Source organism: Aquarana catesbeiana, linkage group LG02, assembly GCF_042186555.1.
Source record: "Aquarana catesbeiana isolate 2022-GZ linkage group LG02, ASM4218655v1, whole genome shotgun sequence".
NCBI classification, from domain to species: Eukaryota; Metazoa; Chordata; class Amphibia; order Anura; family Ranidae; genus Aquarana; species Aquarana catesbeiana.
Genome location: NC_133325.1, coordinates 191931584 through 192075762, shown reverse-complemented (window position 1 = coordinate 192075762; position 144179 = coordinate 191931584).

Below are 144179 nucleotides of genomic sequence, written 5' to 3'. Positions count from 1 at the left end.
CAGTCCCGGCTGAAGCTGCTCAATTTTGATCCATGTATAACCAGCTTAAGAATTTTCCTAACATTGTAAAGAGATCCTTTCACAAGAGATCCCCAATGACAGGAAAAAAACTAACAAGGGTTTTCATACTCCCCTACTCTACCCAAAATGATAGAAAAAGTTCTGGCTTTAGATGTACTTTCATTTTTGCTTTTGGTTTAGTTACAAAAAATAAATAAAAATATACTTTTTTTAAAACAATGCACTAAATAAAATTCTTATATATCAGATATGACTAAAGGGCGTGCCACGGTGTGGCTCTAGACCACGTGAAAGTTCCAGCCAGTCCACAGGGCAGGTTCCCACCTTCTCTACAGAGTTGTTATGACCACCAGCATCCTAACATCCAATCACCTCACATGCATGTTCTACCCCCAGCAACAAAGGAGGATGGAACTAGAACTTCCTTTGTTCAGACTTGCCACCTGCTTTGCCTTCCAGTCTTGCACAGACGACCACATTATAAAAAAAACACTTACTGACATTATTTGCTGTGTGTGAATGTACTGTATATATACCATAGAAAACCTATCACAAGTGAAATATATGAGCTGCTATTGATGATGTCCCATTGGCCTGGTTAGTTGCTGAGGTGTCCCCTGATGGTTTAGTTTCAATATTCTAAGTAATTGACCTGATGCAAGTTTGTATCTGTTTGCTCAAACTATTAAGCCTGACAATTTACCGGCAGTTCAAAAGAAGGTCAGCAATGACAGCCAATATATTTCTTTCATGACAGGTTTCCTTTAAATTCCCATTATTCCCAGCAACCCAACAAGGGTAATCAATACAGAATCACAAAGAGAGTTCTTTCAAATAAAGAGAAGTGGAAAACAGGTGTTCATGCCATACTCCTTTATGAATTCACCACCATTCACCTGTAGGATTACTAACATAGGCGGCAAACAGTATGACATCCACCCCCCCGCCGGTTGGTCGGTCGGTCCATCGGTAGCACTTACCCCATCACCGGTGGCTTCCCCTACTCGGCAGCTTCCGTTTCCTCCTTCCTCCTCGGCGGCCAATCAGAAGTCTTCTCAATCGGAAAACGGGTCTCACACCCGCTTCTGGTTGGCCGGATCGAGGATCAGTATTTTAACAGCGAATATTCATTCGCTGTTGTAACACACCCACCTGGGTGGGATCAGAGCGCATTCTCTGCGACCCGAGCCCACCCTATTTTGAAGCCTATTAGAGCCTCTGGCTCTAATCAGGTGTTAAGAAAAAAACCCAGACTGCTGTAATTTATGCACCCGGTGCCCTAAAAGGGGCTGGGCGCATGAATAGGGGGGGCCGCGGCGGCCGTGGATAGATTCATGCTATGCATGAATCTATCCATTGCATATAGGGGGGTGGCGTGGAGAGAAGGGTCGGCGCCTGAGCCCCCCTAATGGACGGGCCACCACTAATTACTATTGTGATGGTGAAGGTGTAGTCGGGAAATCTTTTTTGCCCAGTAGATGCTTCTAAGAAAATTAGATGCTAATAATTTTCTATAGTACCAAATGTTTTTTTTTTTTTTTAATTCAGCATTTGGAGGATACATTTTAATTTTATATATTTTAATTTTTTTATATTAGTTTGTGTGTACATCTTGCTGAAAAAATGTTGCTTGCAGGAGTCAGCTGTTCATTTGGCATAATGCAAAGATATCCAGTCCCTAGACATCTCTCTCAATAACCTGGAACAGCTTTTTCACTAAGAAGAAGGGGATCCCAACCCCAGAATTGTTTTAAAATGTATTTCAACTTTTGCAGCCAAATTAGGATAACATCTACATTACAGTGGGGCAAAAAAGTATTTAGTCAGCCACCAATTGGGCAAGTTCTCCCACTTAAAAAGATGAGAGAGGCCTGTAATTGTCATCATAGGTATACCTCAACTATGAGAGACAAAATGTGGAAACAAATGCAGACAATCACATTGTCTGATTTTTGAAAGAATTTATTTGCAAATTATGGTGGAAAAAAAGTATTTGGTCAATATCAAAAGTTCATATCAATACTTTGTTATATATCCTTTTTTGGCAATGACAGAGGTCAAACATTTTCTGTAATGCCGCGTACACACGAGCGGACTTTCTATCCTACTTGGTCCGGCACACTTTCCGACGGACTTTGTCCGCCAGGTGCGCCGGACTTTAAAACGAACGGACTTGCCCACACACGCCGGGATTTTCCGGCGGGCTAAGTCCGCCCGTCTTTCCGACGGACTTTCGCCGGAGTTCCGGCGGACTTTCAGAATGAACGGACTTGCCCACACACGGACAAGTCCGTTCATTTTGAACGTGACTCAGGTGCGACGGGACTAGAAAAGGATGTCAATCTTGCCGCTTTTATCGGCGAGATTGACACCTTGCTAGCCCCGTCGCGGGGCATACCAGGCCCTTAGGTCTGGTATGGATTATAAAGGGGAACCCCGCTACGCCGAAAAAACGGCGTGGGGTCCCCCTAAAATCCATACCAGACCCCGATCCGAGCACGCAGCCTGGCCGGTCAGGAAAGGGGGTGGGGACGAGCGAGCGCCCCCCCCCCTCCTGAACCGTACCAGGCCGCATGCCCTCAACATGGGGGGTGGGTGCTTTGGGGGAGGGGGGCGCCCTGCGCCCCCCCCCCCAAAGCACCTTGTCCCCATGTTGATGAGGACAAGGGCCTCTTCCCGACAACCCTGGCCGTTGGTTGTCGGGGTCTGCGGGCGGGGGCTTATCGGAATCTGGGAGCCCCCTTTAATAAGGGGGCCCCCAGATCCCGGCCCCCCCACCCTATGTAAATGAGTATGGGGTACATGGTACCCCTACCCATTTACCTAGGAAAAAAGTGTAAGTAATAAAACACACTACACAGGTTTTTAAAATATTTTATTAAACAGCTCCGGGGGGGGATCTTCCTCCGGCTTCGGGGGTCTTCTTCCGGCTTTGGGGGTCCCTCCGCTTCATCTTCTCCCGGCGTCCGGTTGGTTCTTCTCCGCTCTCCGGCCTCTTCTCCCGGTGTTGCAGGTCTTCGGCCGGCCCCTCCGCTCTCTTCATGTAGCTCTATTGCGAGCGGAGGTCCGGACTTCTTGGCTTCTTGGCTTCTTGGCTTCTCTTCTCTTCCCCCAGATGTTGACACGACGCTCTCTCCGGCTGGACTGGTCTCTGAGGGCTGCGTTGTGACTTATATAGGCGGAGACCCCGCCCCCATATGATGTCACAGTCCTTGGGCATGCTGGGACTGTGACGTTTTAGGGGGCGTGGTCGACCACGCCCCCTAAAACGTCACAGTCCCAGCATGCCCAGGGACTGTGACATCATATGGGGGCGGGGTCTCCGCCTATATAAGTCACAACGCAGCCCTCAGAGACCAGTCCAGCCGGAGAGAGCGTCGTGTCAACATCTGGGGGAAGAGAAGAGAAGAGAAGCCAAGAAGCCAAGAAGCCAAGAAGTCCGGACCTCCGCTCGCAATAGAGCTACATGAAGAGAGCGGAGGGGCCGGCCGAAGACCTGCGACACCGGGAGAAGAGGCCGGAGAGCGGAGAAGAACCAACCGGACGCCGGGAGAAGATGAAGCGGAGGGACCCCCGAAGCCGGAAGAAGACCCCCGAAGCCGGAGGAAGATCCCCCCCCGGAGCTGTTTAATAAAATATTTTAAAAACCTGTGTAGTGTGTTTTATTACTTACACTTTTTTCCTAGGTAAATGGGTAGGGGTACCATGTACCCCATACTCATTTACATAGGGTGGGGGGCCGGGATCTGGGGGCCCCCTTATTAAAGGGGGCTCCCAGATTCCGATAAGCCCCCGCCCGCAGACCCCGACAACCAACGGCCAGGGTTGTCGGGAAGAGGCCCTTGTCCTCATCAACATGGGGACAAGGTGCTTTGGGGGGGGGGGCGCAGGGCGCCCCCCTCCCCCAAAGCACCCACCCCCCATGTTGAGGGCATGCGGCCTGGTACGGTTCAGGAGGGGGGGGGGCGCTCGCTCGTCCCCACCCCCTTTCCTGACCGGCCAGGCTGCGTGCTCGGATCGGGGTCTGGTATGGATTTTAGGGGGACCCCACGCCGTTTTTTCGGCGTAGCGGGGTTCCCCTTTATAATCCATACCAGACCTAAGGGCCTGGTATGCCCCGCGCTCGCCGCAATAGGAAGATTTGTTTTTCCTATTGCAGCGAGCGCGAGATGCAATACCATCCCCTCGTGTCGTATTTGGTCTGTCGGACCAGCCTACACACGAGCGGGCTTTCCGTCGGACCAGCACACACACGAGCGGACTTTCCGCCCGAAACTGAGTCCGACGGAAAGATTTCAAACATGTTTAAAATCTAGGTCCGGCGGGCTTTTGGGAAGAAGTCCGCCGGAAAAGTCCGCCGCCGCCCACACACGGGCGGATTGTCCGGCACACTCTGGTCCGCCGGACCAAGTATGCCGGAAAGTCCGACCGTGTGTACGCGGCATAAGTCTTCACAAGGTTGTCACACACTGTTGCTGGTATGTTGGCCCATTCCTTCATGCAGATCTGCTCTAGAGCAGTGATGTTTTGGGGCTGTCGCTGGGCAACACGGACTTTCAACTCCCTCCAAAGGTTTTCTATGGGGTTGAGATCTGGAGACTGGCTAGGCCACTCAAGGACCTTGAAATGCTTCTTACGAAGCCACTCCTTTGTTGCCCAGGCAGTGTGTTTGGGATCATTGTCTTGCTGAAAGACCCAGCCACGTTTCATCTTCAATGCCCTTGCTGATGGGAGGAGGTTTGCACTCAAAATCTCACAATACATGGCCCCATTCATTCTTTCATGTACATGGATCAGTCGTCCTGTTCCCTTTGCAGAGAAACAGCCCTAAAGCATGATGTTGCCACCCCCATGCTTCACAGTAGGTATGGTGTTCTTTGGTTGCAACTCAGCATTCTCTCTCAGTTGTGTTTCTAACAAACAGTTCTACTTTGGTTTCATCTGACCATATGACATTCTCCCAGACATGTACTGGCTTAAGCAGGGGGACACATCTGGCACTGCAGGATCTGAGTCCCTGGCGGCGTAATGTGTTACTGATGGTAGCCTTTGTTACGTTGGTCCCAGCTCTCTGCAGGTCATTCACTAGGTCCCCCCGTGTGGTTCTGGGATTTTTGCTCACCATTCTTGTGATCATTTTGACCCCATGGGGTGAGATCTTGCGTGGAGCCCCAGATCGAGGGAGATTATCAGTGGTCTTGTATGTCTTCCATTTTCTAATTGTTGCTCCCACAGTTGATTTCTTCACACCAAGCTGCTTGCCTATTGCAGATTCAGTCTTCCCAGCCTGGTGCAGGTCTACAATTTTTTTTCTGGTGTCCTTCGACAGCTCTTTGGTCTTCACCATGGTGGAGTTTGGAGTGTGACTGTTTGAGGTTGTGGACAGGTGTCTTTTATACTGATAACAAGTTCAAACAGGTGCCATTAATACAGGTAATGAGTGGAGGACAGAGGAGCCTCTTAAAGAAGAAGATACAGGTCTGTGAGAGCCAGAAATCTTGCTTGTTTGTAGGTGACCAAATACTTATTTTCCACCATAATTTGCAAATAAATTATTTCAAAAATCAGACAGTGTGATTGTCTGGATTTGTTTCCACATTTTGTCTCTCATAGTTGAGGTATACCTATGATGACAATTACAGGCCTCTCTCATCTTTTTAAGTGGGAGAACTTACACAATTGGTGGCTGACTAAATATGTTTTTGCCCCACTGTATATACTGTATGTTACATCCCTATTCACATACAGTAGCATAACTAAAACAAATAAATAAAGACTGCTGCTTACATTTATACTTACTTTTTCTGAGAACGTTAAAACTGAAGTTTTTCCCTCTATGTAATGTTAAAGTGATTGTAAAGAATTTTTTTTTCCACTAAAAATAACAAACATGTTATACTTACCAGCTCTGTTGCAATGGATCTGCACAGGGCAGCCCAGATCCTCCTTTTCTCGGGTCCCTCCTCTGGCCCCTCCTTTCCTGTCGAGTGACCCCACAGCAAGCAGCTTGTTATGGGGGCACAAGCGCAAAATCACAGCTCCGGCCCAGCCCCTAATCTCTCCTGATTGGCTAACTGAGTTTGACAGCAGCAGGAGCCAATGGTGCCACTGCTGTGTCTCAGCCATTTAGGAGAACAGATGGCCGAGGAACTCATGGACATCGCTGGAGAAAGATGGGGCTCAGGTAAGTATTGGGGAGGGGGGTGGGCTGAGGGGGGCTGCTGCACACAGAAGGTTTTTTATCTTAGAATGCGTTAAGTAAAAAAACCTTCTGACTTTACAACCACTTTAAGGGCTCACGCCCACGTGCGTTTTAAAAAACAAGCTGTAAAGCTAGTACCGATGGCAGGAAAAAAGCGGCGTTAAAAATGCGATTTTATCCGCGTTTTGCATTGGCGTCAATGCGCGTTTAGCCATGCTAGCTTTCAGCCTCGTTTCTCTGTCTCTTTTCAAAATCAATGGTTCCATTGATTTGAACAGAAGTCGCACCAGAATCATCTTGATCCGACTTGCGTTGCGACTTGTGTACTGAGAATCTTGAAGGGGAACCCCGCCAAAATGTAAAAGTTTTTTTTGCTTGAGGTTCCCCCATGATCCATACCAGACCCATATCTGAGCACGCAGCCTGGAAGGTCAGGAAAGGAGGGAGAGACGAACGAGCGTCCCCCCATCCTGGACCATACCAGGCCACATGCCCTCAACATTGGGGGGTTGGTGCTTTGGGGCAGGGGGGCCCTGCGCCCCCCACCAAAGCACCATGTCCCCCCATGTTGATGAGGACAAGGGCCTCTTCCCAACAACCCTGGCCTGGTGGTTATCGGGGTCTGCGGGCGGAGGCTTATCGGAATCTGAAAGGCCCCTTTAAAAGGGGGGCCCCAGATGCCAGCCCCCACTCTAGGTGAATGAGTTTCTGGCAACGTCTTCTCCCTCTGCCGGTCCTTCTCACCTCTCGGATTCATCTCCTCTCTGCGCTGTCCTCTCTCTCCGCTACCTTCTCTCTCTTTTTCAGGGTCTTCTCGCTCTTTTGCTGAGTCTTCTCCCTCTGTTCTTCTTTTGATGTTGACTCGACCCCCCCGCCATGTAGAATCACAACAGGAGTGAGCTTCCGGCGGTGCGCACTCCCGCCTGAAACCCGGAAATGCAGGATCACGTACATATATAAACATGATCCTGCGCAGCGTGGCCGCTCTGTAGCAGTAAAAGTGCTATAGGGGGGTCGGCAACTTGTTAAAATAAAAAAAAATGTTGTACTTTCCTGCTCTGTGCAATGGTATTGCACAGAGCAGCCCTGATCCTCCTCTTTTCGGGTCCCCCACTGATGCTCTGGTCTCCTTTTTAACTAGTGCCCACATTGGAAGCTGTTTTCTATGCGGGTACTTGTGCGGGCTCACTCCAGAGCTGGAAAATCGAGGAAAGCTGGAAGCCGCACACCGGTGTAATGATGAATGCTTTTATTGGTAAAAAGCTAAATCATAAAGGAACACAAAACACTACAGCAGAAGTGTACAGAAACAGCGGCTTCCAGCTTTCCTCGATTTTCCTGCTTCATCTTGCATCAGCAAGCACCTGGGACTCTTCCCCTTTGAAGGATAAAACTACACTGGCTTTATCTCCACTGGTTTGTGCCTACCTGAGTGGTGGGACCCTTTTTCTGCTTGGTTTGTCACTCCAGAATTTAATTGACAGCAGCGGTAGCAAATATCAGTGAGAAGGAAATGAGCCTGGAGAATCGCTGCTCTTATTCACAGTGCTGGATCAGGCTCGGGCTTCAGGTAAGTATAAGGGGGGTGGGGGGACACATGCATCACAGAAGGTTTTTTACCCTAATGCAAAGAATGCATGAAGGTAAAAACCCCTAAGACTTTACAACCACTTAAACAAACTCATGTTTATCATATTTAACCCTGACTGTACTGTACTGCCAGATTTCATTATCAGTTGTAAAATAGATGTGCACACTGCCTTTCCCAGCAAAGGGTTAAATATCTCAGGGCTTGCGTTTTGCATTGTATGTTAATGTGAGGAATCTCAGCTTGTCCCCAATTTGTTCCTCACTTTCAAATTGCAGCTTGCAGTCTACCCAAAAGCCCGCCCCAAAAAAAACAACTAGAAAAGGTAAGAAATTCATATATTTTTTTACAATTATTTTTAGATATGCTGTGTGATTAGTAAAACATAACATATATATAGTAGTGTTTTCCCAAAGTTGACTGCAAAAGTGGAACTACGCTCCAGGGTTCCTTGTGGTATTATTGACACTTAGGCCCCTTTCACTGGGGCGGGGGCGTTGTCGGCGGTAAAACGCCACTATTGTAAGCGGCGCTTTACCGTCGGTATTGGGCCGCTAGCGGGGCAGTTTTACCCCCCTGCTAGCGGCCGAGAAGGGGTTAAAACCACCGCAAAGCGCCTCTGCAGAGGCGCTTTGCCGGCGGTATAGCCACGCCGTCCCATTGATTTCAATGGGCAGGAGCAGTGAAGGAGCGGTATACACTCAGCTCCTTCACCGCTCAGAAGATGCTGCTGGCAGGACTTTTTTTCCCGTCCTGCCAGCGCACCGCTCCAGTGTGAAAGCCCTCGGGGCTTTCACACTGGAATTAAAGCAGCGGCACTTTCGGGTCGGTTTGCAGGCGCTATTAATAGCACAATAGCGCCTGCAAACCGCCCCAGTGTGAAAGGGCCCTAATACTATTATTACTACTGCCAAACATGATGAATGATGTAACAGGATTTCTGTGGAGTTCATTTATTATACTGTATTATACTATAGCTCACTGGAGTGCGGAAGCGGCAGGCGGAGTGGCTGAGCCAGATGTCGGTCCAGGCATCTGGATTGATGCCGATATTAAATTCAGGATTTCTCCAGAGTTTAGACCAACTCCAGCCGGTGTCGCGTGTCCTAATTGGATAGATGGATAGCAGCGCAGCCATTGGCTCCTGCTGCTGTCAATCAAATCCAATGATGCGGGCGCCAGGGGGCGGGGCCGAGTCCTGCTTTCTGTGTCAATAGACGCAGAAGCAGGACACGGGAGCGCGTCCACACGGGCGTCCACGAAGGAGAGCGCTCCTCCGATGGGGCACTCGAGAAGAGGAGGAGCCAGGAGCGCCGCTGAGGGACCCCAGAAGAGGAGGATCAGGGCCACTCTGTGCAAGACCAACTGCACAGCGGAGGTCAGTATGACATGTTTGTTTCTTGTTTTTTAAAAACCCTGAACCTTTATGACCCCTTTAATGGTTCTGAATGTTCTAATCAGTATAGCTTTAGTCCCAGGACACATGTCCCTAAGCATGTGACAGTGTGACATGAGGCACTTGACATGAGGTACTTGAGTGGGCTTCCACAATTTATGGGAGATCCCTTTCTGTCACTCTGGCACCTCGGAAATGGCTCACACCACTACATCATCTGACCGCATGTGCCTGTCTCATGTATGTCTGACTCTTTGAAATGACTCCCCTGCTCGCCCCCTTCATCATCTGACACATAAGCTGTCACTATGGTGAAGCCGCACCATGCTCTCTTATGTTTCAGCAGCACTGTTTGCCACGCTTCCCAGCAACACTCAGCGTCAGGTGGGGAGGGATCGAGTGAAGGCAGTCTGTCCAAAGCCACAAGACCCTGTGCTAACGAAGGGAGAGGGGGGGGGGTGTCATGGTTGCTGCTTGTTGCAGCTCAGATGTCCTGTGCATGTTCCAAAATTACTTTGTGTCTGGACATTTATGGTATGGGTTACTTGTGCTTTCTTTTTACAGTCAAGGACATTGCTATATCCAGACCAAAGAAATTATTTCTGTGCTGTGCTCTTGCCAAACAGAAAATCCTAGCACAGGCCTAGTAATAAGATGGATCATCTGATGAGATTCTTTTATGATTGCTCTCTTTCCTCTTAAGTAGGGCTTTCCCGTTTTCCTCTCTTACTAAATCTGCAGTTTGAATGGCTTAAACAGGGCTCTTATCTTGTAAATATTATTATTATTATTATTATTATTATACAGTATTTATATAGCGCCAACAGTTTATGTAGCGCTTTACAACTTGAGGGTAGACAGTACAAATACAATACAATTTGATACAGTAGGAATCAGAGGGCCCTAAATATAGATTAATATGAAAATATTGCAAAAAGACTCTCACATAAACTGGAGTTATTTACAGTCATTAGTCAAGTTAGCGAGGAAAGGTTCATGAGAGCTGATTACATTAAACTAAGCTGTACATAAGTGTGTGATTTCTTTTAAGAATAGAATCAACTCAGCTCAATTCAAAGAAATAATAGACGGCGGCAAAGCAATCATAAAATCCATCACACGTTCTACAGTAATCAATATAAAGATTAAAAGGCTAAATCCACCAAAAAGCTGAAATAACCGCTACTGAGATAAAGAGTTTGGCTACCATTGCCTACCTTTGTTTCAGAAAATGCTAGTTTTTTGGCTGCCTTGCTGGTGCAACAGTTTCAATAGGTTCTGAGTCACTCTGGAAAAAAAAGAAAAAATATAAATAAATATATATATCTATATATAGATATATATACACTGTATAAAAAAACAAAAGCAAAACTTTTCATTGACTTTACTGGGTTATTATTTGTTCCTGGTCAGTGACTTAGGTGGCACTGATGCTGCAGGACTAGCAATACAGCCAGGCAAGTTGAATTTTGATAATAAAGTCAATTGTGGCAGAACCTTCGAGCCCATTCACACAGGGACGACTTGTCAGGCGACCTAGTCGCCTGACAAGTCGCCTCCCGTTCTGTGCTATGGAACCGTTCTAAGGGGAGCGACGCAAGTCGCTCCGACTTAGAAAAAGGTTCCTGTACGACTTCGGGGGCGACTTGGGGCGACTTGCATAGACTTCTATACAGAAGTCGTTTTGCAAGTCGCCCGGGCAGTCGTTTGCAGGTCGCCTCGCTGAGGCGACCTGCAAGTCGTGTTGCCCCTGTGTGAATGGGGTCTAAACCTCCCACATTCATGATCAGTTCAGACTAAGCATATGATAACCAAAGCATAAACAGATATTGCTATTAATGAAACATGTATTCTAACATGTAGACACAGAAATATGGGCAGCTTAAATCATATACAAATATCAAGTTCTGAAATGCATGCTTGTTCACCGCCTATATCTCTGGATGTGATTATTTTGAACTGAAAATTAGTAACCTCTTTTTATGCATTTTCATGTTATTCTCAACAAAAATAGCCCAGGTTTATGAAATATGCCCTGTAAAGTGGCTGGGTTGTCTATGACTATTGGATATCCTGTATGTCTTTCATTTGTTGCCTTGCACTATTAAAAGTACAGCTGAAATCTGGTTGGTTGCTGTGCTGCCACTAGCAGCTCACTGGACCGTGTCAAAGGCTTAAAAGTGTTCACATCCATGGACTGGACAAAGGTCTTGATCTAGCACAGAGAGATTAGAACAAACCCATGAAAACAACAAGTCCTCTAACCATGGTCGTCCACAGAACTTTTTTCAGGGGGGCATCATTTTAAGATCACCCATGCTCCGCCTCTTTTTCAACAGTGTCACGAAGGGGAGGGGCTTAGTCATTATCACATAAACCGCAGGTATGTGGCCATCATATGCAGCCTCACTGTGCCCATCAATTGCAGCCTCACTGTGCCCATCAATTGCAGCCTCACTGTGCCCATTAAATGCGGCCTCACAGTGCCCGTCAAATGCGGCCTGTACAGTACGGAGGGTGTACAGTATGTTTATATAGAGGGGGTGGATGGTATTAGTATATACAGGAAGGAAGGTGGATGTATATATAGCTGTATACAGGACATATGATGCATATCTGCAGTCAGTGATGATGGAGGAAGGTCTCTATATATGGGAAAGAAGATGGGTATATACAGTTATATATACACCCACCTTCCTTCCTGTATATAGAGAGACCTTCCTCCATCATCACTGACTGCAGATATGCATCATATGTCCTGTATACGGTTATATATACACCCACCTTCCTTCTTGTATATAGAGACCTTCCTCCCATCATCACTGACTGCAGATATACATCATCTGTCCTGTATACAGCTATATATACACCCACCTTCCTTCCTGTATATAGAGACCTTCCTCCCATCATCACTGACTGCAGATATACATCATCTGTTCTGTATACAGCTATATACACCGACCTTCCTTCCTGTATATAGAGACCTTCTTCCATCATCACTGACTGCAGATATACAGTATCTCACATTTTTGTAAATATTTTATTATATCTTTTCATGCAACAACACTGAAGAAATTACACTTTGCCACAATGTAAAGTAGTGAGTGTACAGCTTGTATAACTGTGTAAATTTGCTGTTCCCTCAAAATAACTCAACACACAACCATTAATGTCTAAACCGCTGGCAACAAAAGTGAGTACACCCCTAAGTGAAAATGTCCAAATTGGGCCCAAAGTGTCAATATTTTGTGTGGCCACCATTATTTTCCAGCACTGCCTTAACCCTTTTGGCCATGGAGTTCACCAGAGCTTCACAGGTTTCCACTGGAGTCCTTTTCCACTCCTCCATGACGACATCACAGAGCTGATGGATGTTGAAAACCTTGCGCTCCTCCACCTTCCATTTGAGGATGCCCCACAGATGCTTAATAGGGTTTAGGTCTGGAGAAATGCTTGGCCAGTCCATCACCTTTACCCTCAGCTTCTTTAGCAAGGCAGTGGTCATCTTGGAGGTGTGTTTGGGGTCGTTATGTTGAAATACTGCCCTGCCCAATCTCCGAAGGGAGGGGATCATGCTCTGCTTCAGTATGTCACAGTACTTGTTGGCATTCATGGTTCCCAAAGCCTGTACAAGGGGTGGGCAGAAGGGACGGGTGCCCTGGGCGGAGTATTACATTAATGGGGAGGGGCGCACTGAAGCCGCACTGTTCTGAAGTTGCCTCACTTACAGAAGTGATGGTAGTGCCATTACTATCAGGAAGAGCAGGAATCTTGATAGCTGCTAAAGGGAGGAGACTGCTCTCTGTTCCCTCCAATAGCAACCTGTGGGCGGAAGAGAGGAGGACAGCCTCAGAGAAAACCTCCTTCTGTGTATAGAGCGATGGGAGTGAGGGAAAAGCACCCTTCAGTTTGTTTCCACAGAGCAGAGAAATTCAGCTTTTTGCTAATGACAAGAGAAAAAAAAAAACTTATGTGTGTGCAATCACTGCCCCCCCCCCCCCCCCAACCCACCCTCCCCCCGCATGTCAGGCTCCTGCTAACCTCTACAGTCAGCATATGTTTGTCCTATGAAGAGAGAGAAAATTGAGTACTGTCCGTAAAACTTTTTTAATTTGCACTAACATACAATTTTTCAGGACAAGCTTTCGGGGTATGTCCCCTTCTTCAAGGTCCAAACAGCTTTGAAAGCTGCAGAGAACCGAATGGCAGCATTCCTAGAAGTTGATAGCAGCACAGAGGACCTGAGCTGAGCCACTGACCTCTATTGTTGTTACTGAAAGGAGGGAGGAAACAGCTTCCTACAGCTGAATATTATGTGGGTTTTGGTATTGCAGCAGAGGAGAGCTTGCTTTACAAACACTGATAGCATGATTTGTGGAAAGAGGGGGGGTTGGAAAGCATGAGGGGGGTCTGACAGGTATCTATTACTCAGAGATAAGGAAATAAGGAAATACACTATTCCTGAAGAGCTTCTTCATCTCAATAAATATTGCTTTTTTATTACTAATTAAAGTAACAATAGCCAGGTTAAAGGAAACCTAACATGAAACAGGGAGGTTGGCATTGCTGTTTTTTATCTGAAAATGCTAGTTGCTTGGTTGGCATGCTGACTGCATTGTTCTGATTCAGTGGAGGTATACAGATTGGGGCATGTGAATTTTGGCAGACTTTCCTGACTTACGTTTTAGGTCAGAATGTAGTAAAGATAGTGGGTCAGCATAACACCAACTAACTAGCATTCTCAGGAAGAGAATTATAGTTCACTAATCAGACCTAGTCCCCCTTTTCCCAAACACACAAATTCACAGGACTCTGCTAAGGGGTAGGGGTGCTATAAGTAAAGTGTAATATGCCTTATTGCAGGTGCTTAGGAGATATTATGTTGCCTCTTCTCTACCTGTTTTAGGCTGGGTTCACACTATTGCGATGATAGACATCACATGTATTTTGCACCGCATTGCTGTGCAGATCACATGCGATGTCTTTGTGATGCAAATTCAGCCATACAGTTTGTATGGCTGAATTCGCATCCCATTTTTTTGGTCCGCACTGGAATTGGATGGCATGGGTGTTCACACCCATGCAGTGTGTGGCTAATGGTCTGAGCACTGAAAGGCTGACCCTCCACTCAGGGCCGCTGACCCCCCACTCAGGGTCCTGTTGTACTGGGCCCAGCCCCATCAGGGGCCCCGGCAAGTGACAGCTTTATAGTCAATGTCTGCCCAAAAAAAAGGCTTACCCAAGCCACGCCCCCCCCCACCCACCCCACAGACATACCACCGCTGCCACAGGATCCACAAGGCAGCGGCACTCTGACATTGACAGGCTCAGTGAAGGGATACAGGCAGAGCCGCAGCTGCGTGGGATTACCTCCCCCTCCCTCTACTCTTCACACAGACAGAGAGCGGGGCGAATCGGGACTGTCATCCGCTCTCTCTTTTTTTGCTCATTGGCCATGGCCAGAGGGAGGAGTCAGAGCAGAAGAAGGATCATGGGACATGTAGTCCCAGGTACCAGTGGGCAAATGGCGATTGCCTGGAAGTGGACTGTAGCACCCAGCATGCCCAGGGGAAGGGCAGAGAACACCAGGAGGCTGCAAAGAAGACAAAGGGAGATGAGAGGGGACCATGAGGTGGTGAGGATGAGTTGGAGGGAGCCTGAGAGGGAAGAATTGTTTCCCTCTTCCCTGCTGTGTAGACATTGCAGCTGAGCAAAGTGGTGACTCTTTCCTGGAAGCAGACCCCCCGATCTGCTGTTTGGGGCAATGATACAAATACCGCTGGCCCTTCCGGTTGCTGGGTTGCCAGTCAGGCATTCCCAAGAGCCTGTTCCAGAACGTCTTTCCCTTGGGCCTGGGTGTCGCAGGATTGGTGAGCGGGCAGTAGCCCATCTTGCGCAAACTATTTCTAATGCCGCGTACACACGATCGGACTTCTCGTCGGAAAAAGATATGATGGCTTTTCCGACGGGATTCCGCTCAAGTTTGCCTTGCATACACACAAATTCATGCAAAAGTTTGCTGAACTTACGACCGTCATGAACGCGGTGACGTACAACACTACGACGAGCCAAGAAAATGAAGTTCAATGTTTCTGAGCATGTGTAGGAATTTTGCGCGTCGGAATTGCCACAGACGATCGCATTTTCGGATAGGAACAACCGAAAAATTGAAAACATGGTCTCAATTTTTTGCTGGCTGGAATTCGACTAGTAAAAGTCCGATGGAGCATACACACGGTCACATTTACTGACGAAAAACTCGGTCTTTTGCGGGCCGAAATTCCTATCGTGTGTACACGGCATAAGAGACACTGCATGCAAACACTTTTATCCTGTCTTCTTGTCAGAGCCTTCCCCTGGAGACACCTTACATCAGTTGTTTCTTTTCCTTGAGTTAGTTTGCATAGAGATTATTCTGAGCCCTTAGGCTAGCTGAAGATACCAGACATCTCCACAGTGAGGACTTTTTTCCTTTATTCAGCCAAGGACTTAGTGCAAAACATTTGCGTTAGTTAAGGCAGAACTCTGACTTTTAAAACAATATACTGTAAGTTGATATTGTTTGCATATTGTATATACCTCCAGTGTCTGTGAGTTCAGGATTTTAGGGAGACAGACTGGTCGGTAACAAGACGTCTCTGTTCCCCTTTTATGCCTGAGCATATAGGTTACACTTAAAGTGGAAGTCCATGCTAAAACTAAAATCCCTCCATCTATAGACACCCACAATCTAACACTAACCTATCTAGCTCTGTAAAGAAAAAATGAGTATACATACATTTTCTGAAGCTAATCCGACCCGATCCCACACTGAGCTGTCAGCCGCAGCTTTGCTGTGTGGGCGGGTGCAGAGGACACATCTGACCACAGAAGCCCCATAGTAAGTCTATGGGTTACGTCACTTCCCATTAATTTCACAGCCGTTGTCGGCTGTGCCCTCTTCAAAAAAAGGTATGTATACTATTTTTTTCTTTACAGGGCTATATAGGTTAGTGTTAGAATGTGGGTGTCTATAGATGCAGGGATTCTAGTTTTAGCTAGGGATGGTCGAACAGTTCGAGGTGCCCCAAAGGACCCCCCCATGTTGAGGGCATGTGGCCTGGTACGGTTCAGGAGGGGGGGCGCTCTCTCATCCCCCCTCTTTTCCTGAGGCCTGCCAGGTTGCGTGCTCAGATAAGGGTCTGGTATGCATTTTGAGGCGGACCCCTACGGCATTTTTTTTTTTTATTTGGCTCAGGGTTCCCCTTAATTTCCATATCAGATCCGAAGGGCCTGGCATGGATTTTAGGGGGATCCCCACGCAATTTTTTTTTTACATTTTGGTTCGGGGTTCCCCTTAATATTCATACCAGACCCAAAGGGCTTGGTAATGGACTGAGGGGGATCCTGTGCTCTTTTTTTAAATGATTTTTATCTATATTGCCGAGACCCGACAATTCATTACAGCTGCGATCAGTTTTAAGTGACAATTTTTCCTTTAGAAATGTCATTTTGCTGTGGTACTGTTCTAAACACAGGAAAAATGCGCCACTTTACAGGCATACTATAGACACCCCCCAGGCATGATATTTACAGAAATATTTCATTTTTATTGTTTCACCTTAAGCATTAAAAAAATCACTGCTCCCGAAAAAACGGCCGTTTTTAAAATTTCTTTTTGCATTGATACATGTCCCCTGGGGCAGGACCCGGGTCCCCAAACACTTTTTATGACAATAGCTTGCATATAAGCCTTTAAAATTAGCACTTTTGATTATTCATGTTCGTTTCCCATAGACACACTGTTCGTGTGTTCTGCCAAATTTTTCACCTGTTCGGTATGTTCTGGTGCGAACCAAACTGGGGGGGTGTTCAGCCCATCCCTAGTTTTAGCATGGACATCCACTTTAAGTCTTTAAGATCATTTCAAACTGTGTTGGTTATAATGTACATTTGTCTCAGGGCTATACTGCTCAATAATTGGAGTTGGTTATAGACAGTTATTACTTGGCTATATACTACTGTTTGCTTTATTACAAAGAAAAAGAAAGGTGTTTCAATAAAGATACTCTATCTGGTTTGAAGGGCTGAGTCTGTTCTGAGGGTTGGGAGGCAGAGTACAGAGTCAAATATACTCAAGCAGCTCCTACGGAGTAGCCCAGGAGGTCAGAGCATTGCAGGGACTTTTTAAGCTGGATCTATATCCCAAAGTCTGCACTCTGCACAGGGACTGGAGGCTGAAGCCGAGCCATCGTACTGGATGATCGGGGGTGAGGGAGGGACGTATAGAGAGCTGCAGCCAGCAGTCACTCAGCAGACTCATAAAAAAGTCTGCAGCGGCCGCGGCGGACCCTTGCCAATTCCAGGGGGGGCACCCGCCCCCCTTGCCCCTACTTGTGGACGCCCATGCATCTAACTTGTTTTTAAAGTGTCTGTAAAAGTTGCGATTTAAAAAATCCTCTTCTTTTTGGGTCCCCTGCCGGTGGTCCTGGCTCCTCCCCCTGCTGAGTGTCCCAATAGTAAGCCTCTTGCTATGGGGGCACTCAAGCAGGCTTGCTCCCGAACAGCTCTCTTGTGATGGCAAGGATTGAGAAATAGAATATAGGCTTTTGGGAACTCTATACCATCTCGCCAATAATTTGTAATAAGTTTCTTGATATGAGATACTGAAAGAGGTTGCATGTGTGAAATAAAGGTTATCTGGAGGTCCTCTGCCCATTTTTGAAGATATCACAGAAGCTGTTTGGAGCCCCACTATAAAAACATTTGCATATAATAAGGATAAAGTGTGTCTAATGAGGCCCTTTTCAGTGCAAAGTGATTCAAAGGGGGTGAAAGGATGTGAACAACTGCGTAGACTAAAGTAATGTAATTGCAAAATTCTCCAGAAACCCAGGGGGGGAAAAAAACAAGTTCTGCTGCATGTCAGTTATTGATCAATTTTCAAATAGATGCAGTATATGAAAGTTTGTAGACTCTATAACTTTCCCACAAACTTAAATAATATACACCGATTTGGATTATTTTTACCAAAGAAATGTAGCAGAGTATATTTTGGCCTAAATTTATGAAGAAAGATTATTTATTTATAAGATTTTATAACAGACAAAAATACAGTCTTTTCCCCTTTATAAAGCAGAAAGAAAATAAGAAATACCACCAAAAAAGAAAGCTCTATTACTCACAAAAAATAATAATAATTTGGGTACAGTGTTGCATGATTGAGAAATTGTCATTCAAAGTGTCACAGTGCAGAAATCTGAAAAATGGCCTGGGCAGGAAAGGGGTGAAACAGTCCGGTCTTGAAGTGGTTAATTTATTTTCCTATTGGAACTACCAACTGTAGCAGGTATAAATGTAAAATCCTTGAATTTCTGAAGGAATTGGGGTTGATCTGAGGCCTGAGGGTGCTGCAATTGGGGAATAAGGGAACCATTGATTGTGCAATAAGTGCCTATTTCTTGATTTCCAGACTGTAAGGTGGTTTTCTTTGAAATGGTTATGCCTGAGGGTGCAGGCCACAGAACATTTGATTGTTGAGAATAGGAGCCTATTAGAGCAGCTTCTATATTAACTGTTGGATAATCAGTCACTTGGGAGAACCACCATCTAATTGTGATGAAAATCAAGGCTCAGTAGTACCGTTGGAAATTGGAGAGTGCCAAGCCTCCCTTAATTAAGGGAAGCCATGGCTTCCCATAATGGCCAAAGCACTCCTAGGAATTTTCCATGCTCAAATAAATGAGATTATCATTTTTTTAATTTATTAAATATATTTGAGGGTATGCATTTGGCTCTGTCAAAAGATGTTAACAAATCTAGGGAGAAAGAGAGAGAAAGGTCATCTTAAAAAAGTTTACATATCCCACTAGTGTTAAAGGGAGTAAGGTCTAGGATGTACACCTAATTGGCAGTTGTAGAAGCACTGGAGTGATGTTTTTGGTAATAAATTGTGAAATCCCTGACAATAATCACTTCCAGACACTTCTCAATTCTCATCTAATTCTCAACAGCAAGCCATTTAGCTTTATAGATTTCCTCAGCATAATGACTTGCCGGACAACAAAATGAGGCAATAGCATGTTGTTAGTGTGAACTTGGGACTTTGGATCCACATAGGGGAGTTGTATACTTGTAATGAACGTTGGTCCTAGAACTAATTAGCATAGTATTGTCCAGAGATATCCCCACTCAACCAAAATGAATGCCTTCTCAGTGTTTAATGACCCCGATTCCAATATTTTATAAGATTATACCAAGATTGGTAAATAGACATCTCGAACAAATGTCTGCCCCCTTGATGGGCATGAAGGCACACTGGTCTCTGCGTACAAAGTGTCCAATCTCTGCATTTAGATGTTTCACTATTATATTTGCTAGTATTTTTATATCCCGCAATTGTCTGGATCCAAGCCTTGTTTGGGAACCACTACTATAAGTGATCCATCATATAAGTGGGAGAGGACTTGTTTTCCAAAACCCTAGATCGTAGGTTTGGTAATTTAAGGGCAAGGTATTCAATATAGGTTTAATTATATTTTGAGGGCAGCTCCCCAGGGTTTTTCCATATTGAAGCATGATCTGAATTTCTTGGACTGTAATGTCAGCTTCAAGTGTTTTTGTAAGCTAGGGTGTGAAATTCTGTTTCCTAAATAGGTATCTAATTAATCACAGGTGTAGATCAGTCTGGAGACATAAAGGTTTTGATAGAGGATGAAGAAATAATCATTAACTCATAGGGGCTCAGTGATCAGATGGCTATGTAAGTTATATTATCTAGCTATATGTGTACAAGGATTCTGTTCTTCCTATGGTCAGGCAAGGAGGCAACCTTTTTTTTGGTCTTGTTCAAGGTTGTGCTAGGTCTGATTAAGCAGCCTTTTGTTAGTCATATTGGTATGGAATAGTGATACCTCCTGTAATACCAAATCTAAAATTTTAATACTGGTATAGGTTTCTCTATCTGTTTGGCCCCGTCTTCCACCCTGTAAATATTCTGCGTGGTCCTGATTTCCACCCTTTAAATATCTTCCATATATAAAGGCCTTAGATGCCTCCCACACACTGTCATAAGAAGTGGAATCTTCACTGATGGACCAAGATGACCACTGTTGGGTCATCTTGTTCCCAGTGCACTGTAGGGCCACGGCATTTCAAATCTAAGGATTGACTGTAAGATCAAAGACCCACTATATTGGGAGTCACTATAGTTTGTCAGATGGTCTTGAAGAAGTGTTTATTTGTAATGTTAGAGAAGCATGATATGAAATTCCCCAGAGTAGGATATTTACAGAATGTACTTAAAGTAATAATAGCAAATGTTAAGTCAATTCTGGACATTGATTTACATGAGGTAGAGTGACATGTATATATTCACTGCTGGGATATTCCATCTCCAGACATCTGTCAACTGATATGTATCTACCTATCTGGAAAACTCTTGAGGATTCAGGAGCTGCGGAGCTTAATCAAAGGTGTTGTGTTAAAGTCACTTTTAATTAGGATGTTGTCAGGAGCATACTTGGCCACCAACAAACCAACCATAGGCAGAATCCAAATTTCTGCAGGTGTAAGCAGTTACATTCCAACAATAACCAAATAAAGAAATGTATTCAAAGCATGCAGGATAATGTATTTTCCCTTTATCTAGCTGGAGCTACACTATACAGTATATTGCAGTTCATCAATCCTTAAAGGGATAACGGTTCTTTTTAAAATAAAGTAATAAACATGTCATACATACCTGCTCTGTGCAGTGGTTTTGCACAAAGCAGCCCCGGTCCTCCTCTTTTCGGGTCCCCTGCTGGCACTCCTGGCTCCTCCTCTGCATTCAGTGCCCCCAACAGCAAGCCGCTTGCTCTGAGGGCACTGGCGCGTGCTCGCTTCCGAGCCCTCCTCTACGCTGCTCGGCCCCATCCCCCACACTTTTCCTCATTGGCTCAGTGGCTGGGATTGATAGTAGCCAGGAGCTCAGTTCTTGTGCACATCGCTGAATTGAGAGGGAGCTCAGGTGAGTATAAGTGGGTGCTTGTGGTGGTGGTGGGGGGGAGTTTAACCTTTATGCCTAGAATGCATGAAACCACTTTAAATGTGGTGGCTGCATTAGTTTTCTTTTTTTAGACTTTTTGTCCCCTTTATTTCCACTCTGGAAGAAGGAGCAAAAGAGGGTAGTGTTAGATCCACTGGCAGATTTAAGTGGACTTGATTAATGAATTAAAGCTGAACTCCAGTTAAAAGAAGTATGGCACTTTTTTTTTTAAGAATTATATTTACCTAGGTGATCACCCGCTGATCGCTCAGTTCTCAGTGCTCCCTGAGCAGAGAGCTGGTGACTGTCAGTCACCGCTGTCTGCTCTGCCCCCCTCCTCCTACACTCACTGGAGTGCTGGGCTGTGGAGAGGATGGAAGACTTAAGCAGCCTATAGATAATTTGATTCTCTGTCCTTTCACCACGGGTGGAAGGAAAGAAAATCGCTCAATTTCTCTATCAACGGTCAGTGTTGATGGAGAAATGCCTCCCACAGCTCTGTTGTGTTCTGCCAGAAGGGGGTACGAGGAGCCTTTTTGGCCGGCAGTACACAAAAATGACTGCTAGTGGCTATAGCTGCCTGGAGTAATCACATGTAAAAAATCCAACAGGCAGATTGTACCCAAGTTGATCGATGGATCGACTTGGGTACAATCAGCCTAACCATAGAAGGATAGAATCTCAGCCGGTCCCTGCTGAACCAGCCAAATTTCGATCAATGTATGGCCACCTTTACTGGCCAAATTACCAGGCCAAAATAAAGGAAAAAGGCCCAAGGGCTGATTTACACTATTGCAGGGAAAAACTATTTTCTATGTTTCCTACATTAGAATGTAGGCAGCTGCGGTGAAAACGTCATTCCAGTGAGAAAAGCTGCCCCTTTTTCAAGTGAACTAATCATCCATAAATATATTAAAACAAAGTATTAAGACGGCGCTAATTCATACAAATATGTGAAAACATATATAATTACATCACACATGAATAATTATAAATTCCTGGAAGCAAAAGTCCACACACACCACAAAATAAAAAATGTATAATAGGTGATCTGAATTGTCCGTGCTGCACCAACACTCATGTGGGAAGAAACAAACTCACCAAATAGCTAGACTGAAAACTTGAATGGAACACAGATCCTTAGAAGTATGAGCAACACCAAAGGGAGATGATCCTTAGCTTATTTGGCATCAACTGATAGATCTTTTGATTTGTATGCAGGCAAAAGCTCAATAAAACAGAGTACATCACATAGCACATCATAGTTTTTTGTGTAAAACATTTTTTGGATATATGGTAGTCTGAGAATTTGGGTTGTGGACTTGTTTGTGAGATTTCGGTCATCTGTAAGGTTTTTTTACTCCACTGAGGAGATTTGGTCTCACTTCCTGTCTGTTAAACCAAGACAAGAAGTAAGAGGAATTGGACAAGAATACAAAAACAGCAATTAAAAACTGACAGCTTTCATAACCCAATCCCACTCTACTAAAAATAATACAATTATTAAACCTCGTTGTATATGTATATAAAAATAATACCAAGTTTCCTCTGATTGGCTATGGTGAAGTGGCAGGCCAAAGATATCCTGAACTCTGCCTCAGTCAATTAAAGGAAGCTTTGTATTCAATCATAGAATACAAAGCTTTCCTCTGAGTTGCTGAGCAGGGCTCAGCCCGGCTCAGTTTTGTTCTGGGAGTGGGACAGGAAGGTCTCATCCCGCTGCCGGAACACAGCAATGTATACTGTGTGCTTGGCAACATACAGTTTATACAGTGCTCTCAGCTGCTACAACTGTTGGTGAAGATGGCCCAAACCAATTATATAAAGTTAACTGAAACCTGGAGATCAACTTTAATTGAAAGACACATGGCATCCCTCAGGGTCCCTCTTTCTCTGCTGCACATAATTAAACAAAAATGTTTATTTAACCACATCAGATCCAGAAGGTTCTCCCCCTTCCTGACCAGGCCATTTTTAGTGATACTGCACTGCACTGCAGTTGCTTTAACCGACAATTGCGACACTGTACCCAAGTAAAATTGATGTCCTTCTTTTCCCACAAACAGAGCTTTCTTTTGAAGGTATTTGATCACCTCTGCAGTTTTAATTTTTTGTGCTATAAACAAAAAAAGACCAACAATTTTGAAAAAAACAAAACAATATTTTTTTACTTTGTGGAGGACAAATCGGACACCTAACTGACACTTTTGACACTTTTTTGGGATAAGTGACACCAATACACTGATTAGTGCTTAAAAAAATGCACTATACTAATGACACTGGCAGGGAAGGGGCCAGTGTCATTAGTACACATTTAACCCTTTGATCAGGTGCGATCAAAGGGTTAAATGTGTTCCCTGGGAGTGCTTTCTTACTGTGTGCGGGATGGTTTAACTGTAGGAAGACAGCAGAAAGTTTACATAGGCAGACCGCCATTCTGCCTCTCTCAGAACTATCACCAGGTTTCCCCAGTCGGCAGAATACAATGATTAGTGTTGCTAGCTATAGATGGTGGCACTAATCGCTCAAAACGACTTGTGTATAACCAGCTAGCACAACCATGAATCAAAATTCAGCTGGCCTCTGCTGAGCTGGCCGAATTTCGTTCTATGTATAGCGGGCTTTTGGTGACAATGGCCACCTTCAGAAGAACACACCAGTAATATTTTGTTTGCTGACGTCTTTTGAGGGACTTGTGCTTTTATTCAGAGTAAAAACCAGAAGAGGGCATATCTCGCAAAACATTTCATAGATCATTTGACCTAAGTTAGGACCATATGAGTCTCACCTTCTGGAATAAAATTCTGTTTCCTGGGTTTTTGTACAACGCTGGTTTTCCATGTCTCTTGTGAGTGTGCATACACCTGTTTTTATTTTCTAATAAAGTGTAGATGGTAATGCACTAGGCCTGTGCCCCCTTGTGTTTTGTTTAAAATATTGCACTAAACCTGTAGGTAAATAAGAGAAGCAGAATCTTCGCTAAGTGGAAGAGTAGGTTTCATAATAAAGTTGGCAATGCCTTCACCCAGGACAAGGCCCCTATAAACAGAGGGGATTTTTTTCCTGGGAAATTAAACAGTAATCTAGTCAAAGTTATTGAGAGCAGACTGAAATCTGAACTCATCATATAACATTAACCATAAGTATATAGATGCACACCAGTATGGAAATAATACAAACTTTATATAAGAAAAGATTAATGATAGTACAGACATCCAATATACAAACACGTATTATGAGCAAAGGGTCCCATAGGAGTCTTGGTAGAATTGTACACATATACCGGGGTGTATATATAGTTATTAATAAAAATACCTCCAGAATGTTGCAGCAAAGTTTCCTTGCAGAGGGATGATCATGATGAGGCATTCATTATGGTGTCAGAGACCTGAAGACAAGATCAGGGGTGATGGAGAGATCCTCCAACCAGCCTGGAATGCAGCTTCTCACCGGCAGTAACTGTGGTCTGGCACTGGAACTCAGAGTCAGTCTATTTACTCTGCAACTTAGACCTTAGACCCCTGCTGGGTTCGCATCAGAATTTTCGAACATTGCGAAAGTTCAGAACCGAATAATAAACACCATTAAAATTTATGGGGCCCGAACTGGAAAAATCAAAAGTGCCCATTTTGAACACTTATATGCAAGTAATTGGGCATACAATGGTTATGGGGGTCCAGGTAATGCCCTGAGCGACATGTATGAATGAAAACAAAGTTTGTAAAAAACCTAATTTCTTAAATGAGCAGTGATTTATTGATGCTTAAAGTGAAAGCATAAAAATGAAAAATTCCTTTCAACATAGTGCCCAGGGGTCCCCTTAGTCTACCTGTAAAGTGGCACATCTGTACTGTGTATAGAAGCTGCTGCAGCAATAATTGCATTTATAAAGCCAAAAAAATAAATTACATTTTCCCTGCAAGCTTTCTTTATTTTGTAAGCAACAGCTTACGGAGCCAGTCTGTATGATGATGCCACAATGTAGTACACTGGGAATAAGATGTAGCACTGCCCCCTTGAGGACTGCTGAAAATTACCTGCTCATCTGCACGGGCATGACCAAGTGAACCTTCCAACTCACCTGACACTCTGGGTTCAGACATCCTGTTAATACTATAAACTCAATAGTAATAGGTTAATTTGGCCACACTGAGATAAATACAATCTAAACAGCCTATGCTATATTCCTGGGGGAGCTAATCTCCCACTGGTGAAATATGTATACAGGCTTCCTAGAAGTGATGGCAGTAGAGTTTCACGTGGCAGATCTGTTATTCTTCGTTAGCTAGTTGGAGCTCGTTACTTGTAATCCGTTTGGATGAAACAATAGATTCCAAGTAGTGTAGGCCTAAGGCTTTTGAGTTCAATGTTCCAGCAGTGCAGTAAAGTTTTCTTGGGTAAAGATATGTGTGCACTGTGTTCGGTAGTGGTGGTAGTGGATAGGTAAAGATTGAGCAAGTTGCTCTCTCACCAACGACCCAAATCGTTTTGCCGTCTTCTGGACAGGAACATGGATGGCGACACTCCAGCAACAGCTCCTCTGTCTTGGTCTTCCGTAGCATCTTTTGCCACACAGCCGCACCGATGGGTAGGCGCTGTAAATGGTGCTAGTAACAGAATGTCCGTTAGTGGGCAACAGGCCTCGGGGTGGAAGTAATGTTCCCTGTGGTAGGCTGTGACCTCTCTGTGTCTTACCTCAAGCACAGGAAGAAGAGAGCGTGCCCAGTCTTTCTAAGCTCCTTTTATCATCCCTCCCAGCAACCTTCAGGCCACTGCAAGGGTCCCTGGGATTTGTAGTCGTTATGATATGGGAATGTATAGCAGCAGATTCTAGAAGGACTATACGCCCCATAACTCACTCCGCTGGCGCACAGGTATGAGGTCACTGACTGCTGAATAATTACGAGGCAAACAATATTCAAACACTGGAAGGTACAAAACTTTCTGGTTACAGTCCACATTGCTACATCCTCCCCCACTTGAAAATCTTTGGATCCCAAAGACAGGATATGATCCAGTCACTTTACTGCATTAGTTAATCAATCATTCGTCTACTAAACTAGAAGTAGTAACAGCTAATAACTGGCTTAATAAAGGATCCTCTGATAATAAACTATATTCATCAGTAGAGGATGAAATCACATTAAGTTTACGACAGTCCAAAAGTAAATCAGTGGCCCACCCAGTAGTATCAAGGAGTGGATCAAGACCATCCTTTACCAAATACTCAGTAAGGGAGAAAGTGCTTGTGTGGGCCAATGAGCAGTGGGTATACTGTAAGTTCATCAGAGTTTACTCCAAGAGTTTTGTAGGTCAACCTCTTTGGAGGACATATTTCCTGTCTCAGCTGAGAGCACATATCTTCCAGAGAACCAGGTCCCTGTTCTGTCTCCCATTGGCTACATCCAGCTTCTAGTTCAGGCTCTGTTTCCATCTCTGGCTCCATTTCAGGTTCTGATTCAATTACAGGTTCTGATTCAATTACAGGTTTTGATTCAATTACAGGTTCTGATTCTAGGGTCACCTCTCTTTTAGTTGTTTCAATGAGAGGGAGGGGTGCATCGACCAGAGCAAGTACTTCAAGTTCCAGCTTGACTTTTTCAGCTATCAACAACAGACCAGAAGCTGTGGCCTCAGTATAAGGCATATGAGAACCTGGCTCTAAACAGTCTTCTGGTCCAATTGGAGGGTCCAAAGGATCATCTCCCACAGAGTGGACCCACAACCAATACAATGGTATTTCCTCATCATCATTTTCCGCTTCTAGGGAGGTAGGGGCACATGGTGTTCTCTTCTGAGACCTCAGTACTGGAGGCTGAGATGGCTTGGAATACGGGACAGAAGGTACCCGTACAGCCTCTGAGATAGGCAATAGGTGGTTCAGATGCCAAGTTTTTAATGGCCCGGTCCTTCCTTCTGTCCTGATCTGATATACAGGGAGTCCTGGTAGCCGTTGACAAACAATGTAGGGTAGGGAACGCCATCCGTCTGATAGTTTATGTTTTCCTGGTACTCCTAGATTGCATAACAACACCCGATCCCCGGGTTGCAGATCTTGAACTCTCACTTTAAGATCAAAGTTGCTCTTATTCCTTTGTCCCCTGATGTGAGAGGCTTCCTTTGCTTTTTCATAGCCTACTTTTAAATTCTTCCTTAGCCTGTCCACATAGCCCTTGTAAGAGGCTTGAGAGGTGTGGTCAGTGGAGGTCCCAAAGGCTAGATCTACTGGTAAGCGAGCCTCTCTCCCAAACATCAGTCTGTAAGGTGAGTATCCGGTAGCATCATTTGAGGTATTGTAGGCATGGACTATTGCAGCAATGTGGTCTCCCCAATGCGGTTTCTTCTCTAGTGGGAGGGTTCCCAGCAAATTCAGAAGTGTACGGTTAAATCGCTCTGGCTGTGGATTACCTTGAGGGTGGTAAGGAGTAGTTCTCAATTTCTTTATGTTCAAGAGTTCTCAAAGCCTGCAGACTAATCTACTTTCAAAGTCCCGGCCTTGATCTGAGTGTAGACTCTAAGGGAGCCCATAATGCACAAATAACATTTTCTACTAAAGTCTTGGCCACTGTGCTGGCTTTTTTATCCCTAGTGGGGAAGGCCTGGGCATATCGGGTAAAATGATCTGTCACAACCAGGACATTACTCCTCCCATTCAGATCAGGTTCCAGGTACAGGAAATCAATGCACACCAACTTAATCGGTCCCTGACTTTGTAAGTGACCCATTAGGGTGGCCCTGCCTGGTAGAGTCTTCTTCTGGATACACCTGCCACAGGAGCGACAGTAACTTTCCACCTCAGTCCTCATGTTCAGCCAATAGAATCGGTCCTTGACTAGTTTGAAAGTCCTATCTGGGCCTAGATGGGCCATGGTCATCATGAAGTGCAATTAGTACAGTCAAGCAATGTTTTCCGGGAGGAACAGCTGGCTTACACCTTCACCCTCTTTGGAGGGGCCTCTTCGATTCAGGATCCCTTCTTCTATTTGCATTCTCCCCCAATCTCTATGAATCACCTCTGCGCCCTCAATGGGACTATCTATCAGTATCCGAGGGTCTTTAATCGATATTGATTTAATTATTAGATTTCCTAGCGGATCTCCACGCTGGTCTCTCCTCATGTCTTCCTTAGTCAGCTGAGGCAATTCTTGGCTAGGTAATTGGGTCAGGTTGCAATAATGTTTTGGTAGTCCCCCTCAGGGGCGACCCCCATGGCTTCAGCTCCTATTGCCCCCCTGTGCTTATACTCCACACCTTTGCACACTGCTTGTACTCCTTCGAGGGGTAAATTAACCCAACTTCTTTAATCATTTTGGGTGAAGTGTGGTCTTCTGGAAAGAGCATCAGCATCTCTATTTTCCACTCCTTGCCGATACTTCATACTGAAATGGAACTCCGATAAAGCAGCTAGCCACCGATGCCCAGTGGCGTCCAGCTTGGCAGAGGATAACAAATAGGTCAGGGGATTGTTATCTGTTTTCACATCAAAAGTGGCTTCATACAGGTAGTCTCGAAGTTTGTCCACTACAGCCCACTTGAGGGCCAGGAATTCCAAATTGTGCACCGGATAATTCTTCTTAGGGGGAGTAAGGCTGTGACTCACATATGCTACTGGGCGGAGCTTCCCTTCTGATTCCTGATACAACACTCCCCCAATACCGTCTCTACTGGCATCCACATGTAATTTATAAGGCTTCGAGGGGTCAGCGTAGGCCAGTACTGGAGCTTTGACCAAGATCCCTTTTAACTTCTCAAAGGACCTTTTACGCTTCATGGTCCACTGATCCTGGATAGATTCCTTCGGTCTTCTGCCTCCCCCTTTCAGGGTTTTCGGTTGTTCTCCATCTGTTTGCTTCTGTAACTTCTTGTTCAAGGGCTGAGCAATCTGAAAGAAGTTCTTCACAAACCGTCTGTAGTAAGAACAGAAACCCAAAAACGACCTTAACTCAGTGACGGTGGTGGGCCGAGGCCAAGAAGTGACTGCCTCCAATTTTTGTGGGTCGTGGCTATCCCTTCCGCAGATACCACATACCCTAGATAGGTAACAGAAGTCTGGTAGAATTGGCACTTCTGCAATGACAGCTTCAACCCCTCTTCGTGTAACTGCTGGAAAACCTTCTCCAATCAGGCCTCATGTTCATCCAAAGTTCAGCCAAACACGATGATATCGTCAAGGTAAACCAGTACTACTACCAGGTTCATATCTCCCACTGTATTTTCCATCAGTCGCTGGAATGTGGCAGGGGCCCAGTCAATCCCTGATGCATCCGATCAAACTCAAAGAAACCCAGTGCGCTAAAGAAGGCAGTCTTCTCCCGGTCTTTGGGGTGCATAGGGATTTGGTAGTACCCACTCTTCAAATCCAAGAGACAAAACCATTTTGCCCCAGATAAGCACTGCAAGGCTTCTTCTATGCGAGGGGTGGTGTATTAATCAGGGATAGTTCTTCAATTCAAGGTTCAATAATCGGGGAATCACCACCACAATCGGGGAAGCATAAGGGCTTCGGGATTCTTCAATCACTCCTGACCCTTTCAGTTCAGCTAGTTGTTCCGTAAGGTCTTCCAGATCACATAAGGGGACCCGTCTTGCCCTTTCTCGAAAGGGCTTATCCTCAGTCAGTCAGATGCGATGTTGAGCACCCTTAGCACAGCCCACATCAAAGTCATTGTTTGAGAATATCTTCTCCAACCGATCTATCTGAAATTTGATCCGTCGTTCCCAAGCGGGGGGAAGGATTGGGAACTGGGTAGTGGGGTTTCTTCCGTCTCCCATTTGGGCTGTCTCATTCTTCTCTACCAGAGTGGCAGCACTCCCTTTCCTTGATCACCATTCGAGGCTTTAGGTTGATTGTGTGACTAGTGACATTCCGCACACTAACAGGAACTCACCCCCCACTCAGGAACAGAGCCTGAGTGGGTATAATTTCTGGAACTAACTCTAGCCCACCTTCTTTCTCGGTGGAGTCAGCTTTTACCATCACATACGGAGCCGGTTGGTCACAGGACAACTTGACAGTGACTTTGAGACAACCTCTCTCGCCAGGCTGCAGCACTCTTTCTTGAGTGTCTAATCGCCACAACCTTCCCACTCCTTCAGCGGGTGCCTTCTTTTCTTGCAATACCCTCTGAAATGCTTGTCTCAACTGCGGATGGATTTTCCCAACAGGAGCACCCTCTATGGCCAAGGGGGTGATTAGTGTTCTCACTAAATTGGTATTAGTTCCTATCAGCAAATAATTAATCCCGGCTCCAGCCAGCTGGGGACATATGACAGCCAGCGTGTCAAATGTCTCGGGCCTTCCAGCTAAAGCAGAGTCTAAAGTTTTCTTGATGGGTATGTAACCATCGTAAGGACACTTCTGAGTTCCCATTCCCCAAATTTCCAACTTATCAAGTTTACACAAGCGGATGTGTTTCAAGTACTTGTGATAGAAGCCTTTATACAGCACCGTGACTTGAACTCCAGTGTCCAACAGTGCTTGTGTATAGATGCCTTCCACTTGGACTGATACTATGGGGGAAGGCCCCACTAAGTTCTTGAGCAAGTTCCCTCCAGATGCCTCCAAGGTATGTGCCTTAACAGGCCTCCTTGGAGCTGGTGTTTCAGATTTAACTGCTTGTTTAGCAAAGTGTGCATTGATTTCCTGTCCCCTTCTTCCGTTTTCTGGGGATTTTAATTTTGAGTTGTGCTTGAGCACGGGCAGGTGCGAAGGGGCTGATAACTTACATGTTGGCTACTGGTTACTTCTGCATACCCATGTATCTGATTTGATTTCATATCTATGGTACAAATTATGTACTTTTGGTGATGTCTTGTTTTTATCTTTGAGTATATTTAATACATTTATATCTTTTTAGATATTGTTGTCTTTGGTGCTCACCTCTTTACAGACATATATCTCCATAAAAATCCTATTCATTTGGAAGGAGTTTTTTCTCTTTCCCTTTTCATTTATCGGTTCCACTGTCGTCATCGGAAAACTCTATGTCAGCATGAACAGGCAGGCCACCACTTTCTCTTTGTTTCCAGTAACAGGATTCACATCTTTCGGTCTTTGACTCTTTTCTTCCAGCAAAGCTTCTTCCTCTCTAACCTCTCGTATCAATTCAGGATAGGTTGGTACCACCTGGGTCCTTTTCAGTAACAGCTTCAGCACAATAGGATGATTTGGTCGGGCCCCCATGTAGCACCCAATGTAGTCATGCTTGGTCAGCATCTTTGGTGTCGAGACCTCTCTTGAGGATGATTTGGCGTAGCATCTGATCTACCTGAGAGATGTATTCGGACAAGCTTTCCCCTCTTTGTTGATGGGTATGGTTGAACTTGTACATCAAGTCAGCAATAGGGATGAGCCGAACACCCCCCTGTTAGGTTCGCACTAGAACATGCGAACAGGAAAAAAGTTTGTTCGAACACGCGAACACCGTTAAAGTCTATGGGACACGAACATGAATAATCAAAAGTGCTAATTTTAAAGGCTTATATTCAAGTTATTGTCATAAAAAGTGTTTGGGGACCTGGGTCCTGCCCCAGGGGACATGGATCAATGCAAAAAAAACTTTTAAAAACGGACGTTTTTTCAGGAGCAGTGATTTTAATAATGCTTAAAGTCAAACAATAAAAGTGTAATATCCCTTTAATTTCGTAGCTGGGGGGTGTCTATAGTATGCATGTAAAGGGGCGCATGTTTCCCATGTTTAGAACAGTCTAACAGCAAAATGACATTTCGAAGGAAAAAAGCCATTTAAAACTATTCGCGGCTATTGCATTGCCGGTCCGACAATACACATAGAAGTTCATTGATAAAAACGGCATGGGAATTCCCCACAGGGGAACCCCGAACCAAAATAAAAAAAAAAAAATGATGTGGGGTCCCCCTAAATTCCATACCAGGCCCTTCAGGTCTGGTATGGTTATTAAGGGGAACCCCGGCCAAAATTTAAAAAAAAAATGACGTGGGGGTCCCCCTAAATTCCATACCAGACCCTTCAGGTCTGATATGGATTTTAAGGGGAACCCCGCGGCAAAAAAACCCAAAAAACAGCGGGGGGTCCCCCCAAAAATCCATACCAGACCCTTATCCGAGCACGCAACCTGGCAGGCCGCAGGAAAAGAGGGGGGACAAGAGAGCGCCCCCCCTCCTGAACCATACCAGGCCACATGCCCTCAACATTGGGAGGGTGCTTTGGGGTAGCCCCCCAAAACACCTTGTCCCCATGTTGATGAGGACAAGGGCCTCATCCCCACAACCCTGGCTGGTGGCTGTGGGGATCTGCGGGCGGGGGGCTTATCGGAATCTGGAAGCCCCCTTTAACAAGGGGACCCCCAGATCCCGGCCCCCCCTGTGTGAAATGGTAAGGGGGTACTTGTACCCCTACCATTTCACTAAACAACTGTCAAAAATGTTAAAAATGACAAGAGACAGTTTTTGACAATTCCTTTATTTAAATGCTTTTTCCTATCTATCTATCTATCTTCCTTCATCTTCTTCTTCTTCTGGTTCTTCTGGATCTTCTGGTTCTTCCTCCGGCGTTCTCGTCCAGCATCTCCTCTGTGGCGTCTTCTATCTTCTTCTCCTCGGGCCGCTCCGCACCCATGGCATGGGGGGAGGCTCCCACTCTTCTCTTCATCTTCTTCATCTTCTTCTTCATCTTCTCTGCTTCATCTTCTTCTCTTCTTCATTTTCTTCTCCAGGCCGCTCCGCATCCATGCTGGCATGGAGGGAGGCTCCCGCTGTGTGACGGCGTCTCCTCGTCTGACGGTTCTTAAATAACGGGGGGTGGGGCCACCCGGTGACCCCGCCCCCCTCTGACGCACGGTGACTTGACGGGACTTTCCTGTGACGTCACGGGGAATGACACAGGGAAGTCCCGTCATGTCCCGTGCGTCAGAGGGGGCGGGGTCACCGGGCGGCCCCACCCCCCGTTATTTAAGAACCGTCAGACGAGGAGACGCCGTCACACAGCGGGAGCCTCCCTCCATGCCAGCATGGATGTGGAGCGGCCCAGAGAAGAAGATGAAGAAGAGAAGAAGAGAAGAAAAGAAGAAGATGAAGAAGAGAAGATGAAGAGAAGAGCGGGAGCCTCCCCCCATGCCATGGGTGCGGAGCGGCCCGAGGAGAAGGAGAGAGAAGACGCCGCGGAGGAGATGCTGGACGAGAATGCCGGAGGAAGAACCAGAAGAGCCAGAAGAACCAGAAGAAGAAGAAGATGAAGGAAGATAGAAGAAAGAAGAAGCATTTAAATAAAGGAATTTAAAAAACTGTCTCTTGTCATTTTTAACAGCTTTGACAGTTTTTTAGTGAAATGGTAGGGGTAAAAGTACCCCCTTACCATTTCACACAGGGGGGGCTGGGATCTGGGGGTCCCCTTGTTAAAGGGGGCTTCCAGATTCCGATAAGCCCCCCGCCCACAGACCCCCACAACCACCGGCCAGGGTTGTGGGGATGAGGCCCTTGTCCTCATCAACATGGGGACAAGGTGTTTTGGGGGGCTACCCCAAAGCACCCTCCCAAAGTTGAGGGCATGTGGCCTGGTACAGTTCAGGGGGGGCGCTCTCTCGTCCCCCCCTCTTTTCCTGCGGCCTGCCAGGTTGCGTGCTCGGATAAGGGTCTGGCATGGATTTTTGGGGGGACCCCACGCCGTTTTTTTTTTTGTTCGCTGTTCGGCGAACTTGCGAACAGCCGATGTTCGAGTCGAACATGAGTTCGACCCGAACTCGAAGCTCATCCCTAGTCAGCAATTGTCTCAACTCTTCCAAAACCAGCACACAAAGCTTCAATGTAGTCTTTTTGCCCATCTTTAGATTACGGATCACACCAGCTGCTAGGCCTCGAAGGTTCTCATTAAGTTGCTGTCATTTTCACAGCCTTTGAAACACTCCACTCACCTGTAAAGCATGACTCGTCCATGTTTCAAACTTATCTTCCCCCACAAGCGTCGGCAACTGTCCTGAGAAAAATCGAAGTCTCCGATAACTTTGATTTGCGTTCCCAAGCCCAGTCTTCACCAAGCTATCGACCAGGCGACTCATATCTGTGTAGAAAGAGAGTGGAGGGGCACTGGCTCCTTGAGTCAGTCCCCATAGGCACATAGCTTTTCTCGTGAGCCTTTGTCAGAGGTGACTTCTCACTTCCTCCTCTCTCGCTTCTGAGGGGTAATACCCCTGCCATCACATCCTCCATCAAGCTGATCTCTTCCTCCTGAAAGCACACTGGCACTTCTTCCTGCCATTCTATCAGTGCCCTGACTTGATCCATCTCCGCGGAGGCTTCAGTTTCCACCAGGTAAGGACGGTGTCCTGGTACTAAAGCTCTCAGCCACCTTCTGATCTCTCTCTCGGTATGTTCACTCCCTGAGATCTCCAGAAAGATGCTTCTGTCGATGTGAGTCCCATAACTTTGACTCCACTCGATCGCGGTCATGGATGCGGCCTCCCACTCAGGTTGTGGCTCCAGTCTAGGTCTACTGGGGCCTGCTGCAGATAGCATCCCGGATGAGCCCCCAAATGTAGCACTGCACAGCCATGACCAAGTGTACCTCCCAACCCACCTGACACTCTGTTCAGACATTCTGTTAATACTTTAAAGCAAGAATCAAGCAACTCAATAGTAATAGGTTCTGAACTCCTCCAAACACAACAATGGTTGAACAATGAATAATGTTATATACACAAAGGTACACTGTATTCAGATCCCAGGTCACTTTCTACTGGATGTTTCAGTTAACTACACTTGTAGCTACACTGCGATAAATGCAATCTAGACATCCTATGCTGGGGCGTGTCCAAGATGGCGATCTGAGAAGATGCAGGACTGTACTCCTAACTGCCTTTTCCTGCTTTAGACTACCCTGACATACGTCGGATGTCATACAGAACGAGACACCGGGGAAAAAAGCTGTGTTTTCCGCTGTGTGCGGAAGATACAGCCCCACAAGAGGTTCCCCGCGTGGCGGCCTTCCCTAGGAGAGCCTGTAACATGGCGTCCCAGACGGAGATGGAGGAGCAATCGTTGGAGTAACGGCTTGGATTCCAGGAAGTAATGGCGGTGATAGCAACATGCCAGGCTACCCTGACCAACAAAATTGAGGCTGTGCAGCTGGATGTTAGTCTTATCCGCCAGGATCTTGACAAACTCCGCTCGAGAGTGACGAAGGTGGAACAGCGGGTTGGACAGATGGAGGATACCATCGTGGAACATACAACGTCCCTTTGTAATCTCCAGACGAAGGTCCGAGCCCTGGAATACAAGGTCGATGACGCCGAAAACAGAAATAGAAGGAATAACCTTCGAATGGTAGGCATGCCTGAAGGGGTGGAGGGGAAGAACCCCACGGTGTTCGTCGAGGAGCTACTAAGAAGCCCGTTCCCTGCAGCGCAGTTCTCACCCTATTTCACAGTGGAACGTGCCCACCTTATGCTTCCAGTCCTGGGACCACCTGGATCCAACCCCCGCACTCTGATCTTTAGGAAGCTCAATTTTAGGGACCGGGATGAAATCCTTCGGGCGGCTCGCAGAGCGGGTGAGTTGAAGTATCAGAATGCTACCCTGATGTTCTTTCCCGACTATTCACTTGAGACTGAAAAGCAACGCAGATCCTTTGATCAGATTAAAGTGGGGCTGCTGGCGCGGAACATTAAATATAGTGTTCTCTTTCCCGCCAAGTTGAGAGTCCAGGATGGAGAGACAGTTAAGTTCTTTACTACGCCCCAGGATGCTGCAGCCTGGCTTGAGTCATTGCCTCCGATCCGTTAAGAACAGGCTGCTCATATGTACCTTCTCTTTTACTTGGGTTCTCTATTTTGCCCTAATGTTGTGTTTGTGGAGCTTGCTGTGACATGTGTCTAGGTACTTCAACTTGGCTAATCGGTAGATGTAATTGTGCTCACTTGCCCTGTACCAGGAGAAGCCCCGGGCCCTACGTGGAACTTTCTCGGTGCTCCCTCCCCCCTCTCACGGATCCACATTGACCTACAGTGCTGTGGTAGAATGATATTGTCACTATAACTTGCCTGGGAGATGGGGTTTGGGTTAGCAGCAGTGTCTGTGGACTCCAGTGTATGACTCAGTTGCAGTGTTTATTAAAAGGGGGCTCAAGTCAGATGTGCTGCACCGCCTGACTCATGCGTGGTGTGTTATGACGGGAATGTACACGAGCGGTCCAGATGAAAGATTGGTACCTTCTACCGAATATATATTATTGGCCAGAACTATGTAATACCGGATATTTTTACCCACGAGTAGGGGCAATGTACTCCATGGCTATCCCAATATCCCTGGGGATTGGCGCTGGATGTACCGGCTTACTGGATGCTCCCCAAGTGAGTGACTATAATTTTCAAGGCGCTGGAATCCCAGCGTGGAGTCATTCCGACAGATGCCTGTTATTAGGAGTGATGATACTTTATTAGATTGTGATTTACTTGCTGGAACACTAGAATGCTACTACTATACCAGGTCTTGGACATTGCTTTAGCTCTGAACCCCATGTCGCAGCCTACCTCTACAAACTGTTATACTTAATTGGGTTACACATGATCGTTATACAGTCTAAAGGTTGTATTAGTAACTAAGTTATATACCCCTAGGCTTAACTAGGAGAATATCGATGCAATTTAAACTAGCATCTCTATTGCCTGTTAGGTAACACCTCTTGCTCTGAACGCACGCCCTCTATAGTCTATAGACTACTGTTTTTTGTTGGGGTTGGGGGGTAAGATGCATTGCCAGTCTTTGCTGGTGATGTGGGGAGGGAGGGGACATTTTCTGCCGTTGCAGATATTGGGGGTTTTTGCTGTTAATGTGATGAATTTGGAGCTGCTTGATTGTCTGTGGAGTTTTGGTAGATGTTGCGTGCTGTATGATTACACTGCCTCACTATATGTCCTAGTGCCTCATATGTCGGAAAAGTGTGGGGACATACGGAACACGGTCATTTGTCTGTGCGTGATACCTGATGGCTAATCTCTCTATTATCTCCTGGAACGTCCGGGGCCTAAATTTAGCCACTAAAAGGTCCTTGGAAATTTAAGTATTTACAGAAATATAATCCACATATCTGTGTCTTCCAGGAGACACACTTGATTGGTACACGGATACTCGGTCTCCGGAGGGCATGGGTTGGAGCCCATTATCACGCAAACTACTCCAATTACAAATATTAGATGTACGGACAGATCCAGGGGGCAGATTTGTGATCATACATACTCTAATCTATGACAAGCGTCTGGTTTTGGTGGGCCTTTACCTTCCCTCTCCTGCAAATATACAATTGTTATATGACGTTATGCAGACGGTGATGGGTTTTGACACTCAGGAAGTCTTTATGCTTGGTGATTTTAACCTGGTGCCCTCACAGGACCTGGACAGACTACATACAGTGAGTTGCCCTTCCTCAGAACTACAAAACTGGGTGGACACATTTGCTCTCACAGACGTGTGGCGCCATTTTCACCCTCATGGGAGGGAGTATACGTGTCACTCCAAGTCTTACTGGGCCCTCTCCCGTATTGACCTGGCCTATGCTTCCTTTGAGGCGTTATGCTGGGCAAGAGGGGCGAGGCATCTACCCAGGGGAATTTCGGCTCACGCCCCCATCCATCTTGACATTTCCCTGGCTAGACCCCCGGGGTTGAAGCTGTGGCATCTGCCAAGGTTCTTGTCTACAGATGAAAGGTTGCAGGAACCAATGATGGAAGCCATATGCAATTTTTTGACCATAAATGGGGACTCGACTGATGCTACCATCACATGGGATACATTCTAAGCATGGATAAGAGGGGAATATATCTCCCGTAAATCCTTCCTTCAGAAGGAGGCCTCCCGGGTTCTGCAGAACCTGGAGGAGGAGACTGCAAGGGGCAGCATACATTCAATCTCCCACGGAGGACAACCATAAGATATGGCAGAGGGCCCTCAGGGATCTCTCCCTGTACAATGTTGAGCAAACCAAAAATTCTATGCTATATTCAAAACAGAGAGTATTTGAACATGGGAACAAAAATGGCAGGCTGTTGGCATGGCTAGCGAAAAAACTCAGACAGCTTCCACACATATAGCTAATATTCGGGATGCCCAGGGGCGAATGGTATCTTCTCCTGAGGATATCAGTAATAGGTTCCTTGAGTTTTTCCAAGCAGTTTACACGTCTAGGTCTCGCTACTCCCCATCTGACCTACGGGAGTATCTGGATGATATCCCCTTTCCTACCCTGTCAGAGGAGCATAGAACGCAATTAAATGAAGATATTTCCCTGGAGGAGGTCCAGACTGCAATTTGGGGTCTACAATGTGGTAAGACCCCGGGTGCCGATGGCCTACCCACGGAATTTTATTCCCAACACGCAGACCTCCTTGCTCCTAGAATTAAAACCCTCCTTTCTGGACTCGTAGAGGCAGAAGGTTTGCTCGAGTTCATGGAGGAGGCTATCATTGTCCTGATTCCAAAACCCGGTAAGGACCCCCAGGATTGTGCATCATATAGACCCATCTTACTACTCAATGTATATGCAAAAATATTGGCAAAGATACTGGCCACTCGCCTATCTTTGGTAATCTCCACTATAATTTATGTCGATCAGACATGATTTATGCCGGGCAAAAGTACTGCTATAAACCTTAGGCGCCTCTTCCTAAACCTATCTTTAACTCATGAAAATGCTGGATCCTGGGTGATTGCCTCCCTTGATGCCGAAAAGGCATTTGATTCAGTAGAATGGTAATATTTATGGGGGGTGTTGCAGTACTTTGGCTTTGGCCCTAACTTTCTAAAGTGGGTACAGTTGCTCTATAGGGCTCCTAGAGCCATAGTGCGCACGAATGACTGGATTTCCGACTCCTTTCCACTACATAGAAGTACTCACCAAGGGTGTCCTTTATCGCCCAGTTTGTTTGCCCTGGCACTGGAACCCTTGGTGATCCTGGTTAGGGAATCCCAGGAGATACGGGGGATGAGGGTTGGTACCCTGGAAGAAAAATGTTCCCTCTACGCGGATAACGCCCTGCTTTATATGCAGGATGCTGGCCCATCCTTATCTGCTGCCCTTGAAATATTTAACAAATTTGGATCCATATCGGGTATCCGTATTAATTGGTCAAAATCGATTCTTTTCCCCTTAGATAACCAGATGCCACCCATGCCCAGCCCCGCGTCGCTACAATGGGTTACAGAGTTCAAGTACCTTGGTGTGCGGGTAGCTAGGGAGACCAGTCAGTACTACGCCCTGATTATTCTTCCCTTGAGGGAGAGATGCCGATCCTGGTCTGGGCTCCGTTGAACTTGATAGGTCGTATCAACATCATTAAGATGATAATCTTACCCAAATTCAATTACTTTTTCTGGAATAGCCCGTTTTGGATCCTGGCGTCTTTCTTTCAGGAGGTGGATAAATGCATTGTTCCCTTTATTTGGAATGGATCCATCCCCAGACTGGCGAGATCCACACTGTACTTACCAACACACCTGGGGGGCCTGGCCCTCCCAAGCTTTCGGGTTTACTACTAGGCCGCAATGCTGGTCACAGCATATTGGTGGTTAGCGACTACATGATCCAACGCTGCAGTCTGTATAGAGGCGGCCTATCTGGGCTCCATGCAGGTATTACAAAATTTAGTCTATAGGGGGAGTAGGGCATATGAAGATATTCCTGATCCAACTAGGGCAACACTTAGGGTATGGATTGTGGCCCGGCGCAGATTTTTCCAGGCGGACCGCTGGTCTCTGGTCCAGCCCCTTTGGGGGAATCCTAATTTACCCCATCTTAGGTCAGTTCCAGATCCCCAGTTATGGGCGAGATTTGGCATAAAAACATTAAGGGATATAATGCCTGCGGGCAGCTTACTAACATTCCCCCAATTGAACAGGCTATACACCCTACCTAGTTGGATGTACTTCCGATATATATATATATATCCTGGGGCCCATTACTACGATCCCACAATGGCCCTTTCACATGTTCTGCAGTGAGCTCCCTTCCTACTGTATTGGGGGCCCCCCCAGGGTGGCAGAAAACAAGAGATATATGTCACCAGCATACCAAGAAAATATAAGGGTCCAAAGCAGTGGGAGAACTATCAGGGTTGCAAAGGTTGTCTTGCCATCAGGCCCTGGTGTTCTGCCACTGTGTGGTTCCCCAGCCTCCTCTTGCTGTCCTGCCCCTGCTATTGACAGCACTGGTCTGGCATCTCTTGGAATTTACAGGCTGGTTCTCCTGTCCTAAGGACGGGAGAAATCAGTCTGTTTTTTCAGTAACTGAGAGTCCTGGTGGAGTCCTTCCTGCAACTCGCTCTTCTCCCTGCCAATGAGGATGCAGGGGAAGGAGTAGATCGGGCGGCCGTGGTTGTGTGAGCGCTCGCATTATGCAGTGTCAGCGAGCAGAGGGAGGGGGGAGGAATCACCCGCAGGAGCTGACTGGGGATGCTCTCCCTCTTAGACATTGCCTTTTTGTAAAAAAAAAAATATTTTTTTTTTAATGGGGGGGGGGGGCACATGGTGGGGCACAGCATAATGTTGGGGGGGGGGGTCAGGGCCCCCTCTGGCCCCCCTAGGGATGCCATTGCTTTTCTAGGCCAAAATGGAAATCTTACATAACTGGGCTTCCTCTGCTCCTCCTACTGTATCCTCATGGGAAAACAAAGTAAATGCTGCCTTTCCTCTTTATAAGCTGGGTGTCCTTGGAAATTTGATAAAGTATGGCTGTCGTGGACATCCTTTTAAATAACTGGATGTAATTGAATAGAGCTCTTCTTTGCCAACCCTCACTATCTTCCCCCTTACCTCCAGTCTCTCCCCCCTCCCCCCACTGTGCCCCCCCTCCCCTCCTCATGGGACCTAATTTCAGAATGTCATGATATACTACTATACCTTCTCTTGATTGTGCATTTGTTTACACTCCGGTGTTGGTACCGAGATAATGTTATGTTATGTGTTGTATACAAGTCAATGTAACTTACTGCATCTACCTCATAAGACAAATGTAATTTTGTTATATTGTACTGACTAATTTCCTCCAATAAAGCACTCCTGATTGGTAAAAAAAAAAGACAGCCTATGCTATATTCCTGGGGGAGCTAATCTCCCGCTGATGATATATATATATATATATATATACAGGCTTCCTAGAAGTGATGGCAGTAGAATTCCACGTGGCAGATCTTTTATTCTTTGCTAGCTAGTTGGAGCTCGTTAATTGTAATCCGCTTATTGGCAGATGAAACAATAGATTCCAAGTAGTGTAGGCCTAAGGCTTCTGAGTACAGTGTTCCAGCAATGCAATAAAGTGTTCTTGGGTAAAGATGTGTACACACTGTGTTCGGTAATGGTGGTAGTGGATAGGTAAAGATTGAGCAAGTTGCTCTCTCACCAATGACCCAAATCGTTTCGCCGTCTTCTGGACAGGAACATGGATGGCTGCTCTGCCTCGGTCTTCCATAGCCACTTTCCCCACACGGCCGCAGCTCTGGGTCCGTTAGTGGGTGACAGGCCTTGGGGTGGAAGTAATGTTCCGCATGGTAGGCCGCGACCTCTCTCTGTCTTATGTCAGGCCCAGGAGGAAGAGAGTGTGCCCGGTCTTCTTAAGATCCTTTTATTATTCCTTACCAGCATCCTCCAGGCCACTGCAAGGGATTCATAGTCTTTATAGTATGGGAATGTATAGCAACAGATTCTAGAAGGATTCTAGAAGGACTATATGCCCCATAACTCACTCTGCTGGCGCATAGGTATGAGGTCACTGACTGCTGAAAAATCATGAGACAAATAATATTCAAAATTGGTCTTTGGGTGTCGGTGGCGCCTTCACACCGTAACTCTATAGAGGTACTCTTGATAAAAGCAAGAATTGGCCTTGGTGTCAAAAATTTAAATGATATGCACCTGTCAAACAGGTGCGGAAAAATTGGTCTTTGGGTGTCGGTGGCACCTTCACACCAAAACCCTATAGAGGTTCTCTTGATGAAAGCAAGAATTGGCCTTGCTGTCAAAAATGTAAATGATATGCACCTGTCAAACAGGTGCGGAAAAATTGGTCTTTGGGTGTTAATTGTGCCCATGAAACCTACACCAAAAAAATTCTTCCAGATGAAATCAACACCCACAATACTAGGCAGTCTAGAAGTCCTGCAGAGATTCCACATCCCAAAAACGCTTAATCAGCGACATCGGCATCAGGGGCTTTATAGCTGCTGGTAATCCAGGACTGATTAATTTTGATAAATGTCAGACGGTCCACAGAGTCTGTGGACAGACGCGTTCTATCATTAGTAACAAAACCTCCAGAAGCACTTAATGCCCATTTGGAAAGCACACTGGATGCAAGGCAGCCCAGCAGCTCAATTGCATACTGGGCAAGTTCTGGCCAGTGGTCTATTCTCATGACCCAGTAAGCCAGTGGATGGCTCTCCATCTCTGTTTTTGCCCCTTGATAATCTTCCATGTGATGCAGATGCTGCCGATGGGATATGAAAGCTGACAGCCCTGGGTGGCGAGGTCTAAGAAAATTTTGAAATGCATTACTTAGGCGGCCGCCTCCTCCACCGCTCCTCTCTTGACCAGCGGCCGCCTCCACGACACTGTAACCTACCAGAGTTCGGAAAAGTATTAGGTAAACTCCTCTTTAAAGTGTCATCAAGAGATTTCATCTTCTGCATTCTCTGTGGGGACAAAATGAGTTCTGAGACCATTTCCCTTGTAACGGTGGTCAAGGAGGGTTGCAAACCAATAGTGATCCTTCTCCTTTACACCACGTATTCTTGGGTCCTTTCGCAGGCTTTGAAGCATGAGGGAGCCCATGCTTCAAATCCTGGAGGCATGAGAATCAGACTCCTCATGGTCACTGAGGATTATAGTATCTGGAACTGCCTCCTCCCAGTCACGTACTACTCCCAAGGGTTCTGGGGATGGAAAACCATCTCTTACTGTTTGACATATGTCTTCCTCTGCTTCAATGCCTCCAAAACTGACAGAATCCTCCTCCTCCTCCCTCTCCTCTTGTGTGTTCTGTGGCGTAAGAACAATGGTGTCTGCATAAAGTGGACCTTGAGAAGGAAGGAAGTCCTCCTCTCCCGCCCGCTGCTCTGCCTCAAGGGCCCTGTTCATAATGCCACGCAGAGTCTGCTCCAGCAGGAAAACAACAGGGATTGTGTCACTGATGCATGCATTGTCACGACTCACCATCCTTGTGGCCTCCTCAAATGGTGACAGTAAAGTGCATGCATCCTTTATGAGCAGCCATTGGCATGGAAGGAAAAAAGTCGAGCCGGCCTGAGTCGTTGGATCATACTCACACAGGTACTCGTTGACAGCCCTCTGCTGCATGTGCAGCTGCTGCAGCATTGCCAAAGTCGAGTTCCACCTGGTGGGCATGTCACAAATGAGGCGATTTACAGGCAGGTGGAATTCCGACTGAATTTCAGCCAACTGAGCACTGGCTGTGTATGACTGCCTAAAAGGGCTACAAACTCTTCTGGCCTGCTTTAGCAGATCTTTCAACCCTGGGTACCTATTTAGGAAACGCTGCACCACCAAATTGAGGACATGTGCCAGGCATGGCACATGTGTCAACATTCCCTGTCTAAGGGTGAACAGGAGGTTTGTGCCATTATCGCACACCACCATTCCTGGCTCAAGCTGGTGTGGTGTGAACCACCTCTGGGCCTGCCCCTGCAGAGCTGCAAGAATCTCTGCTGCGGTGTGGTTCCTGTCCCATAGACACATCAGCTGAAGCACTGCATGGCACCTTTTCATTGAATAGCCCCTTGAACGCTTAGGGGGTACTTGTGGTTCATAGCACAATTCAGCAGAGGAGGGCATGGAGGAGGAGGGGGTAGAGCTGACAAATCTCGCATCATCACCACTAGCTGTATGGAGATGTGGGGGCACAACAAGCTGCAGCACTAAGCCCTGTCCTGCATCCTTCCGAGTTGCCAGCAGAGTTACCCAGTGTGCTGTTAACAAAATATATCATCCCTGACCATGCTTGCTGGACCATGTGTCAGCAGTAACGTGGACTTTGCGGCTGACTGGCTTGCCCAACGTTGCCACAACATTGCCTTCCACTTGATGGCACAGAGCTAGAATGGCCTTACATGAAAAGAAAAAGGTCACTGGGAACCTGCCTTTGTGGTACAGCACATTCTGCAAATTCATGGGGCCGAATCCACCAGATGAAAAGGCAGAAGTTGTAGAGCCGGCAACTTTGATAAGCTTGCATTTAGACGCTGGGCATGTAGGTGGCAGTGACTCTATATTTTTTTTGCTGCAGCAGATGAGGCAGAGAAATTTGCTGGCTATATAATCTACTGGCAGGTGTGCTGCTGGCAGATGTGCTGTAAGGTCCTGGGACACCCTGCGCTATACCATCATCCCTGTCAGTGGAGGCTGCTGAGAGGTCATGAGCCGAACACCCCCCTGTTCAGTTCGCACCAGAACATGCGAACAGGAAAAAAATGTGTTCGAACACGCGAACACCGTTAAAGTCTATGGGACACGAACATGAATAATCAAAAGTGCTAATTTTAAAGGCTTATATGCAAGTTATTGTCATAAAAAGTGTTTGGGGACCTGGGTCCTGCCCCAGGGGACATGGATCAATGCCATTTTTTCGGGAACAGTGATTTTAATAATGCTTAAAGTGAAACAATAAAAGTGTAATATCCCTTTAAATTTCGTACCTGGGGGGTGTCTATAGTATGCCTGTAAAGGGGCGCATGTTTCCCGTGTTTAGAACAGTCTGACAGCAAAATGACATTTCAAAGGAAAAAAAGTCATTTAAAACTACTTGCGGCTATTAATGCATTGCCGGTCCGACAATACACATAGAAGTTCATTGATAAAAACGGCATGGGAATTCCCCACAGGGGAACCCTGAACCAAAATAAAAAAAAATGATGTGGGGGGTCCCCCTAAATTCCATACCAGGCCCTTCAGGTCTGGTATGGATATTAAGGGGAACCCCGGCCAAAATTGAAAAAAAAAATGATGTGGGGGTCCCCCTAAATTCCATACCAGACCCTTCAGGTCTGGTATGGATTTTAAGGGAAACCCCGTGCCAAAATAAAAAAAAAAAGGCGTGGGGTCCCCCCAAAAATCCATACCAGACCATTATCCGAGCACGCAACATGGCAGGCCGCAGGAAAAGAGGGGGGGACGAGAGAGCGCCCCCCCTCCTGAACCGTACCAGGCCACATGCCCTCAACATTGGGAGGGTGCTTTGAGGTAGCCCCCCAAAACACCTTGTCCCCATGTTGATGAGGACAAGGGCCTCATCCCCACAACCCTTGCCAGTGGTTATGGGGGTCTGCGGGCGGGGGGCTTATCGGAATCTGGAAGCCCCCTTTAACAAGGGGACGCCCAGATCCCAGCCCTCCCCCCTGTGGGAAATGGTACCATTTCACTAAAAAACTGTCAAAAATGTTAAAAATGACAAGAGACAGTTTTTGACAATTCCTTTATTTAAATGCTTCTTCTTTCTTCTTTCTTCTATCTTCCTTCATCTTCTTCTTCTAGTTCTTCTGGTTCTTCCTCCGATGTTCTCGTCCAGCATCTCCTCCGCGGCGTCTTCTTCCCTTCTTCTCCTCGGGCAGCTCCGTATCCATGGCATGGAGGGAAGCTCCCACTCTTCTCTTCATCTTTTTCTCTTCATCTTCTTCTCTTCATCTTCTTGTCTTCATCTTCTTTTCGGGCCGCTCCGCATCCATGCTGGCATGGAGGGAGGCTCCCGCTGTGTGATGCTTCTCCTCTTCTGACGGTTCTTAAATAACGGGGGGCAGGGCCACCCCGGTGACCCTGCCCCCCTCTGACGCACAGGGACATGACGGGACTTCCCTGTGGCATTCCCCGTGATGCCACAGGGAAGTCCCGTCAAGTCACCGTGCGTCAGAGGGGGGCAGGGTCACCGGGTGGCCCCGCCCCCCATTATTTAAGAACCGTCAGAAGAGGAGAAGCGTCACACAGAGGGAGCCTCCCTCCATGCCACCATGGATGCGGAGCGGCCCGGAGAAGAAGATGAAGAAGAGAAGAAGATGAAGAAGAGAAGAAGATGAAGAGAAGAGCGGGAGCCTCCCTCCATGCCATGGATGCGGAGCGGCCCGAGGAGAAGAAGGGAAGAAGACGCCGCAGAGGAGATGCTGGACGAGAACACCAGAGGAAGAACCAGAAGAGCCAAAAGAACCAGAAGAAGAAGAAGATGGAGGAAGAAACCGAAGGAAGATAGAAGATAGAAGAAAGAAGAAAGAAGAAGCATTTAAATAAAGGAATTGTCAAAAACTGTCTCTTGTCATTTTTAACATTTTTGACAGTTTTTTAGTGAAATGGTAGGGGTACTTTTGTACCCCCTTACCATTTCACACAGGGGGGAGGGCCGGGATCTGGGAGTCCCCTTGTTAAAGGGGTCTTCCAGATTCCGATAAGCCCACCGCCCGCAGACCCCCACAACCACTGGCCAGGGTTGTGGGGATGAGGCCCTTGTCCTCATCAACATGGGGACAAGGTGTTTTGGGGGGCTACCCCAAAGCACCCTCCCAATGTTGAGGGCATGTGGCCTGGTACGGTTCAGGAGGGGGGGCGCTCTCTCACCCCCCCTCTTTTCCTGTGGCCTGCCAGGTTGCGTGCTCGGATAAGGGTCTGGTATGGATTTTTGGGGGGACCCCACGCCGTTTTTTTTTTTTTATTTTGGCGAGGGGTTCCCCTTAATATCCATACCAGACCTGAAGGGCCTGGTATGGAATTTAGGGGGACCCCCCACGTCATTTTTTTTTATTTTGGTTCGGGGTTCCCCTGTGGGGAATTCCCATGCCGTTTTTATCAGTGAACTTAAATGTGTATTGTCGGACCGGCAATGCATTAATAGCCGCGAGTAATCATTTTGCTGTCAGACTGTTCTAAACGCGGGAAACATGCGCCCCTTTACAGGCATACTATAGACACCCCCCAGCTACGAAATTTAAAGGGATATTACACTTTTATTGTTTCACTTTAAGCATGATTAAAATCACTGTTCCCGAAAAAATGGCCGTTTTTAAAACTTTTTTTTGCATTAATACATGTCCCCTGGGGCAGGACCCAGGTCCCCAAACACTTTTTATAACAATACCATGCATATAAGCCTTTAAAATTAGCACTTTTTATTTCTCCCATAGACTTTTAAAGGGTGTTCCGCGGCATTCGAGTTTTCAGCGAACACCCCAAATTGTTCGCTGTTCGGCGAACTTGCGAACAGCCGATGTTCGAGTCGCAAATGAGTTCGACTCGAACTTGAAGCTCATCCCTAGTCATAAGGTATAGCAGGGGCAGACTGAGGTGAGTATAGATGGAGGAACAGAATTGTGCCCCTTTTGAGTGGCTTTCAGGTGCTCTTGCCAATGGGCTGAGTGGTGGGAGGTTAAATGCCTTGTCAAGCATGTGGTACCCAAATGTTTTTTTTTCCACATTTGATGTGCTTGAGACAAAGTTTGCAAATTGCACAGCTGAGCTGTGGTAAGTGGGCTGGGAAATAACAGCTCCACAATGTGATGGAAGAGGGTGGCTGCTCTCTGGTTTAGTAAGCCACTCCACCACCTACTCTGCATGCTGTGGCTGGATAGCACGGGCAACATCACTAAACTGACCACGTTCACCTTTGCCTGTGGACACATACGCTGCTTGCCCCCTCATAGTGCCATGGGAATGTCTGCCTCTCCTTGTTGTCCTCCCAGACATGATAGGGGGGTGCTTATTAACAAAATGTAATAAAGATGTGGAAATGTGTATGTGGATGCACTTTAATCGATGGAAAGTTGTGTTTAGTGCACTTTAACTTGAGTAAACACTACACAGACACACTCCACTAATACACTATAATATACTGCAGTAAAACTGCACTGACGCACTGCAATATACTGTTTCAAACATGCAGTAACGCACTAAAATATATACAGTTTTAACCTTGCAGTAACACACTGAAATATACTGTATTAAACATGCACTAATGCACAGAAATATACTGCATTAAATGGCACGTAACACACTGAAATATACAGTGTTAACCTTACAGTAACGTGCTGAAATATACCGTTAAACGGAAGGTAACGCACTGAAATATACTGTGTTAAATGTGCAATAATCCACAGAAATATACTGTGTTAAACAGCACATAAAGCAAGAAAAATACAGCTTTAACCTTGCAGTAAGGCAATGAACTATAATGCTTTAAACGGAATGTAACGCACTGAAATATACTACGTTAAACAGCATATAACGCACTGAAATATATGGCGTTAAACTTGCAGTAATGCACTGAAATACACAGCATTAAACTTGCAGTAACGCACTGAAATACACTGTGTTAAACTTGCAGTAATGCACTGAACTATACTGCATTAAACGGAAGGTAACGCACTGAAATATATGGTGTTAAACTTGCAGTAATGCACTGAAGTATACTGTGTTAAACATGCACCAATGCACAGAAATAAACTGCGTTAAATGACACGTAATGCACTGAAATATACTGCATTAAACTTGCAGTAACACACTAAAAATGTACGGCGTTAAACCTGCAGTAACGCATAGAATAATACTGCGTTAAATGACACGTAATGCACTGAAATATATGGCGTTAAACGTGCAGTAACGCACTGAAATATACTGCAGTAAATGGCATGTAACGCACTGAAATATACAGCGTTAAACTTGCAGTAACGCACTGAAATATACTGTGTTAAATGGTTATTACACTCACACTGGCTGAACTATCACTAGATTCACACTAAAGTAAAAGAGAATGGTCACTCACTACACTCACACTGAATGAACTGAATGAACTATCACTAGATTCACTCTAATGAAAAGGCTGGCCACAGGTTAGCCTGAATTTGTAGGAGGAGTCAGGAGGAGTCAGGTTGTACTTAAAACTGCCCTCCTCCTCCTTTCTCCTGTCGGCCTTCCCTCTCGTATGACGCTTCTGGACGTTTTGCGTCCTTTCCGATCGACCATCAGACGTCACTTCCGGTTTTCGGGGCTGGATCAGGCAATCCAACAGATCATCAGGGTTGGGGAGGGCGCTTGGCTGTCCAAGGCGGATATAGCGGATGCGTTTAAACTCCTTCCAATCATGCTATCACTCTGGCAGCGGCATGAGGTGAAATGGAGGGGGCTGTATTGTTTTTGCCACCAAGCTCACCTTTGGTTCCAAAAGCAGTCCCTGGCTGTTTGATACCTTGCACAGGAGCTCAGTTGGATTCTTACTCATGTGGAATCCTGTCATGAAGTCATTCACTATTTGGATGAATTCCTCCTCATAGAGAGTTCCAAGCAAGCCCCTTCTCATTTACGGATGTTATTGTCAGTTTTTGCAGCGCTCAAGCTTGTTTCAGTTTTTGCAGAGCTCAAGCTTGTTTCAGTTTTTGCAGAGCTCTGGCTGACTTGCGCATGTGGGACGAGTTCCTCCAGCGTTGGAATGGGATTGCCATGTTTATCCCCGCGGAGTAAATGTCCTCTCCGCGGGTTGTGACGGATGCAGTGGCCACTGTAGGCTATGCTGCCATTTTTGGCACCCAATGCCTTGCAGGGCCATAGCCAGAGGAGATCTTGGCTATCCCAGGGTTTACAACTTCAACTTTGTTCGAGAGCTATCCTATAGTGTCAGCGGCCCAGGTGTGGGGTAGGTTTTGGTCGGGGCAAACCGTTGTTTTCTCTACGGACAATCAAGCTGCCGTGGAGATTATCAACAAAGGTAGATCTAGGTCAGTAATTATTATGTCCTTCGTACACAAACTGATTTGGCTGTCCCTGCAGTTTCATTTTCACATGTATTGTAGGTTTATCAGCGGGGCAGAGAATAGCTAATGCTCTGTCACGGCTTAATTACCCGTTGTTCTTCCAACAGAAGCAGATGCCTGCACCATGCCATCCCCGCATTCCTTGTTACTGACGATGTATTTGTTTCCTATAGGTTTAACGTGGCAGCTTTGATTGATAAGTCTTTATCGGTCAACACTAGGAAGGCTTATGTCACGGCCTGGAATACTTTCCAGGTTTTTCAGTCCCATTATCCTTGGTTTAATGGTCATGACGTTCGATACCTGCTGCCTTTTGTTGCTTTCTGCCACTCACAACTGAAGCTGTCATATGGCACGATGAAAACGTATCTGGTAGGGGTTCAGCATTATTTGTCCTTACAGGACCCAAATAGACCGTCTATCTTTTCAGCCCATTTCATCAAGGCCATTCTTAGGGGTATTCGGAGGAGTAATCCTTCTACAATCAGCAGACTCCCTATCTCGGGGCATATTTTCCGGGGCATGTCTGATTTGCTGGCCAGGTCGCCTTTCGGGAGGCTGCTCAGCTTGGTCCACAAAGCAGCTATATATTTAGCATTCTATGGGTCCCTCAGGCCAGGCGAGTTCACTCGTACCAGACTGTGTTCCCGTGTGCTCACAATTTGCCAGTTGGTTAGATATCCGGATCATTTCTGGTTACATCTGGTTGCGTGCAAGACGCAGCAGTTTGGGGCCAGTACGGATGTCAGGTTTTTCAAGACCGGCAGTGCTTGGTGCCCCGTTGCAGTTTTGGACCAGCTTATGGCGCTGGTCACAGACAAACCTAGGGATAGTCCCTTGTTACAAGTATTGCTGCACACTACTGACCAACCTGTGGTTGAACCTGGCAGGTTTTTCTGGTCATTCTTTCAGAATAGGGGCGGTTTCCTCAGCTTCTCGCCAGGGGATCCCGGCTCACATTATTAAGAAGTTGAGTAGATGGAACTCAGCATGTTTCTCCAGATATGTCCCCGGATCCACATGTTGCGATGTCTCAGGCTTTCAGGCATTTGGTTGACTGATGTTGTTACGTTTATTTCAAATAAATCTGTTTGCTGATTTATCCTACCGTCCTAATTTTTGCCCCCTTTAGTCGTACTGACCACATGACTATTGGCACACCCCAGGTCACTTCTTATGTTTTCCTTTATTACGTTTCTTACTCGATCTTTCTTACTTGATCTTCCAAGTACAAATGAAAAGGCTGGCCACAGGTTAGCCTGAATTTGTAGGAGGAGTCGGGCTGTACTTAAACCCGCCCTCCTCCTCCTTTCTCCTGTCGACCTTTCCTCTCGTATCCCACCCACACTGTCCCCTTTTTTCTTATCTTTTCTTTTTCATTTCATATTTGAGTATGCCCCCTTTAGGCGTACTGACTACGTGACTATTGGCACACCACAGGTCACTTCTTATGTTTTCCTTTATTACGTTTCTTACTCGATCTTTCATAAAGACTCCAAGTACAAATGTAAAGACAAGTGGTGGTCACTACTCTCACAATGACTGAACTATCACTAGATTCACACTAATGTAAAGATGAATAGTGGTCACTACACTCACCCTGACTGAACTATCACTAGATTCACACTAAACTGACACTCTGCACTGACAATAGAATCAGAATAGCACATTATAGCGCACTAACTATCTAGTAGCACCGAACAGAGCCCTGTTCTATCTTTCTCCATGCCGATATCTCACAAAAAATGGCCGCTATTAAAATAATACTTTTATAGTGCGAGGCGGGACTAAGAGCAATGAGCCAATCAGAGATTCCAATAACTGTTATTAATACAATGTAATATACAGTAGGTAGCTGCTTTACAGTACAGTCTCAGTGTTACAGAAGAACATTTGCTTACAGGCATTCATTATGAAAGCAAGTTCCCAGAAATTACACAACCATCCGCTCCTTCCTTCCCCTGGAGTAATGGATACTCACTGTTTCAGCAGAGGACCATGTGGATATAAGAAATGTGGTCACACACACAAAGTAACGACATGCACAGATGTTCCAAAACTATAAAAGACACCATGAACTTAAAACTTTTAAATTTGAATTTTTATGTAGTACCTGGCTCCTACAGTGCCTTACAAAAGTATTCACCCCCTTGACTTTTTACCTATTTAGTTACATTACAGCCTTTAGTTCAATGTTTTTTAATCTGAATTATATGTAATGGATCAGAACACAATAGTCTAAGTTGATGAAGTAAAATTAGAAAAATATATACATAAAACTATTTTTCAGAAATAAAAACTGATAATTGGCATGTGCGTATGTATTCACCCTCTTTGTTATGAAGCCCATTAAAAGCTCTGGTGCAACCAATTACCTTCAGAAGTCACATAATTAGTGAAATGATGTCCACCTGTGTGCAATCTAAGTGTCACATGATCTGTCATTACATATACACACTTTTTTTAAAGGCCCCAGAGGCTGCAACACCTAAAGCAAGAGGCACCACTAACCAAACACTGCCATGAAGACCAAGGAACTCTCCAAACAAGTAAGGGGCAATGTTGTTGAGAAGTACAAGTCACGGTTAGGTTATAAAAAAAATATCCAAATCTTTGATGATCCCTAGGAGCACCATCAAATATATCATAACCAAATGGAAAAAACATGTCACAACAGCAAACCTGCCAAGAGACGGCCGCACACCAAAACTCACCGACCGAGCAAGGAGGGCATCAGAGAGGCAGCACAGAGACCTAAGGTAAACCTGGAGGAGCTGCAGAGTTTCACAGCAGAGACTGGAGTATCTGTACATAGGACGACAATAAGCCGTATGCTCCATAGAGTTGGGCTTTATGTCAGAGTGCCTGAGGAAAGCCATTACTTTCAGCAAAAAACAAAATGGCACGTTTTGAGTTTGCGAAAAGGCATGTGGGAGACGCCCAAAAATGTATGGAGGAAAGTGCTCTGGTCTGACAAGACAAAAATAGAACTTTTTGGCCATCAAAGAAAACACTATGCCTGGCGCAAACCCAACACATCACATCACCCAAAGAACTCCATCCCCACAGGGAAACATGGTGGTGGTAGCATCATGCTGTGGGGATGTTTTTCAGCAGTCAGGACTGGGAAACTGGTGAGAGTTAAGGGAAAGATGGATGGTGCTAAATACAAGGATATTCTTGAGCAAAACCTGTACCACTCTGTGTGTGATTTGAGGCTAGGACAGAGGTTCGCCATCCAGCAGGACAATGACCCCAAACACACTTCTAAAGCAACACTTGAGTAGTTTAAGGGGAAACATGTAAATGTGTTGGAATGGCCTAGTCAAAGCCCAGACCTCAATCCAATAGAAAATCTGTGGTCAGACTTAAAGATTGCTGTTCACAAGCGCAAACCATCCAAAAGCTGGAGCAGTTTTGCAAGGAGGAATGGGCAAAAATCCCAGTGGTAAGATGTGGCAAGCTCAAAGAGACTTATCCAAAGCAACTTGGAGATGTGATAGCCGCAAAAGATGGCTCTACAAAGTATTGACTTTAGGGGGGTGAATAGTTATGCACATTGACCTTTTCTGTTATTTTGTCCTATTTTTTGTTTGCTTCACAATAAAAAAAACATTTTCAAAGTTGTGGGCATGTTCTGTAAATTAAATGATGCAAATCCTCAAACAATCCATGTTAATTCCAGGTTGTGAGGCAACAAAATACGAAAAATGCCAAGGGTGGTCAATACTTTTTCATGGCACTGTGTGTGTAGCTTTCATAATTGTATAGCTGTAAGATTTTTTTAAACTAACATCCATGCCTCAGTAGGCTTGTGATACCTGTTCATACTTCTTTGCCTAAAAATACATAGCTTTTTATTATGTGCTTTTAAGTACTCTATACAGGTGCATCTCATAAAATTAGAATATCATAAAAAACTTAATTTATTTCAGTAATTCAATTCAAAAAGTGAAACTCATATTTTATATAGACGTGTTACACACAGAGTGATATATTTCAAGCAAGTCTTTCTTTTAATTTTGATGATTATGGCTTACAGCTAGTAAAAAGCCAAAATGAGTTTCTCAGAAAATTAGAATATTACATAAGACCAATAAGAAAAAGGATTTTAAAGACAGAAATGTAGTCTTATTGAAAAGTATGTCCATGTACAGTATAGTATGCACTAATTACTTGGTCGGGGCTCCTTTTGTATGAATTACTGCATTAATGTGGCGTGGCATGGAGGCAATCAGCCTATGGCACTGCTGAGGTGTTATGGAAGCTCAGGTTGCTTTGCTAGTGGCCTTCAGATCGTCTGCATTGTTGAGCTTGGTGTCTCTCATATTCCTCTTGACAATACCCTTAGATTCTCTATGGGGTTTAGATCAGACGAGTTTGCTGGCCAATCAAGCACAGTGATACCATGATCATTAAACCGGGTGTTAGTACTTTTGGCAGTGTGGGCAGGTGCTAAGTCCTGCTGGAAAATTAAATCAGCATCTCCATAAAGCTGGTCATCAGAAGGAAGCATGAAGTGCTCTAGAATTTCCTGGTAGAGGGCTGCGCTGACGTTGGACTTGATAAAACACAGCGGACCAACATCAGCAGATGACATGGCTCCCCAAATCATCATTTGAATTGAGTTACTGAAATAAATTAAGTTTTTACTGATATTCTAATTTTATGAGATGCACCTGTATTGTTGGGTGATTTTCCATGGTGTTGCAGTGACTTCTAGGCACATTGAGGTGGGTTCTTTTCGTGTGTTTTCCAGATGGTTAAAGGGACTGCCATGCTTTTTGTGCAAGAGAAAGCAGTAACACGTATGTAAAAACACAATAAGGTTCCATTCACACTTGCGAATGGTGCCGTTAATGATTTCATGTGGGAGACCCAATTCCAGCAATTGCAGTTGGCAGCCCCTTTGAAAGGAATGGGAGGCTGACAGCTCACACAGCTAATCATGGCCACACGCATGTATTCACTCATGGAGCCATTACCTGTGACTGGTCAGGCCTGGGCACAGAGTCCAGGGCCAATTATTTGCAGGTGATCCCTCCATGAGCAATTATATGCAAGGGGCCACAATTAGCTGTGGGTGATGTCAGCTTCTCATTACTTTCAATGTGGCTGCCACCTGCAGCTAATCGCTGTGAACTCCCGACTAATCTAATTAGTAATAGCCCCATTCTCAAGTATGAATGGAGCCAAAGGCCTTGCACGCACTTGTGTAGTTAAATAAAGGAGGTGCCTTGAATGCATTTTAAAATGAAAAACATGTTAAAATGCACAAACAAAAGCATGAATCGATATTAATCTGGTGTAATAATAGCTCAACAAAGGCATCCTTCAGGTTTCTCTCAACGCAGTTTTTCTTAAAACTGAAATCCTGGCAGATATAAAATACACAATTGAATGTAGCCATGTATTCAGTGATACAGCTTTGAATTTATTTTTAATGCAAACTGTGTAAGTATTTAAATTTGACTTGAGTCAAAGCCAATAAGTTGTGCTGCATTGCTCATGTGCTAACGAGTAACATACTAATAGGAAGACAGAGTAGACTAATGCCTGGGACACACAATGAGATTATCGGACAAATTATCGTCCGTTTTTTGGGGGGGTTTTTTGAATGCTAGACTCATATAACAGAATAAAAATTCGGAAGTGATGTAATGTGTTGTAGCATATTTGTATTCTATTTTCGAATGACAACTGTACTGATTAAACCAAAAATTGTATGAGAAAAATTTTCATGCTTGCCCGATCGGATAATTTTACATGAATTGTTGTGATCAGCTCTCAAAAGTTGTGTACTAACGATCAGATTATTGTACGATCGATTCGAAAGCGGAATTTTTTGTACGATTTTCTGAACGTGTGTACAGAAAGATGCGTGGCTAATCTTAAAAACTGGAAGGATAAAAATACAAAATGTTTTGGCAGGTAAAACAGTCCATAGTAACAGGAGGGTCAAAAAAGGGACACCCCAGAGAGACAGCCTAGCGGAGGTGCAGGTAGCATTGGAAAGACCAGAGTTTTCTAAAATCTGCTGTGCATCACTTTCTATTGCATTATTATAACCCTGCATGTCCTGATTTGCTGTATTTGAACTGCCTTTTTCCCCTATACAAGGCAATTGAAATGCAATGCGAATGTATGGTAAGCATATCATAAATGCACCTCAAAAGTAATTAATATATCCCTTAAAGTTGTAGTACTTCACTTTGTGATTTTTACTTACAAGTAAGCTTATAAAGCTTATCTGTGGGAAAAATGAATATCTCCTAAACGTGCACCATTTACGAGATATTCGCTTGTTTGGCAGCTGGTGACATCACCGGCGTATGTGCTTCGAAGGAACTGTATACTCATGCCATTCCTTCAGAGCCCTGTGATGCGGTCGTGACTCACACACATTCGCAGGAGTGGCGTCATCACTGCTGGGCCATTCAAGTGTCAGGAGCCTGTGACCCCGGGGAAGGAAGACCGGGGGAAGATGGAAGCCCTGTCAGCAGTGACAGTGCGCCACTGGAGCGCCTAATTTCAAGTTAAGTCTTTCATAATGTCCTAGTATGTGATGCATACTAGGACATTATGACATTACCTTGCAGGAGGAAAATTGATTTTTTTTCTCCTAAATTTTACTACCGCATTAAAAGCAGCTAGCAAGCCAGTAAAATGCAACCACATTTTAATTGCATTCACCTAATTCTCATATACACAAACCCTAAGTCAGTAATTATGTCTCTACCAAGATAATTATTAAATAAAGCAATTATAACAACAAAAACAAGTTACGCCTCATGTACACTGCTGCTGCTAAACGGATGTTTAGGAACAGTTGGGCATTTTTTTCAACTGCTCCTGAACTCTCCTCTATATTATTTTATCAGTACATGTACACAGGGTCGTTTCTAGGCAGTTGAGTTTAGAGGCTTTTTTTGGAAGGCAAAAAAATGGCTTCAGTCGCTGAGTTTAGAGGCATTTCAAGCACCAAACACTTATAAACGTGGCTAAATGCGGTAACCCGTGTTTAGGCACGTTTCGTTTACAGGTGTTTTTCATTTGTGGCTATTTTGCAAAAAAAAAAATTTATGTTTTAAAACACTTCTAAACACAACCGTGACTAAACATGGCATGTAAACGTGGCAAACTGGATGTTTTAAACGTGGGTTACTATCTGTCAAGTTAAATCGTTCATCGAGAGGTTGTAAAAACGTCCCATGTACATGAAGCCTTAACCTCCCTGGGTGGAGTGTGGCTCGGGGTTAAATTTCAGCACCATTAGCAGTAACCCCGAGCCACACTCGGGATTGCATTGCAGGATCCTGGTGCAGTATACTGACCTTGTCCCCAGGATCCTGCGATGTCCCCCCACGGTGTCTGTGGGCTCTGTTCTCCGCCCGAAGCCCCTGTGTGCCTCTGTGTGCCTCCATTCCCTGCAAGCGTCGCAACACACGGGGCGGAGCCTTGCGGCAAATTCAAAAAGTGAAAAATCATAACACATACAGTACACTGTAATCTTACAGATTACATTACTATAAGAAATTATTTCACATCCCTTTTGTCCCAAGTGCTTTGTCCTATGCCCTGTATGCAGTTTTATATTATATATACTGTTCTTTCTGCCTGGAAACTGGAGATTGTCCATAGCAACCAAAAAGTGTCCCTTTATGTCAAAAGTGGTTTTAACCCAGCTAGAAAACAGCGATAGTAAATTAGAACACTTGCAGAATTGAGCGATAGTGAATCGTGGGGAAATTTATTTTATTATTATTATATTATTTTTTTTTATGATTATTTATATTTATTTATTATATTATAATTTATGATTTTGTGTTTCAAACTTCTTCATAACCGGGATATCTACTAGACTTTTGGTAGACAGACCAGACAGATTTAAGTGCGTTATTACTAAGAATTACAGGCCTACAATATAAAACGCCAAATTTCTATGCAAAATAATTGTACCGCATTGAGACGCAAAAATCTGACATAATCATACCGCCAGGGAGGTTAAGCAGCCTATACACAGAGCAAATATCTTTCTTGTAACAACGGGCTACAGGAAAGAAATTTGCTCAATTCCCCCATCAACACAGACAGTGTTGATAGGGTAATCCCTCCTACCGAGCCATTGTATTCTTCCAGCAAAATCTGGCAGACTGGTTGTACCCAACTCGATCGACTGATCAACTTGGTACATTCAGCCTGCCCATACATGGTTCAAATCTCAGCCGGTTCCTGCTGAACCAGCGAAGATTCTAACCATCTATGGCCAGCCCACAGTACTTGTTTACACAAGGTACATGACAAGTGATGAGAGGAGTTGACAGTTGCCAATTAGTGATGTGGGATGTTTGTTCCCCAGTATTTTGCTCCTTTTGTTTTTCTGTTATCTTAGTTGAAGCCTGACTGCAGAAATTTGTTTCTAGCATAAACTAGTTAAAAAAAAAATAATCTCCTGTCAGGTATGTAACATTGTCTGCGTTCCCATCAGGGAGATTTACCTTTACCTTCTCTCTGATTACTCGTGTCAGACAGAACTTCAACAAAATGGCATCCTGTTGCAGACTGTTAAGGCACACCGATAGTGGCTTCAGCTTGATCTTTACCCATGATAGAACCCCCTGGTGATGCATTTCACCCAATTGGGGCTTAATCGCAGAGGCCTGAACTGCAAGTCATGAAATCTTGTCAACAGGGATATAGATAATGATAATAATAAAAAAAAAGCTTATATCAAACACTTCATATCTGCTCTGATACATTTAGCCCACATAAAAGAGTTTAATAGGGTATTATACATCATTTTCAAGGCATTTTACATCAAAGTATTGACCAGAATCAGAAAATGCAGGACAAATCTTAGATAGTAATGTTTCTAATATGTGTCAGCACAACACATGATTGCTGCTCAGGCTAACAATTATTACTTTCTTATTCAGAATCTGAAGATTAATGCAGCTTGCGTGAATAACACTTTTTTTTCTTTGTTGAACCCAGAGATTTGTTGAACCAAATTGTTCCCCTTATAGCCTGCATCTGTAAGGAGCCTGAAGATGAATGAACCCTAATGAACTCAGCCTGTCTGGCAGAGAGCTCTAAAAATGGGATTGTGTCATCTTGTATCGAGTAAACACATCATTTTCTTTTTCAGATTGTTTTTTCTGTACAGCCTATTTACACTTGCCTATTTTGATGCAGCAAAACTCATTTTGCTGCATGAAAATGCAGGTCAAGTAAAAATCCTATTGTTTCCTATGTTGCTGGTTCACATCTACAGTATGTGCTGCAGTGCGATGTTAAAAACAATAGGAAACTTTGTAAGAAAGGATGGGCTCAGGCGAGTTTGAATCGTATCCTCCAGGAAGCCGTCACTGCACACCGCTAATCATGTGCAGCTGCGGGCCAGGAAATGCCTCACTCCCTATGATTGGTGGTGAACAGTGATGGCTTCCTGACAGGTATGATCCAAACACACCTGAGCCCATCCCTAATTGTAAGCCCATTCACACCTACAAACATGAGTGCATGTATGCATGCATATCACCCTTTTGTCGTTTGCTGTTTTTAAGCGAACCAGTGGCATAGCTCCCAACTGTCCCTGATTTCGAGGGACTGTCCCTGATTTGGAGCAATGTCCCTCTGCCCCACATTCCTCCTCATTTGTCCCTCATTTTGGTCTGATCTATATAAATGTATATAAAATGCACTTTTTATCTATCAAAAAGTGTTTTCCAGTGCTAAACCTTCCATCTGATTTATATTTTGCATTTGAAAAATTCCAAAAAAACAATATAAAGGAATAGTAGTGGTTAAAAAAGCAATCGTGGTTTTAACTAATCTTGTTTTTTGTACAATTCTCCTTTAAGGGGGTGTGGCAAGAGGTGTGTCCTATGCCTGCATACTTTTGCTGATAGGTGTCCCTCATTCCCATCTCAAAAAGTTGGGAGGTATGCCAGTGATACTGAAAAATAACAATCAGCAGGACTCATTTCAGCATTAACAAACAACTCCATATGTTTAGTAAAAGTCCTTATTTTTGCAGAGAATATAAAATGCTGCTCTGAACCCTATCATGTCACCAACAGCCTAGGCAAACATGAGATATGGGGGGTTATTTACAAAAGGCAAATCCACTTTGCACTTGAAAGTGCATTTGGAAGTGCAATCGCTGTAAATCTGAGGGGTAGATCTGAAATGAGGGGAAGCTCTGCTGATTTTATCATCCAATCATGTGCAAGCTAAAATGCTGTTTTTTTATTTTCCTTGCATGTCCCCTTCGGATCTACAGCGACTCCACTTTCAAGTGCACTTGTAGTGCAAAGTGAATTTGCCTTTAGTAAATAACCCCTGCTGTCTTTGCTTACTCTGTGCATTGTGAGTGTTTCACATCTTTTCAGTGAAATTAGAATATAAGCAGGACACAAAGCCTGTTGTTTTAATAAACAAATATGGCTGAACCCTCAGAAGGACATCAGTACAATCCAGGTTTTTGTAACATCAACACACTTTGAATAGATTACAAATAGCTAAATATTCTCACATGTACAGTATAACTAAAAAAATACAATGGCTATAGGTTTTCTTTAAATAACTGCAGTGAGATGGAAACCATCCACACTATCTGAATTAATAACATTGGTCATTGGTCAATTATATTTTTCCTTTTTTAATTACCAACATAGGAAGTCAGAGGGTTCTACACGAAAGATGTGAAATAAGTGAAACTTTGTGCCAATATCTAGAAAATGTAAATTGCTATATACTAAATAAATAAAGTGCAGCTCCCCTTAAAGAGTGATGTGCTCCTAATGGCATATAAAGTGAGATAGGGGGCGCTATAGTATAATGTTAATATATAAGTTTAAATAACTAAAAATGTTCACACTAAAAATGTATAATTAATAAACAATAATTGATATATAGTAAAATATTCAATTGTCCATCTCAACACCAATTGTGAAAAAATATATATTAAAATATTATTACTAGAGTCCCAACAAGTTGAAGATAGTAATCAAAGTTCATGTGAGTCCAGCAACGAAATACTTCCAACTGTGATGATATTTTGCAACAAATTTATGAAGTGAACCTTCACCAATCTAGAAAATCAGCACCCAAAGTGAATGGATATGTAATCTGCCTACCAGAAAACTTTGACTTCTTTATTTAAAAAGATAGTGAAACAACGCTTATGCAGGATAGTGCCGGCTACCAAAAATTGGATTGGAGATATGTGACAACCTTCCTCCTCAAGGATATATGCGGGATATACAAAGAGAATGGAAAACATCCATAGCGTAATAACGTTTATTAAGAATAATTTATGAAAATGTAGCCAAATGGCTCCTTACATTTAAAATGACCTGTCCCGACACTGGGGCTGCTGGCTTGTCATATCGAGTGGTGTGTTGTAACAACCCCATGTCTCCCTCCGTGGATGGCGTGCGTTCCATCGGCTCCAAACGACAACCAGAGAGACCGGAAGTGGCGTAGAATAACGTGACCAGGTACCGCACTTTGGGTGCTGATTTTCTAGGTTGGTGAAGGTTCACTTCATTAATTTGCTGGAAGATATCATCACAGTTGGAAGTATTTCGTTGCTGGACTTTGATTACTATCATCAACTTGTTGGGACTCTAGTAATAATATTTTAATATATATTTTTTCACAATTGGTGTTGAGATTGACAATTGAATATTTTACTATATATCAATTATTGTTTATTAATTATCATTTTTTAGTGTGAACATTTTTAGCTATTTAAACATATATATTAAAAACCCTTTCATGACTAAGCCTATTTTTGACATTTGGTGTTTACAAGTAAAAATCCATATTTTTTGCTAGAAAATTACTTAGAGCCCCAAAACATTGTATATATTTTTTTAGCAGAGAATCTAGAGAATAAAATGGTGATTGTTGCAATATTTTTTATCACATGGTATTTGTGCAGCGGTGTTTTAAACGCAACTTTTTGGGAAAAGGGACACTTTCATGAATTTAAAAAAAATCAAACAGTAAAGTTAGCCCAACTTTTTTGTATAATGTGAAAAATGATGTTATGCCGAGTAAATAGATACCAAACATGTCATGCTTTATAATTGCACGCACTCGTGGAATGGGGACAAACTACGGTACCTCTCCATAGGAGACGCTTTAAATTTTTTTACGGTTACCAGGTTAGAGTTACAGAGGAGGTCTAGTGCTAGAATTATTGCTCTCACTCTGACAATCGCGGCGATACCTCACATGTGTGATTTGAACACCATTTACATATGCGGGCGCGACTTCCGTATGCGTTTTCTTTGCTACGCGAGCTCGCGGGGACGGGGGCGCTTTAAAAAATTTTTTTTTTATTTATTTTATTTATTTTTATATTTTAAAATTGTGTTTTAAAAAAAAAATGTTTTTTGATCACTTTTATTGCTGTCACAAGGAATGTAAACATCCCTTGTGACAGTAATAGGTGGTGACAGGTACTCTTTATGGAATCTAAAAGATCCCCGATCCCTCCTTTGCACTTCACAGTATTCAGATCGCCAAAAACGGCGATTCTGAATACTGTATGTTTTTTTAAAACCGGCGCCATTGGCAGCCGAGTAAACGGGAAGTGACGTCATGACGTTGCTTCTGCGTTTACAATTAGAAGGCTGGAACAAAGCCATCCACGGCTTCGTTCCAGACTGTCAGCAGCCGCCATAGGCGGCGGATTGGTCATCGGGCCTCCCGGTGCATCGGGAGGCCCGGTAAGAGCGGCGGAGGCGGCGGGAGGGGGGGACGTCCCCTCCCACTCCTCCGGTATAACAGCCGAGCGGCTTTTAGCCGCATCGGTTGTTATACTCGCATAGCCGATCGCCCGCTCTACAAAATAGTACTGGGATGATGCCTGCAGCTGCGGGCATCATCCCTGTATAACCCCGGAAAGCCGAGTACGCACATCTGCGTATGCTCAGCGGGAAGGGGTTAACATTATACTATAGCGCCCCCATCTCACTTTATATCTGCACGAAAGATATAAGTCTTTGGGGACCATTGAGTTGAATTACTGTTAACATTATTATACAGGATTTATTTGGCATCAACAGTTTGAGCAGCGCTTTAACATATGAGGGCAGACAGTACATTTACAATACAATTCAATACAGGAGGAACCAAAAGGTCCTGTTCGTTAGAGTTTACAATCTAAAAGGGAGGGTCAAGGGATACAAAAGGTAATAAATGTGGGAGATGAAAAACTACGAGAACCCCCTATCGGGGCTTTAAAGCAGCCAATGAAATTCAGTAGAAGTAGTCAAAAAAGTTGATTTTATTGGTACAAAAAATATAATAGTAAGATAGTATGAAATGGATAAATGAAATCTGACTATTCAAGTCAGGACATGAACTGGATATAGCATAAAAATTGCAACAAAACAATGCAAAATACAATGTGTTACAAGACAACCAAAATTTCTTTAAGTATTGAATCCTTAAAGTATTGCAACGGACGGTGCCTGTGAATAAGAGCAATGTACAATACAATATATTGGACAACAAGAACTAAAACGGTTGGTAAGGTGGATGAGTCTGGCAGAAGCATTCATGATGAACTGAAAGGGGGATAGCCTACGTAAAGGTACACAATGTAAAGGTTTACCACAAGGTGCAAAGTTCACTGAAATTACAGTGCTTTTTCTATTACGAATACATCACCATGCACTTTGCGTTATTTTCACAGCAAAACGGGAGAAAAGGCAAATTTTTCACTGGTAACTGCCAACATCAATACATTAGAGGGCATTGTGAAAAAGTTACATACAGTATACAAGAAGAATTGTGCCTATCAAGTCAATTAAAGCTGATCTCTGGGATATTAGCATCCCCTGCCACTTCCTCTCACCAATTGCTGGTATGAGGGACCCCCCCCCCCCCCCCGAAATGTCTATTTTATTTAACTGAAATATTGGCCATGTGATGCCACTGGCCCAGTCGAAGGCCCAGTCTCTTCTTCTATTTAGATCCTGTGGGGCCCCTTTTCGGGTGTCTACATCACTGCCTGCATGACATGAAGACTTCCTCTTGGCTCTCAGGATCCAGAAGAAATCTGATTTTATTGGAAAGGGGATGGCAGGGCTCCTGTGGTCTTGAGTGGGTTTGCAGCATTGGATCAGCAGCCGACGTAAATGGCAATGGACCAGGATGGGGGACTTAGGTCTGCATATCTTACTTCACCTGTTAAGAAAAGAAAAAAAACTTGAATGTACAGACCTGTTAAACAGTTCACTGTCTTCTGCAAGTAGGGATAAGCCGGCGGTTCGATTTGAACATAAGTTTGACTCGAACATCAGGTATTCGTTTGTTCTAAAATGAACCGAACATATGGGACGTTCGCGGGAAATTTGAGCGCTGTAGAATGCCCCATAATGCACTGCGAAATCGCAGTGCATTGCTGTATGATGATTGGCCAAAGCATGCACCTGACCTCCCATGGAGGCGGAGTTTTTAGTTTTTTTAAAAAAATGTTTTCGGGACTGTTGGACACTGTGATTGAAGATGGATGGACATCACGGGACACTTTTTTTTTAATAAAGGAATTGTCCAAAACTGTCTCCTGTCATTTTTACTTTTTTGACACTTTTTTTGGTGAATGGGTATGGGTACAATATACCCCATAGTCATTCACATAGGGGGGGGATCTGGGGGCCCCCTTGTTAAAGGGGGCTTCCAAATTCCAATAAGCCCCCCCTTCAGACCCCCACAACCACCAGGCAAGGGTTGTGGGAATGAGGCTCTTGTCCCCATCAACATGGGGACAAGGTGCTTTGAGGTGGACCCAAAGCACCCTCCCCATGTTGAAGGCATGTGGCCTGGTATGGTTCAGGAGGGGGGGGCGCTTGACAGGCCCCTCTTTTCCTGCAGCCTGTCAGGTTGCGTGCTAGGATAAGGGTCTGGTATGGATTTTGGGGGGACCCCCACGCCATTTTTTTTTTTATTTTAGCACGGGATTCCCCTTAATATCCATCCCAGACTTGAAAGGCCTGGTATGGATTTTGGGGGGACCCCCACGCCATATTTTTTTAAATTTTGGCGCAAGGTTCCCCTTAATATTCATACCAGACCCAAAGGGCCTGGTAATGAACTGGGGGGAACCCACACCATTTTTTTCAATTTTTTAATGTATATTGCTAAGATCCGGCAATATGCTACAGCCACAAGCAATTTTAAATGCCATTTTTTCCTTTAGAAATGTAATTTTGCTGCGGGACTGTTATGAACATAGGAAAAATGCGCTACTTTACAGGCAGACTAAGGACAACCCCCAGGCACGATATTTAAAGGAATATTTCATTTTTATTGTTTCACTTTAACCGCTTCAGCCCCGGAAGATTTTAACCCTTTCCTGACCAGAGCACTTTTTGCGAATCGGCACTGCGTCGCCTTAACTGACAATTGCGCGGTGGTGCGACGTTGCACCCAAACAACCTCTGTGTTTTTTATTTTTTGCGCTATAACAAAAAAGAGTGACAATTTTGAAAAAAAGCAATATTTTTTACTTTTTGCTATAATAAATATCCCCCAAAAATATATAAAAAACTATTTTTTCCTAAGTTTAGGCCAATATGTATTCTTCTACGTATTTTTGGTAAAAATGATCGCAATAAGCGTATATTGATTGGTTTGCACAAAAGTTATAGCGTTTACAAAATAGGGGATAGTTTTATGGTATTTTTATTATTATTTTTTTTTTTATTAGTAATGGCGGCGATCTGAGATTTTTATCATGACTGCAACATTATGGAGGACACATCGAACACTTTTGACACTATTTTGGGACCACTGTCATTTATACAGCGATCAGTGCTATAAAAATGCACTGATTACTGTGTAAATGACACTGACAGGAAAGGGGTTAACCACTAGGGGGCGATAAAGGGGTTAAGTGTGTCCTAAGGAATGATTCTAACTGTGGGGGGATGGGCTTCAACTCACATGACAGAGATCCCTGCTCCCGATGACAGGGAGCAGTGATCTCTGTCATGTCACAAGACAGAACGGGGAAATGCCTTGTTTACATAGGCACTTCCCAGTTCTGCGGCTCTGTGACACGGTAGCCGGGGAGACCGGCGGACATCGAGCCCGCCGATCCCGTGAGCACGGTCACACTGTTCTGCTAGCCCTGCCAATTAAAGGGGACATACAGGTACGCCCATTTGCCCACCACTGCCATTGTGCCGACGTATATCGGCGTGCAGCGGTCGGCAAGTGGTTAAGCATTAATAAAATCACTGCTCCTGAAAAAACATCTGTTTTTTAAAACTTATTTTTGCATTGATACATGTCCCCTGGGGCAGTACCTGGGTCCCCATACACTTTTTATGGCAATAACTTGTATGTAAGTCTTTAAAATGAGCACTTTTGATTTTTCACGTTCGTGTCCCATAGACTTTAACCACTTACGGACTGCTCGCCGTCATTTACACCTCTATTTTGAAGAGGAATATCGTTGTTATGGCAGCAGCTAGCTGCCATAACCCCGGTATCCTCTTCTTCAGTGGGCGGTCTGCTTTCAGATAAAGTTGGTCTCTGTGGCGGAATCGCAGATTCGGATTCGGCGACAGAGGGGCCCCCGATCGTATCCTCTTGCCGGCTTGATATGGAGAGGAGTGAGGAGAAGATGGCCCCGACCCGTCTCCATATCATTGCAGGGCGGATAGCTCTTAAAGAGACTTTTTTTTTTTTTAGTAACAAAATTTATTTTTATTTTTTTTTATTGCATTTTAGTGTAAATATGAGATCTGAGGACCTCTGCCGGGTTAGCCCCCCCATATCAAAATTTTTGAAAAAATCTTATGCAGTTTGTTAGATCTTTGTTAGATCAGGTTAGATCAACCGTTGTTTGCGTTAGATCTCACACAGAAGAAGCGATATTAACAGTTATTTGCTGGGGGGGCTAACCCGTCATCAGCCCCCCCTTATCAAAAAATTGACCAAACAGTTAGCTATTTTGAAAGCAATTTGTTAGATCCGGTTTGATCAAGTGTTTTTAACGTTAGATCTCACATAATTAGAGACTTATTAAGTGTTTAATGAGGGGGGGGCTGGCCCCCCCTTATCAAATTTTCGGCCCAAAAATCAATCAGGCTAATAGATATTCGTTAGATCCGGTAAGATCAAGTGGTTTTAACGTTAGATCTCACATCATTTCAGAGATATTCCACATCAAAATAGAGATATTAGGTGGTACATATGGACGGGTTAGCCCCCCCTTATCAAATTTTCGGGCCAAAAATCATTCAGGCTAATAGATATTCGTTAGATCCGGTAAGATCAAGTGGTTTTAACGTTAGATCTCACATCATTTCAGAGATATTCCACATCAAAATAGAGATATTAGGTGGTACATATGGACGGGTTAGCCCCCCCTTATCAAATTTTCGGGCCAAAAATCATTCAGGCTAATAGATATTCATTAGATCCGGTAAGATCAAGTGGTTTTAACGTTAGAGCTCACATCATTTCAGAGATATTCCACATCAAAATAGAGATATTAGGTGGTACATATGGACGGGTTAGCCCTCCCTTATCAAATTTTCGGCCCAAAAATCATTCAGGCTAATAGATATTCGTTAGATCCGGTAAGATCAAGTGGTTTTAACGTTAGATCTCACATCATTTCAGAGATATTCCACATCAAAATAGAGATATTAGGTGGTACATATGGACGGGTTAGCCCCCCCTTATCAAATTTTCGGCCCAAAAATCATTCAGGCTAATAGATATTTGTTAGATCCGGTAAGATCAAGTGGTTTTAACGTTAGATCTCAACTCATTTCAGAGATATTCCACATCAAAATAGAGATATTAGGTGGTACATATGGACGGGTTAGCCCCCCCTTATCAAATTTTCGGCCCAAAAATCATTCAGGCTAATAGATATTCGTTAGATCCGGTAAGATCAAGTGGTTTTAACGTTAGATCTCACATCATTTCAGAGATATTCCACATCAAAATAGAGATATTAGGTGGTACATATGGACGGGTTAGCCCCCCCTTATCAAATTTTCGGCCCAAAAATCATTCAGGCTAATAGATATTCGTTAGATCCGGTAAGATCAAGTGGTTTTAATGTTAGATCTCACATCATTTCAGAGATATTCCACATCAAAATAGAGATATTAGGTGGTACATATGGACGGGTTAGCCCCCCCTTATCAAATTTTCGGCCCAAAAATCATTCAGGCTAATAGATATTCATTAGATCCGGTAAGATCAAGTGGTTTTAACGTTAGATCTCACATCATTTCAGAGATATTCCACATCAAAATAGAGATATTAGGTGGTACATATGGACGGGTTAGCCCCCCCTTATCAAATTTTCGGCCCAAAAATCATTCAGGCTAATAGATATTCATTAGATCCGGTAAGATCAAGTATTTTTAACGTTAGATCTCACATCATTTCAGAGATATTCCACATCAAAATAGAGATATTAGGTGGTACATATGGACGGGCTGGCCCCCCTTATATTCAGCGCAATGAAAATCACACCCAACTTTTGCTGCGGCGCAAAAACTTTTCCTCAGCTGCGGGGGCCCAACTTATGATCCTGCACACAGGCCCACTGCTTTCAGAAAATGCCCCTGACCTGAGCTCATCATTGCACATCCATTCCAGATGCTCGTATGTGACATCACATACATCCCATACATCACATACATCACATACATCACATACAAGCATGTGGGCTGGATGCGAGAGGTGAATCAGCTGGATGAGTGTGCCAGGACAAGTAGATGTGTCTCATCTCTGCTTCCTTTTACCACTCTGCATATCACACATATCATAGATGAGAAGAGGGTACATTGGTGGGAAAAATGAGCAGGAGGGGTTTAGATGTGGGACAGAAGAACAGGAGGGTACAGCCGTGGGGCAGATGTGCAGGGGGGGTTCAGTTTTGGTGTAGATGAGAAGGAGGTTCAGTGGTGGGACAGAAAAGCAGGGGGGGGGGGGTAGAACAGTGGGGCAAATGTGAAAGGAGGTGTATTGGTGGGACAGATGAGCAGGAGGTTACAGTGGTGGGGCAGGAGAACAGGGGGAACATAGGTGGGGCAGAAGAGCAGGGGGTACAGAGGTGAAACAGATGTGCAGGAGGTACATTAGTAAGGCAGATGAAAAAGCGGGTTACAGTGGTAGGGCAGATGAGAAGGTGATTCAGTAGTAGACAGAAGAGCATGGGAATATGGCGGTGGATCAAATGTGCAGAGAGGAACAGTGGTGGGGCAGATGAGAAAAATGGTGCATTGATAGGGTAAATGAGCAGGGGGGTTACAGTGGTGGGGCAGAAGAACAAGGGGGTACAGTGGTGGTGCAGATGTGCAGAAGGTGCAGTGGTGGGAGGGATGCGAAGGGGGTTCAGCAGTGGGACAGAAAAGCAGGGGGGTACAGTGATGGGGCAGATGAGCGGGGGGGGGTTTAGTGTTGGGCCAGATGAGAAGGGGGTTACAGTGGTGGGAAAATGAGCAGGAGGGGTTCAGTGTTGGGGCAGATGAGAAGGGGGTTTAGCGGTGGGACAGAAGAGCAGGGGGGTACAGCGGTGGGGCAGAAGAGCAGGGGGAACAGAGGTGGGGCAGATGTACAGGGGGGTACAGTGGCGGGGCAGAGGAGAAAGGAGGTACATTAGTGGTACAGATGAGCAGGGGGTTACAGCGGTGGGGCAGAAGAGCAGGGGGAACAGAGGTGAGACAGATGTGCAGGAGGTACAGTGATGGGGCAGAAGAGAAAGGGGGTTACAGTGGTGGGACAGATGAGAAAGGGGGTTACAGAGGTGGGGCAGATGAGAAAGGGGGTTACAGTGGTGGGGCAGATGAGAAAGGGGGTTACAGAGGTGGGGAAGATGAGCAGGGGGAACAGTGGTGGGACAGATGTACAGGGGGGGTACAGTGGCGGGGCAGAGGAGAAAGGAGGTAGATTAGTGGTACAGATGAGCAGGGGGTTACAGCGGTGGGGCAGAAGAGCAGGGGGAACAGAGGTGAGACAGATGTGCAGGAGGTACAGTGATGGGGCAGAAGAGAAAGGGGGTTACAGTGGTGGGGCAGATGAGAAAGGGGGTTACAGAGGTGGGGCAGATGAGAAAGGGGGTTACAGTGGTGGGGCAGATGAGAAAAGGGGTTACAGAGGTGGGGAAGATGAGCAGGGGGAACAGAGGTGGGACAGATGTGCGGGAGGTACAGTGATGGGGCAGAAGAGAAAGGGGGTTACAGTGGTGGGGCAGATGAGAAAGGGGGTTACAGAGGTGGGGAAGATGAGCAGGGGGAACAGAGGTGGTACAGATGTGCAGGAGGTACAGTGATGGGGCAGAAGAGAAAGGGGGTTACAGAGGTGGGGCAGATGAGAAAGGGGGTTACAGTGGTGGGGCAGATGAGAAAGGGGGTTAGAGAGGTGGGACAGATGAGCAGATAAGTTCAGTGTTAGGACAGATGAGAAGATGGTTCAGCAGTGAGACAGAAGAGCATGGGGGTACGGTGGTGGGGCAGATGTGCAGGGGGTTACAGTGGTGGAGCAGATGTGCAGGGGGTTACAGTGGTGGGGCACTTGAGCAGGGGGGTACAGTGGTGGGGCAGATTTGCAGGTGATACAGTGATCTGAGGTGTGAAGGTGTATGAATTGGGGTTGATCTGAGGCGTGAGAGTGCAGGATGTTCATTTCTCACTACTAAATACTAAGGTACTAAATACCTATTCTGTAAATTTTTGCGTGGTTTATCTGTCTCCCAGAAGTGGATCAATTTAGGGCACAACCAAAATATGTGAAGTAGTGTTCCTCCATCCCCCTGGCATCTCCAACATTGGTCAGTAGTTGCAGGGTGAGGTACCACCTTGTTAACAGTTTATAGTTGGTCTCTAATTTTCGTACACAAACCGATGATTTCAACGAAAATCTGAGGACATGTTGTATCTGAGCAGATGTAAATGTACGCCCCAGCTTACTTTCCCATTTGTTCAAGAATGGTAAGTGTGGTTGTTCAGCCGGACAGTTCAAGAGGGCGTATGTTTTGGATAGAGCCTGTGGAAGGGAACCCTCTTTGGAACAGTATGCTTCAAAGGACGTCAGGGGACGATTAAATCCCTGTGGATTAGGCAAAGTATTGAGAAAGTGTTGTAATTGTAGCGCTGTCCACAAGGAAAGTTTGAAGGGCTCATTAGCACTACTGTGGAAGGCCATTGGCCTCCCGTTAGGAAGTGGGATGCCTGGACCCTACCTGTTTGGCTTAGGGTCCGAAACATTTGGGGTTCCAGACCAGGGAGGAACCACGGTTTTTCTATGATAGGGAGCAATGGGGAATCAGGGAAGAAAGCCGGTTCTGTGTGCTGACTTGGGAATATATGCGGAGTGTCGTACCCATTATGGGGTGTGACTTCAGCACAGGCGGTAGTTGGTCATAGCACCACAGAGCCCCTGGCAGCAGAATGTCAGTCTGGGCATGTTCCAGTTGTGCCCACAATTTAGAGCAGCGATGCCAAAATTTATTAAGTTTAAGCTACTGCCACAGGGGCCTAACTTCTCAAATAAAATAACGAACTGTTATGTATTTATCATAGATTAAATAAAACATCTCACTGATCAAACTGCAACAAGCTTTTATCCCTACTTACATTGCGATTATTACTGATTTCTGCCATGTGCATGCTAGGTTTAATGCAAAAATAACTTCATCTAACAATTATCTACTAACTTGGATGTTGTTATTGGCAAAGAATATGAAATCTCTGAAATGATGTGAGATCTAACTTTAAAACCACTTGATCTTACCGGATCTAATGAATATCTATTAGCCTGAATTATTTTTGGGCCGAAAATTTGATAAGGGGGGGGCCAGCCCGTCCATATGTACCACCTAATATCTCTATTTTGATGTGGAATATCTCTGAAATGATGTGAGATCTAACGTTAAAACCACTTGATCTTACCGGATCTAATGAATATCTATTAGCCTGAATGATTTTTGGCCCGAAAATTTGATAAGGGGGGGCTAACCCGTCCATATGTACCACCTAATATCTCTATTTTGATGTGGAATATCTCTGAAATGATGTGAGATCTAACGTTAAAAACACTTGATCTTACTGGATCTAACGAATATCTATTAGCCTGAATGATTTTTGGGCCGAAAATTTGATAAGGGGGGGCTAACCCGTCCATATGTACCACCTAATATCTCTATTTTGATGTGGAATATCTCTGAAATGATGTGAGATCTAACGTTAAAAACACTTGATCTTACCGGATCTAACGAATATCTATTAGCCTGAATGATTTTTGGGCCGAAAATTTGATAAGGGGGGGCTAACCCGTCCATATGTACCACCTAATATCTCTATTTTGATGTGGAATATCTCTGAAATGATGTGAGATCTAACGTTAAAACCACTTGATCTTACCGGATCTAATGAATATCTATTAGCCTGAATGATTTTTGGCCCGAAAATTTGATAAGGGGGGGGCTAACCCGTCCATATGTACCACCTAATATCTCTATTTTGATGTGGAATATCTCTGAAATGATGTGAGATCTAACGTTAAAACCACTTGATCTTACCGGATCTAACGAATATCTATTAGCCTGAATGATTTTTGGGCCGAAAATTTGATAAGGGGGCCAGCCCGTCCATATGTACCACCTAATATCTCTATTTTGATGTGGAATATCTCTGAAATGATGTGAGATCTAATGTTAAAACCACTTGATCTTACCGGATCTAATGAATATCTATTAGCCTGAATGATTTTTGGCCCGAAAATTTGATAAGGGGGGGCTAACCCGTCCATATGTACCACCTAATATCTCTATTTTGATGTGGAATATCTCTGAAATGATGTGAGATCTAACGTTAAAACCACTTGATCTTACCGGATCTAACGAATATCTATTAGCCTGAATGATTTTTGGGCCGAAAATTTGATAAGGGGGGGCTAACCCGTCCATATGTACCACCTAATATCTCTATTTTGATGTGGAATATCTCTGAAATGATGTGAGATCTAACGTTAAAAACACGATCTTACCGGATCTAACGAATATCTATTAGCCTGAATGATTTTTGGGCCGAAAATTTGATAAGGGGGGGCTAAACCATCCATATGTACCACCTAATATCTCTATTTTGATGTGGAATATCTCTGAAATGATGTGAGATCTAACGTTAAAACCACTTGATCTTACCGGATCTAACGAATATCTATTAGCCTGAATGATTTTTGGGTCGAAAATTTGATAAGGGGGGCTAACCCGTCCATATGTACCACCTAATATCTCTATTTTGATGTGGAATATCTCTGAAATGATGTGAGATCTAACGTTAAAACCACTTGATCTTACCGGATCTAACGAATATCTATTAGCCTGAATGATTTTTGGGCCGAAAATTTGATAAGGGGGGGCCAGCCCCCCCTCATTAATCACTTAATAAGTCTCTAATTATGTGAGATCTAACGTTAAAAACACTTGATCATACCGGATCTAACAAATTGCTTCCAAAATAGCTAACTGTTTGGTAAATTTTTTGATAAGGGGGGGCTGATGACGGGTTAGCCCCCCCAGCAAATAACTGTTAATATCGCTTCTTCTGTGTGAGATCTAACGCAAACAACGGTTGATCTAACCTGATCTAACAAAGATCTAACAAACTGCATAAGATTTTTTCAAAAATTTTGATATGGGGGGGCTAACCCGGCAGAGGTGATCTGAGGTTCTATTTCTATTTTTGTATCTGTTAAAAATACTATGGTGGGCCCCACTAAAAAATCATTTGCATGGCTTTGCCCATTAGTCTAAGACATCCAATATTTTTCTGAAGAAAAATAATCTACTGTCCCTTTCATTAGGGAATGGGAAATCCAGATGTTGATGGTATGGCGGTGAATGCAACATGATGCAGTGACCTTAAATACCGATCATTCATGTTTTATTTCAAGATGCCATAAAACCTGCTGAGAATGGGACAGCTCAGGACATGGCTGTCTGCAAAGAACTTGACATGGTACTTTCCACTACTAGTGAAAATGGCCAAACGATCCTTATTATTCATTCTGAGCTTCATGTATTGTAAGTAGCAATCAGGAAAGCTTTTTCCACAACCTTTAATATGTTGCTTTTGTGTGACTGAGACTCCGTAAACTCCTCAAGGCTACATTCATCTGACACCAGTTCAGCAGCGTCAAGCGGCTGTGACATAACTTCAAGGTCACTCCTACTGTAAAACATGAGCCTGAATGAGATCATTCCAGGGAGACATGCACAGATGTTTGTACATTGCTGATATGAATACAGAGAATGCGAGATTGATAAAAGTCAGCACTATCTTCAAAGATTGATAGCTTCTAGCACAATTTAAAAAAAAATTAAATAGTGTTTTCAGACCATTTTATCGTGTGATAAATATGCACTGAAACTCTGGTTTAAAAAAAAAAGATTAAAATTGAAGAATAATAAAAAACCAATGCAAATATTTGAAGAATAAACAGCATTTTATCAAGTTACTGCCTCTGCAACTGTGAATAAATGCTTCAGCATATCCATAACTGTAAAGTATTACCATCCTACTGTATGCTGACCAGTGTAGTTTCGGAAGAGCCAGCTTGTCTATGCCCCAAGTACGACTTATGATAATGTCCCCAAGGTGAGTGTAGGGAGGTCACCTCTGAGTTGGCTGGCCTCCTGTATCCTCCTAGGGTTAGGCGGATGCAGGGATGTTATCATTAGCTCTGCCTATGCTTAGCAAGCAAAAGGAAGCTAACAGGCCTGATCTTGTAACCTACATTTGTCAGCATGAAAGGTAGTGGTTACAACAAAAGATTGCCAAAAATCTTTGTTTATGCCTCTTGTGGAGATATAGCCTCCAGTTTAAGTACCTTCCATATGTAATGAGGCATGAACTGTCAGCCCTCATTGTTATAGTATGTTTAATGCACACACACACACATAAATACATTAAGGAAAAAACACCTAAAAATTACATTTACATATGCAGTCTGTTGGAAAAAACATGCATATTAACAACATCCTCAAATTTTTAACACTTTCAATTTCAGTAATATTTTCTATCATCAGCCTTGCTCATAATCTGCAATGGATGTAACTGCTTGTATAGAACATGAAAAAATGTGTAACAACCATCTTTTTCGAGCTCTGAGTGTATCTACTGTTACCTAGCATAAAATATTAGAAAATGGTTGGAAGTTCAAGTCTAACCCTACCATCTGCAGGGCCAATCTCTGCCGTAAACACAGGTGTTCTATTTGCATAAGTGTTTCTCTATAGGGCAATGGATTGTTTGGGGATCATTTGCATTGTACCAGTGCAGGGAAGAACAATAATAATTAGCAGACATTTTTTTTACAGATTATTTTCCTCTCAAAGTATGCCTATATAGAGCTGTTTGGTGCTGCCATCCATAGATCATTTCTGCACCTAGCCAAAAAAGGAAGCCTGTCATCTAATGTCTATTGGTCTTTTTGGCGAACAGAAGGGCATAGAATAATTTAATATAAGGCTTTGGCCTGTTTTTTTCAATGCCTTTCTCAACAACGGAACTTCAGCGACTTTAATTATAAAACATATAACAATTTAGCTGTGATAAGGTTTTATACAGCAGATCTGCAAGGTGTACTTATGTATATGTATTCCGCTCAGGATAATCAGGATGCAAATATACATATTCAGGCTTATTTACAAGTGCAAAGATCAATGATAATTTACAATGGAAGTTAATCAGATTTGCTGCAGCAGCATATATAATTATATAAACAAATGACTCAGTTAACATACTTTCCTATATTAAACACCAGTTCATAATATATTTCTGTTTTCCATTTTCAGAAACACACATGTTTTAACTGCATTAAACTATATATTGCCTTTAACTTTTACTATTTAGCTTAGTGTCCATTCACACTTTAACTTTACTGTGGTTTGCATTAATGCATGCACGTTCTCATGCAGTATTGGTACGCTGCAATGAATGCCGTAAACCAGAGCTTGCATTGCCTTAAACTTGCCATATATTATGACATTTTCTTGTACAATTTTTCTTTAGATTTACCAAAACCCTGTATTATGAGGTCAAACCTAAACACTTTCCATTTGTATGCAATCAGGCAGGCCCTTGCACTTCATATTTAAAGGTAAATCTAAAAGAAATTGAATTAAAAATATGTATAATGTATGGACAGCTTTAGTGAGTTGATTGTGTCTTTCAAAATAAATGGCAATGCAATGCATCAACACATGTACAGTGAAACCTTGGATTATGAGCGTAATCCATTCCAGGAGAATGCTTGTAATCCAAAGCACTTGCATATCAAAGCAAATTTCCCCATAGAAGTCAATAGAAACGAAGATAATTCGTTCCACATTGACTTCTATTGTATACAATACCGCAAGTGGCCAGAGGTGGGGGGGGCGCCGGAGATTCTTGGAAATACTCGGGGACAGCTCGATTGAACTCGGAAAGCCTTGGAAACACTCGGGAATGGAGTATTTCCAAGTGATTCCGAGTATTTCCGAACCGTTCCGAGTGTCACCGGTGCCCCCACACCTCTGGCCAAATGTGGTACTGCACACCCCATTAGCTTGAATTCTGCTCATTTTGCGAGACAACACTCACAAACCGAGTCAGAATTAAAAAAAAAAAGTTGCTCGTCTTTCAAAACGCTTATTAACTGCGTTACTCGTTAACCAAGGTTCCACTGTAATTTGCATTAAAGCGGAGTTCCACCCAAAATTGGAAGCTCCGCTTATCTGCCTCCTCCCCTCGCTCCGGTGCCACGTTTTGGCACCTTTCGGGGGGAGTGGGTACCTGTTTTTGACAGGTACCCATCCCCACTTCTAAGAGATCTCACCGTGGCTAGAAGTTTGGCTCCCCTCCTTCCTTCCCCTGTCGCCGGGCCATTCAGAAAGCGCAGCACGCTTCGCTCATGCGCAGTAGGGAACCGGCTTATATATGTCATATGGACACTTTTCATTATGTATGGGGGTTTTATGTTAATCAATTCACAATGCTAATATTTAGAAGATTTGTAGATGAATTTACTGCGCTACTGTGGAATTATTTGTCTCTCTCTTTTTTACATTGACATTTATTTCACCTCATTTGCATGTTTATTGAATATTAAGTGGCAGCACAAACAGGTGTTTTTCATTAGCGCAGTGCACACACATATATCTAAATATACTGTAGTGTATATAACTGTGTTCAAATGCTATGACCCGATTTGGTCACTAGGGGCAGTATTGCGCCTTCTCTGTAACATGATTTCAAGCCAGCTGGTACAATTCATCACACACCCAGTGCACATGTCATTGTGTAATCCTGACAAGTATTCTGCCGCTAGAGTTTTAACTCATTAAAGTCAGCTGGTTAGGGAGATACCGGTATTTAACTTATTTCCTAAAAGTAAAACATTTTCTTTGTTATACTCACTCACAAAATTTTCTAGATAAATGCTGTGTAAGCATGTTCTTGTTTGTTCTGTGGTATAACCTTCAATTGAAGATTAATGAGCCAGCCAGTAACGATATGAGTACAGACTGAATTGTAACCAACATTTACAAAAATACACTTTGCTACTGCAAGCAATGCAACAAATCTGGGCATGGCATGTGATAATTGAGCTATTTACAGGTTAACACCGGGGCGATAATGAGGATTTGCCAGCATAGGAAGTGCTACTTACTGCTTGAGTATATTTTGATATAAAAAAAATCTTTAACTGCCTGAGATCATGCCCCTTTTCTATTGAAATGTACATTTACACAATTATTTTTCTGTACTTTTTATTTAAATGTTAACCAAACTGCAGAAAAAAAGTCACGGCAGCTTAGAAGGTACAGTATGTGATTGCAGTAAGGCACATACAGTGGGGGAAATAATTATTTGATCCCCTGCAGATTTTGTAAGTTTGCTCACTTACAAAGAAATGAAGGGTCTATAATTGTTATCATCAGTGTGTTTTAAATTATAGGGACAGAATATCAACCAAAAATCCAGAAAAAACACATGATACAAATGTTATAAATTGAGTTGCAGTTCAGTGAGTAAAATACGTATTTGATCCTCTACCAACCAACAATAATTCTGCCCCCACAGACTGGCTACAGTATGTGCTCATGTGGTACACAGATTAGTCCTGTCAATTTAAGAAGGTTCTCCTAATGACAATTCGTTACGTGTATAAAAGACATCTGTCTGCAGAATCTTTCTTCCATTCTAACCTCACCATCATGGGCCAGATCAAAGAGCTGTCAAAGGATGTCAGGGCCAAGATTGAAGACCTGCACAAGGCTGGAATGGGCTACAAGACCATCGGCACGAAGCTTGGTGAGAAGGAGACAACTTGTCATAAACAGGTGTGACCAGAACTGTGTGGACTGCAACAGAGGGAACCAAACGCATGTAAAGTGAAATAATGCATAACTCCCAACTGTCCCTGATTTCAAGAGACTGTCCCTGATTTGGAGCAATGTCCCTCTGTCCCTCTTTCCTTCTCATTTGTCAATAATTTTGGTCTGATCTATATAGTTGTATATAAAATGCACTTTTTATCTTTCAAAAAGTGTTTCCCAGTGCTAAACCTTTCATCCAAATTCTAAATTGCTGCATTTGTCAATTTTAAAAGCCAATATAAAGTAATATTAGTGGTAAAAAATGACTTGTGGATTTGATTAACCTTTTTTTGTTATGTCCCCTTTAAGAGGTGTGGCAGGGGGCGTTCCTATGCCTACATACTTTTGGTAGTAGGTGTCCCTCATTCCCATCTCAAAATCTTGGGAAGTATGAATAATGTAGTTTATTAAGATTAGTGAATATAGAATCGTAAACATAGCCAGGCCAGGGTCATAAACGGGAGATCAGCAGATAAGGGCAAGCAGCAATACAGGACAAGGAGACGGTGGAAGGGATCAGGTTCCAGGGCAGGGGTACAGGAATACAGAAACACAGGATGGACAGGAACAGGTACAAATTCAGGTTCGGGATCACAGGATACAGGTCAGGGCTCAAGGACAATACCAAGGCAAGTGTGTGAGTGCTTGCTGGGTATAAGTACACATCTCCTGCAATTAGCCTCAGGTGACGCCTGATCGCAGGAGATAATGTCGGCTCCACACTGCCAGGAGACACTCGCTGGTGGACACCAGTACTGTAGCCCAAAGATCAGACAGTGCCACCAGTGAAACCTTTCCTGACAGTTCCAGACTGCCAGGAGACACTCGCTGGTGGACATCAGTACTGCGAGCAAAAGGTCTGACAGCGCCTCCAGCAGGTGAAACCTTTCTTGACAACTTTTGGAGCGATTATTCACAAATGGAAGAAATACAAAATAACCATCAATCACCCTCAGTCTGGAGCTCCATGCAAGATTTTGCCTCATGCGGTAAGGATGATCATTAGAAAAGTGAGAGATCAGCCCAGAACTACACTGGAGGAGCTTGTGAATGATCTCAAAGCAGTTGGGACCACAATCACCAAACAAACCATTGGTAACACAATGCACCACCATGGAATGAAATCCTGCAGGGCCCGCAAGGTCCCCCTCCTCAAGAAGGCACATGTACAGGCCTGTTTGAAGTTTGCCAATGAACATCTAAATGACTTAGTTTGGAGGAAGAAAAATGCTGACTATGACCCTATAAACACCATCCCTACAGTTAAGCACAGAGGTGGAAACGTTATGCTTTGGGGCTGTTTCTCTGCTAAAGGACATTGCTGCATTGAGGGGCCAATGGACAAGGCCATGTATTGTAAAATCTTGGATGAGAATCTTCTTCCCTCAGCCAGAGCAAAAATGACCCAAAACATACCGCCAAGGCAACAAAGGAGTGGCTCCAGAAGAAGCACATTGGCTGGATTAATAGAACCAGGAGCATTGGCTCCCGCTGCTGTGAATCAAAGCCAGTGACACAGGAGCCGGGGGCGGGACTGAGTCCTGCTGTTTGTATCAATGGACACAGCAGCAGGACTGGAGAGCGTGCCCACACGAGTGCCCCCACGGAATGCGGGTCTCTGTGGGGGCACTCGAGAAGAGAAGGAGCCAGGAACGCAGCTTGGGGACCCGAGAAGAGAAGGATCGGGGCCCCTCTGTGCAAAACCCTTGCACAGAGGAGTTAAGAATGACATGTTTGTTATTTAAAAAAACCAAAAACAAACCTTTACAACCCCTTTTAAGGTCATGGGGTGGCCTAGCCAGGCTCCACACCTTAATCCTATAGAAAATTTATGGAGGGAGCTGAAACTTCAAGTTGCCAAGCGACAGCCAAGAAACCTTAAAGATTTAGAAAAGGTCTGTGTCAGGTTTCAGGTGTGAGGCCGAGTTGCTGAGAGGGCGCCCCTTGCGGCTAAGTGCAGCGCACCCCTGGGAGTGGTACAGGGAGTACAGTGCCCAAAGAAGCATGGTTTGCCAGTTACTCCTGTTAGATGAGCTGGTCACCAGAGAGTGGCTGGAGCGAGTTGGGTATACTGTATGGCAGCCATGCTTAGGTGATGTCACAGGTATAAGACAGCAGAGAGAACCAGGAATGGAGTCAGAAGCCAGGCCAGGAGTCATACACAGTGGATCAGTCCATGATTGGTTTTGATAGCAGAACTGTAGCAACCCGGGATCATACACAGTAGATCGGAGATAGCAGAGTTGTGAACCAAGCTGAGGTCAATCACTGTGGGTCAAGCCAGGTGTTCAGGATAAGCGGTTAACATCAAGCCAAGTCGGTAGTGGGAAGTCCAAGGATCAGGATACTCAGAGCACAGGAGATACAGGAAGCTGAAGACAATCCAGCAATCTGCATGTTTCAGTGGCAGGTTTAAATAGGCCAGAAGGCGCAACATCTGTCACATCATGCGCGCGCATCTATGTGCACGCGCCGTCGCGCATCTACGTGCACCCGCTCGCACCCTTGCACATCTGCATGTGTGCATGCATGTGGGAATCCGTCTGGTGCTACCATGATGAGTGCTGGCAGGATTGCCAGGTCTTCGGCCATTTCCCTGACAGTGCCCACCCAAGGGGCAGCCTCCGGATGCCCGAATGAGCCTATCTTTCGGGGTATCTGATACGAAATCTTTGAAAAAGCCTAGGGGCATGTATATTGCCTGCAGGTTCCCAAGAATTTTCCTCTGCTGAGTAACCCTTCCATTTAAGAAGGAACTGAATTGTCCTACCTCTCATCTGAAGTCCAGGATGGCTTCCACTTCAAACTCTGTTTCATCTCACACTGGAGGTGGTGGAACTTCTTCTCTCCCAGGGAATGGACTGGGTATAGTTGATTTGAGCAGGGAAACATGGTACACTGGATGAATCTTATAAGAACTTGGCAGTGCCAGTTCGAATAACATCGGTTTAACTTCTTGTCTTATTTCAAATGGACTGGTACATTTTGGCCCCAGATTCCAGGAGGGACAAGAAAGCCTGAGATTTGCTGAATAGACCCACACTTTATCTCCAACTGTAAAGATAGGATTTCCTCTCTTCTTTTTATCATATTGTTTCTTATAGTCTTCTTGGGCTTTTTGCATGGTTACCTGGAGGGTCTGATAGTTGGCCTGGATAAAACTTATTCCGTCTTGAACTGCAGGGACTGAAGCTTCCAGAATGACGTTAGGCTGGAATGAGGGATGGAACCCAGAAGCCCAGAAGGGTGACTGGTTAGTGGTTGTATGCACAGAATTATTGTATGAAAACTACGCACACAGGAGTAAAGAGATCCAATCGTCTTGGGAAAAAGAACAGAAACAACGTAGGTATTGCTCTAGGTTTTGATTAGTTCTTTCTGTTTGGCCGTTGCTTTGTGGGTGATAAGCTGAAGATAGGAAAACTTCAATTGACAGCATTTTACAGAGCTCTCTCCAGAATCTAGAGGTACATTGTACCCCTCTATCGCACACAATGCTGTCTGGTAGGCCATGTAGTCTGACTATCTTCTTTACAAAAAATGTTTTCATGTCCATGGCAGATGGTGTGCCTATCATAGGCAAAAAGTGTGCCATTTTGGACAGGTGGTCCACTACCACCAGGATAGTTGTGAACTCTTCTGAGGGCGGTAAATCCACTATGAAATCCATACAGTTGATATATTCTTCCATGGTTGTTCCAGAACTGGCAGTGGTCGTAACAAGCCCCAAGATTTAGCTTTGGACCCCTTGTTTCGCTGGCAGGTTGTGCAGGAGTTAACATACTCCCTACAGTCTGGTTTCGAAGTGGGTCACCACAAAGACTATTGGATAAGTTCAGTTGTTTTTTCGCAGACCGATGTGGCCAGCAAGTTGGTCATCATGAAATGTTTTTTTAAGATCTGGATTCTGGCTTGTTGTGGAACAAACATTTTGTCTTGGTGCCAAAGGAACCCCTCCTGGCTTCTTAAGGAGGATGCATCTGGTTGCGTGCATTGGATGGAAGCCTGTTCAAGTGAGGCCCTCAGATCAGGTTGGACTAAAAGAAAGTTCTGTGGTGACAAGATTGTGCTGGGAGCTGTCTCTTGAGGAGTATGGGGAAACATCTGAGACAGAGCTTCCCATTCTTGGACCTGGGGTGGTAGGTGATGTGAAAGTTGAACCTAGAAAAAAACAGGGCCCATCGAGCTTGTCAAGGTCTAAACGTTTGGCAGTGAGAAGGTATTCCAGGTTCCTGTAGTCTGTAAAAATCATAATAGGGTCCTTCAAGAAGGTATCTCTATTCTTCCAAGGCTGTTTTAATAGCCAATAATTCTCGATCACCGACGTCGTAACTTCTTTGCGGCTGGCTCATCTTTCATGAGGAAAAGGCCACGGGGTGAAGAAATTACTTAGGCCCCTGACACTGTAGTACAGTACTGCCCCTGTGGCTACTTCTGAAGCATCAACCTCCAGGACATAGGGCAGAGCAGGCTCAGGATGCTGTAGAATTTTTTGCAGAGATGAATAAAGATTTCAGGTTGTCGAAAGCAAGTTGTGTTTCTGGAGACCATTGGAATCGGGTATGCAGGCAGGTTACTTGGGTAATGGGTGAGATGATGGCAGAAAAGTTCTTTACAAATCTCCTGTAGAAATTTGCGAAGCCCACAAATCTTTGCACACCCTTTTTATGAAATGGAGCTGGCCAGTCCAATATTGCTTGCACCTTTTGTGGGGCCATTGCCACCCCATCAGTGGAGATAAGCCCCAGAAACTGTATTGATCTCGTCACGAAATCGCATTTTTCAGCTTTCACATACAGTCCATGTTTTCTCAAGGTGTGCAACACTTTATTCACATGTGTTCTACGAAGCTCTAGGGTGCCTGAGAATATAAGGATATGATTGAGGTAGATGATGACAAAATGGTCTAGATATTACTTCAAAATATCGTTAACAAAGTGCTGGAACGTGGCTGGGGCATTACAAAGTCCGAATGGCATTACTAAATACTCAAAATTACCCAACTGAGTTCTGAACGCTGTCTTCCATTTGCCCCCTCTCGGATGTGGACGAGATTGTAAGCCCACCATAGGTCAAGCTTGATAAACATTTGAGCTGTACGGAACCTCTAAAAGAGTTCAGGGACTAGAGGAAGTGGTTAGCGATTTTTGATTGTGATTTTATTGAACTCTCTGTAGTCCACACATGGTCTTAATGTCTTGTCTTTCTTTTCAACAAAGAAAATACCTGCACCATTAGGAGAGGAAAAAGAGCGGATTAATCCTTTTTCTAAGTTCTCATCTACGTATTGCCATAACATCTCGGAGAGGGGAAGTATGCGTCTAAATGGGATCTCTGCCCCTGGGAGCAATTCAGTTGGGCAATCATATGGCCGGTGGGGTGGTAGAGCATCAGCCTTTTTATCAAAGACATCCAGGAACTCCTGGTAAGCTGATGGTACATTCTGGCTGCTGGTGGATATGGGTTGAACTGTCAGGCAACTAGTGGCATTTCTAGATTCGGGAACAAGGCAGTGCTGCAGACACTAGGAAGAGGTGAATAGAACTTCCTTTCTTTTCCAGTTAATCTGAGAATTATGTGCCTGCAGCCAAGGGATTCCCAAGATGCAGATTCCCACAGCGCACCCCTGGGAGTGGTAAGCACGGTTTGCCGGTTACTGCTGTCAGATGAGCTGGTCACCAGAGAGTGGCTGGAGCGAGCCGGGTATACTGTATGGCAGCCGTGCTTAGGTGATGTCACAGGTATAATACAACAGAGCGAACCAGAAATGGAGTCAGGAGCCAGGAGTCATACACAGTGGATCAGTCCGTGATTGGTTCAGATAGCAGAACTGCAGCCAGCCGGGTCATACACAGTTGATAGGAGATAGAGTTGTGAACCAAGCTGAGGTCAATCACAAGGGAACAGGCAGGAGCAGAGTCAGGTTGTAAGCCAGGGGTCAAGCCAGGAGTTCAGGATAAGTGGTTAACAACAAGCCGGGTCAGTAGTGGGAATACAAGGATCAGAATACACAGAGCACAGGAGATACGGAAAGCTGAAGATAATCCAGCAATCTGAATGTGTCAGTGACAGGTTTAAATAGGTCAGAGGGTGGCCATATCTGTCATGTCGTGTCGTGCATCTGCGTGTGCGCATGCGTGCGGGAATCCGTCTGGCACGACCATGATGAGTGCTGGCAGGATTGCCAGCTCTTCGGCCATTTCCCTGACAATCTGTAAGGAAGAGTAGACCAAAATCCCTCCTGAGATGTGTGCAAACCTGGTAACCAGCTACAAGAAACGTCTTACCTCTGTGCTTGCCAACAAGGGTTTCTTCACCAAGTACTAAGTCATGTTTTGCTTGGGGATCAAATACTTATTTTACTCACTGAACTGCAACTCAATTGATAACATTTGTATCATGTGTTTTTTCTAGATTTTTGGTTGATATTCTGTCTCTATAATTTAAAATACACCTATGATAAACAAATATAGACCCTTCCTTTATTTGTAAGTGAGCAAACTTACAAAATCTCCAAGGGATCAAATAATTATTTTCCCCACTGTATTACTTGTGGTGTGACATCTTCCCATAGGTATTGCCAAGACCAACTATGGTTGTGGTAGTGTTGTTTCCCTTGCACAGAAAGTTGCCATAAAGCCACATCTGGGTCCCTTCTACTGTTGGGTGCTATGACAGTTGTTTTATGCCAGTACTTACATTGCTGTGATAGGAGCATTTCAAAATTAGTTTGCTGCTAGCTATGTTATAGGAAATGTGATAAAGGCATACACTGTTGATGTGAAATTTTTAAAGAAGAGTGTATGTTTATTTTTTCTAAAGATGTACACTCTTAAGTATTGTTTAGGAATTGTGTTTAGAGCTAGCAGAATATAAAAGATAGCTTTGACATGTTCACTTCTTCAAGTACATACAGTATCTCACAAAAGTGAGTACACCCCTCACATTTTTGTAAATATTTTATTATACCTTTTCATGTGACAACACTGAAGAAATGACACTTTGCTACAATGTGAAGTAGTGAGTGTACAGCTTGTATAACAGTGTAAATTTGCTGTCCCCTCAAAATAATTCAACACACAGCCATTAATGTCTACACCGCTGGCAACAAAAGTGAGTACACCCCTAAGTGAAAATGTCCAAATTGGGCCCTATTAGCCATTTTCCCTCCCTGGTGTCATGTGACTTGTTAGTGTTACAAGGTATCAGGTGTGAATGGGGAGCATGTGTGTTAAAGCGGGGTTCCACCCAAATTTTGAACAATATCTGTATGTATTCTCTTCCTTGCCTAGATGCTGACATGCCATTTAAAAAAATTTAAATCGCCGTAATTACCTTTTATTTTTCTATTCTTCTTTGCACTTCCTGGTTCTCCTCCCGTGGGAGTAGGCGTGTTTCTAGCCTCTCCCAGACTCCTGGGAGCTAGTCTCAGGCTTCCCAGGATGCCACTGAGCATGTGCAGGAACGAGCGGTGAATGCTGGGAGCACAGCATTCACCACATCCAGGAAATAAATGCTTGTGGGCTTCAAATGCCCACAATGAAGATGGAAACCGCCTGCAGTGAATAATATAAGTTATTCTTTCCGACGAAATCTGACACAGGCGGACATATTACACACAATATGTGAGTATGTAATGCTGAGAAGAAAAGTTTATGAATGAACTCAAAAAAAAAAAAAAACGATAGATAGGTGGACCCCCGCTTTAAATTTTCTGTTATGGTTCTAACTCTCTGATACTGGTCACTGGAAGTTCAACATGGCACCTCGTGGCAAAGAACTCTCTGAGGATCTGAAAAAAAGAATTGATTCTCTACATAAAGATTGCCTAGACCAGTGATGGCGAACCTTGGCACCCCAGATGTTTTGGAACTACATTTCCGTGATGCTCATGCACTCTGCAATGTAGTTGAGCATCATGGGAAATGTAGTTTCAAAACATCTGGAGTGCCAAGGTTCGCCATCACTGGCCTAGGCTATAAGAAGATTGCCAAGACCCTGAAACTGAGCTGCAGCACAGTGACCAAGACCATACAATGGTTTAACAGGACAGGTTCCACTCAGAACAGGCCTCGCCATGGTCGACCAGAGAAGTTGAGTGCACATGCTCAGCGTCATATCCAGAGGTTGCCTTTGGTAAATAGACACATGAGTGCTGCCAGCATTGCTGCAGAGGTTGAAGGGGTGGGGGGTCAGCCTGTCAGTGCTCATACGCCAGAGCATACTGGAACCATGTCCTGTGGTCTGATGAGACCAAGATAAACTTATTTGATTCAGATGTTGTCGAGCGTGTGTGGCGGCAACCAGGTGAGGAGTACAAAGACAAGTGTGTCTTGCCTATAGTCAAGCATGGTGGTGGGAATGTCATGGTCTGGGGCTGCATGAGTGCTGAACTAGGGAGCTACAGTTCATTGAGGGAACCATGAATGCCAACATGTACTGTGACATACTGAAGCAGAGCATGATCCCCTCCCTTCAGAGACTGGGCCGCAGGGCAGTATTCCAACATGATAACGACCCCAAACACACCTCCAAGACAACCACTGCCTTGCTAAAGAAGCTGAGGGTAAAGGTGATGGACTGGCCAAGCATGTCTCCAGACCTAAACCCTATTGAGCATCTGTGGGGTATCCTCAAACTGAAAGTTTGTGATGTGATGTCGTCATGGAGTAGTAGAAGAGGACTCCAGTGGCAATCTGAGAAGGTGAACTCCATGCCCAAGAGGGTTAAGGCAGTGCTGGAAAATAATGGTCCCCACACAAAATATACTCACTTTTGTTTCCAGCGGTTTAGACATTAATGGCCATGTGTTGAGTTATTTTGAGGGGACAGCAAATTTACACAGTTATACAAGCTGTACACTCACTTCGTTACATTGCAGCAAAATGTCATTTCGTAAAATATTTACAAAAATGTGAGGGGAGTACTCACTTTTGTGAGATACTGTATACGTGATTCTGCACTTACAGGTAGAGGGCGTGTGTTCTGCTTCTGATGAGCAGAAGCCAATTAGTGGGTGAAGGCCAATGGATGTCCTGTGGCATTTGCTGATCATCAAGGAGAGAGGCTGGACGAAGCTCTGCATATGTACACAATGCAGAACTCCGTCCTAACAGCGGGGATGTGCAAAGCAGGAAATAAAATCCATCACATCCCTTAGTAAAAACAACAGACATCGTACACAAAAACACTGGTTAGACACTAGACATGTGCATTCGTTTTCGTCCGAATGCATTTTCTTCCAAATTTCAGGTATTTTCGTTATCATTTTAAAAAACGATAACGAAAGTACAGAATCCGAAAAACGAAAGATCCAACATAAACAAATGATTTATTTTCGTTTTCCTTGCTACAACAGTTCGATATAGATAGGAGATTCGACATGATGCTGACAATAACAATCTGTGTCCATCAAACCTGTGGTCGAATGTGCCTAACCTGAACTCTATTAGTCCAAGATTATTCTACATAGAGAGAAACGATTCGACATAGAGAGAAAAGATTCGACATAGGGGAGAAAAGATCGCTGCTGGAATTGGGATTGGGGAAGTAAAATAAAAATAATGATGATGATGAATGTTATTGGCTGATTGTAACCAAAGAGGAGGAGCAGTAAAATAGCTAGAACTAAGTACACACGTACAGCCAACTTACTTTCACTTACGATTTGCTAGCAGAGAGAGACACACACACTGAATCATTTCAGAGGACAGTCAATCTTAGATGGTCCGTTTGTCAGAGAATCTGAATTATTTAGCGATTAAGCATAAGCACAGCAGCAGAACAATAGTGAAGCAAGCTACAGTTCAACTTAACTTTTTCATAATAATCTGCTGCTATTGTTTTAGTGTTGTGAACTTGATAGTGATACTAGTGTTGCTAGTGTTGTGATAGCCTCAGAGGCTGCCTGTGTTGTGGGGGGGGGGGGATTTATTACTATAGATTCTATATTATAGATTGAGATTCTATATAGATTCTATATACCCTATCTGGTTACCTGTCTGATCAGTGATCACTATCACCAATCCATTTTCTGTTTGAACTATATACATTCAACATGAATGACAACGATCGACAAAGCAGCGAAGAACAAACGTCGAATCTTTGGCTTATGGTGTCTGGCGTGGTCACCGGGTGATGTTGACCACGCCCCCTTATGACGTCACAGTCCCAGCATGCCTAGGGACTGTGACGTCATAAGGGGGTGGGGTCACACCTATATAAGTCATTGCGGAGCGCTCACACAGCATTACAGCGGGAGAGAGCGTTGTGTCAACATCGGAAGAAGAGAAGAGGGAAGAAGACGGCGCAGAAGTCTGGGCCACCGCTAGCAAAAGAGCGGCAGAAGATAGCGCAGTAGCCGGCAGAAGAACCGGACACCAGGAGAAGAGGTCGAACACCGGGAGAAGAGGCTGAAGAGCGGGAGAAGAACCGGACACCGGGAGAAGAGGCTGGAGAGAGCGGCGAAGTCAGAAGAAGACCCCCGAATTCGGGAGAAGACCCCCGGAGCTGTCTTATAAATTAATTTAAAAACCTGTGTAATGTGTTTTTTTATTGACACTTTTTCCCTAGGTGAATGGGTAGGGGTAAGATGTACCCCATACTCATTCACATAGGGTGGGGGGCCGGGATCGCCCCCCGCCTGCAGACCCCCACATCCAACGGCCAGGGTTGTCGGGAAGAGGCCCTTGTCCTCATCAACATGGGGACACGGTGCTTTGGGGTGAGGGGGCCGCAGGGCTCCCCCCTCCCCCAAAGCACCCACCCCCCATGTTGAGGGCATGCGGCCTGGTACGGTTCAGGAGGGGGGGCACTCGCTCATCCCCACCCCCTTTCCTGACCGGCCGGGCTGTGTGCTTGGATAGGGGTCTGGTGTGGATTTTGGAGGGACCCCACGCTGTTTTTTCGGCGTAGGGGTTCCCCTTAAAATCCATACCAGACCTAAGGGAAATCGTCGCCTCCCCCTCACGCTCGCCGCAATAGGAAAATTTGTTTTTCCTATTGCAGCGAGCGCGAGATGTAGTACCCTGCCCTTGTGTTGTATCTGGTCCATCGGACAAGCATACAGAAGAACGGGCTTTCTGTTAGGAACTGAGTCCGGTGGAGTTACGACGTAAAGATTTGAAGCAGGTTTCAAATCTAAAGTCCGTCGGAAGTCCGATGCAGCCCACACACGGTCGGATTGTCTGCCAGATTCGGTCCGTCGGACCAGTCCGGTCGGAAAGTCCGCCCGTGTGTACATGGCATAAGCCAATCCAGGACTATTTGGCTGACAATGGGTTTACATGGGTTTTCAATCCTCCTCATTCTTTCTACATAGGTGGTTTGTAGGGGGGAATGGTAGGAATTAGATGTATAATACTGGACTCCTATATGGATTTGAATTCCACAAGATTCACTTATGAAACCTTAAGGCTGGGTTCACACCTATGTGAATTGGATGCGGGTTTCCTCAAATCCAATTCGCATCATTGCTGGACAGGAATACTCTAACATTAGAACAACCTAAACGTGCACAGGATTCTAAACATAAATGGTCTTTTCTCACTACCTTTTCCACACAACACAAGCAGATCAAAGATATATATAGACACTGGAAGGTCCTTAAAAACTATCAAGTTTTGGGCCCTACATTGCCTGACTGCGCCGGAGTTTCATAATTAACTCTCAGTTGTGCACTAATGAGGAAAGCTGCTGGGCCTGCATCCCTTTAGACGTGCTCCTATTGAAAGTATCTCTCCAAAAATGACATTTTTGTTGCAGAGGATGCCTGAAATCTGACTTGTATCTTAGGCATACTTCAGGGAAAATTGGTGAGCCAATCACACAAGCAGGAAATTATGTTTCTGGGGGGTGGTCAGTACACACTCTGTGAACAGAACAACTCCAACTCCATATTGCATTGCGTTCTCAGAAAATTACAGCGGCTGCAGATTTAAAAAGGAAAGGTACTTTTTTTTTAGTGCTCGCCGATACCAATTACCAATACCTACCGCAACTGTTTTGTTTTAACTTCAGCTGTCAGCAATGGTACAAAGCATTGAAAAGTTTTTTTTTTTTTTTTTTAATTTAGCGCTTCTGCAATGTGAAATGTGTAAATATATGTTAATATATATGTGTAAAATTATTTACTAACAAAGCATACAAAAAAAGTTTTAATTATTTATAGTTAATAAAATAGACGTGAACAAAAGAAAAAAAGCAGGAAAATAATAATTAAATGGAGGAGAATAGAGAGTTAATTAAGGCTGATTAGAGAAAATTAAGGGATTAAACAGAGGAACATTTGTTCATCCCTTTGATCTGCAGATGAAGAAACAGAAATATACAAAAAGAAACAATATTTCTTTTTATTTTAGTGTTTCAGGGCTGAGCAATGTTGAGTTAATCTTTAACAGTGTCTTAAAGCTCTTTGTTGCATTACACACATTTCCTTTTTTTTGTCTTTCAGGTTTAACTGCTTCCGCCCAGGCTATTGTAAAATAACGTCTGAGTGGGAGCCCTATTGTTCTGGGTAGACATCATATGATGTCCTCCTCAGAACTGGCCACGCTCCGGAGTAATTTTTCACCCACTGCCACTACCATGTGATCGCTGTGACCAATACAGTAAGTAAACAATGAATGTCTTTGATTCATGCAATTCATTGTGTACTATTGTGTTGATCTCTATGACTGGTCACCCTGATCACATGGTACAGACAAGGCCAATCATAGCCCATCTGTACCATGTGATTAGCTGTGAGCAATCACAGCTAATCACAGCAATACATAATGAATTTATTTTATTTAGTAAAAATGCTTGCTTATAACAGTGAAAATTTCTGCTATAAGCAATCATAGTTTGTAAAAAAAAATCCTGATCTCCTCCCTAGAGTAGTACAGTTTTACTATGGTAACACTGTATTGTTCTGGTCACAATATGTAAAAAAAAGAAAAAAAGTAAAGAAAAAAAATTATTAAAAAATGTTTTTTGTTTTTTTACATACTGTCACCAGTCAGTGTCCCTGCTCACCGCTACACAAGTTATTTGATGGCACTGTACTGCACTGGTGACAGTATGTAGAAAATAAAAACAAAGTGAAAAAAAGGAGTCATTTGGGGGACAAGAAATGAAAGGCCATCAGTACCTCAGGAATGATCAATTTTTAGATATATTGTATATACAGTACCATAGTTTGTGGACTCTATAACTTTCCTACAGACTAATTAATATGCCCTGATTTGGGTTATTTTCACCAAAGAAATGTAGCAGAATACATTTTGGCTCAACTTTATGAAGAAAGATTATTTATTTGCAAAAGTTTATAATAGAAATTAAGAAAAATAGGTTTTATATTCAAAATATTTGTCTATTTTTTCATTTATTTAGCAAAAAAATAAGTAAAAACCCAGTAATGATTAAATACCACCAAAAGAAATCTCTATTTGTGTGAAAAAAATGCTAAAAATGTCATATGGGTACAGTGTTGCATGACCGCACAATTGTCACTCAAAGTGTGACAGTGCTGAAAGCTGAAAATTGGCCTGGGCAGGAAGGGGCTAAAAGTGTCCGGTATTGAAGGGGTCAAAGACATCTGCTGCAAATTACATAGCTCTTTATTTGCATTTACATACAGTAACTATTGTTATGGTAAGTATTGCTACTTTTATTAATGTTGCTACCTTTGAAGTTGTATTTATTTATTTTGTGTTAAAGCAGCCTGAATCTGCTCACCCCAAGGTCCCTAAAATTGTCCATACCTGCTATGACCTTCTCAGTCTACTCACTCTTACAACCTGCCTTGCACAGTGACTTGCCTTACCCCTAAAAGCTATTTGCTGCTCTATGGCCATCTTTCAAACTCTTACTATCTGTAGATAGTGAACAACCCAAGACCTTAGTCCCATCTAAACAGATCCCTGCGTTCACCAACATCTAGAGCTTTACCCATGGCCTAATGCCCCGTACACATGATAGGATTTTCCGACGGAAAAGTTCTATGGGAGCCTGTTGTCGGAAATTCTGACCGTGTGTAGGCCCCATCAGACATTTTCCATCGGAATGTCCGTCACACAAAATTTGAGAGCTGGTTCTCAAATTTTCCAACAACAAAATCCATTGACGTAAATTCCGATTGTGTGTACACAATTCCGATGCATAAAGTTCCACGCATGCTCGGAATAAAGCAGAAGAGCCGAACTTCATTTTTCTGAGCTCCTCGTACGTGTTGTACGTCACCGCGTTCTTGACAGTCGGAATTTCCAACAAAATTTGTGTGACCGTGTGTATTGAAGACAAGTTTGAGCCAACATCCATCAGAAAAAAAACATGGTTTTTGTTGTTGGAAAATCCTATCTGGTGTACAGGGCATTAGGCTACTGCATGAACTGCTTGAAGTTTAAGCCTGCCAGATCTCCATGATGAGCCTCCCCTTCATCCATACGCAGAGGATTTTTTGCCTCAAATGCTGGTCGGTGGAATCCCTGTGAAAGAAAGCCTGAAGCATCTGCCCTTTAAGGGAAAACGCCTGTTTGATCCCTCTTTGGATAAGTACATCACGGGCAGGTAGAATTTCTACTCATGAGGCTAGGAAAAGTTCCTTTTTTCCCTCTCAGACCCTCAGCTCCAAGTTTATGTCTGGAATACACTTTTGTTGGAGGACATGGACCTCCATGTCCTCCAAGGCCATCAGCCTTGTTTGACCTTAAGCCCTCTTCTCGGTGATGGGGAGCTTTGGCTCACCAGTGAAACCCTTTCCCGTACATGGGTTCCTACCCTCTATTCTTTATGATCTGCTATTGCTTGCTATAAAACTGAGGCTAGCTGAGGTTATATAGGGGGTCTCCTTGCAGCTCTCTTTTTTTGCCTGTGTTCAATCCCCTGAAGCTAACTACATATTACCTACAGTTGAAGACTAAAGATCCTGCGTCCTGTACTGCATTCCAAGAAAATTATTTTACTGGTAAGTCAGAAATGTACATTTTTTGTGCACTCTGTTTTGACATTTAATTAAACTTTAATATTAGGATTAAAAACCTATAGATTTCAGTGGCTCAATGGAACCTCCCACTAATCAAACCCGGGCAGATTCGCTCATCTCTAGTACTTGGTACAATCTTCTGCAGTGTGAACTGTGCTTGGTTGAAAATGTTCTGCAGGTAGATACTCTATGTTCTGGGTGCATTTTCTCATAGTATGAGATTTGTTTTGTCTAATGCTCTATGTTCTTAGATGTGATAGGTACAATGTTTTGCAGTACCAATTGCACTGGGTATTATGTTATTCAGTAAAAAGTGTACTAAGTGCAATGATATATTTCTTTTTCAGGGTGAAAAATTCTGTAATAGGAGCAGTATCAGGAATAGGGATGAGCTTCGTGTTTGAGTCGAACCCATGTTCGACTCGAACATCGGCTGTTCGATCGTTCGTTGAATTGCGAACGATATGGGCCGTTCGCGCCAAATTCGTCTGGCGCGTCACGGCCCATAATTCACTGCGGCATCGCAGTGCATTGCTGGCTGATGATTGGCCAAGCATGCACTATGACCCGCATGCTTGGCCAATCACAGTGCCGCCTGAACAGAGAGCTGTAATTGGCCAAAGCCAAGGAGGCTTTGGCCAATTATGGCTCAGGGGATTTAGTACACGCCCCACACTATATAAGGCCGCCTGCACGGCGGCCCTGTGTAGTGTGTGTTCCGGCGTTCATTGAGAGAGAGAGAGAGACAGACAGTGACATTTGATTTGAGTTAGATAGATTAGGCAGAACAGTCAGTCAGTTAGCTGCACTTACAGTGTATTGTGTATATATATGCATCCCAGGTGTTGCATATATATATATATACACTGTATTCAGTTTAGCTAGATCCGTTCTTGTTATCTTCCTACTGACAGGCAGGCTTGTCTTGTTACAGTATTTACAGCTACCTGAAGAAAATTACTGGTGTTCCTTTGATCCTATTAGTACCACAGTCAGGCAGCTAGACTATTTACAGTTAGTGCAGTGCGTCCTGCTCACAGTGTTCAGCTAGATCCGTTCCTGTTATCTTCTTACTGACAGGCAGGCTTGTCTTGTTACAGTATATACAGCTACCTGAAGAAAATTACTGGTGTTCTTTTGATCCTATTAGTACCACAGTCAGGCAGCTAGACTATTTACAGTTAGTGCAATGCGTCCTGCTCACAGTGTTCAGCTAAACCTACAAGTTAGTGTGGTGCGTCCACCTCACAGTGTTCAGCTAGATCCGTTCCTGTTATCTTCTTACTGACAGGCAGGCTTGTCTTGTTACAGTATATACAGCTACCTGAAGAAAATTACTGGTGTTCTTTTGATCCTATTAGTACCACAGTCAGGCAGCTAGACTATTTACAGTTAGTGCAGTGCGTCCTGCTCACAGTGTTCAGCTAAACCTACAAGTTAGTGGGGTGCGTCCTGCTCACAGTGTTCAGCTAAACCTACAAGTTAGTGTGGTGCGTCCACCTCACAGTGTTCAGCTAAACCTACAAGTTAGTGCAGTGCGTCCTGCTCACAGTGTTCAGCTAGATCCGTTCCTGTTATCTTCCTACTGACAGGCAGGCTTGTCTTGTTACAGTATATACAGCTACCTGAAGAAAATTACTGGTGTTCTTTTGATCCTATTAGTACCACAGTCAGGCAGCTAGACTATTTACAGTTAGTGCAGTGCGTCCTGCTCACATTGTTCAGCTAAACCTACAAGTTAGTGGGGTGCGTCCTGCTCACAGTGTTCAGCTAAACCTACAAGTTAGTGTGGTGCGTCCACCTCACAGTGTTCAGCTTAACCTACAAGTTAGTGCAGTGCGTCCTGCTCACAGTGTTCAGCTAGATCCGTTCCTGTTATCTTCTTACTGACAGGCAGGCTTGTCTTGTTACAGTATATACAGCTACCTGAAGAAAATTAATGGTGTTCTTTTGATCCTATTAGTACCACAGTCAGGCAGCTAGACTATTTACAGTTAGTGCAGTGCGTCCTGCTCACAGTGTTCAGCTAAACCTACAAGTTAGTGGGGTGCGTCCTGCTCACAGTGTTCAGCTAAACCTACAAGTTAGTGTGGTGCATCCACCTCACAGTGTTCAGCTAAACCTACAAGTTAGTGTGGTGCATCCACCTCACAGTGTTCAGCTAAACCTACAAGTTAGTGGGGTGCGTCCTGCTCACAGTGTTCAGCTAAACCTACAAGTTAGTGGGGTGAGTCCACCTCACAGTGTTCAGCTAAAGCTACCTGTAGAAGGTTGGTGGTGTTCTCATACTACAGGCAGGCAGTTGATTTTGCTAGCTGCAGTATCAGTACATATATATATATATATATATATATATATCCCAGCTTAGTGCAGCTACAGGCCATTAGTATGTCTGGAAGGCCAAGAAGGAGAGGCAGACAGTCACAAGCCAATAAGAGAGGGCAAGCAGGCTCTGTGTCTAGTGCTGGTCATGGAGACGGTGCATCCTCATCAGCATGTGGCCGTGGGATACGCTTGGGCTTTTTTTTGGCAGTTGGCCGTGTTGAGCCACAACATGCGGAAGACTTGGTCGAGTGGATGACCAAGCCGTCCTCATCATCCTCATCCTCTCTCACCCATGCCCAGGGTACTTTGTCTGGCAAAGCAGCGGCCTCTTCCCTCGGCTCAATGTCATCAGTGACTCCTTCCCTAGCCCCACCATGTCCTCCTGAGGAGTCCCTCGAACTGTTTGACCACAGTGTTGGGCACATGCTCCAGGAGGATGCCCAGCGTTTGGAAGGCTCTGATGATGATACTGAGCTCGATGAAGGCAGTAACATGAGCGCAGACAGAGGGGGTGCCCAAGAAGGACAGCAATCTGGCAGTCATGCTCCCCCTGCTGCAGCATACTGCCAGGTTTGCTCCAGTGATGAGGAGGGAGGGGATGATGAGGTCACTGACTCAACGTGGGTGCCTGATAGGAGAGAGGAGGAGGAGGAGGAGGCGGCACATCACCAACGAGGCAGGATGCCCTCCAGGGGCCAGCCTAAGGGCAGCACATTGACTGCATCATACCCCAAAGCTCCACATGTGCAGGGCGCTGCAGTCTCTGCGCGTTATTCAAAAAGTTCTTTGGTGTGGGCCTTTTTTGAGACGAGTGCATCAGATCGCACCACTGCTATTTGCAACATATGTCTCAAGCGTATGTCGCGTGGCCAAAACATCTCCCGCTTGGGTACCACATGCTTGACCAGACATATGTTGACCTGCCATGCAGTTCGTTGGCAAGCGTATCTAAAAGACCCACACCAAAGAACAAAGAGGACCTCTCCTTGCTCCTCATCAGCTGAGATCTCCAACCCCACTATAACTTCAGTCCTCTCTGAGACCTGCACTGAGAGGAATGAAGGTGTAGAATTAGGTGTGTCACAGCCAAGTACTTGTGGGCAATCTGCTTTTGGTACACCGACGTCAGATTGTACCAGGCAAATTTCCCTGCCCCAGCTGCTGCACCGCCGAAAGAAGTTTGCTCCCAGCCATCCACATGCGCAGCGGTTGAATGCTAGCTTGGCAAAATTGCTAGCACTTCAACTGCTGCCTTTTCAGTTGGTAGACTCTGCCCCCTTCCGTGAGTTTGTGGAATGTGCGGTTCCTCAGTGGCAGGTACCTAAACGCCACTTTTTCTCACGGAAGGCGATTCTGGCTCTCTACCGGCATGTGGAAGGCAATGTCCATGCCTCGCTGGACAGGGCGGTCAGCGGTAAGGTGCATATTACCGCTGACTCATGGTCCAGCAGGCATGGACAGGGACGTTACTTAAGTTTCACGGCGCATTGGGTGACTCTGCTGACAGCTGGGAAGGATGCAGGACAAGGTGCAGCAGTGTTGGAGGTTGTTCTGCCACCACGCCTCCAAAATGCTAATGATTGTGACACACCTCTCTCCTCCACCCCCTCCTCTTCTTCTTCCTCCATGGCCTCTTCCTGTGCTTTGTCCTCGGAACCAGCGGTGCTCCGTAGCCATTCAAGGGGCTACGCAAGTACGCAGGTCAAAAGATGCCATGCGGTGCTTGAGCTGGTGTGCTTGGGGGACAGGAGCCACACTGGGGCAGAGGCTCTGTCAGCTCTGCAGGGGCAGGTTCAGAGGTGGTTGACGCCACGCCAACTTAAGGCAGGAATGGTGGTTTGCGACAATGGCACCAACCTCCTCTCTGCCCTCCGACAGGGACAAATGACCCATGTGCCCTGTTTGGCTCACGTCCTTAACTTGGTGGTGCAGCGGTTCTTGGGCAGGTACCCGGGCTTACAGGATGTCCTGAGGCAGGCCAGGAAAGTCTGTGTGCATTTCCGCCGGTCATATAATGCCAGTGCTCGGCTGACGAACCTCCAAAAGGAGTTTAACCTGCCCAAGAACCGCCTAATCTGTGACATGCCCACCAGGTGGAACTCAACGTTGGCCATGCTGCAGCGGCTGCACAGGCAGCAGAGGGCCATCAATGAGTACCTGTACGACTATGGCACCAGGACAGGGTCAGGGGAGCTTGTTTTTTTTTTCCCCACGCCAGTGGGCCATGATCAGGGATGCATGCACTGTCCTGTCACCATTTGAGGAGGCCACGAGGATGGTGAGCAGTGACAGTGCATGCATCAGTGACACTGTCCCCCTTGTCCACCTGTTGGAGCACACGCTGCGTGGAATAATGGACAGGGCACTTGAGGCAGAACAGAGGCAGGAAGAGGAGGACTTCCTTAGCTCTCAAGGCCCCCTTTATCCAGACAGTGTTTCTGCATGCCCGCCGATCACACAGGAAGAGGACGAGGAGGAGGAGGAGGAGGAAGATTGTGTCAGTATGGAGGTGGAGCCTGGCACTCAGCATCAGCAGCAGTCTTTAAGGGATCAGTCCCAAGAAACACATGGACTTGTACGTGGCTGGGAGGAGGTGGCTGCGGACCATGTCGTCCTTAGTGACCCAGAGGACTCCGGACCGAATGCCTCAGCAAACCTACGCTGCATGGCCTCCCTGATCCTGCAAAGCCTGCGTAAGGATCCTCGTATTCGTGGTATCAAGGAGAAGGACCAATACTGGCTGGCAACCCTCCTTGATCCACGTTACAAGGGTAAGGTTGCGGACCTTATCTTGCCATCGCAGAGGGAGCAGAGGATGAAACATCTTCGGGAGGCCTTGCAGAAAGGTCTGTGCAACGCGTTCCCAGAGACTGGGAGGTTACACAATCCTGTTTCTGGACAACGTGTTGCTGAGGCTTCAGTCAGTCAAAGAAGGAGTGGTGGAGAAGGTGGCCGTCTGACCGATGCGTTCAGACAATTTTTTGGTCCACAGCCCCAAGGTATGATCGGTTCCAGCAACCATCGCCAGCGTCTGTTTTACATGGTGCAGGAATACCTAGGGGCAAGATCAGACTTGGACACCTTTCCCACCGAAAATCCTCTGGGTTACTGGGTCTTGAGGATGGATCACTGGCCAGAGCTTGCACAGTATGCAATTGAGCTACTGGCCTGTCCTGCATCCAGCGTTCTTTCGGAACGCACATTCAGTGCTGCTGGAGGCTTTGTAACCGATCACAGGGTGCGTCTGTCCACCGACTCGGTCGATCGACTGACCTTCATAAAAATGAATCAGTCTTGGATCACCACCAGCTACCAAGCACCTGATGCTGATGTAACCGAATAATTTTTTTTTAAATCTCAGATCCCTTCAAAGACTGCCTATGCTGATGCTGAGTGACTATCCCTGAGTAATTATCCTCTTCCTCCTCAATCATCACGCTGATAGCTTGAAAGAACATTTTTGGTTCTGGGCACCACCACCAATGCCTAAGGCACAATTTTTCAGCCCCTGTTTAACAGGGGCGTGTGATTACAATTTTTGATGCAATACTTTGCAGCAGGGCTTGTTCCTGCGTTCCAACTAGAGTGTCTGTGAGGGGTTGCAGTGTTGTGGCACCAGCACCAGTGCCTAAGGCCCAATTTTTCTGCCCCTGTTTAACAGGGGCGTGTAATTACAATTTTTGATGCAATACTTTGCAGCAGGGCTTGTTCCTGCGTTCCAACTAGAGTGTCTGTGAGGGGTTGCAGTGTTGTAGCATCAGTGCCTAAGGCCCAATTTTTCTGCCCCTGTTTAACAGGGGCGTGTAATTACAATTTTTGATGCAATACTTTGCAGCAGGGCTCGTTCCTGCGTTCCAACTAGAGTGTCTGTGAGGGGTTGCAGTGTTGTGGCACCAGCACCACCACCACCACCACCAAAGGCCCAATTTTTCTGCCCCTGTTACAATTCTTGATCTAATATTTCACAGCAGGGCCCATTTCTGCACCCACCAAGAGCGAGTGAGGACTTACAGTGTTGTGGCACCAGCACCACCACCACCAAAGGCCCAGTTTTTCTGCCCCTGTTCAACAGGGGCATGTAATTACAATTCTTGATCTAATATTTCACAGCAGGGCCCTGTGAGGGCTTACGTTGTTGTGGCCACAACAACACCTAAGGGACAAATTTATGCTGAGTATATAGGGCAGGCCCCTACTTTCAAACATCTAACTTACAAACGACTCCTACTTGCAAACGGAAGGGGACAACAGGAAGTGAGATGAAATCTACCCCTAGGAAGGGAAATTCTCTCCTGTAAGAGTTAATATGGGAAAAACATTTCTCCTTTCCACTGATGCTTTCCAATCCTTGTTCCACAAAAAAACCCAAATTTTCAAAAAACATTTGTCATTGGGACAAAAAGTGAGGTGAAATCTTCTAAAGAGGAGGAAAGACAGCAAAACAAATGTCACAGGGGTGATAACCCTTCCCTATGTTTTCCAAAAAGCTTAAAAAAGATTTTTTGGCTGGAGCTAAACACGTTAAAAATGTACCCGTTCAAAATGACAAACAGATTCTACTTAACAACAAACCTACAGTCCCTGTCTTGTTTGCACCGCCTGTATACTGCTGTTCAGAGTATATAGAGCCTTGTGGCCCCACACCTTTCCTTATTTTAATTTGGGTGCGGGGTTCCCCTTAATATCCATACAAGACCCAAAGGGCCTGGTAATGGACTGGGGGGTACCCATGCCGTTTGTCTCACTGATTTTCATCCATATTGCCAGGACCCGACATTACATTAAACCCGCAAGCAGTTTTAAATGAGATTTTTTCCTTTAAAAATGACATTTGGTGCAGGGACTGTTCTAAACACGGGAAACACGCGCCACTTTACAGGCATACTATAGACACCCCCCAGGTACGATATTTAAAGGAATATTTCACTTTTTTTTTTTACTTCAAGCATCATTAAAATCACTGCTCCCGAAAAAACGGGCCGTTTTTAAAAGTTTTTTTTGCATTGATACATGTCCCCTGTGGTAGGACCCGGGTCCCCAGATCCTTTTTAGGACAATACCATGCAAATTAGCCTTTAAAATGAGCACTTTTGATTTCCAACGTTCGAGTCTCATAGACGTCAATGGGGTTCTAACGTTCGTGCGAATTTTCGGTCCGTTCGCAGGTTCTGGTGCGAACCGAACCGGGGGGTGTTCGGCTCATCCCTAATCAGGAACAGATTGTGACCTTAGCAGCCACCATCCTCCATGCAACCACCATGGAGCAACAGCTAATATAATCCCAGTTCCAGAAAAGTCGGAAAGCTGTGTAAAAACGACATAAAAATAGAATGCAATTACCGGTATTTGCAAATCTCATAAATCCATATTTTACTCACAGTAGAAAATAGAAAACATATCAAATGTTTAAACTGAGAAAATGTGCCACTGAAAAAAAAGGACATTTTGAAGTTGATGGCAGCAACACATCTCAAAAATGTTGGTATAGGGCAACAAAAAGTTAGAAAAGTAAGTGGTACTAACAAGGAAGGGCTGGATGAACATTTTGCAACTAATTAGGTTAATTGGCAACAGGTCAGTAACATGATTGGGTATAAAAAGAGCATCTAAGGCTTCATGTATACATAGCCTTTGTTGACCGCCGAAGTGCGATTTTGCGGCCAGTGGTCAAAGCGTTCCTATCCTTAATGCGATTCTTCCTTGTTCAGGCGAGGAAGGTTGTGGGAGGTTGAACCTCCCCTAACCGCAGCAACTCCTAAACAATCCTCAAAGCCTATGTGTACATTGACACATAGGCTTAAATGGAGTTGAGTTTAGGAGCTTTGTTAAAAAAAACACCAAAAGCTCGTAAACTCAAGTTTAGGAGCTGTAGTGTGCATGAAGTCTTATGCCCTGTACACACGATAGGATTTTCCGACAACAAAATCCATGTTTTTTTTCGGACGGATGTTGGCTCAAACTTGTCTTGCATACACACGGTCACACAAATCTTGTCGGAAATTCCGATCGTCAAGAACGTGGTGACATACAACACATACGACGAGCCGAGAAAAATGAAATAGCCAAAAGAAAAGAATAGCCAGTGGGGCTCTTCTGCTTGATTACGACAACGGATTTTGTTGTCGGAAAATTTGAGATCCAGATCTCAAATTTTGTGTGATGGAAATTCCATCATGAATGTATATTTGAATATATGTCTTTCTTCTTTTTGTATTGAATATCCTCTCTATTGATTATATATGTTTGTTGATACTAGGTATCTAGTCAGAGGTTGAGAGACTGCAGCCCTGAAGAAGAGGCTTGGACAGCGTAATGCTCTTACTCCTATCATGTTTGTTTTATATATTATGGGCTAGCATGTGGCCCTTTTGTGAGGATATGTTGTATTTTTATAACTTTTGTAATAAAGATATAACTTTTTATATATAAATAGTGTGTTGATACAATGCAATTTGGGGCTACCAGAGGTAATCGTATAACGCCCTTATACCTACATTTGTTTGTTTCACAATAATGCAATACTGGATTGATGACCTCATGGTACTTACCTGGTTTAGCCCCCCCTGGCATTTGCCCTTTCCACTTATCACTCCATTATAGGTATAAACCTTTGACGTGTTTTCTATTTTCTATTGTGAATAAAATATGGGTTTATGGGATTTGGAAATCGTATTCTAACTTATGTAAGTTTTATTCAGCGTACCCAACTTCTTTTGATGTGGGGTTGTATATGGTAAGTGAAGGGTCACAGGCATAACCATTACATCACTTCTATGCATCCCAAATTTGATAGTTACAATTTAAAACATTGGCATGACAGTCAAACAACATTTTAAAGGGCTTGTTTCTAACCTTTTTGGAATTGGGGTTGTAGTTAGAGGTGCTCCCCCTTACCTTTGTGTGCATTCAACATAGCATAAAATTAAAACTCTTATGCCACGTACACACAAGCAGACTTCTCATCCGCCTGAACTCCGAAGGACTTTTCGACGGAGTTCCAACGAAACAGACTTGCCTACACATGATCACACCAAAGTCTGATCGTTTCGAGCGTGATGACGTACGACCGGACTAGAGTAAGGTTCATAGCCAGTGGCCAATAGCTGCCCTTGCGTCCTTTTTTGTCCGTTGGACTAGCATACAGACGAACTGATTTTTTCGATCGGACTCGAGTCCGTCGGAAAGATTTGAAACATGTTCTTTTTCTAGGTCCGTTGGAATTTTCGACAGAAAAGGTCCGATGAAGGTCTGATGAAGCCCACACATGATCGGAATGTTCGACGGAATCGTTACATCGGACCTTTTCTGCCAAACAGTCAGCTCGTGTGTACGCGGCATTACAGGGAGAGCAGTCTCAGTAACTCAAGTGCAAATATCTCACCAATAGAGTCCCAAAAGAAATAAAACAAAATTGCACAGTGCTTGAATTCTCTAGCAGGTACCAAAAACTAAGATATCAGTTTTGTTTGTACTCACCGTTTAAACTTGCTATAGCTTTAGCACATTTCTGAAGATGACCTTGGGATACTCCAGCACTATAACATTGCAAATCATGCTTATGTTACTGTGCTTGCTGTATTTTACAATATTAGATGTGCTGTTCATGTCTTTGCAAATGCTACTGTAAGTGGGGGCAAGTGATTGAACAACTATAGTAACAAGTGGACGGAGCTTTATTTCTGCCACTTACAAGGTACAAATTCAGTTTGATTCAAAACAAGCAGGTGCATGAATTTCTTGGAAATAATACACTCTATCCTGGCCTCAGGAAACGCTGAGGAATTAGCTGGGAATAGGAGAAGGCTGGCTGCCTAGCAACCTGTATGTGACCAGATCTCACTAATCCCTTGTGTGTTCCCTAACCTTGATACAGGGGCCTGCTACATACTCACAGGCCAGAGGGAGAAGCATTGTCCAGAACAATGTACAATAGAAGCCCTATTTATACTGAATGGCACTGATCAGAGTAGGCCCCTTCAATATTAAATTAGTATGTTTTTAATGTGTCTTTGTATTCTTGGAGTAACCCATAAGGAATAATTAGCATAATACATTAAAAAGCAGAAAGGTAAAAAATAAAAAAAACAGGAGGTATCAAAACAATCCTACTGCTTTTCTCTACCTGCAAATCACAGATTTGCTTTTCCAAAAACCCATCATGTGAGATATATGGAAGTTACCATTGCTAATCAGTATCCTTTAATCATTTTAATTTAATTTGTCTTTCTTGATCTGCACACATTTTAAGAATTGAAGTCAGAGATTAATTACAATAGCTAGTCAACTAGCATAATCAAAAGATCAACAATGTTAGCCCCTGTATTTCTCTTCTGACTGATATATTCTTTGAGGTTGTACTGATGAACCCCTCCCCTCCATTCACAAGTTACACATTAAAACAAAGAAAGGACCATGATTTCTCTTTTTTTTAACATGTCTCTCCAGGCAAAGAGAAAAAAATCAACAAGCAAATTTCAAATAAAATACGCCTATTACGTATAAATTACACAATTTTCACAGCTTAACCACTTCCATACCGGGCCTATTGTGACTCTTCTCTCCTACATGTAAAAATTATAATTTTTTTGCTAGAAAATTACTCATAACCCCCAAACATTATATATATTTTTTTAGCAGACACCCTAGGAAATAAAATCCTGGTCGTTGCAAATTTTTATGTCATACAGGATTTGCGTAGCAATTTTTCAAACAGGTTTTTTTTTGGATAAAAAAACAGTTTTATGAATTAAAAAAAACAAAAAAAACCCACTAAAGTTAGCCCAATTTTTTGTATAATGTGAAAGATGATGTTACGCTGAGTAAATAGATACCTAATATGTCATGCTTTAAAAATGCGCACACTCATGGAATGGTGCCAAACTTCAGTACTTAACCATTTGCCTCCCGCCCACCGTCAAATGACGGAGGGGCGGTGCGGCTCATGTTCTGGGATGCCATCATATGACATTGTCCCAGAACTGCCGCTCTCGCACGCCTGGGGGGCACGCAGCACGCAATCACGGCCACGCCATGTTGCTAGGACACGGCGCGACCCCAATCTCTGTAAAGAGCCACGTCCATGGCTCTTTAACCATGTGATCGGCTGTGTCCAATCACAGCCGGTCGCATGTAAACACGGAGATGCTGGTAATCGCCTCACACTGACAGAATGTGTGGTGCCGATCAGTGGCATCTCCTCGCAGGGGACAACAAAACATGTAATCAGGGCACTGATTACATTATAGTGCCACCAGTGTCACCAATCAGTCTTCCATGTGCCATAGGGATCCTTCCTGCCTTCCCTATGCCATAGTGATCCTTCCTTCCTCACTTCCATGTGCCATAGTGATCCTTCCTGCTTTCCATGTGCCATAGTGATCCTTCCTACCTTCCATGTGCAATACTGATCCTTCCTTCCTGCCTTCCATGTGCCATAGTGATCCTTCCTGCCTTTAATGTACCACAGTGATCCTTCCTGCCCTCAATGTACTACAGTGATCCTTCCTGCCATTCATGTGTCATAGTGATGCTTCCTTCCTGCCTTTCAGGTGTCATTGTGATCCTTCCTTTCTGCCTTTCATATGCCATAGTGATCTTCTTTCCTGCCTTCCATGTGCCATAGTGATCCCTTCTGCCTTCCATATGCTATAGTAATCCTTCCTGCCTTTCATATTTCATAATGATCCTTCCTGCCTTCCATATGCCATAGTAATCCTTCCTGCCTTCCATATTCCATAGTGATTCTTCCTTCCTGCCTTCCATGTACCACAATAATCCTTCATTCCATGTACCTTAGTGATTCTTCCTCCTTTCCATGTTGTACCATAATGATCCTTCCTTCATTTCTTTCATGTACCATATTAACCCCTCCTTCCTTTCTTCCATATACCATAGTGATCCTTCCTGCCTTCCATGTATTATAGTGATTCCTCCTTTCTTTATTCCATGTACCATAGTGACCCCTTCTTCCTTTCTTACATATATCATAGTGATCCTTCCTTCCTACCTTCCATGTACCATAGTGCTACGTCCTTTCTTCCATGTACCATAGTGACCCTTCCTTCCAGGTACCTTAGTGATCCTTCCTCCTTTCCATGTACCGTAGTGATCCTTCCGTCATTTCTTCCATGCACCATAGTGATCCCCCCTTCCTTTCTTGCATATTCCATAGTGATCCTTCCCTCTCTCTCTCCCTAAGGGTTGGATCATAGTGCAGGAAAGGCACGTTCCATGTGCATTTCCCACACTGCATGCAATCATGATGCCCTTGTGAGACGCATGCGAGTGCCATTAATTGTTAATGGTAGTGTGTTTGTTGCCACCAAACCACATGACACTGCAGTATTATGTGGTTTGGTGTGATACAATTTGAAAAAGTAGTGCTTTGCAGAGTGTCTCCATTCACTTGAATGGGTCATGGTCAGTGGGTAGTAGTGCCCGCCAATGTGTCAGGGGATATTACACCCGCCGCAGCCACGACGCAAAGCATCGCTGCTGCGGCATATATACACCACCAGCTGCTGCCTCTGCAGCTAAACAGAGCGCACTTGGCGAGGTGGTAAAACCCTGTGGTTAAGCCACGGTTTTACTACCCCTACAACCACTACTGTGAATGAGCCCTAAGTGTTATGTTGCATATTTCTGACATTTGAGATAAGATTTCCTCTGATGTTCATATGTTCAAGCAATGCTGCACTGAATACAGCAACTAGACTCAGCTTCTGTTTAATCATCCCTCTTTAAGCCACTCCCACTGTAACGCGCAACTTGACCATGACAATCATTTGCTACTATGTGCTACATGTACTGCACTACTTATTCTTTGGCTCCATCCCAGGGTTCCCCAGGTCCTTCATAATCCATTATTTTAAAGCGGTTGTATATCCAGAACATGCATGCGTGGGAGCCCTCCGTTCCGGCAAGTTCCGGCACAATACGCTGGACCTTTGCTGGACTTGCAAGGGGAATATCTCCTAAACCATACAGGTTTAGAAGATATTCATTTTAACTACAAGTAAGCCTTATTATAGGCTTACCTGTAGGTAAAAATCTGCTAAAGGGGTATACAACCACTTTAAGCTCTCTGTCAATTTTCAGTGTATACAAAACCAGATGTATTGGAACAATTTTCTAAATGATTGTATTGAGGCACAGCAATCAAAGCATATTTTATAGGTACAAGGAAGCCCAGGTTTTGTTCAACCACTGCCCTTAAGCACCTCCCACTATCATGGTTGGCCACACATACTTTCTGCTGCAGCGCGCTACGCATGCCGCAGGCCACTCTCTCCCTGAAATGTCCCTCATTCTCAGGTTCAAAAGTTGGAAGGTTTGTAAGAGGCATCAATCTCTTGCAGAATTTTGACATATATGTCCAGGGGTGGACAGAAAAGGAAAATAAAATAGGTAAAACCTTAAAACAGTCTGTACATTTTGAGAATTAGTGCTGGTCTTCTAACTTTGTTGCACTGGCCCACAAGTGTCTTTGTGGTAAATACAGTGCCTCGAAAAATTATTCATACCCCTTGAAATTTTTCGCATTTTGTCATGTTACAGCCAAAAATGTAAATGTATTTTATTGGGATTTTATGTGATAGACCAACTCAAAGTGGCACATAATTGTGAAATGGAAGGAAAATGATAAATAGTTTTGCAAATTTTTTACAAATAAATATGTGAAAAGTGTGGCGTGTACTTAGCAACTTAGCCCCCCCGAGTCAATACTTTGTAAAACCGCATTTTGCTGCAATTACAGCTGCAAGTCTTTTTGGGTATGTCTCTACTAGCTTTCCTCATCTGGAGAGTGACATGTTTGCCCATTCTTCTTTGCAAAATAGCTCAAGCTCTGTCAGATTGGATGGAGAGCGTCTGCAAACAGCAATTTTCAAGTCTTGCCACAGATTCTCAATTGGATTTAGGTCTGGACTTTGACTGGGCCATTCCCATGAATATGCTTTGATCTAAACCATTCCATTGTAGCTCTGGCTGTATGTTTAGGCTCATTGTCCTGCTCAAGTCTTTTGCAGACTCTAACAGGTTTTCTTCTAAGATTGCCCTGTATTTGGCTCCATCCATCTTCTCATCAACTCTGACCAGCTTCCCTTTCCCTGCTGATGAAAAGCATGCCCACAACATGATGCCCCCACCACCATATTTCACGGTGGGGCTGGTGTGTTCAGGGTGATGTGCAGTGTTAGTTTTCCGCCACACATTTGCTCTTAGGCTGAAAAGTTCAATTTTGGTCTCATCTGACCAGAGCACCTTCTTCCACATGTTTGTTGTGTCCCCCACATAGCTTCTCACAAACTGCAAACAGGGCTTCTTATGGCTTTCTTCTTGCCACTCGTCTATAAATGCCAGATTTATGGAGTGCACGACTAATAGTTGTCCTGTGAACAGGTTCTCCCACCTGAGCTGTGGATCTCTGCAGCTCCTCCAGAGTTACCATGGGCCTCTTGGCTGCTTCTCTGATTAATGCTCTCCTTGCCTGGCCTGTCAGTTTAGGTGGAAGGCCATGTCTTGGTAGGTTTGCAGTTGTGCCATACTCTTTCCATTTTTGGACGATGTATTGAACAGTGCTCCGTGAGATGTTCAAAGCTTGGGAATTTTTTTTATAACTGTAGCACCCTGATATTTAGGCAGGGTTGCTATTAAATTTAGTTTCCAAGTGATCATTGCCTTGGTCAATTGTTAGGAGGTCAATTAATTTTGCCCTAATTCTGGAATTGCTGCACTTCTCTCTTCTGTTGCTAGGTGGCCCGGTATCTGGTGACATTAGGTAAGACAGGGCATTGCAAGGAAAGATTAGGAATAAATGGGATGTGTCAGCCAATGGGCAGGAATTTTATTGGGTCCCTTGGTCTGCTGGGAGAACCTATTTATTTGGGCGGAGTCAGGTGATTGGGGTTCTGTGCAACCTGGATGGCTGTCTGGGTGGACGTGTGTTGTATTGACCTGGGCTGCTAGGCCAGAAACCTAAGGCCTATCCCAGGGACATCTGGCTGCTAGGCTGTCTGAGAGCCAATGCAGAAGCAGGAAAAGCAGCGTATGGTTGGGACTGCGGGCTTGTAGTCCAACCAGAAGTAACTGTTCCACCAACTGGGGGAACCAGGTAGAAGGAAAGCTGTCGCCACTAAGGGCCCATCCACCTTGCTACCGGAGACCATCGTGAGTAAGCTAAGGCCAGTACCAGAGCAGAGTTCTCGCCGGTGAAGAAGTGAGAAAACTTCAGCAAGTGCCAAGTCAGGGACCCAGCAGGACAGCAGAGGTGATGCTTGTGGAGTGCCAAGCCAAGAACCTAATGTGTCAACAGGGGTGAAGCTTGAGGAGTATCTGTGAGTGCCAAACCAGGGACCCAGCAGGGAAGCGGGGGTGGCGCTTGAGGAAGATGCTGCATGCTACTGTGAAGGAGCTCCGGGGATCCAGTGGCTAGTGGATCTGGAGTCTAGTGAGAGAGACTGGGAGCTCATTAAGTGAAGACCCACAGTGAGTGAGTGTGGGGTAAAGATAACTTTTCGTGTTGCAAATAGTTGAATACCATTAGAGTTAGTAACATCTACAAGATCGTTGCCATAGGAGACAGTGATCCTACCTATACAAAAGTGGTGTCCGGCTGGAGGCCTTCACCTGTATAACTGTTTACCTATAGAAGTCCCGGAGTCTGCCAATTATCATTGCATCTACCTATAGGTGTCCTGGCCCTAACCCTCTCTCCCACAGTTCTGTTTAAGAGTCAATAAATCTCTTTGCATTCAAAAAGTGACTGGCGCCCACCTGTTCATCTTGCATTACACCCACCATGCCTTGTAACCCACGCTACACTAAAGGATGTCAGCTCTCCCTAACCCTGGAGGTAACTTTTAGGCCTAAAGAGGTCTGGGACTTTGCTACATAACCTAACCCTACTTTAAACTTCTCCACAACTTTATCCCTGACCTGTCTGGTGTGTTCCTTGGCCTTCTTGATGCTGTTTGTTCGCTAAGGTTCTCTAACAAACCCCTGAGGGCTTCGCAGATCAGCTGTGTTTATACTGAGATTAAATTACACATAGGTGGACTCTATTTACTAATTAGGTGACCTCTGAAGGCAATTGGTACCACTAGGTTTTATTTAGGGGTATCAGAGTAAAAGGGGCTGAATACAAATGCACGCCACACTTTCAGATATTTATTTGTAAAAAAAAAAATTAAAACCATTTATCATTTTCCTTCCACTTCACAACTATGTGCCACTTTGTGTTGGTCTATCACATAAAATCTCAATAGAATACATTTACGTTTTTGGTTGTAGCATGACAAAATCTGGAAAATTTCAAGGGGTGTGAATACTTTTTCAAGGCACTGTATATTCATGTGATTCAATCATTTTTTAAGGGGGTAAAAAAAAATCAAACACCTGACTGGCTGCCAACAGCCGTTTAATGTGCTCCACTGTTTGTTTTTAACCACTTGAAAACAAAAACAATATTTTCTACTTTCTGCTATAAAACATATCCAATAAAAGCAAATGTATTCATATGTTTAGGCCAAATGTATTCTGCTACATGTCATTGGTAAAAAAAATCCCAATATAGCGCCGGAGGACGTTGGAAAACAACTGCAGAACTTACTGGCCCTGCAGGCCCATATAGACTGGACTTTCTGAGGGCGTCTCAGCTGAGTCACTTCCTTAAAATCTTACAACCCCCCACGAATACACAGATGCTCACCACACTTGAAGACATATGCTCAACCCAGGGGATACTATCGCACACACTGTCTCTAACCTATAACATGTTGAATACTCCTACATCAGATTTCGTTCCACCAGGCCTAACTAAATGGGAAAAAGAACTAGATTGCAGCTTTAGCATAACCAAAAAACAACAAATTCTTAGATTCACACACAAATCTTCTATATGTGCCAAAATCCAGGAGACGAATTACAAAATTCTATCACACTGGTACAGAACCCCAGCACAGTTACACAAACTTTTCCCGACGACATCTGACCTCTGTTGGCGATGCCAAACAGAAAAGGGGACACTACTGCATGTTTTCTGGTCATGCTCTAGACTGACATACTTTTGGCAAACAATAAGGAAAACGATACAGAAATTTACAGATCACGAGATTAAGGACGACCCATCATTTTTTCTCCTACACGCAGCTAACACCCCCCCAAAGACATACAAAAAATCTATACTCCGACATCTTCTGGACGCAGCTAAAGCCTGCATCCCGCTACGGTGGAAGTCCTCTACCCCACCAACCATAGACTTATGGATCAAAAAAGTAGAAGAAATTAAACATATGGAAGACCTCATCCATACAGCACAAAACAGACAGGAAAAATTCTCCAAAACGTGGCAGGGCTGGAACTTGTTCATTTACTCTAACGAGGGTCAGACTCTGCGAGAGGCTGCACCGTTTTCTTGAACACACAAAAGCCAATTTCAATTCCTAAAACTATGGACACAGGATATTTGGCATTGCAATTGCCGCTCGGCGGTGACTCTATTCGTCCCGTGATCGCAGGGAGCATCCCCCTCCCCTCCTTCCCTTCCCCCTCATTTTCCCTCCTCTTATTTTCTCTCTCCTCCTGACTATAGGACCCTTTTTTTTTTTTTGAAATAAGGAAAAAGAAGGGAGGGAGCCCATGGGACCCTGCTTATTTAGTTCACCACAACTCAGGAAACATACATGTCTATTGTGTTTTTTTTTTTTCTTTTCCATGGTAAAAAGCCTTCTGATAACAACATGCACGTTTACATGTTGTGTGTTCTTCACATTCCTCACATTTACCTGTTAATATCAATGTATGATGTCACACATGGGTTTGTTATGTGTGGACATGCGATGAAGATATAATGTATATTGTATGACACTGGTCCATGTGGGCCCCCTTTCGCCTGTTATAAATAAAAAATTAAAAAAGAAAAAAAAAAATCCCAATAAATGTATATTCATTTGTTTTTGTGAAAGTTATAGAGTCTATAAACTATGGTATTACAGGGGGTCCCCTACTTACAAACATCCGATTTACAAACGACTCCTACTTACAAACGGAGGGAGACAACAGGAAGTGAGAGGAAATCTACACCTAGGAAGGGAAATTCACTCCTGTAAGAGTTAATATGGGAAAAAGGTGTCTCCACTGATGCTTTATCACCTATCCTTATTTCCCTAATAACCCCAAATTTTCAAAATCCAATTGTCATTGGGACAGAAAGTGAGGTGAAATCTTCTGAACAGGGGCACAGACAGCAAAACAAATGTTACAGGGGTGATAACCCTTCCCTATGCTATCTACAAAACTTAAAAATAGATTTTTTGGCTGGAGCTACACTTAAAAAAATGTACCTGTTCCGACTTACAAACAGATTCAACTTAAGAACAAACCTAAAGTCCCTAACTTGTTTGTAACCTGGGGACCCCCTGTATATTAGAAAATTGATTCATCCAGATGTACTGATGGCCTATTTCTTGAGAGCCTAAAATGCCAGGACAGTCTGAGGTATTTAGCAAGAGGCATGGTGAGTTTTTTTATAGTTGTAATTTTTTGTCACAACTTTTTTGAAAAATTAAGAATTTAAATAAAATTAGTTTTTACACTATTTTTTCCCATACTGTCAGTTGTTATTCAATTTTTGAAACTTTTTTTTTCCTTTTCTTTTTTACAATTTTTTTACATTTTGATTGCTGCTACAGTGATGATTGCTGTAACAGGAATGATTTGTACTGTCATGACTGGGTCTCTTTCATAACAGCTGTGATTACTATATTGTGATGCTCGGATTTGCCAGCTATCACATGGTACAGGGTACTGTGATTGCCCCAGGTACCATGTGATAGCTGTGGGGCAATAACAGCATCACAATACTAAGCACAGCTGTTATAAAGAAACCCATTCATAACAGTTGTGTTTACATTGTGACCATGTGATCACATAGTGACCACGTGATACCCTGGCTGCTTGCTGCAGTCCACTATGTCTGTTGGACACAGCGATCACCGGAGTGGCGCTCCAGTGTGCATGTGCCAGGCGAGGACCGTGTACATCGCCTGGCCTGTACCCAGGGCTGGCCCAAGACATTATGCTGCCTGGGTCCAAGAATTAAAAATAAAAATTGCACCCACCAAAAGGCCCCCCCATCCATTATTTTATATCATGATAATTAAAACTAAAACTAAATTAAAACTAAAATTAAATTTATCATGAAGTCAGATTTACATGCAACAGCACCTTGTCTATATGATGGGGCACTGTGATTGCACTGATGGAGCACTGTGATTGCACTAATAGGGCACTGTGATTGCACTGACCGGGCAATGTGCCTCGCCAACCTATTTATGGCGAAGTGGGAGGAGGATGCACGGTATATTGACGACATCCTCCTCCTATGGAAGGGGAGTGCCGAATCACTCGATTCATTTTTTGAACACTTGAATAATAATGATCGTGGTATCTCCCTATCCCATACAGCCAGTAATCATAAAATCAATTTTTTAGATTTAGAAATTGAGATATGTGATGGTGGTTTCCAGCTCCAGACACACTTCAAAGCCACAGACCGGAATAGCTTTATACCACCAGATAGCTGCCATCACCGGTCTTGGCTTGACTCAGTGTCACGGAGTCAATTTCTTAGATTACGAAGAAATTGCTCAAACACTGATTCCTTCAAAGCACAATCGGCACTTTTGAAGGCCAAGTTCATTGATAAAGATTATGATCCCCAGCTTGTTGACCGTGAGTTTCAATATGCCCTTGAAACCAATAGGGAATCACTATTGGAAGAGAGGCCTAAAAGAGAACAAGGTGATTTCTTTAGGTGGTCTTTGTTGACGTCCTTCTCTAATCAGCATAGACACATTAAAGCCATTCTTTCCAAACATTGGGACATCCTTAGGAATGATCGAGTTTTGGGTACTGTATTGCCCGATAGGGCGAAAGTCATTTTTAAGGGAGCCCCCACTTTACAGAGCAAAATCGCTCCGAACATCATTAACCCTCCCATACGCCAATCTCTCTTCCATGAGATGGAAGGATTCTATTCATGTAAAAAATGTATTGTCTGCCAACACAATTCTGGCATTGGGAGAAAAACTGTGTTGTTTACATCATCAGTTACCCACAAAACATATTCGATCAAACAATTTTGTACTTGCACCACCAGTTACATTGTGTACTTAATTACATGTCATTGTGGGAAACAATATGTGGGCCGTACCATCCGTTCTTTTGCTATAAGAGTGGCGGAACATATCGCGCTTATTAAAAGTGGGGACACTAAACACACCGTCCCCCAACACTACAAGCTACACCACAATCGCGTCATTGAGGGGACACGATTTGTGGTGATAGATAGATATGTCCCCCCCTGGAGGGGTGGTGCCATGACTAGGGGCGTGTCTCGTTTAGAGACCTTCTGGATCCATGAGCTCCGTACACTTTTCCCATTAGGTATCAATGTTGAAGTTGACGTCAACGCCTTTATTAATAAAGCCTAACGTTTTTTTCCTTTTTTTTTTTTAACTGTATCAATGTTGAAGTTGACGTCAACGCCTTTATTAATAAAGCCTGACGTTTTTTTCCTTTTTTTCTTTTTAACTGTGTTTCTCTCTCCTTTTTCATTTTATTTATTGCCATATGTGTATAGGTATCCACCTAATTTAGTCCTTAATATTAAAATCTATATACATGTATTTGTTGCATATATAAGTACAAGATACTTATTGTATATGTATATTTGGCGAATATTGTATGTATATCATTATGTGAGTCCGCTCCATGAGTAGGTATTTTTATAGTATTTTTATAATGTTTTCTCATGAGTAATATTACACTTCTTTTTTTATACCCAATTTCATTTCTTATTCAAATTTTTTTACCTTATTCAGCACTTAATATTGCTAGTCACACTTCTGTGACGATACATATGTTTTATTTGTTATTCGGGTCTTACATTCATTGCCACAAGTTTGACGCCGTTATTGCACTTTATCTGTGTACTTGTCCCTAACACTCACTTTTGTATATATACTCGTTTTTTCCCCAACTGGGGTCACTTTATACACATCTGTGTCACTGGTTACATTTCCGGGTTGTATGTTTTGTTGTGCTGGGCTGCCATACGTCCAATCTCCCGGCATCCGTGGAAGGATCGCATCCTTCCCTTTATGCACGTATTTGACACTGTTTGGCTGGATGATGCTGTCATCACCCCTGTAGCCGTGGTTCCGCCCCCTCACTGCTGTCACCCAGCCGTCACACGTCCGACCTCCCGGCATTTGCCCGCCTCCGTGGGAGGATCACATTATGCATGCACTGGACACGTCACTTTGCCCGGCTGGAGGATGTTGTTATCACCTCTGTAGCCGTGGTTCCGCCCCTTCACTGTGTCACTAAGATGTTTCATTCTCTCACCACGCATGCGCCTTACGCGCATGCACTGTATCTACTATTTCACTCGGATGCGCGCGCACATTGCCGCGTCGTGCACACTCCTTTCAATTCTTGCATCATCTATCCTGTTCACACGTTGCACCATCCGGACATTTGTACAACTATGATAATCAATTAGTTTGTCCCTTTGGGCCGTTTATGCCATATTTTCCTTTCCTCACTTCCGGTGTCTATCAATGTGAGGCGTGGAATGCACGCCGGCCATCCATCTTGCCCTCACACCGGAAGTGACGTTTCTAACATTCGTGGAGCTGATTCTCATGAATTTTGATGTACCCCCTATAAATACCTTGGTGGCTACAGTGGGGGAAACCCCCCAGACGACATCTATGAAGATGAAACGCGTCGGGTAGGACCCCACTGTCGCCACTTTTCCACAGCGCTGTTTTTTATGGATCTAAATGTGAGTGTATATCAATTTTAAATAAAAATTCCAATTTTATATGGATTTACACTGTGTGGCCATTCCTTTCTTTTTTCCATTTGCTACTGCCTTCCTTTGGTTTTTAACATCGTTCTGAGGGATACAATCAACGTGACGTTTGTTCCATACTTCCCGGTTCCGGCATCGTTTTGAGGGACACAGCAACATGTGAGCTATTCCATCAACATCGCCCTTCGGGGCCACCTGCAGCCATTACCACCTAAGCCTATCTGACCCTACTCGGCGTACGCCCTGTTGGGTCCACCGATTCTGGTAAGCCTCCTCACTTTTGGTGGTGTTGTGCATGTCTCCACTCCAGATGGTTTATATATTTGAAGTGTCTAGTTCCTGAAGATTCCTCATTCCTTTCCCAAGGATGACCCTTCTTTGTCAATTATATTTTGAACTGCCGGTTTAATGTTTTTTACATTGGACTCTTTTATAATCTCATAGCGCTACACCTATTTTGTTTTCTCTATTTGTTTATACCTTGCTGGTTGTGTTAGCTGCTTATTTCTTCTCTGGCAGCACAGAATTATTTTGTATATAGGGCACTGTGATTGCACTGACCGGGCAATGTGATTGCACTGAGGACAGGGGAGTACCAAGGGGGTGGCGGTGCCACAGATTAAGGGGGGGCTTGGGCCGAGTGGCGTCTCTATGGGGGTGCGCTCTGCACCAGGGTCGGGTGACACTGTCTGACACCATCCCAAGGGCATCCCTGCTGGCTCTGGCTGCTCCCTTTCATTTTTTTGAACACCCCCAGTGTCGCGGCCGCAATAGCCTGGTCCGGTCACTGTTTTCCCTCCTGCTAGCTCCACCCACAACTGCTGCACAGCTGCACCGGGCCTGTGTGTCATCACTCTCCTCTGGGGCAGCTGCTTCCACACAGTCATACGGAGTCCGGACCTCCCTAGCTGAGACTGAGAGCCCGAGGTGGTGGTGAGCAGGTAATAGGGGCCGGGGGGGGGGTGTGTGTGTGTTGTAAGAAGAAGAGGCTGGAGGCGTGTGTCTGCCCTGCTACCCTGTGCTGGTCTGACGGGGGGGGTGATTGCTGTGTCCACCACCACCCAGCTAGATGTATAGTGTAGCTGACCTGATGGGGGGGTTGCAGAATGCAGACATGTGCTAATTACAGTGTGCAGAATGCAGACATGTGCGATTTACAGTGTGCAAAATGTAGACACGTGCGATTTACAGTGTGCAGAATGCAGACATGTGCTATTTACAGTTTGCAGAATGCAGACATGTGCTATTTGCAGTGTGTAGAATGTAGACATGTGCTATTTACAATGTGCAGAATGCAGACATGTGAGATTTACAGTATGCAGAATGTAGACATGTGCTATTTACAGTGTGCAGAATGCAGACATGTGCTATTTACAGTGTGAAGAATGCAGACATGTGCTATTTACAGTGTGCAGAATGCAGACATGTGCTATTTAAGTTTTTAAATTTTAAAGTTGGGGGGGAAGCCAGATGTAGGATCCGCCCTGGGTGCCAAGCGCTCTAGGTACGCCCCTGACTGAAGGCACTGTGATTGCACTGACGGCACTGTGATTGCACTGATGGGACATTGATGGCACACAGGATTGTGCCAGCTCATGCTGCTGCTGTGTTTCTTTCTCCTCTTCTCACATCGCAGCAGCACATCCTGTACTGGCAATGACGCTGGTTTGATGAAAAGTGATCCCTCCATCATTGGACGGAGTGATCAAGTGGTAAAGGGCCCTTGTCATCACGGACACTTCCAAAAAGTGTGAGACTGGGAGGCCTCCCAGAACTAGCTAGCCGTGCTGTAGCCATCAATCAGCTATAGCGCGGTCGGCAAGTGGGAGGGACTTTCCCTGAGCTAAGTAAACATACATAGAGCAACCAATTAAGCCAGCCTGCCACTCACATTACCTAGATTTACTATGAACATACCCTGTTTCCCCTAAAATAAGACCTAGCGTGATTGTCGGTGATGGCTGCAATATAAGCCCTACCCTCCAAATAAGCCCTACCCTGTTTCCCCGAAAATAAGCCCTACCCTGAAAATAAGACCTACAACGACTTTAACTAGGGCTTATTTGGGGGGTAGGGCTTATATTGAAGCCATCGCAGACAGTCACGCTAGGTCTTATTTTAGGGGAAACAGGGTAGAACTCACCAGCTGGCAAAGTGGTACCTGAGTTTCTTATTCCATCTTGCAGCACTGGTGGTGTCGGTGATAAGCGGATACTTGTGCTGTGCTATGCTGTCATGTGATGTGCCCTGGGTCTTCCAGCCGGGAAACCTGCTCCACTCCCTAACCCATGCTCCGCTCTGGCTCCTCCCCACAAGCCATGCCCACCCCACGCCACTCCAAACCAATGGCGCTTGTCCCGCTCCCCACAGCAATGTACACAGGAGCAGTGTCATGAATCTGCAGTAATGTTCATGTCTGTCTGTCTGCTTACCTCTCTTGTTGTGTTCAGCTTAGAGACAGATCACTGTTCACCTGTGTGCTTAAGTAATCTTGCCTCAAGCATGCCTCCACCCCAGCCTCTAACAGGGAGCACTATATTAACCTGTGCACTGCAAGCCAAGCCTTGCTGATCAATATTGTGTGCTTCTTGCCGTGTGCTCTATATCTGTTTCTGTTTACTGACCTTGGCATGTTCTTTGACTATCCCTGTTTGCCTGATACCCCGACCTTTGGCGTGTTTTCCTGTCTATCCCTGTCTGCTCATTGCCCTGACCTTTGGCTTATCTCCTGACTTTCCCTTGTTGCCCTGGACTGCTACAGTCTGTGAGCCTGAGCTGAGTGACCCCGGGGGCCGCAACCTGGAGTCAGTTGCAGCCAAACCCATCCTCACCACTAGAGGCTCTGGTGAACACATGCTGGCTCTTAGACTCTGCGCCCTGGGGAAACTCATGCTCTAGCTCCCAGTGTGATCCGTTTTGGTGCTCCAGTGGACCTGCTTCCTGAACCACCCAGAGCTCAGCAGTCAGTCGTAGGGTCCACTACCTTAGCGGTGCACTCCTGACCACAACGTTGTGCATCTGTCACCTGGTTTCAGGTGGCCTGACAAGGAGAGGAGGTGACACAGATACTGTAAGCTGTATGCTGGAGGCAGAGACTGTACCATGCCGGCGGTGCATTTTAATGCTGGCTGCCTGTTGTCCCCGCCTGGCCAATGGCCACAACACTGAGGCTGAGAGCTAATGTCATTACTGGGCGGCAATTAGCGATACTTCTCTTCTTACACACATACACTGGATTTCTGGCGGCGGGACATATAGAGGTGGCGGCGGGGCCACCGGGTCGTGGTCGCTTCTGCTCAAACTGCCGCCTGGGTCCCATGGACCCACCAGGACCCATGGTAGGGCCAGCCCTGCCTGTACCTGCCCCCACTTGCCGTAAAACTACTGTGGGCAGGCAGCAAGTGGTTGATTAGCATGAAGCGCAGTTCACACCTGTGAATTTAGCAGTGCAATGCATGTGTCATTAAAATTACACCCAGTGAGTAGGGATGGGCGAACGGTTCGGCCCGAGCATAATTCCGGGCCGAACTTTGGTTGTTCGGATGTTCTGCGAACACCGAACAATATGCGGTGTTCGGGGCAAATTCGAAAGCCGCCGGAACACCATTAAAGTCTATGGGACACTAACATGAAAAATCAAAAGTGCTCATTCTAAAGGCTTATATGCAAGTTATTGTCATAAAAAGTGTTTAGGGACCTGGGTATCAATGCAAATGTATCAATGCAAAAATGTTTTTTAAAAAAGGACGTTTTTTCCGGGAGCAGTGATTTTTTTAATGCTTAAAGTGAAACAATAAAAATGAAATATTCCTTTAAATATTGTGCCTGGGCGGTGTCTATAGTATGCCTATTATAGTATGCCTAGTATTGTCATTCAGAACTGATTGCGGCTGTAATGAATTGTCAGGTCTCGGCAATATAGATAAAACTCATTGAAAAAAGAGCTTGGAATCCCCCCCAGTCCATTACCAGGCCCTTTGGGTCTGGTATGAATATTAAGGGGAACCCTGCGCCAAAATTTTAAAAAATGTCGTAGAGGTCCTCCCCAAAATCCATACCACACTCTTATCTGAGCATGCAACCTGGCAGGCCACAGGAAAAGAGGTGGGGATGAGAGAGCGCCCCCCCAACCGTACCAGGCCACATGCCCTCAACATGGGGAGGGTGCTTTGGGGTAGCCCCCAAAGCACCTTGTCCCCATGTTGATGGGGACAAGGGCCTCATCCCCACAACCCTTGCCCAGTGGTTGCGGGGGTCTGCGGGCGGGGGGCATATCAGAATCTTGAAGCCCCCTTTAACAATGGGACCCCCAGATCCTGGCTTCCCCTCTGTGTGAAATGGTAACGGGGTACAAGTACCCCTACCATTTAACAAAAAAGTGTCAAAATGTTAAAAATGACAAAACAGCTTGGGACAAGTCCTTTATTAAAAATAAAAATGTCCCACGATGTTACGTAACCGGGTGGCCCCACTCCCCTCTGACGCCACAGGGAAGCAATGGGGAAGTCCCCGTGGCGTCAGAGGGGGCGGGGTCACCCGGTTACCCCCGGATGTCCCCGCCCTCAATTATATAAGAGCTGTCACAAGCGAAGACGTGTCAGACGACGGGAGCCTCCCATGGAGGCGGATCAGTCGCAGATTTTTTTTTCTTTTTCAGTCCGGGCAGCGTGATAGAAGAAGATGAATGGACAACGTGGGACATTTTTATTTTTTAATAAAGGACCCTCCCCATTTGAGGGCATGTGGTACGGTTCAGGAGGGTGGGAGGGCTCTCTCGTCCCCCCCTCTTTTCCTGCAGCCTGCCAGACTGCGTGCTCGGATAAGGGTCTGGTATGGATTTTGGGGGGACCCCTACGCCATTTAAAAAAAAAAATGATGTAGGGTTCCGCTTAATTTGCATATCAGACCCGAAGGGCCTGGTATGGATTTTAGGGGACCCCCACGCAATTTTTTTTTAAATTTTTGTTTGAGGTTCCCCTTAATATTCATACCAGACCCAAAGGGCCTGGTAATGGACTGGGGGGGATCCCATGCTCTTTTTTCAATGAGTTTTATCTATATTGACGAGACCCGACAATTCATTACAGCCGCGATCAGTTTTAAATGACAATTTTCCTTTAGAAATGTCCTTTTGCTGTGGTACTGTTCTAAACACGGGAAAAATGTGCCACTTTACAGGACTTTAACGGTGTTCGTGTGTTCTGCCGAATTGTATGCCTGTTTGCATGTTCTGCTGCGAACCGAACAGGAGGGTGTTCGGCTCATTCCTACCAATGAGGCCGTTCACATCTACATGCTGCATTGTAAAAATAAGGCATGTCGGATTTTACATGCATTTATCTGTGTTTTCTGGCACACTGACGTCTATGGCAGCACATAAGAATGCATATATTGTGCATTTTCATGTGTGTATTCATGCATTTTCAACTTATTGTGGGTGATCACATGGCGGCTTGTCATCCCATAGTTACAAGCACACTTCCCTGAATACCTGCTATGTGCTCAGCCACAACACAGACAGACAGAGGTGTAAAAATCAGTTGACGTTTCCTCAACTCTATACACTGAAAACCAGGAAGCACGTTCCCTCATGATGTCATTACAGGAAAAACATCCTTATTAGATAACAACAAAAATGCACAACACATTAAAACACACTACAATGAACAAAACAAATGCAAGCAAAAAACTAAAACATATTATTTTCCCTAAAATAATAAAATTTATTGAATAAAAAAAAAAAAAAAATGAATGACAGCAGAAAGAGAGAGATGTGAACAGTGTCTCAGTGTTCTAGTTTTTGCACTGTTTAATGTTTAAATGCAGAAGTGTAGAAAACATGCAAGGTTTCCCATAACAGAATATTTACTCAGTCTGTAATAAGGTGTGTGTCCTCTCAATGACCCCCAGGCACTGGCATGGCAACCAAAATAACGTAAGGTATCCGATGGCCCAAAACCATTTCAGTGCCCCAAAGACAGCGTTTTATGTAAACAGTGAGTGTTCAATGTCAAAAGCAACCAAGGTCCATTAAATATCAAGATAGGTCATCTGCAAGCAACACTAACTACAGAAAAAAACGGAGGAACTTTGCTGGAAAATATATTTACAGCTGGAGAGAGTCATTGAAAAAAAATGAATGTGCAAGCATGATTGTTAGACAAGCACACCGCAGCTAAAATGATGTCTTATTGCTCTAAAGCCGCTGAGAGTCTATCACAGACTCTTGGCATCCCCATCCTGAGCAGGCAGGAATTAAAATGTAAAGTTCAATAAATGCTAAGCACAATCATGGCCTGCAAGAGATACATCTTAGAGAAGCAAGCTTTTGTAATAAGGCTTTATCCTAAAGTGTAATATCCTGCAGTAACCAATCAGATTTCAAGTTTAGTATTCAAATCAGAAAAGTAAATTAAAATCAAATATGACAGTTATATTTACTCATAACTATTTCACTTTACCCTACCCTACCCTGCAATGGCCCCCCTCCAATTGTACCCTGCAATGTAAATCATTCCCTGTCCTACAAGTTGCATTATCCTCAACATGTTACACTTCACTTTATGACCTTATTCACATGGCTGTTTCACAGCCGTAAAAAAAATGACTGATCATTAAGGCAAGGAACCAAAGTTCCTGTGTAATGCATGCTTGCCAACAGTCAGATAATGGCAGGACAATCACTCTTTTTAGTCATTTGTCCCTTGAAAGTGGTACTAAAGCTTCATTTAAAAAAAAAAAAGAAAGAAACATGTTATACTCTGTGCAGTGGTTTTGCACTGAGCAGCTCCGATCCTCTTCTTTTCGGGCTCCTCACCCTCGAACAGTGCCCTCAGAGAATGCTGCTTGCTGGGGGCACCACTGTGTGCTCGTAACCGAGCCATTGCTCTATGCATCTATAAGACCCCTTTCACACTGGGGCGTTTTTCAGGCGCTTTAGCGTTAAAAAAAGCGCCTGTAAAGCGCCTGAAAGAAGCCTCATCTGCAATCCCAAAGTGAAAGCCAGAGCCCTTTCACACTGCCAGCACCCGAAAAACGCTGGTAAAGCGCTGCTTAAGACCCTTTTTCACACTGGGGCGTTTTTCAGGCGTTTTTTGGGCGCTGGCAGTGTGAAAGGGCTCGGCCCATCGGCGCACTCAGCCCGGTGGCAAAAACATGAAAGCGCTGCAAAGAAGCTGCTTGCAGGACTTTTTTTTATGCCCTGCCAGTGCAGTGCCCCAGTGTGAAAGCACTTGGGCTTTCACATTGGGATTGCAGATGAGGCTTCTTTCAGGCGCTTTACAGGTGCTTTTTTTTAGCACTAAAGCGCCTGAAAAACGTCCCAGTGTGAAAGGGGTCTCAATGAGAAAGCACTTGGGCTTTCACATTGGGATTGCAGATGAGGCTTCTTTTAGGCGCTTTATGGGTGCTTTTTTTAACGCTAAAGCACCTGAAAAACACCCCAGTGTGAAAGGGGTCTAAGACACACAGAGCCGTGGCTCGGCCCTGCCCCCCTGCACTTTCCTCTTTGGCTCACTGGCTGTGATTGACAGCAGTGGGAGCCAACGGGCTCCTGCCTGCTGTCTCAGCCAATGAGGAGGGAGATTCCCGGGACAGCTGAAGCTATTGTGCACATCTCTGGATTGGAGGAAACTCAGGTAAGAATTTGGGGGGGGGGCTAGAATGCAGCCTTTAGAACCACTTGTAGGGTGTTTCCCGGGCTTTGTCCCAAAAACATTAAACCTGAGAACCTGAGATCGTCACTAGTACCTCTGCCTAGGTCCTACCCTATTACAGTGTGTACAATTTAATAGAGTGATTTACATATGCCTGCTGCTATATTTACATATGAATGTGATTCATATGTAAATATCACTGCATTCATATGTAAATCACTCACTAATTTATATACTGATCCCCCTCCCTCAGTTCCCACCCATGATCACCTCCACTGAAAGCTGCCCATGTGGGTGTAAACAGTCATAACAGCAAGTGGGGTTTCCTGCCAGAACTGTCACCACTGATCATACTACCAGGTGTAGCAAGATCCCAGGCTTCCTTTGCTTCAGATACTCACTGTGGTCATTGGTAATAAGGCAGATAGTCCCTTACTGGCAACAGCTTCCCCTCTACCATAACAGGTACTCTGGCTGACAGAACTGTCACTTTTGGTTGGACTGTAAGCCGCAGTCCCAACCCTCCGCTGCTCTCTTGCATCTGGATAGGCCCTCACACAGCCTAGCAGCCAGATGTGCCCGGGATAGGCCCAATCTCCGGCCTAGCAGCCCGGACAATATGACACACGTTCACCCACCCAGACAGCCGTCCAGGTGGCACAGAACTTAGATCACCTGACTTCACCTGAATATATAGGTTCTCCCAGAAGGCCAAGGGATTCAAGAAAACCCCTGCCCATTGGATGAGATAACCCACATACCCATAACCTGACCTTGGGTTGCCCTTCTCACATCTAGTACCACCAAGTACCCGGCCACCTAGTGGTAGAAGAGAAAAGTGCAACAAGGCCAAACTTAGGGAGAAATCAATAGATCTCCATCAATCAACCAGAATAACTACTCCTGGCAAGTAAATTTGTGAGGAGCTCCCTGCCTAAACTACAGGGTGCTATATCCTCCCCCTGCCCGAAAAACTATGTCTCGGAGTTTGCAGAAAAAGTAATTTTTCAGCCCTCAAGCCTGAGAGTAAATGTCCTGGCAAAAACTGAGATGGGTGGGGAAAAACAGGGAAGGAATAACAAGTAACAGTATATATGGCGTACCACATAAAATAAACATGGTGTTAGACACATGAGATAATAGATCACATATGACAAGGAAATATCAAAACTAGCTATGTACAATTTTTAAAAGTAAGCAAGAGCCATGGTATTGCTTCCTAACTATCTATCTAATATATACAATAATAGCAAGATATAGAAAAGGGTTGGGGTTGTTGTCCGGTTAGATCCATGTCTCTCCTTAGCCAAGGATGATGCGCTGACCCAGCAACACCTGAAAGAGATTAAACAGCAATGCAAATGCATCCTATCCTATGGTAACAATGGTGCAATATAGTTTACATACCCTGGCAGAATTTATGCTTTCTTGGCCATTTTTTAGAGAATATGAATGATAAAACAAAAACATTTATTTCACTCGTGGTTAGTGTTTGCATGAAGCCATTTATTATCAGTCAACTGTGTTTACTTTTAAATCATAATCGCAACAGAAACTACCCAAATGACCCTAATACAAAGGGGTTTAAATGGCTGTTAAAAGGTAATCATCCTCATCTGTGATCTGTTTGCTTGTAATTAGTGTGTGTGTATAAAAGGTCAATGCATTTCTGGACTCCTGACAGACCCTTGCATCTTTCATCCAGTGCTGCACTGACGTTTCAGGATTCTGAGTCATGGTGAAAGCAAAAGAATTGTCAAAGGATTCCCTTCCACAGGCGGTGGTTTCAGCGGGGGGCTTCGATAGTTTAAAAAAACTATTAGATAAGCACCTGAACGAATACAATGTAATACTGACATATAATCACACACATAGGTTGGACTTGATGGACTTGTGTCTTTTTTCAACCTCACCTACTATGTAACTATGTATCTGCGGGAAAAGGTAAAAGGGATATAAAAAGATATCCAGGGAATTGGGAATGACAATCAGAAGTGGAAAATTAGGGGTTCTGCTGAAATACAGGACTCTCTGAAAACACGTGGTGTGGCTGTTTCAAGATGCACAATAAGGAGGCATTTGAAGAAAGATGGGCTGCATTGTCAAGTCGCCAGAAGAAAGCCATTACTACGCAAATGTCACAAAGTATCTCACTTACAATACGCCAAACAGCACAGAGACAAGCCTCAAACCTTCTGGCACAAAGTCCTTTAGATTGAGACCAAAATGTAGCTTTTTGGCCACGACCATAAACGCCTATGATGAAAGGTACACCATTCCTACTGTGATACATGGAGGTGAATCGCTGATGTTTTGGCGATGTGTGAGCTGGAAAGGCACAGGAAATTTGGTAAAAATTGATGGCAGGATGAATGCAGTATGTTATCAAAAAATACCGGAGGAACATTTGCATTCATCAGCCAGGAAGCTGCGCATGGGACGTACTTGGACATTCCAACATGACAATGATCCAAAACACAAGGCCAAGTCGATCTGTCATTGGCTAAAGCAGTAGGTTCTGGAGTGGCGATCTCTTGTCCAGTCTCTTGACCTCAATATTATTGATCCACTCTGGGAAGATCTCAAACGTGCAGTTCATGCAAGACAGCCCAAGGATTTACAGAAACTAGAGGCTTTTTGCAGAGAGGAATGGGCAGCTTTACCATCTGAGAAGATAAAGTGCCTCATCCACAAATACCACAAAGGACTTCAAGCTGTCATTGATGTTAAAGGGGGTAATACACGGTATTAAGAACTGGGGTATGTAAACTTTTGATCAGGGTCATTTGGGTAGTTTATGTTGCCATTATGATTTTAAAAGAGTAAACACAGTTGATTGATAATAAATGTCTTCAGCCAAACACTAACCATGAGTGAAAACATTTTTTTTTTGTGTTATCATTCATATTCTCTGTAAAATTCTCTGTAAAATGGCCAAGAAATCATAAATTCTGCCAGGCTATCTAAACTTATGAGCACAACTGTATATACATACGTGATTGAATGGTTTTCAATTGTCTTCAGCCGAAGGCAGCATAATATTGTAAGTACACCCTATGGAATATTACATTATTTACATCTTTAGAAGCAGGTCCCATCCTCCGTGGAGAATACCACCTTCTTCCCATTTATCAACAAACTTACATCTAGCACATAATGTGAATAAAGTTTATTCAGATCAGCGCCGCTCACGCCACCTGGTGACCAACACTAGAACAGTCTAAATGCATGGTTCATGCATCTACATGCATGGTGGGGATTTGCCCCTCTATCATAACCAAGTCTAACTGACTAAACACTTGAGAATCTGAAACATTTTCCAGTCCATCGATTTCCTTCTGGGTGGACTGTATTTTCCAGCAGTTTCCCTTCTTCTCCAGGGACAACTCCAGGGACAAAAGGCACAGCTGCATTTCAAGCAACAGGTAGCCAGACCTTAGTGCAAAGGAACCACACTTCAGGACACAGGTCCCCTTGCAAAGACATCCTCAGTCTGTCCACATGACAGCTGGGGAATTTATACGATTTTTCTTAGGGGCAACAACCTTCTGAAGATCACAGGTCGCCCTTGAGGGCGGATCACCCCAATAACTTCAAATTTTAGCCAACATGGCTACAGGTGGGCACTCCATGTATCTGTCAGCAGCATTCAGTCCAGCATAGTCCGGTTAGAACAGCTCTCTTTTTTTAATCAATAAAAAGGTTTTTATTAATGAGAACACATGGCATTACATGGTACATTTGCATAGGTATACAATCCATGGAAAACAGGAGTCTCGATCCTCATAACAATATATAAGTGGTGGTGGCGGACAGAACCGTCACTTTTGGTTAGACTGCAAGCCGCAGTCCCAACCCTGCACTGCTCTCTTGCTTCTGGATAGGCCCTCAGACAGCCTAGCAGCCAGATGTGCCTGGGATAGGCTTAATCTCCGGCCTAGCAGCCTGGGCAATACAACACACGTCCACCCAGACAGCCATCCAGGTGGCACAGAACATAGATCACCTGACTCCACACAAATATATAGGTTCTCCCAGCAGGCCAAGGGATTCAAGAAAACCCCTGCCCATTAGCTGAGATATCCCACATACCCATAACCTGACTTTGGATTGCCCTTCTCACATCTAGTACCACCAAGTACCTGGCCACCTAGTGGTAGAAGAGAAAAGTGCAACAAGGCCAAACTTAGGGAGAAATCAGTAGATCTCCATCAATCAACCAGGATAACTACTCCATGCAAGTATATTTGTGAGGAGATCCCTGCCTAAACTACAGGGTGCTACACAGGTATAGCAGTTAAAGGGTGCTGCAGGTGAGCAGAGGAAAAGGGGGTTGAACATTTGGGTGCGCAGGTGAGCAGGGGGTTGCGATGCAAAGGTGGGCAAAGAGGGGGGTGTGCAGAGGTAAGCAGGGGGATTGGGGTCAAGGGTATATTGGGGCATGCAGATGTAAACAGAAAGAGGGGTTTTGGGGTGCAGAGTTGAGCAGGGTGACGAGATCGTGATCAGGGGGAATGCAGAGATGAGCTGAGATGATTCAGAATTCCCCAGTGTAATACCTCCTAACTAGTTTTTTTTTCTACACAGGATTTTCTACACCTACAATAAATAACCATCAACCTATCAGCAGCCACAACAGGCGTCACGGTAGTCCGCAGAACATCAAATGATGTTTTCTAAATATTGTATGCCAAATAAATAGACTGTGCAGACTAAAGCTGGCCATACATGGATCAAAATTTGGCCGGTTCAACGGGGACTGGACAAATTTCAATCCATGTGTGGTCGCTCCCACTTGACAGAAGTTAATCTAGCGATTGAATTGTGGAACGGGCTTGTTGGAAAATTCCTGCATCCACCACGACTGTGTGGATGGAGGAAGCCCACTGGCTGAATGAAAAAAAAACAATCCACATAGCCACACATTTCTTTTGTTCTTCCCCAAATGAGAGAAGCCACTCTATTCCTCTATCCACACTAAACACTACTGTAGCGGTACCCCCGTAGGGGCTGCTGAATATTGTGATCCCACCTGTCACCTCTGCCCAGCCCGGCATCCACTTCCCATTCACCTTAGAGACAATGAACAGTCCGAATGTTTGTTTTGTATTTTATTGAGGGATTTTGAACTTGGATAGGGTAAGGGAAATTATGGGATGCCCAGAATCAATAGTAGAATCAATTGGATGATCAATTGGAACGTCTAATTACTCTTCTAGAGCTCCAGCCTCCTCCAGCACAACGCTTATTTGTAGACTGTTTCTCTCTTACCTGTACAATACGTGGTTCCAGGCACAGTTGGCACATGGTAGGCCCAACTCTGACTCTGTCAGGCCTTAGCAACTGCCATTTTTAGACAGGGACCGCGGGCCCCTTTAGTGTAGCAACAAATAATGAAAGAAAGTCTTTTTATGCTAGCTGTCTTATGGTGGACTACTGCTCCCAGTCAGTCCTCTTCAGGCCCTGCCAGCCCTCCCGACTGCAGCTGCAGCTCCACTGCCCATGAAATCACAGTCTCTCCTGCTGGCTCTACATCCATATCAGACTGCACACTCCCAGTCCGCTCTGGCATGCCTCCCCAGCTTTTTCGCAACCATGCCTGCCACTCACCAGTCCTCCTAGCTGCACTCCGGTGGATCCCTCCTGAAGACTTGCCCGGCAACACTAGCTCCCGTTGTTCTTCTCAGTCCCTCCTGTCCAGATCCTTCTTTTTTTCTCAAAAAGGCTCTGACTTGCACCCGAACCCCGCAGGCCCAAGGTCACCCCCCCCCCCCAGACTGGGGAGTGCCTCAAGGCCCCCCAACAACCTAGTGCTCCATCTCCAGCTTTTTCCACCCGACAACTCCTCTCCAGCAAGGCTCACTCTAGGTATTTAAGGAGGCCTGCCCCCTGCCAATCCAAGTTAGGGGTTGGTCAGGGCTCCTTAGAACACCCCAGGCAGTTCCACCTCTCTTCCCCTCCTCTCTTCTAGAATCCTCTAGAAGCCAGAGGGAGGTAACCGAGAAGTGATACTGCATGTGAGTCACCTGCTGCTACTCTAGGCCACTCCCAGCCCACACAGATCAAGGCCTGCCTAAATTTACCTGCACTCACAAAAATCCTACTTCTAGCACCTACCTAAAGTAGAGGGTGCTACACTACTGTATTCAGACAGCCGCAGCAGCCAAGGCTGTCTGCATACCAGAACAGTGCTAACATAAACAAGTGCAGCACAACCTCATAATATTTTATGCAATTAAATCATATACCATAATAAGTGTATATGCATGCAAAAAAAATGCACATATAATTCCGTTCTATTTCTTACATAAATTAAATGTCCAAAAACATATATCTTCTGTGTGCTTATTACTTCCTCTCAAAGTGTTGCTGCTCCAATTCAATCATGTTCTGTTTGTGCCAATCCTTATCACTAGTTCATAGTCCTCCACCATCCACTGAGCCGCTTACCTCAAAATTTGACCCACTATTTAGTTTGTTTTTTTTTTTAAATACAAATTGCCCCCTTACAATGAAACATCAGCATTAGTTACATGTACTTGGACCTCACTTCTGGTTCCGCCTTGCGTGACACATTTCGTCACCAGACTTTGACTTTTTTCTCTTTGAGGAAGTCACAGTCTGGGGACAAAATGTGATAATCCTTTGTGCCCTTTGTACACTATATTTGTATGTGTAATTCTAGCAGTGCTTTTAATAATTATGAAATATATTATGAATATACTGCATCATGAGAATTATTTTGGTTTCTCTGAGCTGAGATTGCTGGAGGTGGTTTGGCGGCATGTACCCTACAGAATATTGATATTGATATATTGATCTGATGTATGCAAGCATATTAGCCCTGTTTAAAGGGCCAGGCGCACATTCGCATGAAAGGAGACTGTGACCGGCTCTCAACGGAGCCGGTTCACACAACTCCGAGGCGATAGTAGTCGGCACTGGAAAAGGGTCCTGTGTGTCTTTGGCTCCGTTTCAGGTTTGAATTCAGGCAAACATTCGGACCTGATTTGCACCTGAAACAAAGAACAGGGTCACACCGAACCCCCTGCTGCGAACCACAGCTAGTGTGAACCCAGCCTTAATTGTATAAAATATTATGAGTTTGCGCTGCACTTGCCTATGTTTATAATTTGTTTGATGTGGGAACACATGTCAATGATTGAGCAGCAACACTTGTAACTTTCTTTGTTTTTTATTTAACATTCATTCGATTTATTTTCACATAAAAGCCTCTTGCACACGATACTCCTGTTTGAGCATCTACTTTTTTGTATGTACTTGCACGCATTTTTCGCGCATATGCGTTCGTGCAATTTTTGCACAAATTATCACATTTTTGTTCTACACAATATGTAAATGGGCATTTGCACACATTTTGCTTAAAATAGCACACATTTGTGTGCAAACGCACATATTTGCGTAAATTAATGACCAAAAACTGCAGATGTTTCTATGTCATTAATGGGCTGTATTTTAGCTCAGTAAAAAAAAAAAAAAAAAAAAAAAAGCTGTACCGTGCTTTTTCAAGCTGCAGTGTGCAAGATGGAGGATATTGCTAGTAAGGTTTTACCAGAACAATGCGAACCAAGGATATGTGTGTGAGCCACTCAGGCTGTATGGGAATGAAGTCTTGTGTCCACCACTGTTTGTGCTGGCTGGGAACGGAGCTTGTCTATGCTCCAGGCAATGGTAGAGAGTGACTAGGTGTCCCGGGAGCCGTACATCAAGTTGATACATCTGACAGGATGCAGTCACTGATCCTTCAATTTTGAAGCTGGATTTTGTTGAGGTAGTGACAACAGGGCCACTCTAAGCTGATTCAGCAGGAGTCAACCACCATCCAGGGTTGTGGGGAAGAGGCCTTCGTCCCCATCAACATGGGCAATGCAATCACGGGAGGACGTCATATGACGCCCTCCCAGAACTGACTGGCCATGTTGTAGCCATCATTCAGCTATAGCGTGGTCGGCAAGTGGTTAACATTGACACCCGCAGTGGTTCACACGAAAGAAATGCTGAGAATCCCGCACCGCATCAGTGTGAAGCGGGCCTGAGAATGAACTGTAACGCTAACATGTACTTTGTCCAAACTAAGCTGAATAACAGGTTTACCTTATAAGGGGCATATTAGGTAGGTTGTCTTACTTACTCTCATGATCTGCTGCTGCCCTGATCTGCCACCAAGGCATCCTAAAATTTATGTGTAAATTCTGACTATAACAAAACCAACACCTGCATTGGGTTTAACAAGCTCCTCCCCACCCTCATGTGACAGTACTAGGGCCTGAAGATTAGCTGCTCTGACCCTTAAAACTGCACTAATGTCCCCCTATACCGGAAGTAGGTACTTCAAAAGTCTTTGTTTTCAAAATGGGATGGCAGGGGGGCGTGTTAAAATGAGTAAAGCATTCCCTTTGTGCCCCATATAAAGCAAACCCATTACATTGTCTTGTATTGGCAAGTACTGTACATGTTCACTTTAATGTGTGACTGCTGTGTCATAATATTTCCTGTCTGTTCACTTTCTCTACTAAAAATAAAAGGTTATAAATAAAGATCAGCAATAACCATACAATGGGAAATGCTTGCGTAAGTGTGAACTACTTTTTTTTTTTCTAACCAAGCTATATTTGAAAAGAGGAAGCCCTTCCTAAAAGGGGAAGAACCACCCCTCAAAAACCAACATTGAATTCTGAAAACACATTACTGACCTACAGTATTACTAGAGCTCTCAGCTCGGAAACAGAACATATCTTTCCAGAGATTAGAGCTGCTGTTTCCTGACCGGGCTGACACACACACGAGCATGCGCACGCTCATAAGCTGCATTGTCCATGCTTCCTTCTGAAGAAATGTATATTTACTGACCTGTAATGCCAAATATTTGACCTTGAAATTATATATGTTGGCTACATATAGCCAATGTATAGATTTGGTAAAGCAAGGTAGTAGTAGACTACAATTATTCTCGTCTGCCTATTGCTGTGTAATTTTTCAGTCACATACAGTATATGAAACCAAGCAGTGTTACTAAACCCACTAATATGAAAATAGTTCACACCCCCCCCCCCCCCACAGTGCCCACAGCTTATAAATCTTCTTTATACATTAAAATACTGCCATTATATACCATTTTGGCTAATCTGTATACCACGGTCAGTGATAAACTGCACAGTTTCTCCAGTGCTGAGAGTTCAGGTAGGAGGAGATTTCCACTACTGCCTATATACACGCCCACATGTGTGATGTCAATATGATGTGACCTGGCTAGCTCTGAGAACAAGTAACTGTTCTCTCCAGCATAAAAGACACAGATGAGCACGTGCAGGTTGGCTACTCTGCCTGTGTTAGCTGATTTCCACAGATAGACAGTGCAGGAGAGGACGGATCCAGTGGCGTTGTTAGGTGGGTGCGGGCCGCACCGGGTGACATCCGCCAGAGGGGTGACACCCGTAGGTAGCGGCACACACCGATACACTGCCCGCTGCGGCTTGTGCTGTGTCCCTCAGCACAGCGGACTGAAGCCGCCTCCCCCTCTTTACACAGGAGGAGGAGGAGCCCGAGGGACACACACGGCTGTGTGCATCTGTCCGCGCTGTTCTGAGGTCTGTAAACTTTATGCATTACATACAGTATGTGGGTGGACATCATGTGCAGGGGGCAGGGGGCCAGTGTGCTGATTGGAAGAAACTGAAGAGATTACCCCATCCACACAAGTGGATCGCTGTATTATTGTATTCTGAGAATCTCCCGCCAGCAGAATACACTTATGTATTGGCTTCTGCACTGATTGAAGCAAAATTTTCCAACAAGTCCATTCAAGAGCAATCGGTCATTAGTTAGATTGCTCTTGAACTGGGACAGCCATAGATGGATCAATATTTGTCCGTTCCCTGGTAAACCGTCCGAACTTTAATCCATCTATAGCCAGCTTTACACTTGCGTTTGGGGAGCTGTTAAAACATGTGGCTGAACTGAATTTTTACTACCCCCCATCCACTCCCATTTTAAGCTGCAAAGGCAGCAGACAGAGAGGCGGAGGGGACATATACCACAGACACAATGTTTTGCATCTTGGTGAGACAAAATGTATCCTCATCATTATGGTACTGCAGAGCATGTGGTTGTGGCGTGGTGCTGCATTTTATTAGGGGTTAAACAAGGTGGGGAGGAGTCTGCCTGTCAAACACCCTCTGAATAGCAATCCAATGTGGATAGCCCTTCAGAGGGCAACATAAGCGTAAATGAGCCCAATTAAAAATCTCAAAAAGATGATAACCTTTCCTCACTCTACTCAAAATTGTATTTTCGCTTCTTGTCTGCATAACAATGTGTCATGGGGGACCAAGTAAGGGCAATCTGGCTATCAAAGAAATAGACAACTTTAAAAACCCACAATATGAGAGGTCAAGTTCTTGCAGAATATCTCTCTCAATCACACAAAAAGTAAATATAAAACTACATTGGTCCTAGTGTTCAGACTTATAAATAAGGAAGTATGTTCAATCCATGTATATACACTTCCCCCATATGAGGCAGCGTAAATATGAGAGCCGAGATAAAAATTGTCCAACTTGAATTTGGAACAACTTAGGAGGATTTGGTCGGTCGCCTTCAGTGAACACTTTTATCATATTTTATTTTTGGTATATCAGGAGATATGATGCTTTTGTGTGTTGCTCGAGTAAGTAGCCTTTTGATGTGATATTTTTGTACATTAAAGATTTTTGTAATGAAAAACTTATGTGGTCAATGCCCTAATTTTTTTTCAATTAAAAATGTAACCCTTCGGAAAGGTTCCTTTGGAAGAAGTCACGGGAAGTGACGAAGCGCATCAGAACGGCGCTTAGTGACATCATCACAATGGAGCTTAGTGATGTCATCACGCCACCAGGAAGGGGCAACCTGGACACTGCAGTTGGGTGATGCTGTTATCTTCCCTTTAAAGGGGGCATGTACCTATATATACAAAAAGGCAGTACAGCGCAAAGAAAATAAAACTAACAAAAAAAATAAATTAGCACAAAACAACAAAATAATAGTCCTACGAAGATCCTCATAAGGAAAGTTGCTTGCAAGAGCACTAGCAAGTATCCAGTGAAATGAGTGATGAGTCAGACATGTATGGTGACTGTTGTGACACCCTCCACCAACAAGCGAATTAGCCACTCACCTCATGCGTTAGACCCCTGAGTGAATCAGTCAGGTCAAATCAGCAGTTCCCTTATGAGTAATTGGGTCAGCAAACTCTCACAGCATAGAAAAGTGAGGTGCCGATAATAAAACATGGATATCCTCAACATCTCCAAAGAACGGTACATGGAATAGAAGTAATAATATCTAGTGCTCTCTGATTGATCAAGGTAATATTTATTAAAAAAGTAAGAATACACTCAAAAATCTCGCACTGTGCCCCAGTGCTAAGGATAAAGTCATCAGGTATCAAAATATGTCCACTAGGATCAGCGTTGTGAGACGCGGGTGACGTCATGAACAAGGTCACGTGGTAAGCATTACGTCCCTAAGGGGCGGGACTTCATCAGCGGCAACGGCATGACGTTCGCCACCCGATTTATAAGCCTAGTCAGCTGTTCGATCTGGCCAATGGGAGTAAATGTGTACTGATCACCATAACAACCACCGGACAGCGGAACACTGACAATCAGGAAGTGAGTAAAAAAGGAACTAAATCCCCATAAAGCACTGCGTTCAACAGTAACCAGAAAACAGTACGCAAAGACTGCCAATATGGCTAGAACATTGCTTATAGGTAAAAAAGCAAAATTAAAACTAAAATATGCACCAGCGTCCCTACTGATCCTCTTGGATGCCAATAACATGTATTATATTTCAATAAACATATTAAAAATTGATGTAGAAATATCCATTGAAAATAATAACAGAAAAAAATTTATAAAAAATTTGAAACCAAAGTTATCGGTCGGAAATAAAATAATTAACATTGAATTCGATGTTCAAGCCTCCAGGTGCAAGAACCTTAGTGTCATGAATCCAATAAGATTCCCTGCGGCTGAATTGGCGTAGAAAGTTACCACCTCTCCAGTGCTTGGCAACCCTCTCAATGCCCCAAAATTGAAGTCATTTAGGATTTTTGTCATGAACCAATCTGTAATGCTTTGAAACATTGTGTGACTTGATCCCATTTTTGATATTGTTTACATGCTCTCCTAATCTAACATGGAGAGGCCTGGATGTCCTCCCGATATATTGGAGGCCACACCCACATTGGAGCATGTAAACAACACTAACTGTCGCACAAGTGATCAGTTGTCCAATCTTGTACTCCTTATTTGTGGTGGCAGCCACAAAGTTTTTCCGTTTTTTTAATGTTACATTTAGAATGCCTGCAGGCTGTGCATCGCCCACAGGCATGAAAAACCCGAAAGGAAGGAGAACAATTTGCTTTCAGATTGCGCCGGAGGATCAACCACCCAAGGTGCAAGTCGATCTCGTAAGGACGGAGCTTTTTTATATATAAAGGCAGGGCGATGAGGTAACAGAGGGCCCAGCCTCTGTCTTGTTTCAAAATAAACCAATTTTTTGCAATAATTTTCTCGAATTTTTTGTGCTGTACATTATAGGGAGGGGGATGCTACAGGCCCCACGAGGAGGGCAGGTTCCTATTTTCAATAGGTTTGCACCATTACAATATAATGGGACATGAGAAGGAGGGGTTTTTCGAGGGCACAGAGTGGACCAGGGAGGGGTCCACCTGTGTATCAACCGAATCAAGGAGATTGGTGGAGACATCAGTCCCAGCAGTCTCCACAAACAAATGCCCAACACCGAAAAAGAAAAGAGAGAGAGGAAGGAGAGGGGTAGGAGAATTCAAAAGACAAATGCCCCAATAGGTGCTGGTATTTACAATCTTATTGGTTGTTCTTTGAGTGAGAATGAGATGAAGGTCCTAGATCGAGGGCTGAAATTCGCTCCCACTCAAAATCTAAGTAATTTCCACACTTATGTCAATATTCATAAATTTATCAGAAATTTGAATATGAAAAAATATTTCCTATCTAATCCCATGAAACATACTACTGTTCCAGAGGGCACCCACTCCAATCTTCGAAACAAATCCACTTTTAACCCCCTCAACGCTGATAATAAGTATTTGGAGGTGTTCAAAAATGTGATATTCAATGATTTGGATAAAATGAAGATACTAGTAGTAGTTGATCCCCATTTTATTAGACAGGGCATGGAATCTTTGGAGAAAAGAAAAGAAATCATCATCCGTCCCGCTGATAAGGGGGGCGGTTTGGTGATTTTAGATAAGACCAAATATCTGGCAGAAATGAATAAATTGTTAAGTGACAAGGATACATATAGGATACTTAATAAAGATCCGATGTTGACCTATAAGGATGAACTTCACTGGCTGATTGAGGAAGGTAAGGATACTAATATCCTTAACAAAAAGGAGGCAGCATACCTTGACCCTCTTTTTTGTAGGACCCCTATCATATACTGCCTTCTCAAAATCCACAAGTGCCAACCCTCCAGGAAGACCTATCGTTAATGGAATTGATTCCATCTCCTCAAGGGTAGAGCAGTATATTGATAGCTTCCTCCAACCATTGGTCTCTAAGACGCAGGCATTTCTTAAAGATACCAAGCACATTATTCAAATCATTGAATCAACCAAATGTTCCCCTTCCAGTATCCTTGTCACAGCTGACGTCGGATCACTGTACACTATTATCGGACATGAGGATGCTTTGTCTGTACAGTGGGCAATGTCATCATTTTCTAACCTTATGGATAACCATCAAAAATTCATTCTGAGGAGCCTGTGTTTCTGCCTGGCAAGAAACTATTTTTGGTAAAATCAACAATTCTATTTACAGATCAGGGGGGTTGCGATGATTGCACGTTTTGCTCCCAGTGTGGCCAACCTTTTTATGGCCCACTGGGAGGAGGACGTTGTCTTCAGGCGCCGCCCCCCTGAGTTGGTTTGTTATAAGAGGTATATAGACAACCTGTTTATTAATTGGGAGGATGATCAGAGTAGTCTGGACCTTTTTATGCAGACCTTAAACTCCAATACCAAGAACATCCAGCTTACGTGGAATTATAATACCGAAAAAATTGTGTTTTTCGTGACTTAGAAATCTGGAAGGATAGTGACAACTTCCGGTTGTGCAATTATTTTAAGCCTACTGACCGAAACGCCTACATACCCCTGGGGAGTTGCCACCACAACCCTGCCTTCATATATAAAAAAGCTCCATCCTTACGAGATCGACTTGCACCTGGGGTGGTTGATCCTCCGGTGCAATCTGAAAGAAGATTGTTCTCCTTCCTTTTGGGTTTTTATGCCTGTGGGCGATGCACAGCCTGCAGGCATTCTAAATGTTGGATTGGACAAGATTGGACAACTGATCACTTGTGCGACAGTTGGTGTTGTTTACATGCTCCAATGTGGGTATGACCTCCAATATATCGGGAGGACATCCAGGCCTCTCCATGTTAGATTAGGAGAGCATGTAAACAATATCAAAAATGGGATCAAGTCACACAACGTTTTAAAGCATTACAGAATGGTTCATGACAAAAATCCTAAATGACTTCAATTTTGGGGCATTGAGAAGGTTGCCAAGCACTGGAGAGGTGGTAACTTTCTGCGCCAATTCAGCCGCAGGGAATCTTATTGGATTCATGACACTAAGGTTCTTGCACCTGGAGGCTTGAACATCGAATTCAATGTTAATTGTTTTATTTCCGACCGATAACTTTGGTTTCAAATTTTTTATACATTTTTTTTTATATATTTCTGTTTTTATTTTTAATGGATATTTCTACATCAATTTTTAATATGTTTATTGAAATATAATACATGTTATTGGCATCCAAGGGGATCAGTAGGGACGCTGATGCATATTTTAGTTTTAATTTTGCTTTTTTACCTATAAGCAATTGTAGCGCTGGTAGATTTGCAATCTACTGCCTGTTAGGTAAATTTAGTAAATTGTGCGTTAGGAAGGTTAAAGTTTGCCTCTGTTCCAGCTTGGCTGACGTTGTGTGTGTTTCCGTGCTGACCGGTGGGTGTCGCTGTTGCCACTGGTCAGGGTTGGAAAGGCAACGTGTTGAAGCAAATGGATGCTCCTCTGTCCCAGAGGCATGCTCGGTGGAGGTGGTCCTCCGAGTTGCATTCTGGGCGAGGGTATTTATGGGACAGACGCCATATTTTGGGGTTCGTTTTACAGCCACCTGCTGGCCCTCCTGGCCAACAGGTATGCGTTAAGGAGCTACCTCATGGTCCTCCGTTCAGGAGGCCCACGATACAGCGGTGTAGGGATGGGTCCAGAGGCTTGCCTGGAGCCTACCACCACGGCTGAGGAATGGTCCTGAGCTGTCGGTCCTGTGTGACGAAGCTGGAAAGCCAAGGAGATCCCAGGGGAGGACCCGTCTTGGAGAGATCATGCAACGTGCTGGTCTATAGAGGGGCCTGGTGACTAAGTTGTAGGAGGTATCCAAGAAGTAATTATACAGCATAGTGTTGCCGGCTCGGCTTAAAGGTTCAAGCACTGTGACTGACTTTCACTATAGAGAAACCTATACATCCTGTGGCAGAGGATTGTACGGATTTTGTTCCCAAACAAGTCTGTGGCAGAGACTTTGATTCGTGCTGCGTGCTGGCTGCTAGACCGGTGAGAGAGGCCTATCCAGATGAGCAAGGAGTGTGTCCCACGAGGGGAGCGCATTTCAAATAGTATTTGAATTCTACCAGGACATTTTGTCAAGAGAACCCTACCAGAGAATATTTGAGTTTCTTCTGCAAGTTTCCTTTCTACCTCCTTCCTGCTACTTCCTAAGTCGTTTGTTTAATAAAGCATTGAAAAAGTACTCCAGTGTTGGTGCGTGTGTTGTCCAGGAGTAAACTCAATGGAACCCTAGACCTGGTGCCGGTGAAACAGAGGGAAGCAGAGTGAAGGTAACAGACCCGCTTAAACCAGCAGCTCCACTGTGAGTTAGTGCTACACAATGTTCTAGCCATATTGGCAGTCTTTGCGTACTGTTTTCTGGTTACTGTTGAACGCAGTGCTTTATGGGCATTTAGTTCCTTTTTTACTCACTTCCTGATTGTCAATGTTTCGCTGTCCGGTGGTTGTTACGGTGATCAGTACACATTTACTCCCATTGGCCAGATCGAACAGCTGACTAGGCTTATAAAGCGGGCGTGGCGAACATCATGCCATCGCCGCTGATGAAGTCCCGCCCTTTAGGGACGTAACGCGTACGGATACCACGTGACCTTGTTCATGACGTCACCCGCGTCTCACAACGCTGATCCTCGTGGACATATTTTGATACCTGATGCCTTTATCCTTAGCACTGGGCCACAGTGCGAGATTTGTGAGTGTATTCTTACTTTTTTAATAAATATTACCTTGATCAATCAGAGAGCACTAGATATTATTACTTCTATTCCATGTACCATTCTTTCGAGTTGATGAGGATATCCATGTCTTATTATCCCCAACCGGCACCGCACTTTTCTATGCCGTGAGAGTTTGCTGACCCAATTACCCATAAGGGAACTACTGATTTGTCCTGACTGATTCACTCAGGGGTCTACTGCATGAGGTGAGCGGCCAATTCGCTTGTTGGTGGAGGGTGTCACAACAGTCACCATACATGTCTGACTCATCAGTCATTTCACTGGATACTTGCTAGTGCTCTTGCAAGCTACTTTCCTTATGAGGATCTTCATAGGACTATTATTTTGTTGTTTTGTGCTAATTTATTTTTTTATTAGTTTTATTTTCTTTGCGCTGTACTGCCTTTTTGTATTCTTATGTGGGATTTGATATTTTGACCCTCAGTGTTTCAGCTGCTGTAATTAGGAATTTTTGTTGCGCTGGTTGATTTTCTTTTACATGTACTTATATATGTAATACAGTCTCTTTTAAGGTGGTGCACCAACATTGTGAGTGCATTTCATGACGTTTTTAAATAAATATTTAAGGGTTTTTAGAGTGGTAAACACCGTGTGTAATTTCCATTCCTTTTGAGTAATTGTGGCAGTGGAGAGCTTTCTGTGCCTACCTGGTAAAAGAGCGAGCCCTGGAGATATCTATCAGAAAAAAAGAATACGTACACACGAGCGGACTTTACGGCAGACTTTGCCCGGCGGACGGGATTTCATCGGAAAATTCGATCATGTGTGGGCTCCAGCGGACTTTGTTTTCTCAAAAGTTGGACGGACTTAGATTTGAAACATGTTTCAAATCTATCCGACGGACTTGAGTCCGGTCAAAAAGTCCGCTCGTCTGTATGCTAGTTCGACGGACAAAAAGCCACGCTAGGGCAGCTATTGACTACTGGCTATGAACTTCCTTATTTTAGTCCGGTCGTACGTCATCACGTACGAATTCGATGGACTTTGGTTGATTGTGTGTAGGCAAGTCCGTTCATTCAGAAAGTCTGTCGTAAAGTCCGTCGAAAAGTCCGCCGGGCAAAGTCTGCCTTAAAGTCCGCTTGTGTGTACGCGGCATTAGAGTTTCATTGGAGAATCCTGGATTGACCCCTTAAAGTAGAAAGCGTATTGAGATCTTTATAAGGTCCACAATCAAGGTGAGTGCAGAGAGTGAATGGTGGTGGGTTCACACTGAAAGTGATCACATCTTAGTAATTCATGTCAGATTTAGATTTGAATTTTATGGACTATTGTTTTGATTTGCAGTAACATAGTGGTTGTGGCACCCTCTCATATACATATTGGACCTTTTTGGGATTTAAGTTAAGCATATTGTGGTATATAGAACATTGTGTATATATGTATAGTGCATCCGGAAAGTATTCACAGCGCTTCACTTTTTCGACATTTTGTTATGTTACAGCCTTATTCCAAAAAGGATTAAATTCATTATTTTCCTGAAAATTCTACAAACAATACCCCATAATGACAATGTGAAAGAAGTTTGTTTGAAATCTTTGCAAATTTATTATAAATAAAAAACTAAAGAAATTACATGTACAGTACATAAGTATTCACAGCCTTTACCATGACACTGAGGCATTTTACAGGCAATTTAAAGCACCTGTAAACTGCCTCTTCTGCAGCCCCAGTGTGAAAGCCCAAGTGCTTTCACACTGGGGCAGTGCACTTGCAGGATGGGAAAAAAGTCCTTCAAGCAGCATCTTTGGGGAGGTGTGGGAGCGGAGTATACACTGCTCCTCCACCGCCCCTACCATTGAAATCAATAGGCAACCCTTTCCTCGGCCGCTAGCGGGGGTGAAAAGCGCTGCTAAAACTTGTGGCGCTTTACCGCTGACGCCCCGCCCCAGTGTGAAAGTAGCCTTAAAATTGAGCTAAGGTGCATTCTGTTTCCACTGATCATCCTCAAGATGTTTCTACAACTTGATTGGAGTCCACCTGTGGTAAACTCAGTTGATTGGACATGATTTGGAAAAGCACACACCTGTCTATATAAGGTCCCACACACAGTTATCAGTGCACGTCAGAGCACAAACCAAGCCATGAAGTCAAAGGAATTGTCTGTAGACCTCCGAGACAGGATTGTATCAAGGCACAGATCTGGGGAAGGGTACAGAAACATTTCTGCAGCATTGAAGGTCCCAATGAGCACAGTGGCCTCCATCATCCTTAAAAGGAAGAGGTTTGGAACCACCAGGACTATTCCTAGAACGGATTGCCCAGCCAAACTGAGCGATTGAGGGAGAAGGACTTTAGTCAGTGAGGTGATCAAGAACCCGATGGTCACTCTGACAGAGCTCCAGTGTTTCTCTGTGGGGAGAGGTGAATGTTCCAGAAGAACAGCCTTGTCTACAGCACTCCACCAATCAGGCCTGTATGGTAGAGTGGCCAGACGGAAGCCAATCCTCAGTAAATGGCACATGACAGCCCGCCTGGAGTTTGCCAAAAGGCACCTGAAGGGCTCTCAGACCATGAGAAACAAAATTCTCTGGTCTGATGAAACACAGATTGAACTCTTTGGGCTGATTGGCAAGCGTCATGTCTGGAGGAAACAAGGCACCGCTCATCACCTGGCCAATACCATCCATACCATACCATACCATACCATACAGTGAAGCATGGTAATGGCAGCAGCATCATGCTGTGGGGATGTTTTTCAGCAGCAGGAACTGGGAGACTAATTAGGATCGAGGGAAACATGAATGCAGCAAGTACAGAGGCACCCTTGATGAAAACCTGCACCAGAGCACTATGGACCGAAGGTTCATCTTCCAACAGGACAACGACCCTAAGCACACAGCCAACATAACAAAGGGACAACTCTGTGAATGTCCTGGAGTGGCCCAGCCAGAGCCCAGACTTGAACCCGATTGAACATCTCTGAAGAGATCTGAAAATGGCTGTGCACCGATGCTCCCCATCCAACCTGATTGAGCTTGAAAGGTCCTGCAAAGAAGAATCAGAGAAACTGCCCAAGCTTGTAGCATCATACTCAAAAAGACTTTAGGCTGTAATTGGTGACAAAGGTGCTTCAACAAAGTATTGAGCAAAGGCTGTGAATACTTACTGTATGTACATGGGATTTTTTTTTTGTTTTTTATTTTAATATACTTACAAAGATTTCAAGCAAACTTCTTTCACGTTGTCATTATGGTATATTGTTTGTAGAAGTTTGAGGAAAATAATTAATTTAATCCATTTTGGAATAAGGCTGTAACATAACAAAATGTGGAAAAAGTGAAGTACTGTGAATACTTTCCAGATGCACTTTATATATTGAATGAAAAATTAGTATCACAATCATTTTATGTATTATTATAATCCTTTATAAGTGTGTAAGCATTTTAATGTAGCACAGCACTTCATATGTACAGTAGATGCCCTAGAAACTGTCATAAAGTGCTACAAAAAAGAAAGAGATACTTATAAAGTATCCCTAGGTCAGACTTTAAAGGCATACGAAACAAATAGCAAGGTGTAGAAAATAACAATGTTTATTATGAAAATACAATACATGAATAGAGCATTCAAAAGTTAAAAATCATGTATACGATACAGAGTATACAGCGAGCCCTTGATACACATCAAAAGTCATGTATATGCTTTTTTGATGCGATTCCTTGAAGTCTATGAAGCCAAAAGCACACCGTACTACATGAAAAAAAAAATCCCTGCACCTTTCCAAAAAACACAGGAAACATACATAGATGTGAATGGGACCCATAGAAAATAAGGTTACATGGATTGTAGTGCTTTTTTGCAGATCTGCAAACACACAGATGTGACCCTAGCCTTTAGAACATTCGACCAGAGGAGTATCAACCAATAGAGGAAATAGTCTAATACTACAGGCTAAGGACATTCGACCAGAAGAGGAAATAATAGAGAGACCTCTGCACTGTGCTGTAGTGTATGGACATTCCTGTGCTCACAAGTGACAGTATAATGAATCAGCTACTTCAGACAGTGAACTGTTATAAAGGATTGTTACAGTGTTATGCAATCCGGTGTGCGATGCAATCCGGCTGAGATCAGCGCACACAGACATTTCATAAAGTTCAATTGCCGGCCATGCGGTGTGAAGCTCCTCTGGGCTCACGCTGCGCTGAAAAAAGTACTGCATGCATTACTTTCTTTTGGCACACACCTCCCTCACATTGAAATGGTGTGAAGGCAGAAAGTGAGACAAGGCATTTTACCAGTGGTGGCCCGTCCATAGAGGCTCACGGCTGCGGCCCCCCCCCCACCCCCCCACCCCTGATCTACATACAGGACAGCGGATGCATGGATTCCAATGGTGGGGGGGGGCATTTTTTGAAGCACATGATTAGAGCCAGGGGCTCTAATAGGCTTCAAAAAAGGGAAGGCTTGGGGCGCAGAGCACTGCGCTCCGAGCCGACCCAGTTGTGTGATGATAGCGAATGAATATTTGCTATTTTCACACTAAATCTCCTCCCCGCCAATCTTTTTGGTGCCCAATATCTCAGAAAAAATAACACACATGAATATA